Raw genomic sequence first — 143,598 nt, 5'->3', positions numbered from 1 at the left:
CTCAATAAATATGATTGAATTAATGAATGAGTGATCTCGTCTATCTCACTGCCAACCCCTTGGCTACATCCTCCCACTGGCCTCTCCCCCTCCCCACCGCCTTACCTCCTTCCCCTCCCCACAGCACCTGTATATATGTATATATGTTTGTACGTATTTATTACTCTATTTATTTTATTTGTACCTATTTATTCTATTTATTTTATTTTGTTAATATGTTTTGTTTTGTTCTCTGTCTCCTCTTTCTAGACTGTGAGCCCACTGTTGGGTAGGGACCGTCTCTGTATGTTGCCAACTTGTGCTCTGCACACAATAAGCGCTCAATAAATACGATTGATTGAATGAATGAATGAATAAAATAAAACAATCTATTCCTCTGGGACAATAATAATAATTGGGATATTTGTATGTGCCTGTTATGAGCTAAGCACTATACTAAGCACTGGGGTAGATACAAGATAATCAGGTCAGACAATCACTGTCCCTCATGGGACTCATAGCTTCAGTGGAAGAAAGAATGGATATTCAATCTCCATTTTACAACTAAGGAAACTGAGGCCCAGAAAAGTTAAGAGACTTGCCCGAGGACACACAGCAGGCAAGTGGCAGAGGCAGGTTTAGAACCCAGGTCCTCTGACTTTCAAGCCCATGCTCACTCCACTAGGCCACACTGCTTGCTAAGTATTTTACTGTGTGCCAAGATAATCGGATCAGACTCAACTGCCTTCCTACACATAACCTCATTCTAAGAGGGAGGGTGTTTTGTTGTCGGTCTCCCAAGTGCTTAGTACAGTGCTCTGCACACAATAAGCGCTCAATAAATATGATTGAATGAATGAATCTCGGTTTCATTTACAGAGGGAAGAACTGAGCCACAGAGAGGATGCATATGATGTGATGTGATGGTATTCGTTAAGCTCTTCCTATGTGCCAAGCACTGTTCTAAGCACTGGTGTAGATACAAGTTGAACAGGTTGGACACAGTTCCCATCCCACATGGGGCCCACACTCTTAATTTCTGTTTTGCAAAGGAGGTAACGGGGGCCCAGAGAAGTTAAATGACTTGCCCAAGGTCACCCAGCCAGCCAGTGCCAGAATTAGGCTTAGAACCCAGTCCCGTGTGCTGTCCACTAGGTCGTGGCTGCTTCCTGAATGGACCGTCTTTGAAGAAATAATAATAATAATAATGGCATTTATTAAACGCTTACTATGTGCAAAGCACTGTTCTAAGCACTGGGGAGGTTACAAGGTGATCAGGTTGTCCCACGGGGGGCTCACAGTCTTAACCCCCATTTTACAGATGAGGGAACTGAGGCACAGAGAAGTTAAGTGACTCGCCCAAAGTCACACAGCTGGCAATTGGCGGAGTCGGGATTTGAACCCATGACTCCAAAGCCCGGGCTCTTTTCCACTGAGCCATGCTGCTTCTCCGAAACAAAGCAAACAAGGAAATAGCAGCTGGCTGCTTTTCCAAGCAGAACAAGAAGCCTCCCCCCTGCCCTTCTCACTCCTTAAAATCTTATTTTTCCAGTGCTTCTCTGCCAGGGTAAACAAATTCAGCCCAGAAGTTTTCGAGCGCGCAAGGAGCAGCCGCTCATAACCTCCCTGTAAACTCTGCAAATTGGCCTAGTGGATAGAGTACGGACCTGAAAGTCAGAAGGACCTGGGTTCTAATCCTGACTCTGTCACTTGTCTGCTGTGTGACCTTGGGAAAGTCACTTCATTTCTCTGGGCCTCAGCTCCCTCACCTGTAAAATGGGGTTTAAGACTGTGAGCCCCATGTGGGACATATCTGTGTCCAACCTGATTAGTTTGTACCCCAGCACTTAGTAGAGTGCCTGGCACACAGTAAGTGCTTAACAAATATATATATATACACATATATGTATGTATATATAGATATATTGTCAGCTGTGTGACTTTGGGCAAGTCACTTAACTCCTCGGTGCCTTAGTTACCTCATCTGTAAAATGAGGATGAAGACTGTGAGCCCCCCATGGGACAACCTGATCACCTTGTAACCTCCCCAGCACTTAGAACAGTGTTTTGCACATAATAAGTGCTTAATAAATGCCATTATTATTATATATGTATTTATATATACATAGATATAGATATAAAATATAGTATATGTATACTATATGTATACATAGTATACTACATATACATATGTATAGTATAGTATATATAGTATATACACATGTATACTATAGTATACGTATAAAATGTATAGTATATATATAGTATATACATAGTATATACTATATATATAGTATATATAGTATATATGTAGTATATACATATGTATACTGTAGTACATGTATAAAATATATAGTATATGTATAAAATATGTATACTATATAGATATAGTATACATAGATATAGATATAAAATCACCCTTGCTCAGCACCACAATTTATTGCCTCCTCCATCCCCAGTTTGAGAGACCATCCCCCCACATAAGACCCAACAGGTTTCTCTGGAGATCAGGGTTTTTTTCTGTGTATTTAAATGGTATTTATAAAGTGATTATTATGGGCCAGGCACTGTGCTAAGCGCTAGGGTAGGTACAAGTTACTCAGGTTGGATTTAGTCCCTGTCCCACATGGGACTCCCAGTCTTAATCCCTATTTTACCGAAGAGGTAACTGAGGCCCAGAGAAGTGAAGTGACTGGCCCAAGGTCACGCAGCAGACAGGTGACGGAGCCGGGATTAGATCCCAAGTCCTTCTGACTTGCAAGCCTGTGTTCTGTCTAGTGGGCCACACTTATTCAGGTTCACTCTGAATCACTGAGGTCCCTTCGATTCTGGGATTCTGGTCCCTGGGATTCTGGGGCTAGAAGAAGGAGTCACCCTCGTCTATCAGTCTATCAACAGACCCTGTTTACTAAGCGCTTACTGTGTGCCAAGCACTGTACTGAACACCTGGAAGAGTACAATGCAGTAGGTAGGCATAAACCCAGCCCTCAGGGAGCTCACAGTCTACCAGGGCAGACAGACATTAATCCTCATCTACGCAATTGGATCTGTGACCTTTGGACATTTGATATTCATCTCACCCTCAACTCCACAACACTTATGTACTTATCTATATATGATGGCTGATCATCATCATCATCATCATCAATCGTATTTATTGAGCGCTTACTGTGGGCTGATGATGTGAGCCCGCTGTTGGGTAGGGACCGTCTCTATATGTTGCCACCTTGTACTTCCCAAGCGCTTAGTACAGTGCTCTGCACACAGTAAGTGCTCAATAAATACGATTGAATGAATGGATGAATGCATCATGGCATAGTGGCTAGAACATGGGCCTGGGAACCAGAAGGTCATGGGTTCTAATTCCGGCTCTACCACTTGTCAGCCGTGTGACCTTTGGCAAGTCACTTCACTTCTCTGCACCTCAGTGACCTCGTCTGTAAAATGGGGATTGAGACTGTGAGCCCAACGTGGAACAGAGACTGTGTCCACCCTGATATGCTGGCATCCACCTCAGCACTTAGAACAGTGTCTGGCACTTAGTAAGCACTTAACAAATGCCATTATTATTATTATGTGGCATCACATGCATCACTTTCTCCAATATTTGGTAGGTTCACTGGTGGCCTCTTTAGGGTTGACCTAACTTTACCACAAACCAAAAAAGACCTACGGGTCCATATTGGCCTAGATTCGCAAACCCAAAGGGCTCTCCCAGAAAGAAGCTGTTTTCTGGGGCTGGGGACTGAGGAGAGGGGCAAGGCCTGAAGAGATCAGGGATTCACATTGTTTAGTACAGTGGTCTGCACTAGAAAGGGATCAATAAACACCACTGACTGATTGACTGTAATAATAATGATGGCATTTATTAAGCGCTTACTATGTGCAAAGCACTGTTCTAACTGCTGGGGGGGAATACAAGGTGATCAGGTTGTCCCACGTGGGGCTCACAGTCATCATCCCCATTTTACAGATGAGGTAACTGAGGCTCCAAGAAGTTGTGACTTGCCCAAGGTCACACAGCAGACAGGTGGCGGAAACAGGATTCGCCACGCTGAGCCACACTGAGCCACGTTGATTGTACTGTTTTGCACTCTTCCAAGTATTTAATACAGTGCTCTGCACATATAAGGGCTCAATAAAAACCATTGATTGATTGATTGAAGAAGAATCAATATGTGATTCTAAGTCTTTGCATCACCTCTTATCTGTGATCAGGTTGGACTCTCTCTGGATCTCAGTTTTCCCATCTGCAAAATGGGGATTGAATAAATTGCGAGCCCTGAGTGGGACAGAGATTGTTTCTAAGTGCATAACTTTATATATTTTTCTATGGCATTTTTTAAGCACTTCTTATGTGCCAGGCACTGAGCTGAGCACTGGAGTAGATACAAGATATTAGACTGGACACAGTCCATGTCCCACAAGAGGCTCCCAGTCTTAATTTCCATTTTACAGATGAGATAACTGAGGCATAGAGAAGTGAAGTGACTTACCCAAGGTCACACACCAGACAAGTAGCAGAGCTGGGATTAGACCTCAGGTCCTCCGCCTCCTAGGCTCACGTGTTAACCAGGAGGCCACACCGCTTCCCTAGTTTATCCAGAACTTAGCACATAAAAAGTCCTTAATAATGCCATAATGCTTCACTATTAGTGTTAATTATTATTATCATATTGCTACGGTATTTATTAAGTGCTTATTCATTCATTCATTCAATCATATTTATTGAGCGCTTACTGTGTGCAGAGCACTGTACTAAGCGCTTGGGAAGTACAAGTAGGAAACATATAGAGAAGGTCCCTACCCAACAACGGGCTCACAGTCTAGAAGGGGGAGTCGGACAACAAAACATATTAACAAAATAAAATAAATAGAATAGTAAATATGTACAAGTAAAATAAATAGAGTAATAAATCTTTACAAACATATATACAGGGGCTGTGGGGAGGGGAAGGAGGTATGGCGGGGGGATGGGGAGGGGAAGAAGAAGGAGGGGGCTCAGTATGGGAAGGCCTCTTGGAGGAGGTGAACTCTCAGTAGGGCTTTGAAGGGAGGAAGAGAGCTAGCTTGGAGGATGTGCGGAGAGAGAGCATTCCAGGCCAGGGGGAGGACGTGGGCCGGGGGTCGACCGCGGGACAGGCGAGAACAAGGCACAGTGAGCAGGTTAGCAGCAGAGGAGCGGAGCTCCCCTACCACCCAACAAACTTTGTAGCAGAGACATTATGCATCAAGCACCGTTCTAAGGATAGATGCAAGATCTTGAGGTAGGAAACGGGCAAGGGTTAATCTCCCTAGGTTCACACGGGAAATTCAAGGAAGGGAAAAAGTTGCCCAGCCAATCACGCCGGAACCCATCTACTCCTTTCTAAGTCTCTCTTGCCCAGCCTTCCAAAAGGCTTTCCAGGGCCTTAAGGGGGCAAAGTTTGATTCAGCCTACACGATTTGCAACGCTCAGTGCTCTTTACCACCTGGGACTCAATGTTTGTTTGCAGTGTTTTTCTAGCCCCTCTTCCATCACCTGGAGAGATGTTACTTAAGACTGGAAAGTACCTCCAAGTAGTCTTCTGGCCATGTTTCAGCTCCCAGAGCACCAGTGTTTTCTATCTTTTATTGCCTTCATTTTACCTCTCCCCACCCGGACTTTCCGCCCTTGCCCCCGTGAAAGACCCAGTAACTGGCCTTCTCTAGGAAACTTATGCTCTGCTCTTTATCAGGTTCCGATCTGCCCCCTGAAGTCTTCTGCTTAGATCAGCCAGCAACTGGGCAGAGCTTTTAGGCCATGCCCGTTTCTCGGCTTGTCCAATCCGGGGAGGGAACGCTCGCTGTGTCCAGCAGGGATTATTCAATCTGCTCAGCAGCTGCTAGAAAAATGATCTCATCGCCGATCGCATCCTACAGGCGTGTAAACGGCAGGCTGGCAGAGAGGGAGATGCGCCAATGTTTGACACAGTTTGGCACTGACTCAGACTCTGTTCCTTCCTCTGTCCTTTGGAGGGGATTGGTCTGATTCTGGCGACGGGCCCGTGTTGCTATACTCTTCCTCGTGAATCGTTGTTTTAAAGAATGAGCAGCCACTCACTGCAGAAAGCACAGGTGGACAGTTTAGGGGGGCAGGAGGGTTGGTTAGAGTTTATTTTCCCGGGGTCCAGAGGACCTATTTGCATTGTGTCTGAATCCACTTGGAGTAGAGCTTTGAGGTGGAAGCCCTAACTGGGGGGTATGGCTTTTCCTAAAATTGCAAGACGCCTGGGTTTTACGCCCAGCTGAATCAACAACTTGCCAGATGATTTCTCCAGAAGCGAGAAGCAGCGTGGCCCAGCGGATAGAGCACGGACCTGGGTTCTAATCCTGGCTCCGCCACTTGTCCGCTGTGTGACCTTGGGCCAATCATTTTGCTTCTCTGGGCCTCAGTTACCTCATCTGAAAATGGAGATTAAGACTGTGAGCCCCATGTGGGACAAGGACTGGTCCAACCTGATCAAATTGAATACACCCCAGTTCCCAGCACATAGAAAGCACTTAACAGATACCATTAAAAAACATGCTTCAGTCATTTTTATTACATAGGAGAGCCTGTTCAGGAAATGTGACTTCTGATGTTCTATTTTCCCTCACACATGTGGTCCAAACTATCGTTCAGGGAAGCCACCTTTGGTGTCAAGGCAACAAGGGACTACCACGTGATAGCCACATCTGGTCCCCATTGCCAGCTCGAACACGTGGAAGAGCATTAACCAAACCCGGAGCTGGTGGGCATGCTCTGGGTCCTATTTACCTTGGCATCACCGAGCTCTGCTGTCTGAATCCCTGTTTACTTACAGGATGCATCTTGGCTAAGCCTCCTCTTTTCATCAGATCTCACCATCCACCCAGTCAGAGCCCAAACTGCTCATAATCTTTCCTGATACTGTTTGGAAGTTCCTCAGACCACCTGCCCAGCAATTCCCGGTACCCGTCATCCCTCCCCGTTCCCCTCTAGACTGTAAGCTCATTGTGGGCAATCACTCTTCCCCACCTTCAAAGCCCTATTGAAGGCACGTCTCCTCCAAGGGGCCTTTTCATAGTAAACCCCCTTGTCCTCAGCTCTCTCTCCCTTCCAAGTCACCTCAACTCACTCCCTCTGCTCTTCCCCACCTTCTCTGCCCCACAGAACTTATGTAATATATGTTTAGATCTATAATTCTACTTATTTATAGTGATGCCTGTTTACTTGTTTTGATGTCTGTCTCCCTGCCTAAACTGTAAGCCTGTTTTGGGCAGGGAGTGTCTCTCTTTACTGCTATACTGTACTTTCCAAGCACTTAGTACAGTGCTCAGCACACAGTAAGAACTCAATAAATATGACTGAATGAATGAATGACTGTGTCTGTTCATTGTTGTATTATACTCTCCCAAGCTCTTAGTATAGTGCTCCGCACACGGTAAGTGCTCAATAAATACAATTGAATGAATGAATGAATCTTTCCTGGCACCAGAGTCCTGGATGTTACCTGCTTTGGTTCCATAAATATCTTGAGAGTCAGGGTCAAGTAAGAGACAAATGAGTGACAATCCAGACCACAGTCTAGCAGTGAGGGCTCAGGAAGCCACAGGGCCAGAAACCCAGTTTCCCTCCCATTACAAGGAAAAAAGGGAACTAGGAGTAGGTAGCTGTAAACTCACTGTGAGCAGGAACCAACTCTTCTGTGTTGTTCTCTCCCAAGTGCTTAGTACAGTCCTCTGCACACAGGAAGCACTCAATAAACAAAAATTGATTGATAAGCCCTTAACAAACACCACACATTATTATTCCTCCTCCCCTGCATCATTTGTTTGCTTTTCCAACAGCCACGTCCCTATAGCCATGCTCTTCTGCCATTAGCCCAACCTTATAATAATAATAATAATGTTGGTATTTGTTAAGTGCTTACTATGTGCAAAGCACTGTTCTAAGCGCTGGGGTAGATACAAAGTAATCAGGTTGTCCCACGTGGGGCTCTCACAGTCTTCATCCATGTTTTATAGATGAGGGAACTGAGGCCCAGAGAAGTTAAGTGACTTGCCCAAAGTCACACAGCTGACAAGTGGCAGAACCGGGATTTGAACCCATGACCTCAGACTCCAAAGCCCAGGCTCTTTCCACTGAGCCATGCTGCTTTCCCAAGCAGTCGTTACAATTGCCGGTGAGAGTTTCAGCTGCAGGGGATTATTCATTCATTCATTCATTCATTCATTCAATCGTATTTATTGAGCGCTTACTGTGTGCAGAGCACTGTACTAAGCGCTTGGGAAGTACAAGTTGGCAACATATAGAGATGGGAAATGATAAAAGCTGAGGTGGTCAGGGAGAAAAACATGAGCTTGACCAGACCCGTACTACTTTGTTTAAAGGATAAACCATGGAATGACGAAAGCACGAATAACGTCAAACACTTGTCTCCCTTCCCTCTGGCCAGAACCATACTCTTCACTCAACAGGTGTTCAGTAAGTGCTGTTGACCGACTGAGTGAATGAAGCCATGGATGTAGAAGGCTCCAGAGGCCAGAGGGGTAGACACGTGCTTGAAGTCATCTGGCTAATTAATCAATACAGGGTATTTATTGAGAACTTATTATGTGCAGAGCACTGTACTAAGTGCTTGGGAGAGTAGCATACAACAAAGTTGATAATGTCCCACATCAAGTCAAAGCCAGAGATGGGAAGCACTCTGGCCTAGTGAACAGAGCATGGGCTTGGAAGTCTGAAGGATCTGCATTCTAATCCCAGGCCCTCCACTTGTTGACTGTGTGACCTTAGGGAAGTCATTTCTCTTTCTCTGGGTCTCAGTTACCTCATCTGTAAAATGGGGATTAAGACTGTGAACCCCATGTGGGATGAGGACCATGTCTAACCTGATTAACTTGTTTCTACTCCAGTACTTAGTATAGTGCCTGGCACATAGTAAGTACTTAACAAATACCATAAAAAACCCCTTCGGTCATTTTTATTATATAGGAGAGTCAGTTCGGAAAATGTAAACTCCGATGTTTTGTTTCCCTTGGCACATTTGCTTCCAAACTGTCGTTCAGGGAAGCCACAGTTGGTGTCAAGGCAATAAGGGACTACCGCGTGATAACAAATACCATAAAATAAGAAGAAAAGGACGGAGCCCAGATCCCTTGAGTCTCAGCCCAAGATTTCGTCCTCTCTGGCTCCAGAGTACACGTCAGCCGTCAACTCACCTACGTGGCCCGAACGGGAGACTTGTCTTGGCAGTAGGAACTTAAGATCAGAGGGTGGGATTCCATCAGGTGATCGGGTGTGGTGACTGAGTAATGTGCAATAGCTGGTTTGATCTCATGACCGAATTACCTTCAGTAAATAAAGACTGATTCCTGGTTGGCTTCTCCAGGTCACAGAAGTGACAGCATCTTCGAGAAAGCAAACAAGCCACTCGTTGCGACATTTTCTGGGACTAACCTTTTAAACATAGGCCTTGATGGGGGTGAATAACTCAAGCCTTAAAGCAAACATAGTCCTCAGTCTGGTGTTGAAACCTTACTCGGCTGGGTATTGGAAATCGAGCCGGGTTGGGTCAAGAAAGGCTCAGGAGTCTGAGATGCTTAGGAAATTATTCATATCCTGAATAGGAAGCGTCATTATCTGAAAATAGCTGATGACTGGCACCCAATGCCTATTAAAGCCTTCCAAGGAAAGGAGTAATCTGCCATCGGGTGGCCATTTCCCGGCACTTTCACAAGGGTAACCTGATTTTCCCAACTTAATCTCCAGGCCGACAGAAAACTATACCCAGCACCTGCAGGAACAGAATAATCAATTCTATTTTCACCTTTTGTTATGGTATTTGTTAAGCTCTCACTATGTGCCAGACCCAGTACTAAGCTGTGGGGTAGATAAAAGCTAATCGGGTTGGACACAGTCCATATCCCACGTGGGGCTTGGAGTCTTAATCCCCATTTCACATTAACGGAGGCACAGAGAAGTAAAAGGACTTACCCAGGGTCACACAGCAGACAAGTGGCAGAGCTGGAATTAGAATCCAAGTCCTTCAGACCCCCAGGCTTGTGGTCTATCCAGTAGGCAACTCTGCTTCTCTGAATTACATATGAGGTCAGGTCTGAATTACATATGAGGTCAGGAATTACATATGAGGTAAATAGCAACCTCCTCCCCCCTCTCCCCTTCTTTCATGCTGTTCTGGATTCAGAGCTGTGAGAAAAGAGGGTAAGCTTGATGTCTGTTGTGTTTTTGTCCCAGGCTAGAGCTGGAAGCACTGGCTGTAACAATAATGATGTGAAAACGACCTTTTTCCTGGTCTTATCTCTGCATGCAGAAAATAAAGGGCTGCCAAATTGGCTCTTCAAACTCACAGAACAAAAAGACTTGGTGTTGAAGTTCAGTGCCTCAAAACATAGCTTTTAATTGGAATCCCCAAGACCAAGTGATATACCAAGGTCACTAAGCGCTTAGGAGAGGGCAATACAAGAGAATTGGCATACTAGATCGATATTTCCCATGTTATAACTATGATAAGAGTCTGAGGTAAAACCCATCCAGTTTAATAGGAAGAAGAACCACCAAGGCTCTGCAAACAGTTATCTCAGTGTCCTCATTTGACTTTAAGAAGATGAGTCAGCTGAGATTCAGAAGAGACAAGGGAGAGCTCGCTAAAGGGGAAAGAAACGGAAAACAGACAACCTGCTGGACTATTAGAAGCCAGCTGGGACTTGGGGTCATCAATCCTGGAGTGGATGACATTTTTATTCAAAGCCTTTCTCTGCTGGAGACTACAAGTAGCTCTAGTGATACCTGACCTAATTATCTTGTATCTACCCCTGAGTTTAGTATAGTGTTTGGCACAACAGGCGTGCTCAACAACTACCACAATTACTGCTCAGGAGAAGCAATGTGGCCCCATGGATAGAGCACCAGCTGGGAATTCGTCCATTCATTCAATCAATCGTATTTATTGAACACTTGATGTGTGCAGAGCACGGTAATAAGCTCTTGGGAGAGTAAAATATAACAATAAACAGACACATTCCCTGTCCACAATGAGCTTACAGTCTTAAAGGGGAGATAGACATTAATATAAATCCATAAATTACAGATCTGTACATAAGTGGGGCAGGGAGGGGGGATAAAAAAGGAGCGAGTCAGGGTGACAGAAGGGAGTAGGGGAAGGGAGAAGTTTAGTCAGGGAAGGCCTCTTGGAGGAGATGTGCCTTCAATAATGCTTTGAAGCGGGGAAGAGTAATTGTCTGTCGGACATGAGGAGGGAGGGCAATCCAAACTAGAGGCAGGATGTGGTTGAGAGGTCAGCAGCAAGATAGACCTTGAAAGCAAGCAAGATAGCAGCAAAATAGTGAAGCAGCATGGCTCAGTGGCAAGAGCTTGGGCTTGGGAGTCAGAGGTCATGGGTTCTAATCCCGGCTCCATCACTTATCAGCTGTGTGACTTCACTTCTCTGGGGCTCAGTTACCTCATCTAGAAAATGGAGACTAAGACTGTGAGCCCCATGTGGAACAACCTGTTTACCTTGTATCTATCCACCTCTTAAAACAGTGCTTGTCACATAGTAAGTACTTAACAAATACCATTATTATTATTATTATTATTCTCTGTGCCTCCGTTACCTCATCTGGAAAATGGAGACTAAGACCGTGAGCCCCATGTGGAACAACCTGTTTACCTTGTATCTATCCACCTCTTAAAACAGTGCTTGGCACATAGTAAGTGCTTAACAAATACCATTATTATTATTATTATTCTCTGTGCCTCCGTTACCTCATCTGGAAAATGGAAACTAAGACTGTGAGCCCCATGTGGAACAACCTGTTTACCTTGTATCTATCCACCTCTTAAAACAGTGCTTGTCACATAGTAAGTGCTTAACAAATACCATTATTATTATTATTATTCTCTGTGCCTCCGTTACCTCATCTGGAAAATGGAGACTAAGACTGTGAGCCCCACGTGGGACAACCTGTTTACCTTGTATCTACCCATCGCTTAGAATAGTGCTTGGCACATAGTAAGTGCTTAACAAATATCAAAATTATTATTATTACTATAGACGAGATCGAGGTACAGTTAGAAAGTTATCGTTAGAGGAACGAAATGTGCGGGCTGGGATGTAGTAGGAGAGTAGTGAAGTATAATTCTGGCTCCACCACTTGTCTGCTGTGTGTTAGTACAGTGCTAAGCGCTTAGTACAGTGCTCTGCACACTGTAAGCGCTCAATAAATACGACTGATTGATTGATTGTGATCTTGAGCAAGTCACTTAACTTCTTTGTTCTTCATTTACCTCATCTTGTAAAATGGGGATTAAGGCTGTGAGTCCTATGTGGGACAGGGACTCGTAACTATCCCAGTGCTTAGCACAGGGCCTAGCACATAGCAATTATTATTATTATTGTTGTTATTATGAGATCAGATATAGAGGATGTCAGAGTCCAGAAACAACATGGAATTTTGGCACCTGAGCTTCTCAATTTTTTTTTTTATCTTTCTGGGCGAAGGCTCCCTGGGAAAGAAGAAAGTAAATAATAATTGTATTTGTTAAGTGATGATTATGTGCCAGGCTCTGTACTAAGCGTTGGGGTAGATACAAGATAATTAGGTTGGACACAATCCCTGTCCCACATTGGGCTCATAATCTCAATCCCCATTTTACAGAGGAGAGAACTGAGGCCTAGAGAATTGAAGTGACTTTCCCAACGTCACACAGCAGGCATGCTGCAGAGCAGGGATTAGAACCCAGGTCCTTCTGCTCTATCCACTAGGCCACGCTGCTTCTCCCGAGGAAAATCCTAAGGAATTCAGCAGAGGTCTGGCAGAGCAGCCTGGGGAGTGAGTTCAGGGGTCACAAGGACTCACTGGATCAGCCAGAGGATGGGAGGTACAGAAGAGGAAGGAATGGTCATCATGAAGATCTCCTGCAAAAGCCAGTTACTTTAAGGAAAACTTCCTTCTTGCTCCTCACCCTCTTAGTCTTCCCAGGTGTGGTTAATCCACATTTTCCAGTTTCATTAGCTCTCCAGATTTTGTAGACTAGAGTGTCTGGCAGAAAGAGCCTTTTGTCTCAGGAACAGTGGGATACAACCTAAGTGAATCTCGGTCTTTGATTGCTTTTAAAAACAACCTCAAAGTGGCTTTCAAACCAGGCTCTAATTGGGATGCCAGACTTTCCTGGCACTAAGGATTAAATCCATCTGGACAGAGAGTTACCCTGGGAACATGCTCTGAGAACTTCTATCCCCGCCCAAGACTTCTTAGATGAGCAAGGTGTGCAGCAGATGGCAAAGATGGCAAAGTTCATATGCCATCTTTACCCACATGAAAAGAAAGAAGCCAAGAAGCCAAGCTTCCTAATTCAATCAGTGGTGCTTATTATGTGCAGAGCACTGTACCAAACGCTTGGGAGAGCACAATATAACAGAGCTGGTAAACACATTCCCTGCTCTCAATGAGTTTACAGTCTGGAAAAATTCCCAGAATGATGCTTTTTTCCATTGGATCCGCAGCAAGGCTGTGGTTTTCCTGAAATGGAAGTGAAGGCCTAGTCAATCTATGTGCAGAGCCCTAACTAAGCTCAATAAAAAATACGATCCCTGTTCTCAAGGAGCTTCCAATCTAGTGTCTTCATTCTCTTCTTATTTTCTGTCCCCATCTTTCAATATTCTTCCTTCTTTCTCTCCTCCCCTTCTTGTTTTAAACTTGGTGTCTATCAAGAGGTATTTCTTGAGTGCTTCCTGGGTACAGATCACCGTACTAAGTGCTTAGGAGAATACAACACAACAGAATTAGCAGACTTGTTCTCTGCCCATAAGGAGCTTACAGTCTAGAGGAGGAGACAGAATAAATAATTTGTAATATATGATTTAAAGATATATACACAAGTGCTATGGGGTTAGGGGGTGGGGAGAATATCAGGTGTCCAAGGTCATAGGTCCCAACGTCTAGAACATTTGCAGAAGTTGCCGAAAATATCCCTGTGGACAAGGAGCTTGCAGACTAGAGGGGAAGACAGACATTAATATAAATTAAGACAGATAGGTACATGAGAGATGTGGGGCTGGGGAAGGGGTGAATATCAAAGTGATGAAGGGTAAAACAGGAAAGTGAGGGCTCAGATTAGAACCCACGACCTCTGACTCCCAAGCCCGGGCTCTTTCCACTAAGCCACGCTGCTTCTCACTTACTATGTGCTTAGTACGGTGCACACAGTAAGTGCTCAATAAATACGAATGAATGAATGAATGAATGAATGGGCAGAGCACTGTAGTAAGTACTGGGAGAGAATACATGGGTGTCCCTTGAGGGGGTCACAAACTCTGTCCCATATGTGACTCATTGTCTAAGGGGAAGGGGGGACTTGCATTTAATCCCCATTTTCGGGTGAGAAAACTGAGGCGCAGAGAAGTTAAGTGGAGCTGGGATTAAATTCCAGGTCTCCTGAATCCCAGGCGTGTGCTTTTTCCATTTGGCCATACTCTTTCTCTTGTGGGACAGGTTGTTGGTCTCACTGTGCCTCAGTTTTTCCTTTCGGAAATTGGAGCTCACAATTCTTGTCATTTCACCAAGATGCTCTTTCAATAAGGGGAAAATGATTAGTTAGCAAGTCTATACGGAAGCCCCCACAGGACAGAGTTCAAGGTAACAACGGGTAATTCTGGCTGTCTTGTCTGCTGTATGACCTTGGGCAAGTCACTTTACTTCTCTATGCCTCAGTTACCTCATCTGTAGCATGGGAATTAAAACTGTGAGCCTCATGTAGGGTGGGCACACTATCCAACCTGCTTATCTACCCCAGTTCTTAGTAAGGTAAGAACTTCCCCCCACAGCACTTGTATATATTCCCCCTTCCCCTCCCCACAGCACTTGTATATATTAGTAGAGATTTATTACTTTATTTATTTTACTAGAAGCAGCATGGCTCAGTGGAAAGAGCGTGGGCTTTGGAGTCAGAGGTCCTGGGTTCAAATTCCTGCTCTGCCAATTATCAGCTGTGTGACTTTGGGCAGGTCACTTAATGCTGATGATTCTAGACTTCTAGACTGTGAGCCCGCTTTTGGGTAGGGACTGTCTCTATATGTTGCCAACTTGTACTTCCCAAGCGCTTACTACAGTGCTCTGCACACAATAAGCGCTCAATAAATACAATTGAATGAATGAATGAGTGGTGTTTGTTAAGCGCTTACTATGTGCAAAGCACTGCTCTAAGCGCTGGACTTCTCTGTGCCTCACTTCCCTCATCTGTGAAATGGGGATGAAGACTGTGAGCCCCACGTGGGACAACCTGATCACCTTGTATCCCCCCAGCGCTTGGAACAGTGCTTTGCATATAGTAAGCGCTTAACAAATGCCATTATTATTATTATTATTATTAATGAATGAATGAATAATGCAAATGGTTCCTTCACCAGCGTAGGGCTGGAGGTAGTAAATACCAGTATATACATATATATGTATATGTATATAATGAATGAATGAATAATGCAAATGGTTCCTTCACCGGCGTAGGGCTGGAGGTAGTAAATACCATTATATACATATATATATATATATAAAATGAATGAATGAATGAATATTGCAAATAGTTCTTTCACCAGCATAGGGCTGGAGGTAGTAAATACCATTATATACATATATATGTATATAATGAATGAATGAATAATGCAAATAGTTCCTTCACCAGCGTAGGGCTGGAGGTAGTAAATACCATCATATATATATATAATGAATGAATGAATGAATGAATGAATGAATGAATAATGCAAACAGTTCTTTTACCAGCGTAGGGCTGGAGGTAGTAAATACCATTATATACATATATATGTATATGTATATAATGAATGAATGAATAATGCAAATGGTTCCTTCACCAGCGTAGGGCTGGAGGTAGTAAATACTATTATATATATCTATATCTATATCTATATCTATATATATAAAATGAATGAATGAATGAATGAATAATGCAAATAGTTCTTTCACCAGTGTAGGGCTGGAGGTAGCGCCCCCTCGTGGCCGCAGGCAGCACCGCTCCCCTGGCCCCGCCCACTCCATCCCATCGGTCGGTCGCCCAGGCAACGGAAAGCCCGCGCAGCCCGGGGACGCGGTGCATTGTGGGGCTGGTAGTCCCTCCCCCCGGAAGCGCCGCCGGCCCCCGCGGCGGGGCGGACTACATTTCCCAGGGTTCCGCGGGCGCGCAGAGCCACTTCCGGGTTGGGGGCGGCGGCGGCGGCGGCTCGGCCAGGCCGGTTGCAAGGGCGGGATGCAGCGGTCCGGGGCGCTCAGTACGCTCTCTGGGCGGGTTTTAGCCCCGCTGCCCGGCAGGGCTGGGGGAGGGGCTGGCTGGGGGGGGAAGCACGTGCAGCCTGCACATTGCAACAGCTCCAGCTCCTGCAAATTCTGCAGCTCCTGCAACTCCTGCAGCTCCTGCAACTCCTGCAGCAGCTCCACCATCATGTCCAAGACCGAAGAAGCCAAGAGGCTGGCCGGCCGGGCGGCCGTGGAGAACCACGTGCAGGTGAGGAGGCCCGGGGGGTCACCCACCTGTTGCCCCCCACCTTGCCTCTTGCATGGGAGGCCTTGCAGCTTTGCAGCGAGCTTGCATTTTCCCTGCCTCTTGCAGGGGAGGTCTTGCAGCTTTGCAGCGGGCTTGCATTTCCCTTCCTCTTGCATGGGAGGTTTTGCAGCGGACTTGCATTTTCCCTGCCTCTTGCATGGGAAATCGAGAAGCAGCCTGACTCAATGGAAAGAGCACGGGCTTTGGAGTCAGAGATTGTGGGTTCAAATCCCGGCTCTGCCAATTGTCAGCTGTGTGACTCTGGGCAAGTCACTTAACTTCTCTGTGACCCAGTTATCTGTAAAATGGGGATTAACACTGTGAGCCCTCCATGGGACAACCTGATCACCTTGTAACCTCCCCAGCGCTTAGAACAGTGCTTTGCACATAGTAAGCGCTTAATAAATGCCATTAAAAAAAATCTTGCAGCTTTGCAGCGGGCCTGCACTTTCCCTGCCTCTTGCATGGGAGGTCTTGTAGTTTTGCAGCGGGCTGGCGTTTTCCCTGCCTCTTCCATTCATTCAGTCAGTCATTTATTGAGCGCTTACTCTGTGCAGAGCACTGTACTAAGCGCTTGGGAATTACAAGTTGGCAACATATAGAGACGGTCCCTACCCAACAGTGGGCTCACAGTCTAGCAGCTTTGCAGCGGCGTTGCATTTTCCCTGTCTCTTGCATGGGAGGTCTTGCAGGTTTGCATTTTCCATGTAACTTTCAAGTTGAGAACCATTGTGGCTCGGTGGCAGCAGCCTGGGCTTTGCACTCAGAGGTCCTGGTTTCTAATCCCGGCCCCGCCACTTTATAATAAATAAATAATAATGGAATTTATTAAGCGCTTACTATGTGCAAAGTACCTTTCTAAGCGCCGGAGAGGTTACAAGGTGATCAGGTTGTCCCATAGGGGGGCTCACAGTCTTCATCCCCATTTCACAGATGAGGGAACTGAGGCGCAGAGAAGTGAAGTGACTTGCCCAAAGTCACACAGCTGACAATAATGGCATTTGTTAAGCGCTTACTAGGTGCAAAGCACTGTTCTAAGCGCTGGGGAGGTTACAAAGTGATCAGGTTGTCCCATGGGGGGCTCACAGTCTTCACCCCCATTTTACAGATAAGGGAACTGAGGCCCAGAGAAGTGAAGTGACTTGCCCAAAGTCACACAGCTGACAATTGGCGGAGTCGGGATTTGAACCCATGACCTCTGACTCCCAAGCCCGGGAGCTTCCCAAGCTTCCCACTTGTCAGCTATGTGACTTTGGGCGATTCACTTAACTTCTCTGTGCCTCAGTTACCTCATCTGGAAAATGGAGATGAAGACTGGGAAGCCTCACGGGGGACAACCTGATCACCTTGTAACCTCCCCAGCTCCTAGAACAGTGCTTTGCACATAGTAAGCGCTTAATAAATGCCATAAAAAAAGTCCTGGCCCTTGCCAATCCTTCTCTCCTGGCCCAGGCGATTCAGTGAATTCCTCCCGCAGAGGAAGGAAAACTTTTAATTGTGCAGAGTTGCCTGCTGTACAAGTTTTTTGGAGGGGGTATTCAGCCATTCCCAGCGCTTAGAACAGTGCTTGGCACATAGTAAGCACTTAACAAATACCATTATTATTATATTATTATTATTCAATAGTATTTATTGAGCACTAACTGTGCAGACTACTGCATTCATTCAATCGTATTTATTGAGCGCTTACTGTGTGCAGAGCACTGCATTCAATCGTATTTATTGAGCACTTACTGTGTGCAGAGCACTGCATTCATTCAATCGTATTTATTGAGCGCTTACTGTGTGTACAGCACTGCATTCAATTGTATTTATTGAGCACTTACTGTGTGCAGTGCAGTGCACTCATTTAATCGTATTTATTGAGCGCTTACTGTGTGTAGAGCACTGCATTCAATTGTATTTATTGAGCACTTACTGTGTGCAGAGCACCGCATTCATTTAATCGTATTTATTGAGCGCTTGCTGTGTGCAGAGCACTGCATTCATTTAATCATTTATTGAGCGCTTACTGTGTGCAGAGCACTGCATTCAATCGTATTTATTGAACGCTTACTGTGTGCAGAGCACTGCATTCATTTAATCGTGTTTATTGAGCACTTACTGTATGCAGAGCACAGCATTCATTGTATTTATTGAGCGCTTACTGTGTGCAGAGCACTGTATTCATTTAATTGTATTTATTGAGCGCTTACTGTGTGCAGGGCACTGCATTCAGTCGTATTTATTGAACGCTTACTGTGTGCAGAGCACTGTATTCATTTAATTGTATTGAGCGCTTACTGTGTGCAGAGCACTGCATTCAGTCGTATTTATTGAACGCTTACTGTGTGCAGAGCACTGTATTCATTTAATTGTATTTATTGAGCGCTTACTGTGTGCAGAGCACTGTACTAAGCGCTAGGGAAGTAACTGATTTTGACACCTGTCGACATGTTTTGTTTTGTTGTCTGTCTCCCCCTTCCAGACTGTGAGCCCGCTGTTGGGTAGGGACCGTCTCTACATTTTGCCGACTTGGACTTCCCAAGCGCTTAGTACAGTGCTCTGCACACAGTAAGCGCTCAATAAATACGATTGAATGAATGAATGAACCACTTTGCAGTACAATTCGGCAACATATACAGTTCTATAGACTTAAAACGCGGCCTGGGCCAAGCAGTTAACTTTTAAAAATACATATGGTAGTTAAACGCTTAAGCAGTGTGGCTCAGTGGAAAGAGTGGGGGCTTTGGAGTCAGAGGTCATGGGTTCTAATCCCGGCTCCTCCACGTATCAACTGTGTGACTTTGGGCAAGTCACTTCACTTCTCTGTGCCTCAGTGACCTCATCTGGAAAATGGGGATTAAGACTGAGCCTCATGTGGGACAACCTGATCACCTTGCGTCTCCCCCAGCTCTTAGAACAGTGCTTGCCACATAGTAGTGCTTAACAAATACCAAAATTATTATTATTATTACTAAGCGCTGGGGTAAATAAGTTGGACACAGACGCTGTCCCACATGGGGCTCACAGACTTAATCCCCATTTTACAGATGAGGTAACTGAGGGCCAGAGAAGTCAAGTGATTTGCCCCAGGTCACACAGCAGACAAGTGAAGCAGCGTGGCTCAGTGGAAAGAGCCCGGGCTTTGGAGTCAGAGGTCGTGGGTTCAAACCCCGGCTCCGCCAATTGTCAGCTGTGTGACTTCGGGCAAGTCACTTAACTTCTCTGTGCCTATCTCATCTGTAAAATGGGGATTAAGACTGTGAGCCCCCCGAGGGACAACCTGATCACCTTGTAACCTCCCCAGCGCTTAGAACAGTGCTTTGCAAATAGTAAGTGTTTAATAAATGCCATTATTATTATTATTATTATTATTGTTATTATTTGGGGGACCCGGGATTAGAATCCAGATCCTTCCGACTCCCAAGCCCATGCTCCATTTTCTAGGTGACGCTACTTCTTGCAACTTTGCAACATGAAGATTCTTGTCTTGGAGAAGGGTGGGAACTTGGGAGAGTTTCTGCCCGTATTCCACGGGATGGGAATCATTTGATCTATTAGTGGTATTTACTGAATGCCTCCTGGGGGCAGAGCACTGTGTTAAGCGCTTGGAAAAGTACAACAATAAAGTAGACACGATCCCTCCCTCCCAGGAGGAAGAGCCGCGAGAGGCCAGTCTGGGAACAATTTGGGATCTGGAACCCCACTGTTGGGTAGGGACTGTCTCTATATGTTGCCAACTTGTACTTCCCAAGCGCTTAGTACAGTGCTCTGCACACAGTAAGCGCTCAATAAATACAATTGATTGATTGATTGGAACTCTAGGAAGTGAAAACTAGCAAGGGGAAGAGGGTGAACTTCAGGAAGTGGGTGCCCTCATGGTGGTATTTAAGCGTGTAATAGAAGCCTGCACTGTACTATTCATTCAATCATATTTATTGAGCGCTCACTGTGTGCAGAGCACTGTACTAAGCGCTTGGGAAGTACAAGTTGGCAACATATAGACTCGGTCCCTACCCAACAGTGGGCTCACAGTCTAGAAGAGGCATTGGGGCAGATACAAGATAATCAGATAGGACAGTCCCCAACCCACTTCATCATCATCAATCGTATTTATTGAGCGCTTACTATGTGCAGAGCACTGTACTAAGCGCTTGGGAAGTACAAATTGGCAACATATAGAGACAGTCCCTACCCAACAGTGGGCTCACAGTCTAAAAGACCCACTTGGGGTCCACAGCCTGAGGAGGAGGGAGAACAAGTATTTAACCCCCGTTTTACAGAGGAAACTGAGGCACAGGGTTAAGTGACTTGCCCAAGGTCACCAGCAGGCATGTGGCAGATCTGGGATTAATAATAATAATAATAATAATAATGATGATGATGATGGCATTTATTAAGCACTTACTATGTGCAAAGCACTGTTCTAAGCGCTGGGGGGGATACAAGGTGATCAGGTTGTCCCACGGGGGGCTCACCGTCTTAATCCCCATTTTACAGATGAGGGAAATGAGGCACAGAGAATATAAGCGCTTACTATGTACAAAGCACTGTTCTAAGCGCTGGACAACCTGATCACCTTGTAAACTCCCCAGGGCTTAAAACAGTGCTTTGCACATAGTAAGCATTTAATTAATGCCATTATTCTTATTATCTAGCCCTTTATCTTCACTGTAGCCCATATATGCATATCTTTATTCCAGTGTCTGTTGTACTCATCCAAATGCTCACCACAGTACTCTTGCACACAAGGGACGCTTAGTAAATACTCCTGGTGGATTGTTATTAAGCTAAAGGTCGAAGAGCCAAAATGGGAAAGCGTCCTGCTTCTGTAATTTGCCTTTAAGATGGGCTGAGGTCAAAGCGTGTTCATGTTCAGCCCTGTCTTTGCTGATGGAGGAAACTACTACTTTCTAACTTCTGCTACTTTCTACTTCCTACTTTCCCTGGTAAACAGTGCAAGTATCTGATGGTTTCAGTGAGTCTCTGAAAAGACTCACCACCTTTGACCTGGGAGGGGTGCGAATCAAGCGCTTAGTACAGTACTTTGCACACAGTAAACACTCAATAAATACGATTGAATTTCCAAATAAATCAGGTTGAGACTTTGTTTCCACCCATCAAGTTAGTTATTCCTTACTGCTATATTTAGAAGGAAAACCAAGCCGGGTGCCTTAAAGGCTAAATAGAGAACTAAGTAGTTCTGTGACCTTTTCACCATTTTCGAAACTGCAGTACTTTGTTTCCCTTCACTGTTGAAATCAAGGAGAATTAAACGTGCTCCCTCATCTCTTTGGGTTATAATCTGGCTTCCCTGATTTGCTTTAGGACCTATTTTAGGACCTGTCTTTAGGACCCTTGTAAACTCACCATCAAAAATTAATCATCATCAATCGTATTTATTGAGCACTTACTATGTGCAGAGCACTGTACTAAGCGCTTGGGAAGTACAAATTGGCAACATATAGAGACAGTCCCTAAATTAATGATTTAATCAGTCAAATTGAGCACTTAGTGTGGGCAGAGCACTGTTCTAAGCGCTTGGGAGAGTACAGTATAATAGAGGTGGTAGACACATTCCCTGTCAAGTGCTTCCAGATGGTTTCTTTACCAAAATATTCCTCATCCCAGCCCTGGAAAATAGATAGAAATTGCCACTTTCTATCTGGGGTAATAGGCTTTGTGTTGCATGCCCTGAAAGAAGGTCTAGAGGGGGAGAAAGACATTCATATATCTACAGTGGCGTCCTTATTTCCTGAACGTCTGTTGTGTGCAAAAAAACGGTAGGTGCTACTCAGGAGGATAGGTAACTGAGGCCCAGAGAAGTCAAGTGATTTGCCCCAGGTCACACAGCAGACAAGTGAAGCAGCGTGGCTCAGTGAAAAGAGCCTGGGCTTTGGAGCCAGAGGTCATGGTTTCAAACCCTGGCTCCGCCAATTGCCAAGGAGGATGCATATATAATAATAATAATAGTAATGGCATTTATTAAGCGCTTACTATGTGCAAAGCACTGTTCTAAGCGCTGGGGAGGTTACAAGGTGATGAGGTTGTCCCACGGGGGGCTCACAGTCTTAATTCCCATTTTATAGATGAGGGAACTGAGGCCCAGAGAAGTTAAGTGACTTGCCCAAAGTCACACAACTGACAACTGGCAGAGCCGGAATTTGAACCCGTGGCCTCTGACTCCAAAGCCCATGCTCTTTCCACTGAGCCATGCTGCTTCTCTCTCTCTCTCTCTCTCTCTCTCTCTCTCTCTCTCTCTCTCTCTCTCTCTCTCTATTTATTACTCTATTTTACTTGTACATATTTATTCTATTTACTTTATTTTGTTAATATGTTTTGTGGTGTTGTCTGTCTCCCCCTTCTAGACTGTGAGCCCACTGTTGGGGAGGGACCGTCTCTATATGTTGCCAACTTGTACTTCCCAAGCACTTAGTACAGTGCTGTGCACACAGTAAGCGCTCAATAAATACGATTGAATGAAAGGAGGATGAGCCATGCTCTGGGCCCCGAAGAAGCAGGGAATATATGAAAAAAATTAGACACAATTTCTGACCTCAAGGATTTCACAGTCCAAGGCAGATGGCACCCAAAAACAATCATTAAGGTTTTGGCTGGATTCAGGTTAGCTGGGCACCCTTGGCTTTCACGGTTTTGAGCCTCACGGGCCACGGGCTTCTAGCTAAACAACATCCTTCCTTGCCCTGTTTTGAAGTAATCACGCAGGCTTTAATTGGCCAATTATGGATTAATAATTTCAATTATTAATTCAGTTAAGAACATTAATTCGATTAAGTTTTTAACATCATCTGAGCTCTAAGGCCGGAGGAGCCTTTAACTGAACGGCTTCCTTTCAAAGCCCCCACAGTGCTTAGTGGAGTGATAGGCTAGTTGTATTTTAAGCACTAGAATCTCCTGGCAGGATCAGGGAAAATAGGCTGGTCTTTTTCAACACTTTTTCTGAGGTTGCCCAGCCAAATTTCCAGGTGGTTGTATAGCTCAAGGCCCCTATGAAAATGATCCCCACTTCCTCTGGGGTCTCAGAAAGTGACTAAACCACCAAATTTGGTTCAATTTGTATCCCGCTTCACTGCAGGTCCCCAAGTAGGGGGATGAATTCCTCTCAAGAAAAGATTTCACACATGTGACAAAGATCCTGATTGTCGGGTTGTAGCTCCTGTGAGCCTTGTTTTTGATAATTAATCAGTGGTGTTTATTGGGCACTTACTATTTGCAGAGCACTGTACTAAGTGCTTAGCAATGCGCTGCACTGTTTCTTGTTAGGGAGAAGACTTCAGGGGCATCCAAGCCCCAGCTCCTTCAGTGGATGTTGGAAGTAGGAAACCCAGGTTTTGGACCTGGTTTCGGAGTGGCTGGGCTAACGTACCCGGACACTTGTGATTCTCAGTTGCCCATGGGGTACCAACAGAGAAGCAGCGTGGCTCAGTGGAAAGAGCCCGGGCTTGGGAATCAGAGGTCATGGGTTCTAATCCCGGCTCTGTCGCTTGTCAGCTGTGTGACTTTGGGCAAATCACTTGACTTCTTGGTGCCTGTTACCTCATCTGTAAAATGGGGATTAAGATTGTGAGCCCCACGTGGGACAACCCGATCACCTTGTATCCCCCAGTGCTTTGCACATAGTAAGCGCTTAACAAATACCATCATTATTACCAAGGGGCAGACAGGCCTGAGGTGTCCTTATTCTTTTCTCCACCCTGTATCTCCCAACCCCTTAATCCTGTTTGTTTGCTTTCCCCTCACTTGAGCTGATGATCCCAGACCCGGCAGAGAGACCTAGGGTTTATGTGGCTTAGATGTGACTGTCTTCCCTGGCCCTGCCTGACTTCTTTTCTCAGAAAGGAAGCAGGAAAGGGTAAGGCTTGCAATTTTTTTTTAAATGGCATTTATTAAGCGCTTACTATGTGCAAAGCACTGTTCTAAGCACTGGCATAGGAAGTGAGGAGCAGAGTGTGGCATTCCAAGGTAGCTGCATAGAAACAAGATTATAGCTTTTAGCATTTGTCATTGGATCTGGAAACTGTAAGCTGGACTTTGGTGAGTCTTCTTAGAAGACAGGACATGTAAAGAGACAGAGTTGGCTGTAACTGTGTTCAATGATTTGGGTTTTTCTTTTTGGCTTTGGCAGAATAATCAAGTGCTGGGCATTGGAAGTGGCTCCACAATTGTCCATGCTGTGCAACGACTAGGTAAGCCCTTGCCCCCGTTCTGCTCTTTGTTTCTGTTTTGCTGTTTAATGGTATTTAAGTGCTTACTATGTGCTGAGCACTGGGGAAGATACAAACTAATCAGGTTGGACACAGTGCATGTCCCTCACGGGGCCCATCCTTATTTTACGGATGAGATAGGCTCAGAGCTGTGAAGTGACTCGTCCAAGGTCACATAGCAGACAGGTGGCAGAGCTGGGATTAGAACCCAGCTCCTTCTGACTCCCGAGCCTCTGATCTATCCAGCAGGGATGGCGAGGAAACCCTGGGAAAAGGTTGTCCGACCGGAGAGCTTTGCTCAGTTCTCTGCCCCAGTCCCAGGAAGGCAGACTGCAAGCCTGAGGCTAGTCCCACCTGATTATCTTGTATGTTAGTGTTTAGTACAGTGCTTGGCACATAGTAAGCGCTTAACATGTCATAATGATGATTATTATTACAATGTGATAGAGTTGGTAGACACTATCCCGTGAAGGCCATAGTTGCCTCTTGCCTAATCAGACATGGCCTCCTCCGACTTCCCTCTGGCACCTCAACCTTCCTGGGCCTGGTCAGATAAAGCTAAACAATTGGAACCGCGCTTGAAAGGCTGCCCAACTGGTTTTTCAAGATCTTATTTCTAGGGGATAAAATCTAGGTGCACTTTGCAGCATTTTGTAATGCCCCTTTTGTGGTGCTATTAAATAGCAATTATGGAGCTTCAAGCAATCAGCTTGTAGACATGTGGAGCTTTGTCTCTACTTCTAATTTTACAACAGAAAAACTTCCAATTATGTTACTAGTAAGCCCTTCCTCTCAGTGAACAGCCTGTTCTCATTACAGGCCACTTAGTGATGAAATATGCTTCAGTGTGCTAAGGTAGCTGGCCGGTTTCCTTTGATTTGAAGCAGTTTGGTTCGTATTGACAGGAATTCCCTGCAAGGTATAAATCAGAAAAGTGTATTGGTCATGAGGATAAGTGAGTCACGTTTTGTATAGGATGGGGGAGTTAAATCTTTAGCCAGTGGTCAGTGATTGAGTTCACTGATACAATTCTGGACTTTAGCCGTGAGAAGGGAGTCAGTGCTTTCGTCTGTTTTGTTAGTTGGAAACTGAAGTTACAGACAGACCCTTTCTCATTGCCTAGCCCCTTGCTGGCATACTCCCTGTGACTTCGAACTCTTTCCCCATTGATACCTGCTTTGAAAGTCCTGCTCATGTCAGATCTCCAAAAGACTTTCTGTGTTAAAGTCCCTTTTTCCCCTATTAGCCCTGTCTAGTGTAGCCTATGAACTTGGTCGACAATCCTTAGGCACTTATGACTTTCAACCCACCCCCATAGCACTTTGTGTACACATCCATTTGTTATTTATTTTAATATCTCTATCCTTCTAGTGTGTAAGCTCCTTGTGGGCAGGATTGGATCTACTTACTCTGTTGTGCTCTCAACTGCTTAGTACAGTGCTCTGCACACAGTAAAGTGCTCAATTAATACCATTGATTGAAGGCACTTGTATTTTATGTAAAGCAACAGCTCTCCGCTCTCTGCAATGCTTTGAACGGCTCTTAGCATTAGGATTTTAACCAAGGGCCCAGGTTTTATTTGTAGCCTTTCCGGCTTTAGGTGATAAGGAGAGCCGGGGTGGGTGAGGGGAGGGTGGGAAAAAAGTTCCAACATGTTGTTTTTGTCTCCACAGCTGAGAGAGTGAAACAAGAGAATCTTAACATCGTCTGCATCCCTACCTCCTTCCAGGTATGCCTCTTCCTTTTGAGGGAAAACTTCAAAGGTTTAAGCAAACCAGAAATAAGAAAATATGTCCCCCTTGAAGCTTATGGTTTTTTTTTTTTTTCCCTGCTTAAGTAAAAGAAAAGGCCTTTCTTGAGTGGCATTTGGTACTTGTCACGAATCCAGTGTCTTCCAGGAATTGCCACTGTTTACTCTCTGTTCATTGGGCTTCAGTAGCATCTGAAAGGCATACCATGTATGGAGGCAGGATTTATGTCAGTGCCTGAAGGGGAGAACCAGTTGATGTGCTGAGGACCCACACTGGGAAGCAAGTGTTTTAAAAAGCCCGGGAAATTGTCATTAGAGAGCTCAGACATCACAGTTTCTTCATTGGACTTCATTTTCCTTTCACACATATCTTTGCGTCTATCTTTGACTCTTTCTCCAAAGCGCTCTTCCTGAATTGAGCCTCTTTTTATTTAAGTATCAGTTAAGCGCTTACTATGTGCCATGCACTGTTTTAAGCTTGGGAGTAGATATGAGGTCATCAGGTTGGATGCAGTCCCTGTTCCACATGGGGTTCCCAGTTTTCATCCCCATTGTACAGGCGAGGCAGCTGAGGTGCCGAGAAGTGAAATGACTTGCCCAGGGTCACATGTTTGTACAGATTTATTACTCTATTTTACTTGTACATGTTTACTGTTTATTTTGTCAATTATGTGCTTCTAGTTTTACTTCTATTTATTCTGACTTGACACCTGACCACATGCTTTGTTTTGTTGTCTGTCTCCCCCTTCTAGACTGTGAGCCTGTTGTTGGGTAGGGACCGTCTCTATATGTTGCCAACTTGTACTTCCCAAGTGCTTAGTACAGTGCTCCGCACACAGTAAGCGCTCAATAAATACGATTGAATGAATAGCAGATAGGTGATGAAGCCTGGATTAGAACACAGGTCTTCCTGACTCTCAGACCTGGGCTCCTTCCTCTAGGCCATGCTGCTTTATAAACAACCCACTGGTTCTGATGATGATGATGATGATAATGGCATTTATTAAGCGCTTACTATGTGCAAAGCACTGTTCTAAGCACTGGGGAGGTTACAAGGTGATCAGGTTGTCCCACGTGGGGCTCACAGTCTTAATCCCCATTTTACAGATGTAACTGAGGCGCAGAGAAGTGAAGTGACCTGCCTAAAGTCACACAGCTGACAAGTGGGATTTGAACCGATGACCTCTGACTCCAAAGTGCATGCTCTTTCCACGGAGCCACGCTGCTTCTGATGCAAGTTAGATATTGGAGACCTTAAGAGCCAAGTCCCGAGGGAGATTTGGAACTCACTAAGGTGATGAACCCAGTCACCTGGTCTCCCACATTGAGTTGGGAGGTGGTCCATTTTAATCCGAGGCAAAGTTTGAGGCATGACTCAGTCTTGTCGAGTTTGAGGCCTGCGCGTCTTTTGATTTAGATTTTTCAGGCTCCTCTTTCCTCGGACAAGTGGGAACATCCGTGTTGCTGGATTGCTCTGATGAGGGTGTGTGAGGATGTTTTAACGACGTGATTTTGGTCCAGTGAGTCCAGATGGGTGTGTTTTGTCAGCTAGTTAAGTGGCTGACATTGATGTTCCCATTTCACCCATCAATTAGTAATCAAAGCATCAGGACCTAGTGGATGGAACCCAGGCTTGGGAGTCAGAAGGTCAAGTTGGGAGTCAGAAGGTCAAGGGTTCTAATCCCGGCTCCGCCACTTGTCTGCTGTGTGACCTTGGGCAAGTCACTTTGCTTCTCTGTGCTTCAGTTGCCATGTATGTAAAATGGGGATTGAGACTGTGAGGCCCATGTGGGCAGGACTGTGCAATCCAATTTGCATGTATCCACCCCAGCACTTAATACAGTGCCTGGCACGTAGTAAGCGCTTAACAAGTGCCATCATTATTATTTAAGGAGAGTTAGTACAGGCTCTGTACTAAGGACTTGGGAGACTTCATCAAGAGTAGGTATCCATCCCCTGCCCTAAAAGAGGGCACAGTCTAATGGGGGAGAGGGACAAAGAAGCAGTGGATATAGCATTGGCTTGAGAGTCAGAAGGACCAGAGTTCTAATCCTGGCTCCGCCACTTGTCTGCTGTGTGACATTAGACATGGCATTCACATTTTCTGTGCCTGTTACCTCATTTATTAAGCGCTCAATAAATACGATTGAATGAATGAATGAATTCATAAAAGGGGGATTAAGACTTGAGCCCCGTATGGGACATCATGAACTGTATCCAACCTGAATAGCTTATATCTACTGCAGCACTTAGTACAGTGCCTGGCACACGCGGCTCAGTGGAAAGAGTCTGGGCTTGGGAGTCAGAGGTCATGGGTTCTAATCCCGACTCCACCGCTTGTCAGCTGTGTGACTTTGGGCAAGTCACTTAACTTCTCTGTGCCTCAGTTACCTAATCTGTAAAATGGGAATTAAGACTGTGAGCCCCATGTGGAACAACCTCATTTCCTTGTATCTACCCCAGTGCTTAGAACAGCACTTTGCACATGGTAAGAGCTTAACAAATACCATCATCATTATTATTATTATAACCAATACCATTAAAAAAAATTTATAGATTGTGAAATCCAAAGGAGGAACAAGTTTAAAACAGGAAGCAGTACAAACTTACCGGGATGAAAGAGCTGAACAGAGAGCGTACACATAAATAAGTAAATGAATGTATACATCTGTATTATGGTATTCGTTGAGTGCTAACTATGAGTCAAACACTGTTCTTAGCCCTGGGGTAGATAGAAGTTAATCAGGTAGAACACAGTCTCTGTCCCAAATGTTCCAAGGGCTCACAGTCTAAGAAGGAGGGTTGAACGGGTATTGAATCCCCATTTTTACATTTGAGGAAACTGAGGCACAGCAAAATTGTGACTTGCCCAAGGCCACACAATAGGGAATTGGCAGAGCCAGGATAGAACCGAGGACCTCTGTCTCCCAGGCCTGTGCTGTATCCACTAGGCCAAGCTGCTTACACATGCCCTTAGAGTACAGATGTTAAAACCGGGTGTTGTGAAATTAACAGCCTGACTTCAGTTTTCCACAATTTGCTGTGTGCTCGACATGGTTGGCTTTTGAGGGGCTTTGTAGTTTAGCAGTGAGGCAAATCCTTATCAACGGCCCTTTGGTCTCCATTTATTCTGGCCAGTCACATTTAATTAAAACTGGTTTGTTGCTGAAAGGGCAGTTTATCAGTCCAACTTTAGGGCTGAGGTGTTCTGACCCAATGGAGGAGGATGCCTCCCTACCTTTGGAAAACTGGGAAGGGTTTTTGTCAGTGGAGAGTGTTTACAATCAATCAGTGGTATTTACTGAGTGCTTACTGTGTGTAGAGCGCTGTGCTAAGTGCTTGGGAGAGTGTAATCTAACAACCAAAAGAATCCTCTGAGGACTCTTAATTCGAGTTTGTTTTCCCTTGGGGTCTAGGCTCGCCAGTTGATCCTGCAGAATGGTTTAACCCTGAGTGACCTAGATCGGCACCCTGAGGTAAGTGTAATTTCCTTTAAAAGTCAATTAATGGTATTTATTGAGGGCTTACCATGCACAAAGCCCTGGACTAAGCGCCTAGATGAGAAGTACAGTACAAAAACGTAGGTAGACACGTTCCCTGCCCACAAAAAGCTTGCAGTCTAGAGGGTGAGACGGACATTGAAATGAATTTCGGTTTTATACGTAGGTGCTGTGAGGCTGAGGGTAGGGTGAATATCAGGTGCTAAAAGGGTACAGTCCCAGGTGCATAGGTGACACAGAGGACAAAGAGCTTGGCTTTACTGACCTGGCAGTGATAGATCTAGATTTTGTCAGACTGCCCCTCTGGGATTTTCAGTTCCAATCCTTAGAGGAAACACATTCGACCTTGCCATTTCACATGGCAAACGGACAGCCAAGGGTGTATTTTTCTGTTGAGGAAGAATAAGAGATTTTTGTTAGCAAACAGACCCAGCCGATATTTGCTGCACAAGTGTTTCTGAAAGCGTGATTGTCAGGCAAGAAGGCACAATGCCGCTAGTTAGGCAGGCCTGAAAGTACTGGAGATAATAAAGTTAGATCGCGATTTTGTCAACGAAGATTGAGTTCAGAGCATGTGGTGTATAAAGCAGCGTGGCTCAGTGGAAAGAGCACGGGCTTTGGAGTCAGGGGTCATGGGTTCAAATCCTGGTTTCGCCAACTTTCAGCTGTGTGACTTCACTTCTCTGTGCCTGTTACCTCATCTGTAAAATGGGGATTAAAACTGTGAGCCCCCCGTGGGACAACCTGATCACCTTGTAACCTCCCCAGCGCTTAGAACAGTGCTTTGCACATAGTAAGTGCTTAACAAATACCATCATTATTATTATAATAAAAAATTAAATCCTTAAGTCCATCAATCAGCCAGTGGTATTTTGAGTGCTTACTCTCTGCAGAGCACTGTAGTAGGCATTTGGGAGAGTACAGTATAGCAGACACATTCCTTGCCCACAAATAATAATAGTAATGATGGTATTTAAGCACTTACTGTGTGCCAAGCACTGTTCAAAGCACTGGAAAGAGCTTACAGTCTAGAGTGCCGGTAGGGAACAGTAGATGGGTGGAGGGAATTTACATTGTGGAGTAGCTTGGGGCTAGCTGGATTTAGGTGTACTGTTGTTTGAATCTTTTGTAATAGCGAATGAGCATGTCATCCATCCCACCCCCCTTCCTCCGCAGCTCGATCTCGCCATTGACGGTGCTGACGAAGTAGACTCTGACCTCAATCTCATCAAGGGTGGAGGGTGAGTGATGCAGGCACCAGCTTAGTCCAAGTCAGATTGCTTCTGCATGTAAAGAGCTTGATTTCGGCCCCGAATCGGTCAGTATTTGAGTGCCTGTGGTTCACAGACCACTGCCCTGAGCTGTTGGGAACGTTTCGTTAGGGGTAATGATCATGTGCTCTGCCTCAAGCAGTTTAGCATCAATCATCGGTATTTATTGAGCACTTAATATTCCAGAGCACTGTAGTCAGCGCTTGGAAGAATGCAACAGAGTTCGTGGACACGTTCCCTGCTTATAACAAGCTTACATTCTAGAGGGAGAGACAGACATTAATATTAATGCATAAGTAATTTATAATGTATATTTTAAAGATATAACCTACCTGCTTAGAAGCTGCAACAGGTGGGGTTTGTCATATTCCTCCCGATGTCCCACAGTTGCCAACAAACCTAGTTGTAATGATAGTGGAGAGTGGCGGGGGCAGAGCACTCTCGTGGCTCAGTGGAAAGAGCCCGGGCTTTGGAGTCAGGTCGTGGGTTCAAATTCCGGCTCTGCCATTGTCAGCTGTGTGACTTTGGGCAAGTCACTTCACTTCTCTGTGCCTCAGTTGCCTCATCTGCAAAATGGGGATTAGAACTGTGAGCCCCACGTGGGACAACCTGATCACCTTGTAATCTCTCCAGCGCTTAGAACAGTGCATTGCACATAGTAAGTGCTTAATAAATGCTATCATTATTATTATTATTATTATTTTCTGAGTATTTGGGAAGTACACATAGTAAGTGCTCAATAAATTCAATTGAATAAATGAATGAAAATACAAAACAAGCAAGTGACACATTCCATCCCCACAAGGAGCTGGTATTTTAAGGGGAAAGACAGGTATTTTCAGACCAATCAAAATCAATAATTGAGTGCATCCCATTGCTTAGTCCTGTGCCCGTCTCCTAGAAAAATGCATACAATTATCCCGATGCCCTGTGAACTCTTTCTCTGCTTTGGAAGAACCCACTTTCCTGAGAATTTTTAAATCGTACAGAGGGCTCTGTCATCTTGAGGCAAAGAACACTAAGCTCGGTCCTCAGCCAGTCATATATATTGAGCGCTTACTGTATGCAGAAGACACTGTACTAAGCGCAAGGGAGAGTACAACTCAGCCAAATTAGTGGACACATTCTCTGCCCATAATGAGCTTACAGGAACATTCCTAGCATCTTCCTCTTCTGCTTGCCGTCCCCCAAACAGCATGATGGGGAGAAGAAAAGGCCTGCTGAGTGAGCTAGAAATTAGTGGACTTTCGCTGAGGGGATGGGAATGGGCAGAGATGAGCTTTTCCAGACTTAATTTGCAGTTTAATTTGATTGTCTTAACCTCCTCAATCCTTCTTTTGGTTTTCTTCAGAGGCTGTTTGACCCAAGAGAAGATTGTAGCCGGCTATGCCAAGCGCTTTATTGTTATTGCTGATTACAGGTAAACAAACCCTCACTGGGCTCAGAGCACCTTAGAGCCTGCTTTGGTCGGGTGGGGAAAAGGATCGTATTCATCCTGGTTGGGGAAAAGGGGGCACAGAAGTGTTGAGTCGCAGTGAGTCAGTGGGGAGTTGAGGCTACAACGCTCCGAGGAAGATGTAATGGGCGCCCTTGCTTCTTCACCTTTCCTCTAGGAAAGATTCGAAGAACCTCGGAGACCAGTGGAGGAAGGGAATCCCCATCGAGGTCATCCCGATGGCCTACGTGCCTGTGACCAGAGCGCTGGCCCGGAGGTTCGGGGGAGTAGCTGAGCTGCGTATGGCGGTCAGCAAGGCGGTAAGTCACCACAGGGGTCAATCAATCAGTCAATCGTATTTATTGAGCGCTTACTGTGTGCAGAGCACTGTACTAAGTGCTTGGGAAGTACAAGTTGGCAACATATAGAGACAGTCCGTACCCAACAGTGGGCTCACAGTCTAAAAGGGGGAGACAGAGAACAAAACCAAACATACTACCAAAATAAAACAGAATAGATATGTACAAGTAAAATAAATAAATCAATAAATAGAGTAATAAATATGTACAAACATATATACACATCAGAAGGCAACACAGGACAGGCGAGGGCTGCCCTGGGTGGGAGACTCAGAGGACCAGAGAAAGCAGTGTGCCCTAGTTGGATACAGCACAAGCCTGGAAGACAGAAGGACCTGGGTTCTAATCCTGGCTCCGCCACTTGTCTGCTATGTACCTTGGGCCAGGCACACACCCGTTACCTCATCTATATTGTGAGCCCACTGTTGAGCTCACATGGCCCGGCCCACAACATCCCCCGGGCCTGGAATGCCCTCCCTCTGCCCATCCGCCAAGCTAGCTCTCTTCCTCCCTTCAAGGCCCTACTGAGAGCTCACCTCCTCCAGGAGGCCTTCCCACACTGAGCCCCTTCCTTCCTCTCCCCCTCGTCTCCCTCTCCATCCCCCCCATCTTACCTCCTTCCCTTCCCCACAGCACCTGTTTATATGTATATATGTTTGTACATATTTATTACTCTATTTATTTTACTTGTATATATCTATTCTATTTATTTTATTTTGTTAGTATGTTTGGTTTTGTTCTCTGTCTCCCCCTTTTAGACTATGAGCCCACTGTTGGGTAGGGACTGTCTCTAGATGTTGCCAACTTGTACTTCCCAAGCACTTAGTACAGTGCTCTGCGCACAGTAAGTGCTCAATAAATACGATTGATTGATTGATTGTTGGGTAGGGACCGTCTCTATATGTTGCCAACTTGTACTTCCCAAGTGCTTAGTACGGTGCTCTGCACATAGTAAGCACTCAGTAAATACAATTGAATGAATGTTGGGTAGGGACCATCTCTATATGTTGCCAACTTGTACTTTCCAAGCGCTTAGTACAGTGCTCTGCACACAGTAAGCGCTCAATAAATATGATTGAATGAATGAGTATAATAATAATAGTAATGTTGGTATTTGTTAAGTGCTTACTATGTGCCAACCACTGTTCTAAGCGCTGGGGTAGGTACAGGGTAATCAGGTTGTCCCACGTGGGGCTCCCAGTCTTCATCCCCATTTTACAGATGAGGTAACTGAGGCACAGAGAAGTGAAGTGACTTGCCCAAAGTCACACAGCTGACAAGTGGCAGAGCTGGGATTAGAACCCACGACCTGACTCCCAAGCCCGGGCTCTTCCCACTGAGCCACGCTGCTTCTCTGTCTATAAAGTGGGAACAAAGACTGAGCTTCGTGTCGGACAGGGACTTTGTCCAAACTGATTAACTTGTATCTATCGCAGTGCTTAGTACAGTGCTTTGGCACATAGTAAGCGCTTAACAAGCACCATTTAAAAAAAAGGCAGCCCTCCAACTCACCAGTGCCCTCCCCCCTGTCCCTTCCACCTAGTCCAAGCTGAAGGGAAAGGTCTTTGTAGATTCTTTGGGCCTGGGGAAGACCCTGACCAGCGTTTTCTCTTAAGGATTCAAAGGGAGTCGTCGTGAGCGGCCGCCTGTGGCGTGACTCTCCAAGTGGTTTAGGGATGCTAAAAAGATGGCATCATTTCCCACCAGCATTGCCACACTGTTTCCTGTCCCTCGAAGGCAATCTGGAGTGTCCAAGGGTAATGGACACTCTAGACTGTGCGCCCTTTGTGGGCAGGGATTGTCTCTATTGCTGTACTGTGTGCTCTGTACACAGTAAGTGCTCAATAAATACAGTTGAATGAATAAATGAATGATGAGCCACCCTGTTCACCCGTGCACTTTGTCCACAGGGCCCCGTGGTGACCGACAATGGGAACTTTCTCTTGGACTGGAAGTTTGACAGGGTGCACAAGTGGAGTGAAGTGAACACCGCCATCAAAATGATACCAGGTAATCCTCCGGGGCCGCTGCGAACCTCTTCTTTCCTTTGCCAGTGCTCAATAAATACGATTGACTGACTCCAGAGGTGAGCGCCAAATAAATACCACTGGTGATGGTCTGTCAGACTGTGAGCCCCCCTGCAGGTTCAGGACTTACCTGTAGCTTGTATCTACCCTGGTGTTTAGAACAGTGCCTGGTACATAGTAAGCACTTAACATCATAAAAATATCATAATGTAGTGATGACCATAACGATGTAGAGCATCAGGTGCTAACAGTGGAAAGAGCACGGGCTTTGGAGTCAGAGGTCGTGGGTTCAAATCCCGCCTCCGCCAATTGTCAGCTGTGTGACTTTGGGCAAGTCACTTACCTTCTCTGGGCCTCCGTCCCCTCATCTGTAAAATGGGGATGAAGACTGTGAGCCCCCCGTGGGACAACCTGATCACCTTGTAACCTCCCCGGCGCTTAGAACAGTGCTTTGCACATAGGAAGCGCTTAATGAATGCCATCATTATTATTATTATTACAAGTCACTTCTCTGTGCCTCAGTTCCCTCATCTGTAGAATGGGGGTGGAGACTGTGAACCCCCGTGGGACAACCTGATCACCTTGTAGCCTCCCCAGTGCTTAGAACAGTGCTTTGCACATAGAAAGCAACTAGTAAATTATTATTATTATTATTATTATTATTAATTATTATTATTATTATCCAGTGGGTGAAATCTGGTCCTGGATTACTCACTTTGCCCACAAGGTGGCAGCTTATCACCTGTCTTCAGAGCCTTCCCCTTTTGTGGAGACCTTGTGGGAGGCCAATGAGTTGACTGGATACTTGATAAACGCCTGAGAATGCTACCTGTGGGCATGCTTCAGCCTCGTGTATCAGTTGAACCCCGCATTTGGTGTAACCGCGAGGTAGCCTGACTCCATTGGAAATTTCGGGAGGGAAATGCGTATTTGTCAGTGGTGTCAGTCAGTGATACTGAGCGCTTACTCTATGCAGAGCACTGAACTAAGCGTTTGGAGAAGTATAATGCAATTGAGTTGGTGGATGTGATAATAATAATAATAATAATAGCATTTGTTAAGTGCTTACTTTTTTTTTTAATAGCATTTATTATCATCATCAATCGTATTTATTGAGCGCTTACGGTGTGCAGAGCACTGTACTAAGCGCTTGGGAAGTACAGATTGGCAACATATAGAGACAGTCCCGACCCAACAGTGGGCTCACAGTCTAAAAGAGCGCTTACTATGTGCAAAGCACTGTTCTAAGCGCTGGGGAGGTTACAAGGTGATCAGGTTGTCCCACAGGGGGCTCACAGTCTTCATCCCCATTTTACAGTTGAGGTAACTGAGGCACAGAGAAGTTAAGTGACTTGCCCAAAGTCACACGGCTAAGTGGCGGAGCTGGGATTTGAACCCATGACCTCTGACTCCAAAGCCCATGCTCGAGCCCATTACTATGTGCCAAGCACTGTTCCAAGCACTGGGGTAGATACAAGGTCATCAGGTTGTCCCACATAGGGCTCACAGTCTTGATCCCCATTTTACAGATGAGGTAACTGAGGCCCAGAGAAGCTAAGTGACTTGCCCAAAGTCACCCAGCTGCCAAGTGGTGGAGGCGAGATTAGAACCCACAACCTCTTGACTCCCAAGACCAGGGTGTTGCTACTAGGCCACACTGCTTCTTAAAAATTACTATGTGCCAAGCACTATTCTAAGCGCTGGGGGGGAGGTACAAGGTAATCAGGTTGTCCCAGTAGAGAATCACAGCCATATTACAGATGAGGGGACTGAGGCACAGAGAAGTTAAGTGACTTGCCCAAAGTCACACAGCTGACAAATAATAATAATAATAATAATAATAATGTTGGTATTTGTTAAGCACTTACTATGTGCCAGGCACTGTTCTAAGCACTGTGGTAGATACAAGGTAATCAGGTTGTCCCACATGGGGCTCACAGTCTTCATCCCCATTTTCCAGATGAGGGAACTGAGGCCTAGAGAAGTGAAGTGACTTGCCCAAAGTCACCCAGCTGCCAAGTGGCGGAGGCGGGATTAGAACCCACAACCTCTGACTCCCAAGCCCAGGCTGTTGCCACTAGGCCACACTGCTTCTTAAAAATTACTCTGTGCCAAGCACTGTTCTAAGCACTGTGGGGGGTGGGGGGCGGTACAAGGTAATCAGGTTGTCCCACTAGGAAATCACAGTCTTAATCCCCAATTTACAGATGAGGGGACTGAGGCACAGAGAAGTTAAGTGACTTGCCCAGAGTCACACAGCTGACAAACGGTGGAGCTGGGATTAGAACCCTCAACCTCCAACTCCCAAGCTCCTGCTCTTTCCACTAAACCATGCATATTTGCCATTGGTGTCAGTCAATGATATTGAGCACTTACTGTGTGCAGAGCACTGTACTAAGCGCTTGGCAAGGTATGATATAACTGAGTTGGTGGATGTGATCCCAAGGTGTTTTCAGACTGATCACCTTGGTGAAATCCACTTTTTACTCGTACATTCCGCCGTCTGCAGTCACTGGAATCAGAATTCCCATTCCACTGGAGCCTGGAGGTGGTCGTTAGCTCACCTGGACCGACTACGTCAACTGCTAATGCCGACACCTTGTCTTTGTCCTTTCCTTAGTGCTTAGACTCCAGTATACACTTGACCATGGTAGTTCTTTCACAGCTAATTTAACAACCTCACTCCCTCAACACTTTCTCTTGCTTTTGGAGTTCAGCAGCACCTGTCCTTCACATTTCTAGGGAGAAAATTTTGATTCCATACCGACATACATGGAGATGACAGTGGGGAGGGAAAAATCAGTCACTCAATCATTTTTATCGAGCGTTTACTGAGTGCAGAGCACTGTACTAAGTGCTTGGGAAAGTATAGTACCGTCAAATTGGCCGACACGGCCAGTGCCCTCAAGGAGTTTATAGTCTAGTGGGGAAGACAGGACTTAAAATTATAGTAGGGAAACTGCAGAGTATAAGGATATGTACTTAAGTGCTGAGAGCTGGGAGTGGCATGAATATCTAAGTGCTTAAGGGGTACAGACCAAATACAAAGGTGGCACAGAAAGGAGGATGATTAAGGAAAGTGAGGGTTTAGTCAGGGAAGGCCTGTTGGAGTTGTGATTTTAGGAGGGTTTTGAAGATGGAGAGAATATTGGATATGAAGGGGGAGGGAGTTCCAGGACAAAGGGAACAGGACCAGTGGGTTGGAGAGACAGCAGAGATCGAGCTACAGGGAGTTGGTTGGAGCTAGAGAAGAGAAGTGTGTGGGTTGTGTAGTAGGAGGGGGAGAGCAGATTGAATGATAAAAGAGTTTCTGGGCAAACACTGGAGGTTCTTAAGGAATGAGGAGATGTGGACTGAATTATTTATTTTAGAAAAAATGATCCAAGCCATAGAGTCGAGTATGGATTGGAGAGGGGAGAGACAGGTGGGGAGGTCAGCAAGGAGGTTGGGTCAAGAAGAGGGTCAAGGTAGGTTATGGTAATTGCTTGGACCAGGGTAGTAGCAGTTTGTATGGAAAGGAAAGGGTGGATTCTAGGACCTTTAGGAGAATATGCTGGTTGAATGAGAAATGAATCAAAGATAACGCTAAGGTTACAGACTTGAAACAAGGGCGGTCATGGTGTGGTTGATAGTGATGGGTGTGGGGAGGATAGGATTTCACTGGGAAACTGCAGTATTCTGTTTTGGACACCTTAAGCTTGAGATATTGCTAATCATTTAGTAAGGCAGTCTTATTGCCCATAATCACCATTTTACAGAGAAGTGACTTGCCCGAGGTCATACAGTCCTTCTGACTCCCAGGGCTGTGTTCTATCCACTAGGCCATGCTGCTTTTCTAAGCCCTCTTTGGGCAGGGATCATGTCTACCAACTCTGTCGCGGTGTACTTTTCCAAATGCTTACTACAGGTCTCCACACACAGAAAGTGCTCAATAAATACTATTGATTGATAAGCACTCAATAACTACCACTGATTTGGCATCCCCCTTATTTAAAAAAGAAAAACTAAAAATCTATAAGCCTCTTGGTCTGTGAGCCCCATGTGAGACAGAGACTGTCTCACCTGATTTATCTTACGCAGTGCTTGGCATGTAGTGAGCACAGAACTGGTGCTACTGTTATTATTATTATTAGCGCTTAGGACAGTGCTCTGCACACAAGTGCTCAATAAATACCGTTTAATTATTATTATTATCATTATTACTATTCAGACAGGAGGAATTGGGGCCCTGCTGATGTCTCTCTTGGGCTCATCCTGTTTCCAGTAGTGATGTAAGAGCATCTAACGAAGCTGGATATATTCAGCAGTCTCCATTGCTGAATGTATTAACAGTTGTGTTGAGTAATTACTGTATTCATTCATTCAATCGTATTTATTGAGCGCTTACTGTGTGCAGAGCACTGTACTAAGCGCTTGGGAAGTACAAGTTGGCAACATATGTAGACGGTCCCTACCCAACAGTGGGCTCACAGTCTAGAAGGGGGAGACAGACAACAAAACATATTAACAAAATAAAATAAATAGAATAAATATGTATAAGTAAAATAAATAGAGTGTGCCAAGCACTGTACAAAGAACTGGGGTAGAGACAAGATAATCAGGTAGGACACAGGTCAGGGACCCAAATAGGGCTCACAGTCTTAAGTTCTAGAGAACAGAATCCTCATTTTACAGATGAGGAAACTGAGGCCTAAAGCAGCTTAGTGACTTGTCTGAGGTCATCCAGCAGGCACGGGGCAGAGCTAGGATTAAAACATAGATCTCCCAGTTCCCAGGGCTGTGGTCTTTCCATTAGGCCACACTATTGATCCATGGCCATCTTGGTGCAATCCACTTTGTCCTCATGCATTCTGCAATGTGCAGCCCCTGGAGTGGAGACAGAGTTCCCATTCCACAGATCGCTAGCTCACCTGCATCGACTTTTAATTTTGCCGCTAATGCAGATACTTTGTGCTCTTCTAGTGCTTAGAGTTCAGTACACCCTTGACTCTGTTAATAGTCAACTCATTACCAGTTCAGCATCTTTGGAGCAGTCAGTCAGTGTTGTTTATTGAGTGCTGTACTAAGCACTTGGGAGAGTACAGTAAACAATGAATTTATAGTCTGAGGGAAAGAAAACAAGAGATGTTGCGCCACAGTCTGTAACCCAAGGAGGACTGTTTACCAATTTACTCTTTAATTTGGGTTGGCTCAGCCTATGATGGTGATCCCATTATTGCTCAGGAGAATCACTTCTGGCTCCTTGTTTGTGAGGGTTGTAAAATGTTTATCTAAACCAAAGTGTTACACACACCCCCCCCCACCCCATCCTGTTATCTTCAGTTCCCCTTTTTGAGCAAAACCTTTTTAAAAACACTTGTAGGATGTTATATTGTGCTTAGAACAGTGCTCTGCATACAGTAAGTGGTCATTGAATAAGTAATAATTGAGTAAGCTGGCTTGGAGAAGCAGCGTGGCTCAGTGGAAAGAGCCCGGGCTATGGAGTCAGAGGTCGTGGGTTCAAATCTCGGCTCCACCACTTGTCAGCTCTGTGACTTTGGGCAAGGCACTTAACTTCTCTGTGCCTCAGTTGTCTCATCTGTAAAATGGGGATTAAGACTGTGAGCCCCCCGTAGGACAACCTGATCACCTTGCAACCTCCCCAGCGCTTAGAACAGTGCTTTGCACATAGTAAGCGCTTAATAAATGCCATTATTATTATTATCATCATCATTATTATTATTATTATTGAATAGGATTGATGGGCAGCATGAGGGTTGTGAGTGAGGTCAGATGGGTCAGGAGCTGGAAGATGGACCTGCTTTCAGAATAGGAGATGGCCAGTAATTTTGACTTAACGTGGTCTTGGTCGGCCCCCAACTCTAAACCTGTTTCCCCCTTCCTTCTCCCCTCTTCTCTACTTCTAGTTGTAACCTTTTGGGCCCATCATGGTGGCCACTTAATGACCTGAGCTGAATCCAGGTGGAGATAGTTCTGGAGATGCTCCCGGAAACTGGGGCAGAGGGGTTGGGAGACTTGGGTTCAGTTCCGGCTTTACTTCTGACTGACTCTAGTTACAGAAAAGTCACTTGCCTTCTCTGAATTTGTTGAGCTAACTTTGAGCGTGAGCCCCCTGTGAGCCAGAAAGTCTGTCTTGATCAACTCGTGTATACCCCAACGCTTAATAGAGTGCTTGTCACATAGCAAGCCCTTAATTTCTCTAGTCTGTAAACTCCTTGTGGGCAGGGGTCATGTCTATCAAGTCTACTATTAAGTATTAAGCACTTAGTGCAATGCTCTGCGTATCATAAGTGCTCAATAAATAGAATTGATCAATCAACCTTCCTCTCCCCCTCGTCCCCCTCTCCACCCCCCCATCTTACCTCCTTCCCTTCCCCACGGCACTTGTATATATGTTTGTACATATTTATTACTCTATTTTACTTGTACATATCTATTCTATTTATTTTATTTTGTTAGTATGTTTCGTTTTGTTCTCTGTCTCCCCCTTTTAGACTGTGAGCCCACTGTTGGGTAGGGACTGTCTCTATATGTTGCCAACTTGTACTTCCCAAGCGCTTAGTACAGTACTCTGCATACAGTAAGCGCTCAATAAATACGATTGATTAATAATAAAGTTGGTATTTAAGTGCTTACTATGTGCCAAGCACTGTTCTAAGTGCTGGGGTAGATACAAGGTAATCAGGTTGTCCCATGTGGGGCTCACAGTCTTCATCCCCATTTTACAGATGAGGTAACTGAGGCACAGAGAAGTTAAGTAACTTGCTCAAGGTCACACAGCAGAATTAGAGTGGGAATTAGAACCCACGACCTCTGACTCCCAAGCCCGGGCTCTTTCCACTGAGCCACGCTGCTTCTCGATGGGAAGAAACTGAAGGCCCCACAGTTGGCAGAGTGGACTCCTGATCCGTTAGTGAGTGTGACTGTGAGCTCCTTTACTAGTCAGCGGGAACTCAACGGGCTTGTCGATCTCGCTCTCTGCAGGAGTGGTGGACACGGGGCTGTTCATCGACATGGCCGAGCGAGTCTACTTCGGGATGGAAGATGGCTCTGTGAGCATGCGTGAGAGAACGACCCCCTGATGCTGGCAGGACCCCTGGCCCAGCTTGGCCTTCGGACCCTCGCCGTGGAGGAGCCATTTGGAGAAGCCGTTGCCTTAACGTGTTTGTGATTAGGTGACCAGTTGCCCCCTGGGAAGTTACGTTTTTTGGGGGTCTTGGAATGATGTCAAATTCCGTTTTTTTTTTAAAGAAAATTCTATAAGTATATATATATTTTTTCTATCAAGAATGCTGTCTTTTTCTTTTTTTTTAAAGATATCCATGAGGTAGAGCTTGACTTCCTGTTTTATATGAAACATTACCAAAAAAACCACTTTTTAAAAACGTGACTTGAATCTCCTGGTAGCTTTTTAGACTTTATGGAGAGTTTGTCTTTTTGGCAGGGGGCATTACAATCCAACCCCCAGCTCAGAGTCTAAGTACACCAAGGGCACAACCAGGATTATAACCTGATGCCTTATTGGGACCTTTTAGGTTCTTTTTACTCTTTTCACTTTTCCTCCCTTTGTGCTTGTGGTTTTTACATTTTATTACGTTTTAATGGAGCACAATATCTAGAACTTCAAAAGTGCTTGGAGCAAAGCAATGCAAGCCACAGTTGCTACCAAACAGCAACAACTGGGAGACGAGACCACTAGTCTGAGGTGATTGTCAAAGCCGGGTGCCACCTTCTTGCCTAGTATGACTGCAGAGCAGCAAAGCACAGCTATGAGAGACGTTTAAAACCACCTTTTCCTTTTAAGCACTGTCATTGTTTTGCCACACAAGTTTCTCGGGCTTGCACAGTCTCCAGCCCCGGGAGTCAAGTCATCTGTTTGTATTCTCAGTGTTGGAATAAAGCAACTTGGTGCCACTTGGGTCTTTCTCCTTTATTCAGTGTTTCACTGAAACAGAGGTCATTTTTATTCTCGGAGGAGGAGAGCAGCGTGGGGCATATAAAGAGGAATAATTGGTTTTTCCTCCCCTCACTAACTGCGCCAAAGGATCACTCAAAGCTGAATATGCAAAGAAAACTTGAGACAGTTATAATAATAATAATAATTGTGCTATTTGTGCACTTAATATGTGCCAGACTCTATACTAAGTGCTGGGGTAAATAGAAGGTAATCAGTTTGGACTCGGTCCCTATCACAATCTTAATAATAATAATAATTTTGGTATTTAAGTGCTTACTATGTGCAAAGGACTGTTCTAAGCGCTGGGGAGGATACAAGGTGATCAGGTTGTCCCATATGGGGCTCACAATCTTAACCCCCATTTTACAGGTGAGGTAACTGAGGCCCAGAAAAGTGACTTGCCCAAGGTCACACAGCAGATAAGTGGCAGAGCCTTTATTAGATCCCAGGTTCTTCTGACTCCCGGTCCTGTGTTTTATCCAGTAGGCCACACTGCTTTTCCAGTTGCTAGGCATTGTCTGGTAGGACATTATAGGTAAATGAGAACACAGATTGCCCTTTGGGCTTGGATCCACTTAGTCCAAAGTGTTGTTTATAGTACTGTCCCCTCTTGATCATCAATGGGAATTGGAGTCTGAAATAAAGGAAATCAACAAATCTAAATCAATTCAGTTTAAATAAATGGCATTACTCCTCTTCCACCATTCTTCTAACAGCCCGAAACTAATGTCCCTTCTTTTGCCCACTTTGGTGCTAATAAGCAGGGAGTCATAAAGGTACTCTGTGAGGTGAAGGCAAATGGAAAATCCACCGCAAGGTCTGGAATAACGGAGCATTATCTGGACTTTTAGGTAAATCGCAGAGACCTCTTGGGATCATGTTTGCCATCCCCAGATAGTGCTTCCTAAAGAAACTATTCTCCACAGCTGGGATTTCCCAGGAAAGGGAAGCTTCCATGATTCAAGCATAATAATGGGTATCGGTTAAGTGCTTACTATGCACTAAACACTGGGGTAGATATAATCAGGTCCCAAGACTAAGAGGAGAGAGAACAGGTATTGAATCCCCCTTTCGCAGTTGAGGGAATTGAGGTACAGAGTTTAACTTGCCCAAAGTCACACAGGAGGTAAGTGGTGGAGATAAGAACCTCTGATTCCCGGGCCTGAGCTTTTTCCACTAGGTTTTTCCACTTTTCCATTCCCACTGATCAGTCAGTGGGGGAGTTGGGCAATTCATTCCACCGATAAATCAGGAACCTAGCTCTGTACCCAAAGTATTTCATGTTTCAGTTGTATTATTTTAGTGTTTTAGGCTGCACTTATGTGCAGAAGTACAGATTAAAGCTTTACAATCTGCAGAAATTTAAATTTTGTTTTCCTTTTAATCAGAGATAGAAAAACAGCTGCTTGTTGTTATCACTGTACATGTAATTGGTTAGGTTTCACAGCTATTTGCATGAAAGACTGAGCTGCAGTTCCTTTCAATGTTAAATTAAGGTTTTAGTCTAATTACCTGAAAAAAACAAACCTTGACCACATCCTGTCAACTTGAGAACAGGCTGTTGTACACGTGTACTAACAGACCTGTGACAAGTGTGTTTTGATGAAATAGATTTTTTATGATATTAAGCACTTACTATATGTCAAACACTGTTCTAAATGCCAGAGCAAGTACAAGTTAATTAGGTTGGACACAGACCCTGTCCCACATGGGGCTCACAGTCTAGGAGGGAGAACAGGTATTGAATTTCCATTTTACAGTTGAGGAAACAAGCACAGAGGAGTTAAGTGACTTGCCCGAGGTCATACAGCAAGCACCTGGCAAAAATGGGGTTAGAACCTAGGTCTTCTTATTCAATAACTGTGGCACTTAAGTGCTTTCTATGTGCCAAGCACTGTTCTAAGCTCTGGGATACAAGTTAATCAGGTTGGACATAGTCCCTGTCCCTCTTGGGGCTCACACATCATTTTATTTTTATTTTATTCTGATGACTTGACCCCTGTCCATATGCTTTGTTTTGTTGTCTGTCTCCCCCTTCTAGACTCTGAGCCCACTATTGGGTAGGGACCGTCTCTATGTGTTGCCAACTTGTACTTCCCAAGCACTTAGTCCAGTGCTCTGCCCACAGTAAGCGCTCAATAAATACGATTGAATGAGTGAATGAATGAATTTTACAGATGAGGTAACAGGACCAGAGAAGTTAGGTGACTCGCTCAAGGTCACAGCAGGCACATGGCGGAGCCGGGTCGTAACCTTGGGTCCTTCCTACTCCCAAGCCCGTGTTCTTTCCACTAGGCCTTGCTGCTTCTATGGTCTCAGCAGAGATTTATCGATTAGTTCTGGAGGCAGTTTAGTCCTTAAGGCACTCAATCATTTTGCCCCATCCTATCACCTTACTGATCTACTACAGCCAAGCCCCCACACTCTGCTCCTCTGGCACCAGCTAGCCTACTGTGTCCCAATTTCGTCTCTCTCGCTGCCGACCCCTTCCCCACGTCGTCCCGTTAGCCTGGGACGCCTTCCCTCTCCATATACTCCAGACCATCACTCTACCACCTTCAAAGCATTATTAAGGTCACAATAGGCCTTCCCCGATTAATCCCTCTTTTCCCCGGCTCCCTCTCCCTTCTGCGTCATCAATCTGTGACCTTTGGATGTTATAATAATAATAATGACATTTATTAAGCGCTTACTATGTGCAAAGCACTGTTCTAAGCGCTGGTTATTTGATACCTGCCCCATCCACAACCCCACAGCACTTATGTACATATTTTAAAATTATATATAATTTCTTTTCTCATATTAATGTCTGCTTCCCCCTCTAGATGGTATGCTTGTTATGGGCAGGGAACGTGTCTGCTAATTCTGTTGAATTGTACTCTCAAGTGCTTAGTACAGTACTCTGCACATAGTAAGTGTTCTGTAAATACAATTGATTGATTCACCAGAAGACAAATTAAATCTAGTTTAGAAGTTCAAGTAACTGGCTGAATATTATGTGGTGTTTCCAAATTTAACTTGCTGAACAAAACATTCCAACTCTTTGTAAAGAAAATAAAAAATAATTGGATGACTTCAGCTAGAGCATATTTCATGCTTCAGAGAACAATGCTTTGCACATAGTAAGTGCTTAATAAATGCCATTATATTCTGATTTCCCCCATAGCAGTGACTTTAACCACATTTTAGGATGTCAAGTAAAAATCATGTAGTTAGCAACCATGTAAGATACTCTTGTTTCATGGTGAGTCTTCCTATAGGAAATTAAAACCTACTACTACTAGTAATAATGTGGCATTTGTTAAGCGCTTACTATGTGCAAGGCACTGTTACTGCTACTACTACTACTGCATGGCCCTAGTGGAAAAGTCCTGAGCCTCGGAGTCAGAAGGATCTGGGTTCTAATACTGACTCTGCCACTTACCTGTTGTGTGACCTTGGGCAAGTCACTTCACTTCTCTGAGCCTCAGTTTCCTCATCTGTAAACTGGGGATTCAATACTTTTTCTCCCTCCTATTTAGATAGTGAGCCCCATGTGGGACAGGGACTGTGTCTGACCTGATTGACTTGTATCTATCCCAGTGCTTAAAACCATGCTTGACACATAGTAAGCCCTTAACAAATGCTATTATACCATTTTACATATATTTACTAAAAATAATTTATTTAAGCATTTACTTTGTGCCGTGCACCGGGTAGATACAGTATAAGCAGATCGAACCCAGTTCCTGTCCCATATGGGGCTCACGGTCAGAGGGAGCAAAGGTATTTTATCCTATTTACAAATAACAGAAGCACAGGGAAGTTAAGTAACTTTACCAAGGTCACACAGCAGGTAAGTGGCAGAGCCAAGATTAGGCCTTTATCTATTAGCAAAGAGATTTTGGGGACAGCCTTGGGTGTTTTGAGAGATGTATGAAGCATGAAACCAAACTGATAAAATTAAATCCAAGACTAGTATTTATTTACTATAGACTATTGTTTTGATCTTAAACTGCTACTGCATTTTGTTTTCTCTGGAAGAATGGCAAAGGATATAAAGGAGAGGAAGATGCTCCCTGTTTCTAGCTCATCCCCCATGGCCTGGAAGATTCCTTGGCATCCAGAATCCGATAACGTCTGTCACGATATCACCTACCCTGGGTGCTTAGGCTTGCTCACTTCCTGTCTGCAATCGAAGCAGCTGATTTAAGGACCGTCAGCCTTCACCCTCCACTGACTTCATATGTCAGCTTTAGCAGATGATGTTTTTAATGTTTATTTTCTATGTCTCTCTTCTAGCCACTTTGCTGTGCAAGGCAACAAAACATGAAGATATAGTTCAGCATTCAAATGAGTCTCTGTTTAACTCAGTAAGTAAATATCACTTTAGGGCCGCAGAAGCTAGGGGTTTTGGAGTCAGGAGTCCTGAACTCAAGGCCTGGTTCTGCCTTTGACCTGCTGTGGGTCCTTGGGCAAGTCTCTTGATAGTAGTAGTAGTAGTAGTAATAATAAAAATGACGGCATTTGTTAAGTGCTTACTATGTGCAAAGCACTGTTCTAAGCGCTGTGGGGGATACAAGGTGATCAGGTTGTCCCATATGGGGCTCACAGTCTTCATCCCCATTTTACAGATGAGGTCACTGAGGCACAGAGAAGTTAGGTGACTTGCCCAAGGTCACACAGCTGGCAAGTGGCAGAGCCGGGATTAGAACCCACGACCTCTGACTCTCAAGCCTGGGCTCTTTCCACTGAGCCACGCTGCTTCTCATAGCCACGCTGCTTCTCCTAGTAGTAGTAGCAGCAGGATGGCTTAGTAGCAAGAGTAGGGGCTTAGGAATCAGAAAATGTGGGTTCTAATCCCAGCTCTGCCACTTATCTGCAGCCTTACCTTGGGCAATTCACTTCACTTCACTGTGCCTCAGTTACCTCATCTGTAAAATGGGGGTTAAGACTTGGAGCCCCATGTGGGACAACCTGATTACCTTGTATCTACCCCAGTGCTTAGAACTGTGTTTAGCACATAGTAAGCGCTTAACAAATACTGTAATTATTATTATTAGTAGTAGTGGTAGTAGTAATATAGTGTACTTAGTGCAGATTCCTAAATATAATCTCTCTGTGCATCAGTTTCCCCAACTGTAAATTTCAAAAACTGTGGGGATTAACAAATTAATACAATACACATGAAAGAGCTCTAGGAAAACAAGTGTTCTTGTTTCCTACTAGATTGTAAACTTCTTGAGGTCAGGGTTTGTGTGTACTTTATCGTACTCTCCCAAATACTTAGTACAGTGCTCTGCATATAGAAAGCACTCAATAAATACCACTGATTGATTATAAAGACCCTCAAACACAACTTAAAAAGTTAGGAAATGAAACCAATTTTCCTAACATGGGTTATGGGGTTGGAAGAAGAGTCTTAAGGTAAGAAAAATGGCAGGAAACCTCTTAGGAGGCCTGCAAAATTAGCAGGTTAATTAGTGAATTAATTAAAGTATTTGTTAAGCACCTACTATGCGTCAAGCACTGTTCTAAGCGCTGGCATGAACAGCATGGTGGAAAAAGAAATTCCAGTGTAAGATTCTCATATTGAAAGCATTAAGTAGTAATAGTATTTATTGACCCCCACTTGGAGCAGTGCAGTGTAATAGGTTCCTGGGAGGTACAAAACAGTAATAATGATTGTAGTATTTGTTAAGTGCTTACTATTTGCCAGGTACTGCTCTAAGTACTTGGGACCGTCTATGTTGATTTGTACTTCGCAAGTGCTTAGTACAGTGCTCTGCACACAGTGAGAGTTCAATAAATATGATTGAATGAATGAAAACGATCAGATGGGGCTTAAGGGAAAAGGACAGGAATTGAATCCCCATTTTACAGATGAGGAACTGAGGTTCAGAGAAATGAAATGACTTGCCCCAAGTCCTACAGCAGGTGTCAGAGATTAGAATCCAGGCCTCCTGATTCCCCACACTAGGCTCTTTCCACTAGACAGTCCCACCTGTGACATGTTCCCTGCCTATAGGGAGTGTACAGTTTAATGAAGCTTTGGTATTAAGCTTTTATATCATATGGGAAGCAGCATTGCCTAGTGGAAAGAGCCCGGGCCTGGGTAAATCCCAGATTTACCACTTGTCTGCTGTGTGACCTTGGGCAAGTCACAACTTCTCTGTTCCTCAGCTACCTCGTCTGTAAAATGAGGGTGAAATACCTGTTCTCCTTCCAATTTAGACTGTGAGCCCCAAGTAGGACAGAGACTGTGTCCACCCTGATAAACTTCTATCAACCCCAGTGCTTATAACAGTGCTTGACACATAGTAAGAGCTTCACAAATACTATTAAAAACAAGAGTAGACAGTCACTCTGAGAGCAGAGTTGAGCCAGCTGTTTAGCTTCTGTAATCGGAGCTCTGTGGAAATAGGCTCCCTGGATAATTGTCAGGGGGCCATGAGGAAGCAGAAATTGCAGTGTGGGCAGGAGGCCCTGGGGATTTCCCAGCTCTACTCGGCTTCAACTTAACCTTAAACCTTTCCAAAAGGAAGAACAAAGGATCTGGATCCAAGCACTGAACCATAAGGGAACAGGTTTTTTTTTTTTCTTCTAAGTCCTCATTACTAAGCCAGGACTCCCTCAGCAATTCTGGTGTTTCTTAATTTTAGCTGGCCTCTCCCAGGGCATGTCTGAAATGGTCTGAACATGCCCAAAGAGGCCACTGATAGCTAAATATATCTATGGGTGTATGCGTGACTGAAAAGGACATTATGGAATACATAGTCCGAAAAACATTGCACACAGTGACTGTCTCTTGTTTTGCTGATATATTTGTTGTTGGTTGTGCTTGATGCTGATTTTTTTTTAACTCAAGGGATTTCTTAAACATTTACCATGTGCCAGGCACTGTATTAAGCACTGGTGTAGATTCAAGCTAACCAGGTTGAACACAGTCCCACATGGGGCTCACAGTCTAAATCCCAATTTTACAGATGAGGTAAACTGAGGCACAGAGCAGTAAAGTGACTTGCTCAAAGTTGCCAGCAGACAAGTGGCAGAGCTGGGATTAGAACTCAGGTCTTGCTGACTCCCAAACTCATGCTTTTTCCACTAGACAACACTGCTTCTCAGTGTTTTTTGATATCTCCTGGTCCTGTGACCCTTATGAAGCTTCAAGTCTAACAGGGCTACTTCTTTCTGGACTGCAGTGTGCCATGCTCATCTAGTAATGACAATGGCCTCCCAGTTTTCAGCTGGAATGCCGCATTGTCTGGGGCTTTGTTTTACTTGTTCCTTTAAATGTTTCCTCTCTGCATTTTCAGTTTCCCGATTTCAGCTCAATTTACAGCAGTAATTTAGATATCCTTCAATTACTCATTCTCTGCATTCGCTTCAGTTTACTAAGTGCTTGGGAGAGTATGCTATGACAATATGACAGAGTAGGTAGACACATACCCTTCCCATAATGGGCATACGGTCTAGTGGTTATGGCCTGATGCTTGCTTCCTGGGTGAGTTGGGGACCCCCTTAATTGATAGCTGGCATTCACTGGTGTGGGCTAGGCCTTTGGGGTAACTTTGGGGGTTCAGGTTCAAGCTGAAGTAGCCGTGGGCTGCCTCTTGTGTCAGTTTCAAGACTCCTCTGCCAATCAATCGATCAGTGGTATTTATATTGAGTACTTACTGTATGCAGAGCACTGTACTAAGCGCTTGGGAAAGTATAATACAAAAGAGTTAGTTGATGTGTTCCCTGCCCACAAGAAGCTTACAGTCTAGAGTGGGGACAGAAATTAAAATACATTACAAATATGTACTTAAATGCTGTCGAGGTGAGGGTGGGATGAATATCAAGTGCTTAAATGGTAATAATAATAATAATGATGGCATTTGTTAAGCGCTTACTATGTGCCAAGCACTGTTCTAAGCACTGGATAGATACAAGGTAATGAGGTTGTCCCATGAGGGGCACACAGTCTTAATCCCCATTTTGCAGATGAGGTAACTGAGGCACAGAGAAGTCAAGTGACTTGCCCAAAGTCACACGGCTGACAAGTGGCAGAGGTGGGATTAGAACCCACGACCTCTGACTCCCAAGCCCGTGCTCTTTCCACTAAGCCACACTGCTTCTCCTGTACAGATCCTAGAGGGAGTAGGGGAAATGAGGGTTTAGTTAGGGAGTACCTCTTGGGGTAGATGTGATGTCCTTTCTACTCTGGGAGTCTGGTTTGGGCTGGGATACCAGGATCAGCACTTAGAACAGTGCTTTGCACATAGTAAGCGCCTAACAAATACCATTATTATTTCCTGGATCAGACCCTTAGCCAAGAGCACTTCTATCAATCCATCAATCAATCAATCAATTGTATTTATTGAGCACTTACTGTATGCAGAACACTAAACTAAAGGCTTGGAGTAATACAATATAACCGATTTGTTAGATATGTTCCTGCCCACAAGGAGTCTAGAGGGGATCAAACAGATCATTCAGCTCAGGTCATTCTAGAGTCATAAAGAAGCCTTGGAGGCTTAGGGACGCTCCTCTAATACTAACCTACTCACCTTACCTTGATCTCCTCTATTTTGCCTCTAACCTCTCCCAAGTTCTGCCTCTGAGCTGGAATGCCTTCCCTCTTCATATCCTAGAGACAATTACTCCTCCCTGCTTCAAAGCTTTATTGAAGAAGGCCCATCTCTTCCAAGAGGCCTTCCCTGACTAAGCCCTCTTTTCCTTTTCTTCCACTCTCTTCTGTGTCGCCCTGACTCGCTCTCTTTATTCCTCCCCTCTCCCAGCCACCCAGTGCTTATGTGCATATCTGTAATTTATTTATTTATATTGTCAGTGTCTGTCTCCCCTTCTAGACTGTTAGTTTGTGAACAGGAGATGTGTCTGCTCTATTGTTTTATTGTATTCTCCCATGCACTTGGTAGAGTGCTCTGCACACAGCGCTCAATAAATACATTTGATTGATTGCCATATAGTAAGCACTTAACAGATACTATTATTATTATTCATTCATTCAATTTATTGAGCTCTTATTGTGTACAGAGCACTGTACTAAGTGCTTGGGAGAGTATTATTATTTTTATTGTTCTGCAGTTTTTAGTCACCTTGGGAAGACACTCCACCTCCTAGATCTCTGTAGCTTTGGTAAGGCTGGGGTTGCCACAAAGATTCCAGATTCTCAGACGGACCCAGCCTGGGGTGTAAATGGGACTAGCCATTCTAAGCCTTTTCATTCATTCATTTGAGTGCTTACTGTGTGCAGAGCACTGTACTGAGCGCTTGGGAGAGTACAATACAACAATAAACGATTTCCCTGCCCACAACGAGCTTACAGTCTAGAAGACATTAATATAAATAAAGCCTAATATGAGGAGCAAAACTGTTAGGAAAGAGTTGACTTCTGAGTCTGGAGCAGGGGCCATGAACAACGACCCATTCAGAGGGCCTGAGCCCTGTTCATCCTCTCTCGCCTCTCCCCCTTCTGTGGAGGGAATGTTTAGGACTGGATTCTGGAGAAGGATGGACAACTTCCTCTGACCAGAAGTTTACTGCTGGAATGTAGGGCTTGTCTTTTGCCGTCTGAGGTAGTGGGTCCTTTCTACTTTGACCAGAAAAAAGTTCCCTGTCAAACAAAGGCAGGTTCAAACCCCAAAGCAACAGAATCCCCCTTCGAAATGGCAAGCGACCCCCGGGGAACCAGCTGGGGGTGCTCCAGACCAGCACATGGGGGCTTCCTCTGGCCCCAAACTATAGACTTCAAGCTCCTTCAGTGAGTGCAGGGGGAGTCCTGCTGGGGACCCCTCTGAGCCGGGGGGAGGATTTGGCAGAGGTAATTCAGGCCATAGGGTCAGCCAGGTGGCTTTTCCCAGGGGGGTCCTTTCTTGATCGACTGCTGTCCCAGGACTGCCTCTTGGTTTCCGATTCGTTTGTGGAAAAAAATGGAGGGGAAAATCCATTGAGTCTCACACCTGGGCATTGCGTTAGAACTGACACTTGCCTAGGCTGATTCAGAATTTCCACTAGGAAGACAGCTGGCCTTTGCGGTTCCCTGTTGCCAATGGTCTAAGCTGTTGGTACAGTCATCGTTAACCTAAAGAGACTTCTAAGGACTGGTACTGAGGTGCCAGTGGTTAAAGAACAAATATACAGAGATCATGTCCCCTCTGAACTTGGAATCATTCCTAGTCTAGAATTGGTTGGTAATTCTCATGGTAAAAAGGAAAGGCTTTTACTGTTTTGGCTTCCCCCAAGCATGCACTGCTGACAGAATCCTCTGATTCAGACACTCTTTCCAGCCTCGCCTTTCCCAGGTACAGGGTGTGCCAGATTTGAATAACACTGAAAGCTCCCAAGGAACCCTACCCTTCTCTGCAGGCCTGAAGGTGACATACTTGAGTCACTAACCCTATTTTCCTCAAACCCCTCTTCCAGCATATGTTCTGCATATGTTCTCTGGGAAAATATTCCACCAGTGAGTGAGGTTTGCCAGAAGTGGGCCTCATTAATTCTGAAAAACATTTAAAGTTTGCGAGGAAACGCATGCTTCTCTGTGGGCCAAAGGTGACATACTTGGATCACTAACCTCATTCTCCCCACAAATTCTCTTCCAGAATACGTTCTGCATATGTTCTCTGAGAAATCATTCCACCAGTGAGTGAAGTTTTCCTGAAGGAAGTAAGGTTCTCAATCTCAAGTGTCCCAAGGAAACAATAATGGGCTAGAACGATGAGCATTTATTTTAAAATAGCTAATTTCAGCAGTGTGCTGCTGTTGGTAGTTCTCTTTGTGGAAGCCCCACAGTGGGTCTAGTCAACTTGCTGCCTCTACAGAAACCCTGGGGTAAGAATCTTGCCTGTGATGTCTGTCCGGATTGGGTTTTAAATGACTCTTTAATGTTTAGGATAGTTAGACTTCAGGAGGAAGCTATTTTTTTAAATCCAAGGCAAGGATCAAAAGGATCAAATATACTAAAGTGGTTTCTTGCAATCCTGGATTGTTTTGCTGTACTCTGAGTCTCTTTGAAAAGCAGAGAGCTATCTGACTTCAACACATTTTGGGGAACTTGGTTTAAGCTACATAACCGAATAGATCACTAAGATAAAATATAAAGTAAGATATTAAGTAGGTAGAAAAAAAAGGTTCCCTAATGAAATTATTAATTAGAAAGATTACCATGAATGGTTTGTTACAACAAGCATGAAGAATTGATTAAACCCAGATGTATTATTTTTAACATGAACCCCCTGAAAGAGTTTGTACTTCAGAATACTGGTTGAGATATTTGGAAATAATAAGGGAAATAGTGAAATTTACTGAGCTGCAAACTTTGTTTTCTTTGTGGTGCTTCTTTCTCAGCTAAATTCACTTCTCTTTGGTATTTTGATTATTGGAATTTTGTGTCTTTGTGTTCTTTGTCTTTTGTGCTTTGTGTTATGTATGTGAATATTTGTGTGGGCATAAGTGTGCTTATTCAGTCCCAAAAGATTTTGAGGAGGAAAAAAACATACTTGTTTCTCAAGGGGAGCATGATATATATTGTTTTTCTTTTATCAAAAATTATGATGAATAAAAATTCCTCTTGAATTGAGTAAATTGAATTGAGAATCCATGACTTTAGTAAGAAATTATGTTGCTGTGAATTAAAAAGTAATGTAGTTCTGTATCTGCTCTAGAACCCTGTGTTTAACTATTGTGGAGAGCACAATAAATAACATAAATTCTTTGCAAAGTTCTTGTGAATGCATATACTGTTGGTCTTACTGTACTGCTTCTGTCCTGAATATTATTTTTGGAACTTTTTGATATAGAGGTCTAGAATCCTATGACTTATTTAAATGTAGCAGTTTACATTTCAGTAAATACAGTGAATTGGAAATGACACATTATTTCATTACTCATCATTCTTTCCAAACGTCTTTGATAATAATGCCAACTTTGATTCAATTATAGCATTCATTTATTAGTATTCAATTAAATCATTATTTCCATATCAATACAGTCAAGAAACAATCCAATTACATTTCGACAAGCAACAAACTATAGGGTAATTATAAAATGTTGAATCTTGAGATTCTCAGATTTTAATGCACAGAGCTTTTTAAAATCAGCCCTTTTCTTTCTAAAATTTGCTATAGCCTAATTCACCTTTCAGATAAAAAAGTTACAAATGTTTATTCAAAGAAATGACCGAATTCAGAGAGCACAGGAATCAGAAGTTTTTTTTTTTTAAATTAAATCGAACTCTCTTATAATTTAACCTTTACAGAAATAATCATCCTGAAATGATTGAGCATTTCTAATGTTAAATCTTTGTTTTGGAGTTCAAGTAACATTTTAGAGACTGTTCAAAAGCATCTCATTCTCATTTTTAATTTCATTTTCAGAATATTTTTAAATTAACTGTCAAACATTTGTTTACTCTAATTTTTAGATTGAAAAGTTTTTAACTGAATTTTAATCATCCCCATAAATTTGACCAGAGGGACATGTAGAGGAAGATGGCTAGTTGTCCTCTCAATCTCAGTTGAACTTTCTTTGCTCATTGCTTTGGACAGCAATCAATCAGATGTAATTATAATCAACAATGTTATATGTATCAAGTGCATATTGGGAGACTAGGTCAGAATTACAGAATAAGATTTTCAAACTGATTTGAAGGGTAATTAACTTTTATCTGTAGCTGAATAGCATGCTGGAAGAAGCTATGCTCATTTTTTATTATGGCAAAAAAACATTTTTGCCAAATTATGCCCCAGACAGGGCTTTATTATTATCATAACTCTAATACTTCACTCTGTCAATTAATTCTGAATGAATTCTGAGCACATAGCTTTAAACCTTTTCCCAGCACCACCAAAAAGCATTAAGAAATTAACTTGACTACAAGTATTTGCTACTAATGAGTTTGTATTTTCAATCTGTGACCTTTGTACATTTGATATTTGCCCCATCCCAAACCCCACAGGACTCATGTACATATTTTTAAATCCTATAGTATAAATTATTTGTTCATATTAATGTCTGTCTCCTCCTCTAGACGGTAAGGTCAAAATGGGAAGGGAACTTATCTGCTAATTCTGTTGTATTGTACTCTCCCAAGAACTTAGTATAATGCTCTGCACATAGTAAGTGCTCAATAAATACAATTGATCATGATGATGACTGCATTTCTATTTCAATTTTGCATTATGTAAGGTAGAAGCATCCTGACTAGGTAATAGTAATGGGAAAACACATGGGGATTTTCTTTTTATTGTGAAAAATACATTAAATATAGATTTTGATCTATATTGACTTTAGCTCCATTCTCTTAAATCTTCCTTGGTTTTTGTTCCCATTTATCAGACTGGTTCTGCTAATAAAGTAGCTCACATCTGAAGTGCAAAACTTACTTTTTTTCTAACTGGGTCAAACATTCTCCAGAAAGAGGGAATCCAGACCAATTGCAATTTTCAGTCAGTCGAACAATCAATAGTATTTATTGAGCATTTACCATGTGCAGAGTGCTACACTAAGGGCTTGGGAGAATACAATAGAAAGAATGGGGAAGACACAATTCCTGCCTTCAAGGAGCTTTATGATTTAGTTGGGGAGATTGCCGTTAAAATAAATTACAGATAGGAGAAGCAGCATGGCCCAGTGGAGAGGGCCTGGGAATCAGAAGGACCTGGGTTCTAATCCCTCCTCTGCCACTTGTCTGCTATGTGACCTTGGGCAAGCCGCTTCACTTCTCTGTCACTCAGAATGAAGTGTTTTCACTGGTCATAGTAGGAGATAAGTGAGGTTAGGTAGGAAGGAGTGAGTTGATTTAGTGCCTTAAAGCTAATAGTAAATCCATTTAGTAGAGCAGATACTCAATAACGTAAATTAAGGTTGCTGGACCAGAAATAAGCAGAACGTTTGTTTATTATACAGAAGGAAGTCAATCAATCAAAGGTATTTATTGAGCATTTACTATGTTCAGAGCACTGTACTAAGCACTTAGGAGAGCACAGTACAGTCAGAGAAGCAGCGTGGCTCAGTGGAAAGAGCCTGGGCTTTGGAGTCAGAGGTCATGGGTTCAAATCCCGATTCCGCCAATTGTCAGCTGTGTGTCTTTGGGCAAGTCACTTAACTTCTCTGTGCCTCAGTTCCCTCATCTGTAAAATGGGGATTGAGACTGTGAGGCCCACGTGGGACAACCTGATCACCTTGTAACCTCCCCAGCACTTAGAACAATGCTTTGCACATAGTAAGCACTCAACAAATACCATCATTATTATTATTACAGTTCAAAAGAGTTGGTAGACATGATACCTGGCCTCAAGTAGTATACAGTCTAGGGAAAGAGTTTGCAATCTAGCATTATCATTGAAAAATGATTTCTTCTCTTCGGAGGGTAGAGTCTGTTTCATTCCTGAAATAGCATCATTCTTTGAGTGTAAATGTCCTGTTATTTTATAATGTGTCATTAAGAAGCCCCCCAGATCTGTTGAAATGCTGATCAAGGGAAAGGCTCTCTCATGCTTTCATTCCAGTTCTTTTTCTAGCATTTTAGTCAGGCTGCTTTTATTTTAATCCTAGAACCCAAAGTAGGCTTATTTTTAAGTATGGTACCTCAGAATATTTTTTTAATTAGTGAGACTGTAACCTAGGTATAGAATTTTTTTTCTGATTTGAATCACCTAAAGTTCTCCATCCCCTCATCCATCAATTGGTGTTATAATGTGATGTAGTGCTTTTTATATGTACCAGGTAGCAGCATTTGACTGGAGATGTTTTCAGAGAGGCCCAGGGAAGAAACTCTCTGACTATAAAATCAGATTTTGTATTTGATGTTTATTCCTCTTCTACCCAGGAACTGCTGATTAGCTTCTGAGGTCCTGGAATCAAAAGCCAATTGCTGACTACTTTTTGAGTAGTGCCAGGACCTTATCTCTGTAGAGTATAATTTATTTTGCTGGAAAAAATGGAAGCTGTGGATCACACTAGTCATTCACAACAGAGATTGTATCACTAGAACTGGTTGTGTAGGGTGGTCTGAAGCTGTAGCTAAATTGAAAGAGTTTGTACTTTGAATTTAGTGACCCGGTTTCATGGAAGAACAACTGTTTTATAGATGTAATATCTAAATGATAATCCTTATTACTATCAGTATGATTTTGGCTGTCTATCCTAAAGTATCTTCAAGAAAGAAGATCAGATTTTGATATTTTCCTTGGAAAATACATTTTGGCATCATTTCTCTCTGTTATGAAGATCTTCCTAAAATGAACTACAAATTGGGTGAGTGTAGGGGGGAATTGGAGTGGAAGGGAATGTGGGGAGGGTTGATTGATCATAGGTCAGAGTTCGTGGATTGCATTTCTGACACAGTTCCTCATTCCACATCTTGACCTCCTTTCACAAACTGACCGCCGGAATTGACCTCACTAATACTGGCATTCAGAATTGTTAGATCGGGAAGACTTTAGGATTGAAGGTATTAAAGAAAAAACTGTTCCACAGATGGGTTAGACTCGGTGATTCATCGCTACAGAGCTGACCGTGAGCCAATCACCAATGCCAGGCCTCCACGAGAAAACCCTTTCTCGTTTCTCTTTTCTCCAGGCCCAGCTGGAGCAGGTGCAGGCCCAGGTCTTAAAATAGAAAGTCTTGTTCCACGAGCGGTGGCCTGGGTGGAAACCCCCTATGTCTCTGTCCATTCGTGTTGGCGGTTCTTTGTTCATGTTCAGATTTTGGAGTTCACCCCATCTCTCCCAAACACCCCACCTTTCTGGCAAAAGGCTCTTCTGTTCAGCCGCTCTCTTTCACCGCTGGCATTTCCACCTGTCAGTCAGTCAGACCACTAATCGATATATACATATATTTTGTGAGCACGCACAGCACATGATAATGATAATAGCATTTGTTAAGAATTTACTATGTTCCAAGCACTGTACTGTGCTTGGGTAGATTCAAGCAGCATGGCCTAGTGGAAAGAGTATGGGTTAGGGAGTCAAAAGGACCTAGATTTTAATCCCAGCTCTGTCATTTGTCTGCTGCGTGACCTTGGGCAAGTCATTTCAATTCTCTGTGCCTCAGTTACTTCATCTATAAAATGGGGATTGAGAATGTGAGCCCCATGTGAGCCTGTTGTTGGGTAGGGATCGTCCCTATATGTTGCCAACTTGTACTTCCCAAGTGCTTAGTACAGTGCTCTGCACACAGTAAGCACTCAATAAATACGATTGAATGAATAAATGAATGTGGGACATGGACTGTGTCCAACCCGATTTGCTTGTATCTACCCCAGCACTTAGTCAGAATAGCTTAAGAAATACTGCAGTTATCATTATTATTACAAGATAATCAGGTCAGACGTAATCCCTGTCCCACATGGGGCTCACAATCTAAGCAGGAGGGAGAACTGGTATTGAATCCCTATTTTATAGATGAGGAAACTGAGGCACAGAGAAGCAAGTGTGTTGCCCAAGATCACACAGCAGGCAAGTGGCAGAGCTGTATTAGAACCCAGGTCCTCTGACTCCCAGGCCTGTGCTCTTTCAATTAGGCCAGGATACTTTGCTATTCCTTTGATTCATTCAACCGTATTTATTGAGCGCTCGTGGTGTATGAAGCACTGTACTAAGCATTTGGGAGAGTACAGTACAATAATAAACAGACACATTGCCTGTCCAAAATGAGCTTACAGTCTAGAGGGGTACTTGGGCTCTGCCTTGAGAGAGATTATTATCTAATGGAGTAAAAAGTCAGGTGCATATATATAGTTTATATATGTTTTGTTGTCTGTCTCCCCCTTCTAGACTGTGAGCCCACTGTTGGGTAGGGACCGTCTCTGTATGTTGCCAAATTGTACTTAGAACATGCTTAATAAATGCCATTATTATTATTATTATTAATGTTTGTTCCAACAACCAGAACTTGAGTCCTGAAGAACTTGAACTTCTCTTTATCGGGGTATGCAATATAGGGGACTGCAGTCAGACCCAGAGACCACCAGGGCCAGTGGGATTCTTGGAGAGATTGGTTTTGCTCCTGCCACTGATATACTGCCTAACTTTGGCCAAGCCATTTCACCTTTCTGATTCAGTTGGCCATCTATATGCCACTTAGAGATTTTTAAAGCTTTTTGATTACTGTTACATACACCTGAAGACTATATGTGTTTTCATCTTTCAGCCATAATTGGGTTGACTCCACATGTCACATGGGTAGAAAAGGCAGATAGGAACTTAAGACCCTAAGCCATGCCATATTGGGTCAAATCTATGGTCAATCCAGTCAAGAAGTCCGTCTCCGGCGGTAGCACCAAAGGACGATTAGAGGGATTTCATCACAGTTGCCATCCGAGACGTTCATTCTCCAGGTTATATTCATTCATTCAATCATATTTATTGAGCGCTTACTGTGTACAGAGGGCTGTACTAAGCACTTGCGAGAGTACAATTAGAGAAGCAGCGTGGCTCAGTGGACTGTGCACGGGCTTTGGAGTCAGAGGTCATGGGTTCAAGTCCCTCTCTGCCAAGTGTCAGCTGTGTGACTTTGGGCAAGTCACTTAACTTCTCTGTGCCTCAGTTACCTCATCTGGAAAATGGGGATGAAGACTGTGAGCCCCCCGTGGCACAACCTGCTCACTTTGTAACCTCCCCAGTGCTTAGAACAGTGCTTTGCAAATAGTAAGTGCTTAATAAATGCCATTATTATTATTATTAAAAAGAGTAGAAAAACATAAGCTGTTACAGATTTGAAGTAATGACTCTTTAAGTAATCAGAAATGGGTGAGCCTGGGCCTGGGAGACAGGAACTCCTGGGCTTTATTCCCAATTCTGACTGGGATCAGAAACCTCCATCACAGTTAGGACTAGAAAGGACTTGGGTGTCATCAAACCCGCACCATTCCTACAGACAAGATTACACCGACTTCATCACAGAATCCTCTCATGGAGATATCACCATTTATCTTACTATTTTGCCACAATAATTGATAACCTTCACACTCGGGAAATTCTTTTATCTAACACGTATCCCTGCTTCTGTCATTTCAGGCAATTTAGGCGGTTTTGACTTCTCCGAGTCTGAGCAGCCCTATCTGGGCCGGACTGCAGGGGCACTGAGAGGGAAAAATTAATTAATGTTGGCCAAATGCCCTGGAGATGAAAGGAATCCGTAACTATTGGCATCTGAATGCAACCGGCCCCTGTCTTGATGCAACTGGCCCCCTGTGTTGGGGCAGGATCACACCTGGGCAGAGCCAGAAAAGGACCGAGAGCAGAGTGGGAGCAGGTGGCCGAGCCCGATGCTGTATTTCGGTTCTGAAATGGAAGTTGTCGAGAAGGCGTGGAGTGGGCCGCCCAGGCCACGGGTGAGAGGCTGGCAGGTGCGCCGCAGGTTCTGTTCTCGGTTCCCCAAAAAGCGGGCGAGTCGACCGAAATCGTGTGACCGTTGCCCTGGCAACGGCTATCTTGGTCGGCGGGGTTCTCCCTCACAAGGTTGCGTTGCTTTTTTTATCTTTCTAGGCCAGTCACCATGAAACTCAGCAACAGCAAACTTGTGGGGGTGGGGGGCTGCAAATACGTGGCCAAAAGACCTCCGCCCGTCCATAAGCTCTTGGGATGGACGTTTGGTTGGGAATTTTATTCCAAAAACTAAGCTGACCCACCCTCATGATAGACAGTCAAAAATGGGGGTGGTTGGAAAATACGTTGTTAGGATTGTGTTTGTGTTTCTTCTCTACTGTGGATGGCTGGTGAGATGGGGAAGAGGGGAGAAAGAGGAATGATGGTGGTGGTCATTCAACAGAAATAAACTCACCATCCACTGAGTTGAAGGGCAGGGCCGTGACTAGTAGCTTGGTGGTCCACCCAACTACACAACTGTCCAAATATGACTGCCTCCCTTCCCTCTGTGGGACCACCTAGGCTAGACTAGATCATTGTCACACACTCTCAGGGACTTTGTAAAGTAGCAGATTAGAATGGCTTCCATCAAGCGAAGCAGCATGGCTCAGTGGAAGGAGCACGGGCTTGGGAGTCAGAGGTCATGGATTCAAATCCCAGCTCTGCCGCTTGTCAGCTGTAGGACTCTGGGCAAGTCACTTAACTTCTCCGTGACTCAGTTAGGTCATCTGTAAAATGGGGATTAAGATCGTGAGCCCCAGATGGGACAACCTGATCACCTTGTATCCTCCCCAGCGCTTAGAACAGTGTTTTGCACATAGTAAGCACTTAAGAAATACCAAAATTATTATTATTATTAATCAATTTGGGAAGTCACATGACCTAGTGGAAAGAGAGTAGGCCTGGGAGTTAAAGGGCCTGGATTTTAAACTACTGGCTCTGCCATTTGTTTGCTGTGTGAACTTGGGCAAGTCACTTTACTTCACTGTGCTTCAGTTATCCTATTGGTAAAATGGGGATTAAGATTGTGAACCCCAAGTGGGTCATGGACTGTGTCCAACCCGATCAGTTTGTATTTACCCCAGTGCTTAGTACAATGCCTGGCACATAGTAAGTGCTTAACAAACACTATAAATAAAAAACTACCCAGAGAAAACTAGTCCATAACTTAATAAAGGTGGAGGCTGGGAGTTTTCCTGAACTACAAGCTTTCTCCCTAGTGTTTAGTATAGCACTGGCATATAATAGCCTCTTAACAAATACCACAATTATATATTATTATTCCCGAATTAAGTCCTCTTTCCTCCTACTCCCTCTCCCATCTGAATTGTCTAAACAATTGGATCTGTACCCTTTAAGCACTTGATATTTGTTCTCAGCCCTATAGCACTTACGTACATTATCTATTTAAATATATATATATATATATGTCTGTTGTCCCCTCTAGATTGTAGACTCCTTAAGGACAGGGAACATGTCTACCATCTCTGTTGTATTGTACTACTGTGTTGTAATTGTACTCTCTCAAGTGCTCAGTAAAGTGCTCTGCACACAGTTCACACTCAATAAATACCATTGATTGATTGATTGATTTGGGTTAATATTTCAGGTTGTATTTTATTATTTCAAATCTGGACAAAAATTGGCTTTGTATTGCCAAAATTTTATTTTAGCTCTTACTTTTATGATGCACATAAAGAACATCTGCAAGGCAAGTGTCTTTCAGTTGAGTGCATATTATATGTACTTTATTTAGGATATTACTCTTTTTCAAATGACACAAATGGCTGAACAAATATTCAGCATTATAGCTCCCTGCTGGCCCAAATAGCAAGGTTAAGGCTGCACTGTGTAGTTTGGGTCCTGATTCCTTAATCAATCCAAAACCTAATCAATCAATGGTACAAATTGAGCATTTACTTTATGCAGAAAACTGTACTAAGAGACATGAGGGTGGTACTGCTGTATATTGGAGCAAAAAGAATGATGATGCTCACCCAAAAAATAAGCAAAAACCATTAATAATAATCATATTTATTGAGCACTTACCCTATGCCAAGCACTGCAATAAACACTGGGGTAGATAGTAATCAGGTTGCACCCACACATAATAATAATAATAATGTTGGCATTTGCTAGGTGCTTACTATGTGCCAAGCACTGTTCTAAGCTTTGGGGGGATGCAAGGTAATCAAATTGAAATTTGCTAAGCGCTTACCATGTGCCAAGCACTGTGCTAAGCGCTGGGGGGATACAAGGTAATCAAAGTTGTCCCACGTGGGGTTCACAGTCTTAATCCCAATTTTACAGATGAGGGAACTGAGGCACAGAGAAGGTAAGTGACCTGCCCAAAGTCACACAGCTGAAAAGTGGCGGAGCCGGGATTAGAACCCATGACCTCTGACTCCCAAACCCGGGCTCTTTCCACTGAGCCACACTGCACTTGGTTGCTCCTTGTTGTATAGTGACTGTGTCTTACATGATTATCTTGTACCTATTCCAGTACTTATTACAGCAGCATGTCCTAGTGGCAACAGCCCGGGCTTGGGAGTCAGAGGACGTGGGTTCAAATCCTGTCTCCACCACTTGTCTTCTGTTTGAACAGTGCTTGGCACATAATCAGCGCTTAACAAATACCATAGTTATTATTATTATTACAGTGCTTGGCTCTTAGTGAGAGCTTAAATATTATTATGGCTCACAGTGTAAGAAGAAGGGTCAACAGATATTTCATCTCCATGTTACAGATAAGGAAACGGAGAAGTTTAGTGACTTACCAAGGTCACACAGGAGGCAAGTGGCAGAGCTAGGAGTATAACCAAGGTCCCCTGTGCTCTTTATTCTAGACCACACTGTTCCTCTGACCACTGCTGTCAGTTATCCAAGGAGAGTCCAGAATCTTTACAGAGCAAAGAGAAGGGGGAAAAGGAAATGAGATTCATTTTGAAAAGTTGAAACCTTTCTTCTGCCCCAGGAGAAAAAAAAAATGAGATTCATTTTGAAAAGTTGAAAGCTTTCAGACATAACATGCCAAATACTTGTTGGTCCAATTATTAAGAGTAAAGATAGTCACAAATGCACTTAATTGGCTTTTCAACCGGAACAGAATTAGGATGGATTTGTAAACCTACATAGGTCTATTTAGGCAGAAGAAGTAGTAAAAAAAAATGTAATAAAATTAAAAGATTTAAATTTTGGGTTTTTTTTTTCTGGAGGGCTTTAACCCTACATTTAAAAATGAATTGACGGTAAAAAATGGGTTAAATGGGCTGCTGCAGTAACATACCAAACTCTACTTTTAGGTATAGGCAGCTTCTTCTAAAGAGTTCAAGGCCTTTCATAAACATGATCTCATTTATCCCATCTTAAAAATGGGGAAGGGTCACCCACATTTTTCAAATGCAGAAGCTGAGCCTCAGAGCGGTTAAGTGACTTGTCCAAAGCCACACTTCTTTAAGTGCCAGCCAGGGCTGGATTAAGTCCAGCCAGGGTGAATCCCAAGTAATCACTCTTTCCTCGAGGCAAAACAACTCTGGCCCTTCAGTTTCCTAACAGACTATCCTCTCATTCTTACCCCCTAGTAAGGCACCTAAATTGGTTACTTCTGTAAGCATGCTTATATAGGGGAGAAAGAAGGAAGATAAGAAGGACTTTTTGACTTAGAGGAAGAAGTAGGAATGGATTCTGGTATGTACCAGGAGGAGAGGAAAGAGAGGAGGGAAAAAAGGAGGCAGAGAAAGAGAAGAAAGAGGAGAAGAAGCAACATGAGAAGGAGAAATCTGAGGAAAGAGATCATGTCTTCCTCTTCTAGGGTACTCTCCAAGTGCTTAGTACAGTGGTCTGTACACGTGCCCTTGATAAATATTGCGGATTGATTAATTCAGTGATTGAAAAGGAGGAGGAAAACAAGGAAAAGTGGGAGGTGGATGAAGAAGAAAATAGAGAAGGAGGAAAAAAAGGCATAAGATCTGACTGACAAAAACAAGATAAAATTCAAAAGCAACTAATGCATTGGGGGATGTAAACAGAAACATAAATCAGAATAGAGAAAGGGCAGTAAGACTTCTTATTCTGAGCTCCAAGGAAAGCTCTCTACAAAGACCCCCAGGACAAAGTGACCAGAACAAGGGAAAGTGGCCTTGTCACTAAGCCTGTCAGAGCAAAAAATTTCTTTCCCTTGGCTGGAATGTTCACCCACATACCTGCCCAGAGTTACCTTCCAGATCAACCAGACTCTCATTGGTGAATAATTCCTCTGAGGCAGGTCTGGATTTATTTTTGTTCTTCAAGATTTAAAATCGAAACCCCTGCTCCCAGAACCCCAGAGGCAAAGCACAATTAAAATGCAATTAATTGAAATTCTAAAAAGCAGCCCAAGGCGACATTATTCACTAGGATAAAAACAGCATGAAAACGTGTCAGAAGCCCCATCTAACCTCCCCATTAGGGCAGGCACAGAGGGGGTTATGGCTGAAGGAGCAGAAAGTCTCCTGATTGACTGGCTGAACCCAAGGGCAACTGAACTGAAGTTCTCTGGGCTTTAGCTTCCTAGGATGAGTGCCGTCACCTTTCCAGAATTTACTGAGTGGAAATGAATAAATGAGTATAAATCCCTTGGGAAAACCAGAGATTATGGAAGTGTAGAAAAGTGATAGCAAAGTTTGTGCTTGTGCTTCTTGGATGGGTGCCCAGGCCAAAAGTCAGGGAAAATGCATCTGGTTCTGCCACTTGGTAGAAAGCTATAAAGTTCTTAAGCCTCTTTATCTAAGATTTGATGCAAGCTTCAAGGATAGGCTCTGCCACTTGGAAAGCTATAAAGTTCTTAAACCTCTTTATCTAAGATTCAATGAAAGCTTCCAGGATAGCTTCTGCCACTCAGTAGAAAGCTACGAAGTTCTTAGACTTAAGGATAGGTTTTGTTGAGGACAGTGTTTGATGGAAAGAGACGCCACATGGTCTATCAGTCAGTGGTATGTATTGAGTGCTTACTCTGTGCAGATTACTGCATTTAGCGTTTGGGAGAGTACAGTGCAACAGAGTTGATAGATATATTACCTGCCCACAATGAGATTATAATAATAACAATAATAATAATGATGGCATTTATTAAGCGCTTACTATGTGCAAAGCACTGTTCTCAAAAAGGTCTAGTGGAAAGAGCAGCAAACTGGATTTCAGGAGTCCTGGGTTTTAACTGTGTGGCCTGGGGCAAGCAATTTAACAGTTCTGTGCCTCAGTGTCCTCATTTGTACAATGGGGGTTAAATACCTGTGTGAGCCTGATGTGAGACAGGGTCTGCGACCAATTCGCTTGCTTATCCCCCAGGACTTGGTGCAAGTACCAAAATAATAATTAATCAATCAATAGTATTTATTAAATTCTTACTGTGAGCAGTACTAAGTGCTTGGGAGAGTATAATACAACCAAGTTGGGAGATAAGTTCCCTGCCAACAGAATGGCTTAGTGGATAAAGCATGGGCCTGTAAGTTATAAGGACATGGCTTCTATTCTTGATTCTGCCACTTGTGCTGTGTGACCTTGCGCAAATCACTTACCTTCTCTAGGCCTCAGTACCCTCATCTGTAAAATGGGGATTGAGAGTGTGAGCCCCACACGGGAGCCTCATTGGGCAGGAATGTATCTGTTGTTGTACTGTACTCTCCCAAGTGTTTGGTACAGTTCTTTGCACACAGGAAGCACTCAATAAGTATGATTGAATGAATGAATGACAGGGACTGTTTCCAACCTGATTAACTTGTATCTACCCCAATGCTTAGAACAGCACTTGGCACATACTAAATGCTTAACAATTATTATTATTAATAGAGGGGGAGACAAACATTGCAATAAATTAGGGCTATGTATATAAGTGCTGTGGGGATAAGGATGGGTATCAAAGTGCTTAAGGAGTCCAAGTGTGAGTCGACACAGAGCGGAAGGCAAGTAGGCAGAATGAGGGCTTAGTCAGGGAGGGGATGTGATTTTAGGAGAGTTTTGAAGGTGGAAAGAGTGGTGTTCTTTTGAAAATGAATGGGGAGGGACTTCCAGGGCTGAGGGAAGATGCGGGCAAGGGGTCAGTGGCGAGACTGCTGAGATTGGGGTTCAGAGTGTAGGTTGGTGTTAGAGGGGTGGATTGTATGGTGTGGGTTGCAGTAGAAGATCAGCAAGGTAAGTTAGGAGGGAGTGAGCTGATTGAGGGCCTTAAACATGACGGTGAGGAGTTTCTGTTTGATGTGGAGGTGGGTGGGCAATCACTGGAGTTTCCTGAGGAGTGGGGAGATGTGGACTGAACAGTTGTAAGCTAGATAGAGGTAAGCCAGACTCAGAAAAGAAAGCTTGTGTGCGCTTTCTTCTAGTTTTTAGTTTACGTGTGATAAAAGCTGGATTTCCTCAAAATACCCACACCAAAATTATTGCAACCACAGAGAGAACAGGGAGATGTTAATCAGCTTCCCAGGAACCAAGTATGACCTGAAGGTTGAACTCTTTAGTGAGGTGACGGGGGAGTAACTGCAGCGAGTTTATCCTGTAAAGGGGTCCAGGAACCACCAGTTTCTTGGGATAGCCTGGAGGCCCCAAAAGGGAGAGGGAGGTTGTTGCCTAGTGGTTTGAATTGACCTGAGTGGGACTTTGGCAACTGGATACCTTGGAAAAAAAGCCATGATGACCAGAACAATATCGACCAGTTGATGAGCAAAGGAGACAGAGAGACCGAGAACACAGAAGCCTTTTCATTCACTTTATTTTATTTTTCCAATATTGACATGATAAAAGCAGAAAAGGATGAAGGAGAAGAATGGCTAGACCACAGGGTGGCTCTTTCACAGGATACTGAGCAACCTGAAGACCAGAAAAGACCCCTGCTCCCTACTGGAACACACACTCCTGAACAGGAGAACAATAGTTTTCTCAATAGGGAGAGAGAGGAGGCATTGAAATGGGGAGGAAAGGGCAAGAAGTGGGGAGCTAGAACATCCCCTGGAGGCCCCGACTTTAACACTCGTCCCTTTGGAAGGACTTGACGAGGGGTGATGTCAGGGTTTCATGAGTGATCTCACAGGAATACCGATTGTGCTTATTGTATTCATCCTTGCTGAGAGTCAGCGTGCTGCTTAAGCTGTACGTGCTGTCTTGGGAATCCTGGGCCGTGACGCTAGTCAGGACCCCCGTCTCAGTGGGTTTGTTGTCTAACTTCCACTGGACTTTGGCAGCTTGTGGGTAGAATTTGTTCACCAAGCATACGACAGAGGCTGAGCCCTCGTTCAGCTGCTCCTCAGATGGGTGGAAGATGAAAGCGGATGGCTTAGCATTTTCTCTACCTGCAGAGAAAAAGAAGCACAGGAAGACATGTTTTTATAGTAGGAAAATATCTGTCCATGGTATGTAGTAGAGAAATAAACAGCTCAGACAAGGTCCACTTTAGAAATCAGACATAATAGGAAAGTAGGATACAATAGTAATGATGATGATAATAATAATAATATTTGTAAAGCAGTGTGCTGCATGTTGGGATAGATACAACACAATCAAGTCAGACATAGCCCTTGTCCCACATGGGGCCCACAGACTATGGGGGAGAGAGAAGAGATAAGATCGGAGGAGTGAGCTCAAATATTCTAAATCTTCTTTCCATAGAAAACTGATCTAAAAACCAGCTGTTCTTTGGGAACAGACAAGAGTTTTTCAAAATGATCCCTAAAGATGTGATCAAAATTCACATCTTCTGTAGCTCTGCGTCACTCCTCCTATAGTTTCCAACCAGACTTCCCCTCCCAAAAAAACAACCGCCTTTAGGCCTAGCCACGTCAGGTTTCAGTTTTGGGTATGTAGGGCACTGACTGCAACCATTCTCAACTTTTGTGGAGAAGTAGGGCTTGCATCAGGGAAAACAAGGCTAGTGAATGAAATAAATGATGCGTCTGACCTTATGGGCCAACTGGTAACCATTCTGCCCTAATGGGGCACAGGTGGCAGATGAGGAAGTAGAAAAGGCAGGAAGCCATTAGAGAGCAAACTCTAGCCATTTTAACTTCTTGCCCGTCCTCTCCCATGACTAAATGTTCAGTTTTTCCTCCTGGATCTGGCTAGCTTGTTAACTAAGGTTAACCTTACTACCACATCCCTAGGCTCAGAAGGCCACAAATGTCACAGAATCCCCCGAGACCCTTTCCAACTCCTCTTCTGAACTTTCAAGCCCCGTCCTTTAGCTGTGAAATTCTCCATGCATCACTCCCAACTCAATGTGGAATTACATGAAAAGAGACAACACTGGTTTGTTGGTCTGAAACCGAAATGTTGAGCATTTTAGTCTTTAGAGAGACAAAACCAACCGTCACTGGACACCTGTCAGGGAGGAACCATCCTGATTTTGCTAGGTTACATCAGATTGCCTCCTAAGCAGCTGGCAGATGGCATTATGGGAACCACATTGGGTTGATTCGAACCAGTGACTTAGAGCGAAAACCTAGCCTCTTGTTAGTAGTCCCTTGAACCACCTGGTGTGTTAGTGCTTCATAGAAATTACCCTGAAATAATCACCCCTGAATGGAAAAACAGGCTCAGAAGACTTAGTTTTGCTTCCTGGGACGTTCCTATGGGGAAGTTAGAAGGTTTCACTCAGCTCAACAGCCTGACTCAAGATGAGCAGAATATACAAAGATAGAACATAACAGAACACTCCTATCTTGAACTTTAATCTTTAATACTACCACAGTTTTACTATATTTTCATTGACTGTTTTCATTTTGATTTTCTAGAATTATATAAAAGAGGTCTACAAGCAGACTAGTCAGTCTCCAGGAGCTAATCTGAAACAAGATTGGATTAAATCTCCCTAGAAGAAATGAAATAAGTATTGGATGTATCTTAAACCACATAAAAAGAGTCTTAAATTAATGATAAGGGCTATTTATGATCATTTTTATCCCATTTTATGATTTAATTATCTGAGCAAACACCTGTTTGTCAAACGTGTTTGTTCGTCAATTTACGTAACATTCTAGCAGTACAATATGTGTTGATGTGAATGATTATTCATAGGTTTGTTATTTTCCTTAGTGAGTTACATTTAATACAGTTGCTGCCACAAACCAATGGTGATACATAATGAATTATTTACACTACAATACACTTTTTGGCAGAAATTTTTTAAAAAGGACCAAACTAACTTAGAATAATTTAGAATATTTTATCAGTCCCAATATTTTCAACTTCAATTTTGGACTCAAGTAGTTCATTAAGATATTGTGCTATATCTTCCATTAGACTGTAAGCTACTTGAGGGCAGGCACTGTATTTCTTACTTCTATTGTACTCTCTCAAGGGCTTAATTCAGTGCTCTACACACAGCAGGTGCTCAATAAATGCTATTGACTGATTAGATTATTTGACTAAGTAAACTTTTAAATTACAAAATGAAAAAGAATCAAAGCACTTAGTTACTACTGTGATAAAAGTATGTCTGGTTAGGTTAAATTATTTCTGGCTGTAGTCAGTCAGATGATTGTAAAAAACTATATGTTCAAAATATATATCATTTCAAAACAACTAAACCATCTTATTTAGGCAATTATTTAAGATGAACTGGAAAATTAATAATTACTGTTGCAAAAATGGTTTGTATCTTATTTCTCTACAATATGGTTTATGGTTATTATTTGAATTTGGCCACTCAGGAGCTCAGGGTAATGTGATCATTAGCGCTAAATTCTAATTGCGCTCATGGGGGTAACAATGCAATTTTTTATCCTCTGGGGCATCACCATTTTCTTCAAATTTGGTAATGTATAAATTGTTTTTTATAACTATGGAAATTATTTTTAATTCTTGTAGTAAGCATTTTGCCTCCTTTCTTTGAATTTCTACTGAGAAGAATCTGAAGTTATGGAAGATAAAGAATTGTGTGAAGGCTAAATGGTAAATTTTTAAATGCCTCATTGATTTCCCCCTCTTTAGCCTCATTTTTGCCAAATTTCTAACCTCCCTTCCTAAGTTACTTCAGGGAGTCAATTTAAAATAAATATAAAGCATAACATCAGCTATTTTTCAAAGTAGTTGCATTTTAATAAAAATTTGTATATTTTTTTTGCCTTCTCTAAAATTTCTACTAAAAGGAACTTTCAGGACAACTTTATCTACTCTTTGAATTTACTGAAGAGAGATTTCAAGTTCAGTCTAATTTAGAATTCTAACAAGAAAGACAAGAAAAGTCTTCATTTTTCAACATTTTCTAACACTTCTTATTTTCTAAGTAATTTTTGACAATCTTAAATTCTACAAATGGCCTGGTCAAAAGCCTGAAATTAGTGGATTTCATTGTACCCAGGAAAATAATTTACTCTTTCCTCTCTGATATTGCTATTGAGTTTGAAGGCTAAACTACAGATTACTAATTAACAGAAAAGGGGTGAGAGAGATAAGGAGTTGGGGCCAAAAAGCATTTTTCACACTTTAGAGTTGAACTGAGTAAAATAGATGAAATATTCAGTTTTAGACAAAGAAAAGACACTAACGTTTTATCTCCAGCTTGGCCCCTATTCCCTTCTCAAACAATTACCCTTTACTTTGAGCGATCTGGTGTTCATTGATTAATTTAAAGTCTAACATTTTGGCCTCAAGGGCGGACTGTGGAGATTTAGCCACATATTGTCTTTGAAATAGGATTGATTATGTACAGATCACAAATCCTTAATACATCCTCTCAGAACGTCCCGAACAGATAAAATACAGACAAACTGGACCAAAAAGTTTAGAAAACAGCAGAGGAAAATGCACTTACGTTTGATCTCCAGCTTAGTCCCTTTGCCAAAAGTGATCCACGATGATTTTGTGGATTTCGTAGCCTACTGATTTCCCCCTCAACAAAAACCTCCCTTTTACTGTTTTTCTGGCTAGACAAGCTGATTTAGTGAAAACATCTAGCCATATGATTACTAAATCTCACAAGCAACTATTCAATTCTCCCTAGGGCAGTTGGAATTTTTGCCATTTACTAGTCTGAGGCTGGGTTCACACCTAAAGCTCTTAGAAATGGCACAAACTCATACATAAAAGCAAAAAAAAAAAAAGAGCAATTTCACAGAGAAGGATCAGAAAACAGTAACGAAATGATGCACTTACGTTTGATCTCCAGTTTGGTCCCTTTGCCGAAAGTGAGCCACAGTGATGTCCTGCTGATTTCCCCCTCAACAAAAACCTCCCTTTTAGTGTTATCAGGCCAGTTAAACTGATTTGGTGAAAATCTAGCCATATGATTGCTAAAAAATCTCACAAGCAACTATTCAATGCCCCTCAGGACAGTTGGAATTTTTGCTATCTACTAATCCGAGGGTGGACTCACATTGATAAAGCTCTTCTCAGAAATAGCACAAACTCACACATACAAAAAAGGAGAAATAAAGAGCAATTTCACAGAGAAGGATCAGAAAACGGTTACGAAATGGTGCACTTACGTTTGATCTCCAGCTTGGTCCCTTTGCCGAAAGTAGCCCACAGTGTCACGCTACTGAATTCCCCCTCAACAAAAACCTTCCCTTTTCAGCTAATCAGAGAAAATCTCCAAATCTTAAAACAGGCTAGTCACTGCCTTAATTCTTTCCCTCTACAAAAACCTCCATGGGTGGAGGGAAGGAGCCCCCAACTTACAGAAAAATCTAAGATTAAAATTCTATCAAACCAGCAGTAGGGGATAATGGTCATCTTTCAGGCAAGTGGACCTCTTGTACACCTATGCCTCTGCCCTGGGAATGATTTTGTTACCAGTCCCCAACATACAAAGAACCCAAACAAACCAAAAAGGAGAAAACAACACAAATACAACAACAGCAATCAACAGGCATTTGAAAAAGGCACTTACGTTTGATTTCCAGCTTGGTCCCCTTGCCGAAAGTATACCACAGTGGTTCCCCTTAATTATAACCCTATGCTAAAACCTAACTTCCTCTCCCATCACAGTGCTTTGTTGTACCCAGATATCAGCATTAAGTCTCCCGTACAATTCCAAATACATCTTTCCAACAATTCACCCTCTTAATTATCCCAGTTAGGGACAAAACCATAGTCATTTCTCAAGTCATCCCCTCCATTTTACTTTGGCTGTACATTGGCTTGGAAAGGTTGAAAAAAGAAAGCTCAAAGCCCACAGACACAGATAAGAAGAGGAGAAAGGTTGGGATCTACTTACGTTTGATTTCCAGCTTGGTCCCTTTGCCGAACGTCCACCACAGTGATCGATCTCTGTTGTCTTGCTATACAAAAACCTAACTTGCAAAAGGGGAAGGGAGCTTTGAATCAACAATCTGAAGCTTGTCTCCCCAGCCAGCCAGGTGGAGAGACCCCCCTCCTCCTTGGCTCCCTATTTCACTGGAGATAAATGGTTCCTTAGCAGAGAAACCTAAAATGCATGGATCTCGTTGAGGTTTAAGGTTTAGGACATTTCTCTTTGGCACCTTACTATCTCCTCCAAATGTGCCTTCCTATCCTCTCCTGAACCCTCATCTCTTCACTCTCCCATAGTTGCAAGTACTCGTAGGGCAGGGGCTTGGATACACGCTCTCTCTCCCTAGCCCATGTGTGGAGCTCAGTAAATGGTTATGGATGTTGGCAAAAGCTGTGCCCATCTAGACCTCCATACTAAGAACCTGACCCATGTCAAAATTCAAGACTGTAAGCTCTTCTCTAGACTGCAAGCTCGTTATGGGCAGGGAATATGTCCACTAATTCTGTTGTATTGTACTCTCCTAAGCGCTTAGCACCATGTTCTGCACATAATAAGTACTCAATAAATACCACTGATTGATTGATGTCCAACTGCCATGAGAAAACTTCCCATCCATGATCAATGCAGGCCTGTATGATTTTGCCTGGCTTCTGATATGAAGTTTCTTATTGTCATTTGTGGGCTGGTGATACTAGAGGAAGCCTGAGTTTTGAGCTGAAGGAGGATTGGAATAGGTCTAGAGAAAAGTGATCATGATGCTTCTTATCATGAAGCAAAAATACAGCTGTGCCCAGTGCTTAGAACAGTGCTTGGCACATAGTAAGCGCTTAATAAATGCCATTATTATTATTACTGGGGCAACTTTCTGTCTCCAGAATCTCTCTCACAAACCCTAAGCTCCACACTCTGTCTGAAACCACCGTGAAAGACCTGTTGCCTTTTTCATATTTTCCCAGCTGGTTCACTCTCATAAACTGTAGCTCATTTCTTCAGGGATTCTGAACTGCTGGTAATCCATCCTGAAATTCATTTTTTCCCTTCTGTCAGCTCCGTTTCAATGATGAAGTCCAGTCACGAAGGATTCTTTGCCTTTTTGGTCCAAGTTTCTTGTGTATACAACCATGACTCCTAAGCCGCCCATTCTACAGATGGAGAAACTGAAGCGGTGTCTGACATCATTTCTCCTGATGATGACAGACACCCGAAGGCAAAAGCCATCCAGAACTAGCAAAATTAGGGGCCAGGACTCTGAGCACTAATGAGTTGCTTAGTTCCCAGAGCCACAGTGCTTGTAATATCCATCCACAGAAGCCTTGTGATGTACACCAGCAGGAAGAGAGGTAGAAAATAGGCATGTGTTTCTGGGCCCTTTCCTCCTCTTTGGAGGTATAGTTGAGTGGGGAAACATTGGGCAGCCAATTCTTCAAAATGCTGATCAAAGTGGCTGAATACATTCCACAGTATTTGGAGATCCTGAACGTCCTCTCTGAGCAATTCAGCCGCATTTGTTGTTTCCAAAAGGGTAATCCCTAGGCAGAATCCACAGCAAACCTAGGCAGAAGTCACCCCGACCTCTTTGTCATTCAACACTCATCCTCCCAAAGCAGTACAGAAGAAGAGGAAGGGGGTTGTGTCTCTTGGGTGTTTTGAGCTTCATCTAAAGGGTCCCTTAGGGTCCTGAGCAAATATTCAGTGAAGTGGGAGTTCGGTCTGGGAAAGAAGAGGCAGCAATTTACATCCTTATTTCACCTTCCGTCCTGGGGCCACGCCCAGCGGTTTCCCATGTCGCAGTATACCAAGAGCATTTAGCCTCAAGCAGCATTAGTGGGTCCAGGAAATGCGACTTCCTTAATTATCTAAATGACATAAACACAGAGTCATGCTTCACCCGAGTCACCAGGGAACCTGGCTGAAGAAGGTGCACCATCACAGCTAAAGGGATTAGGCCTCCCAGACAAAATCAACCAATCAATCAATTGCCCTGAGAGCATCTTCTGTGTGCAGAGCTTGGGAGAGTCCAGTAGCGTTAGTAGACATGATCCCTGTTCTTAAGGAGCTTGCAGTTTAGTAGAGGAGACAGACCCTCCCCCCCCCCGCAATAAATTACCAGTAGGAGGAAGGACAAGTGTGCTATATGGGGGTAGGGGTGGGTATGCAAGTTCATCTGAGGAATTGCAGAGTAGGGACATGAGAGTTGAATCAGGAAAGACCTCCTGGAGCAGATGTGATTCCGAATGATTGCTGAAGACAGAATAGGCAGTGGTCTGTGGAATGTGAAGCGGGGAGGAATTCCAGGCAGAAGGAGAGCTTTGAGCAAGAAGTTGGCAGTGGGAGAATGAGAACAAGACACAGCGAGGAGGTTGACTTGAAAATGACAAAGCTTGCGAGCTGGATTGTAGTGGGAAAAGAGCAAGGATAAATAGAGAGGAGAGAATTGATTTGAGCTCTTAAAGACAGTGGTCAGGAGTTTCTGCTTGGTGCAGAGAGGAATAGGCAAGAAATAGAGGAATGGAGAGACGTGAGCAGAAAGATATTTTAGAAAAATGACCTGGGTGGTGGAGTTAAATCCGGACAGGAAATTGGAGAGATTGGAGGCAAGCCCCTTGGCTCAGCACTGAGTGAATGTCATCACATAAAGCTGCATGTCGTGGGTAATGTATGTAACACACTTCCACTCTTATAGACAGGCACACACACTCTCGGTGTACTTCTGCAAAACGGTGTCTGAGATCTTAATAATAATGATGGTATTTGTTAAGCGCTTAACTGTTTGCCAGCACTGTACTAAGCGCAGGAGTTGATACAAGCAAATCGGGTTGGACACAGTCCCTGTCCCATGTGGGGCTCACAGTCTCAATCCTCATTTTACAGATGAGGTAACTGAGGCCCATAGAAGTGAAGTGACTTGCCCAAGGTCACACAGCAGACAAGAGGCCAGGCCGGGATTAGAACCCATGACCTAACTCCCAGGCCCGGGCTCTATCCACTAACACCGTGCTGTATGTCATCATATTAAGCTGCGTGTCATGGGTAATGCATATAACACACTTCCACTCTTGCAGGCGCACACACACACTCACTCTTCCTCGGGAAGCAAAGGTATTGTCAACCATGAATGGAAAATTAGGAGGAGTAGAGGATCAGAGAGGGAGGTTGAGTTCAGTTTTGGAAAAGTTAATTTTTGAGGTGCCCATGGGACATCCACATAAAGATATCCTGGAGGCAAGAGGAGATGAGAGACTGCAAAACAGGAGAGAGGTCAGTGCTGGTGAGGTAGATTTGGGAGTCATCCATAATAGAAGTGGTAGTTGAAGCTGGGGGAGTGAACGAACTCCCCAAAGGAGTGTAGACTGAGCATAGAAGGAGGCCCAAAATTGAACCTTGAGGGACACTCGCACTTAGGGAGTGAGTGGAAGGGGGCTCATGCATAATTCTCTAGTTACTAACATCCTGTGATCACTTCACTGTCCATACCATTTATTTGACATCCACCCCAGAACTCTCTCTATTTATTTCTGTCTGTATCTCTCACTTCCCCTATACAAAAAAAGTCTTCCTCAGCTTCTGAGCATTTGTAACAGTTGATTAAACCCCAGGCCCACTCAGCCTGAACCCAACATAGCACATTATGTTAACGCTGCACTACTATTGAGAAACAGCATGGCTTAGTGGATAGCACACAGGCCTGGGAATCAGAAGGACCTGGGTTCTAATCCTGGTTCCACCATATATCAATCAATCAATCGTATTTGAGCGCTTACTATGTGCAGAGCACTGTACTAAGCGCTTGGGAAGTACAAATTGGCATCACATAGAGACAGTCCCTACCCGATAGTGGGCTCACCATATATCTGTTGTGTGACCTTGGGCAAATCACTTAACTTCTCTGGGCCTCAGTTACCTCATTTAATAATAATAATAATGATGGCATTTGTTAAGAGCTTACTATGTGCAAAGCACTGTTTTAAGCATTGGAATAATAATGATGGCATTTATTAAGTGCTTACTATGTGCCAAGCACTGTTCTAAGCACTGGGGAGGTTACAAGGAGATCAGGTTGTCCCACGGGGGGCTCACTGTCTTAATCCCCATTTTACAGATGAGGGAACTGAGGCACAGAGAAGTTAAGTGACTTGCCCAAAGTCACACAGCTGACAAGTGGTGGAGTGGGATTTGAACCCATGACCCCGACTCCAAAGCCTGTGCTCTTTCCATTGAGCCACAATTTGTATAATAGAGATTAAGAGTGTGAGCCCCATGTGGGACAGGGACTTTGTCCAACCTGATTAACTTTATCTACCCCAGCAACTAGAACGGTGCTTTGAAAATAGTAAGTCCACTTGTTCCAGAGCCCTGGTGTTCCCTTCTCAGGTCTGCATGGACTCTGGCACCCTGTGGGAGCTACAGCAGACTCAGCACCGAGAAATTTTAAACATATAAAACTATCCAGTTCTAAATCTATCTGGATGGAGAGGAAGGGATGCATTTGGAGATGTTGTGGAGAAAGAACCACTTGTGGAAGCTTTGTTAGGAAAGGAGGCTGGTACTTCTGGGAGATCTAGACTACCCTTATTAATGCAGCCAGCATAGTTAATAATAATAATAATTAATATTATTATTATGGTATTTGTTAATTAGATTCAAGAGGTCCTTCCCCCTAGAAAAATGCTCTAGGGTTTTGTGGAATTGGGGTACTTCCACAAAATGGTATCTGTGATGGCACCCCATTAAGGTGCAGGTCTTGGGTAATGCATATAACATCACATGTGTTCCCCTTGTCCAGTATTCAAGATGAGCTTACAGTGAGCTTACTGTCTGGAGGGAACTCAATAAGTATTATTGATGATTCTGATAATGGAGAAGACTTTCTGTTTCAAATATACATAGGTGGCCCTGGTTCTCCCAGCACAATTCATTCATTCAGTAGTATTTATTGAGCGCTTACTGTGTGCAGAGCACTGTACTAAGCACCAGCTCATCATCTAATCCCGGCACTGCCACATTTCTATTGTCTGACCTTGGGCAAGTCACTTCTGTGTCTCAGTTGTCTCATCTGTAAAATGGGGATTGAGATTGTGAGCCCCATGTGGAACAGGGACTGTGTCCAACCCGATTTGCTTGTATCATTCCCCATGGTTAGAATGGAGCCTGGAACATAATAATAATGATAGTTTTTGTTAAGCACTTACTATGTGCCAAGCACTGTTCTAAGCGCTGGAGTAGATACAAGGTAATCAGGTTGTCCCACGTGGGGCTCAGCGGAAGGAGCACGGGCTTTGGAGTCAGAGGTCATGGGTTCAAACCCCAGCTCTGCCCCTTGTCAGCTGTGTGACTTTTGGCAAGTCACTTAACTTCCCTGTGCCTCAGTTCCCTCATCTGTAAAATGGGGATTAAGACTGTGAGCCCCCCGTGGGACAACCTGATCACCTTGTAACCTCCCCAGCACTTAGAACAGTACTTTGCACATAGTAAGCGCTTAATAAATGCCATTATTATTATTAATCCCCATTTTACAGATGAGGAAACTGAGGCACAGAGAAGTTAAGTGACTTGCCCAAAGTCACACAGCTGACAGGTGGCAGAGGTGGGATTAGAACCCATGAGTTCTGACTCCTAAGTCCATGCTTTTTCCACTAAGCCACACTGCTTCTCTAACATAGATCACGGTAAGGGTTTAAATACCACAGTTACTATTAGTAGTATTAGTATTAATTTTTATAGTAATACTACTACTACTAATAAAAACCTAATGAGCTCCCAGCTGCATTGGAAGCAATACCTAGTGAAAGCAAATTAATAAACCATCCCTGCCCTCTAGTGATGCTACATTAACATGAACAAAGAACAAGCAATCCAAAGAGACAGATATACCTCTCTTGCGAGTCACCCCTCATCACTCCCAGAAGAATGAGACATTTTATTCTCAATATGAACACTGGATTTTCAACAAGACAGAGGCAAGAATGAAAGCTGGATTTCTTTTTCTTAGGGCCACCCCTCACTAACCCACCCTCTAGTCCATCTCCTGTGGTGACTGTGGAGCTCCCCCAGTCCCCCAGCTTGCAAGGCATGAATGTGAAAGAGGAACATAAATATTATTTTATGCACACATCTTTGAAGCCTGTGTAATTAACCCTCAGGTTTGTTTATGGCTCTGGGGGAGTCCTTTCAGCTGTATGGATAAATTCCTTTCCTTTTTCCCCTTCTAGACTATAAGCTCCGCACGGGCAGGAAACATATCTACCAAGGGCTTGGTTCAGTGCTCTGAACACAATAAGCACCCAATAAATGATGGACTCTTTGTGACTGTAAACTCCTCCTCTAGACAGTAAGCTTGTTATGGGCAAGTGACATGTCTGCTAAATCTGTTATATTCACCCAAGTGCTTAGGATGATGCTCTGCACACAGTAAGCAGTCAATAAATGTTATCAATTGATTGTGAACAACCACTCAAGAGCTGGTGAGCCTAGTTTATTATACTGTACTCTTCCACATGCTTAATACAGTGCTCTGCACACAGTAAGCACAATTAACTGAGTTGTCTATCTCCACCAGAAAGCAATGCTGTTTGAGTGAACGGGCAGGTGTCAGATAGGGTTCCCGTTCAATGGGCACGACTTTGATGGGTCTGGAAATAGGGCTGGTTAGTTTGTGCTCACCACAAACGCAGAGGCAGGAATCATCTTCATGTCAATGTCTATGGCCACATCTGCAGGCCCTCCCAGGGCACTGCATAGGGAGAGGATGAAGGATTCATACTGTCCACAGTTGGAGCAGAGTAGGGAGGGCCCTGAGAGACAGGGCTGTCCAGCAGTTAGGGATGAGGAAAGCTTGAAGTTTTCAGTCAGTTATATTGCTGAGCACTGTACTAAGCATTGGGAAGAATACAAGAATGAACAGACACATTCGCTGCTCACAATGAGCATACAATACATTCCCTGCCCACAAAGGAGCTTAGTCTAGAGGGGGAGTCACATATTAATTGGCTTAATCCCTTAAACCAAGAATTCACTTTGGGAAGGGTGTTTAACTGAGTATGGCTTAGTGGCTAAGGCACGGGCATTAGAAGGACCTGAATTCTCATCCTCACTCCACCACACGTCTGCTGTCTGACCTTGGGCAAGTCACTTCACTGTGCCTCACTTACCTCATCTGAAAAGTGAGGGATTAAGAATGTGAGTTGCATGGGCTTGGCACCTAGTAAGCACTTAATACCATTAAAAAAAAAAAAAAGAACCAGAGAGTATATAGTTTTGACAGTTTTTATTCACAGCAGGTATAGCTCTGGACATAAGAACCCCATATCCACTTATTCTAGACGGGGACCAGATACTCCAGGAGCCAACTTGGCTGCCCTCCCCTCCCCCAAACTGAGCTTGTCAAACAGGTACTCTCCCAGGCCACTCTGGGGCCCTCCCAGCCGCTGCAGGTTGGTGATGTAGTCCCCCAGCTGCTTGATGGTTGTCACCTGCTGCTTCAGGGGGTAGGATCTGAGGAAGTCACACAGCTGGGAGGGTGGGAGAACACATTTACTAGGAGCACAGCTAGCTGTAGATCTCCTGGTCCAAATGCAAACAAGCTTAGACCTGAATTCAGGTGCCAAATATTTCAAGGGTGCTTCCTTAATGATTTGTACCTCACAGAATAAGCAGACTCAGATGAGGCAACTTCTTTAGTTGCTTGGTTTTCTACACCAGGCTTGGCATCAGTTCATAGGAATAATCCCCATAGAACTCTCAAAAAGGTCACATGGAGGAGGTAGCAAAGGGCTTCCTCATTGTCATCATCAATTGTATTTATTGAGCACTTACTATGTGCAGAGCACTGTACTAAGCGCTTGGGAAGTACAGATTGGCAACATATAGAGACAGTCCGTACCCAACAGTGGGCTCACAGTCTAAAAGACTTCTCACTTCTATTCTCACTTCTATTCTCCTCCTGAGTACCTTTATATATTTCCACCTGACCTTTAAACATCTCCCCCCAATCAAGAAGAGCAGCTGTATTGGGTTAGAGCTGCTTCTGTCACTCACATGTGGGTCGTCTTTGTCCTTGGCCAGGGTATGCAGGTCCAGTAGGCCTTGGTTCAGCATTTTCTCCAGCTTCAGGGCTGACTGCAGGGCCTCCAGTCCAGTTCCCCACTCATCCTGCTCCGGCTTCTGGATACACAGAGACCCTCACTTTTCCCGTGATGCCCCGCGCTTCCATCCCACACTGCACCTCTAGGTAGAAGCTGTTTGATTTTGGTAGTGGCCAGAGCTTTTCCCAACCCTCAAAGGGAATGAATCCCAAAGTAAAGTGAATTCAGGGCGTATAGATGGCAGCCTTCCTGGGTTCATGCCTTACTCCCAACGACTCAACTACAGACTTATTTCAGGGAATTTCTTCCCAGGAAAGTGGGGATGTGGTCCATATCTCTCTAGTTCAGCTCCTTATCTAGAGAAGCTTTTCCTCATCCAGCAGTCTTAGCCCCTCAGTGAGACCTCCCTCCCCACCCCAATTTCTCCCTCTCAGGAGACCACTACTTCAGAACTCTCAAAGTCTAGCATCAGGTCTGTCCCATAGGACATTACCCACACAGCAACTGTGACTTGGTCCAATCCTACCTGGATATCTTTCAGGAGGATTCGGCCTCCTCGCTGGGTCTGGTAACTCAAGAACTCCTCCGCTTGCACCTGGGCCTCCTCCGACTGCTCCCGCAGGAATTCACTGAAGCATCCCAGGGCCACATCATCCCGGGCGAAGTAGTGGGACTGGAAGGAAAGGAGACTGGCAGCTCAATGAAAAGTCTGGGACAGAGGTGGGGAAACAAGGATCCAGCATAGGCAAGAATCTTTCCCTAGGCTTTAATGATGACAAAGAATCCCGCAGGGACCCATGGTGGCCAGGAATCACCTCAGTCAGAAGTTGCTTTAGGGAATTAACAAGTCAGAGAACACTGTAGTTACCAAATGGAAGTAGATGGGAATCCCGCCCTCACTCCTTAAGTTGATGGTCCACAACAGGCCTCCATGAGGGGATGGGGGCTAGTTCTCAACCTCCCCTACTGCCTGAAGGGACCAGTTAGATGTCTGTCTAGTACAACCCAGTGAAAACTCATTTTAGAGTACTGATTCCATTTGTATGCTGCCTAATCAGGCTCTTCCCATTTCTTGAGTGATTTTTTCTTTGGCTCCCATCAGGAGCCAGGCCTAAAAGTTAAAGTACAGAGCTGGCAGGACAGAGAACCTGGATTCTAATTCCAGTTCTGCCATTTGTCAGCTGTGTGTGACATTGGGTAAGTCACTTCACTATGCCTCAGTTATTTTATCTGTAAGATGTGGATCAATACTGTGATCTCCATGTGGGACATAGACTGTGTCCAGCCTAGTTTATGTCTACCTCAGTACTTAGTATAGTGCTTGGCACATAGTAAGCACTTAAATACCCTAAAAAAATACATGCAGGCAGGAAAAGGGGTAGGAGGGATAGTAGCATCTTCTCCCTAGATTTTCTTCTTGCAAGGGAGCAGGAGAAAGAAACACAATCCAGCTGATTATTGAAGACAGCTATGGGCAAATTTACTCCTTAAACCATTGTAGCTTTTTACACCATACAAGATCAGAGGGATGTGGGTGAGGAGAGAAGAGAGTGGAGAGGAGGTCATTCAGGCTGGTAGGACAAACACTCACCATGGACAAATAGACATAGCTCACAGACAGCTTCAGAGTCACCATATTATTGATGGCTGCTTCACAGTCAGTGTGGAAGTTCTGGCTCACCTGAGAAGCCATACTGAAATAAAGGCAGGAAACTAAACTACAAAGCGAGCTAACCCCACCTCAACTGGCATAAATACCATCCTGGGGGGGAGGGAGCAGGTGAGATTGATGGCAGCAGCCACCAATCGGCAAGTACTTCTAGTCCTTATCTCTCCAATCAGTATTGTGATTGGCACCTGGTGGTGATGCCTACAAGGGAGATGACACCTATAGCCACGCACCTGCAACTCTTGGACCAAGGACGTTAAGGAGCCCAGAAGGAGCTGGAAGAAAAGGAAGGGTCCAAATAGGAGGTCCAGTACATTTCAGTAAGTCAAATGTATTTATTGAGCTCTTACTGTGTGAAGGGCACTGTACTAAATGTTTGGGAGAGTACAATATAACAATAAACAGACACATTACCTGTCCATAATGAGCTTGCAATCTGGAGGGGGAGATAGACATTAATATAAATGTTACAGATATAAGCATAAGTGCTGTGGGGCTGAGAGCAGGTTATGAATAAAGGTTCCTATTTCAACATCCTACGGTCAGGGGCTCGAAGTGACATCGTGGTCCCTGGAGAAGCAGTAATGGTGGTGAGTGGGTGGTTGGGTAACTGAGGTTGGAGTTCACAGCCTGCTTACCTCTGGGGAGGTGGGGGCTGATGATCCCTATTCCATGTTCTCAATGGGTCAGTCCCTCCCCTGCTGGGGCAGGACAGTGGCCTTGAGGGAAAATCCTGGACTCTAGGGGTTTGATGAGCCCCATGGACCGTGCTGTGACCCCTTTTCCTCGACACTCAGTGTAGCACTGTAATAACTATGACATCACAAGTAATCATGGCCTTGGGCCCTCTAACTGCTTGTCTGGGAGAGCTGCTACCAGGATGAGCAGATCCTGGTCAGCTGCTGGACTATCCCTCTGACTCCAGAGAGCCCCTGACAATTCCTCCAGGCTTCATGCAATCTGGTTTAGCTTCCACCCTGATCCTACTGCCCTTGAGTTTCCTGGAGCCATTCTGGAGCTCGGTGCCCTGGGGCTAAGAGCGCCAGAGGCGACTCTGGATACTACTTTGAACTCAGGGTTGGAGGCTGAGATGTTGGAGAAGGTGGTGGGGGGACTGGAGGCTGTGATGGTGGGGGACGTGAAGGTTGAGGCTGGAGGCTGGGGTGGTGGAAGAGGCGGAGTCTGGGTTGGAAGCTGAGTTTGGAGGCTGTAGGGGTGAAGGACATGGCTTCTGCCTTGGGCCACTGGAAATCCAAGTACTGTCCTCCTAACTGTCTTGGGCAAGAAGGGAAGGCAGGATCGTGTTTTCCCCTCTGTTCTCTCTCTCTCTCTCTCTCTCTCTCTCTCTCTCTCTCTCTCTCTCTCTCAGTTAAAACAACCCATAAATCTTTGTTTTTAGAGATTCACATCTCTTTCCTTGTTAGAACAAGAAGCAAATTTATCCTGGACTACCCAGCTATTGTTCAGGTACGACAGAACCATTTGAGTTCTTAGTATTCTGCTGTTAGCTTAAACGAATGATTTCATTGTGCTTTTTAACAGGAATTTTGGAGTGGTTGGGGATAGTAAAAAATGCATCCATGAAATGATCAAGGGTAACCATTTGTCTCCATTTAGGTAGGGTAGCCTCTGCAACCCTGAGACATTTGAACATCTTATCAGGAATAATAATCATTCCCAACAATTCCATTTCTCCATCTTCTGTGCAGCTCCATAGCCTCCTCAATCCTTGGCAGGAGGGGCTTATCTTTTAGGAGGTCATTTCTGGCATTGATCAACCCTTCCTTCATTCCATGAATGCCTCAGAGCAAGAGAAAGGGAGGGAAACATATTATGGTGATTCCATGAGAAGGATTTTGGGAACTGTAATCCTAGGAGACTCCGAATGGGACAAGAAGTGTCCTCTTGCCATTACCCAGAATCCTCCAGGACTACAGCTCCCATTTGCTGTTGCAGGGGAAAAAAAGCAATAATAATAATAATAATAATGGCATTTATTAAGCGCTTACTATGTGCAAAGCACTGTTCTAAGCGCTGGGGAGGTTACAAGGTGAACAGATTGTCCCAAGGGGGCTCACAGTCTTAATCCCCATTTTACAGATGAGGTAACTGAGGCCCAGAGAAGTTAAGTGACTTGTCCAAAGTCACACAGCTGACAAGTGGCGGAGCCAGGATTTGAACCCATGACCTCTGACTCCAAAGCCCGTGCTCTTTACATTGAGCCATGCTGCTTCTCTAATGCCATGAGGTCATAATGTGCCAGTGTCATGATGAAACTATTCTGAGAGAGTGAGTCCCAGTTTTCAAAAAAAGTGATGGTCATTTCATTTCCTTTCTCCCTGATGTGAGCTGGTGGTTAAGATTTCCCCAAATTTCCTGCAGCTTCGGCTGGTCATACTGAGTGTTGGGCTGGGGCTCTGACTGGATTTTACAGCAAGAATGATTGAGGGGAATTTTCTCAGCACTTTGTGCGGTTTGTGGCTGTACTGTGACTGGGCAAGTGACCAGGAATGGGAACAGGTCAAAGAAACATTCTGGATTTAAATTCTGGTCTTGATGCAGTGCACCAGGTCTGCCTTTTCATGTCTGTAGAGACAAGACATTGAGTTATTTGGCTCTGACAAAGCTCTGGTTACCAGGGAATCAAAATCTATAGTTTGTAAACTCCTTCCTTGCAGGGGATGTCTCCACTGGTTTTTTTGCACTGTACTGTCCCAAGCACTTAACACAGTGCATTGCACACTGTAAGCACTCAACATACACCACATCAATAATCGGTGTGGCCTAGTGGATAGGGCACGGGCCTGGGAGTAAGAAGGCCTTGGATTCTAATCCCAGCTCTGCTATTTGTCTGCTGCGTGACCTTGGGCAAGTCACTTAACTTCTCTGGGCCTCAGTTACCTCATCTGTAAAATGGGGATGAAGGCTGTGAGCCCCATGTGGGACAATCTGATGACCTTGTATCTCCCCCAGTGCTTAGAACAGTGCTTGGCACATAGTAAAGACTTAACAAATACCATAATTCTTCTTATTATTATTATGTAGGACCAGGACTGTGTCCAACCTGAAAAGTTTGTATTCACTCCAATGCCTGGCACATAGTAAGCACTTAACAAATACCACAGTTATAATTATTATTATTACTATCCTTTTCACTGAATGAGCCCCCAGACATGAGAAGCTGCAAGATGTAATGGATAGAACACAGGCCTGGGGGTCAGAAGGCCATGAGTTCTAATCCCACCTCCACTACTTGCCTGCTGTATGACTTTGGGCAAATCGTTTCACTTCTCTGGGCCTCAGTTACCTTACCTGTAAAACAGGGATAGACTGTGAGCCGCACATAGGATAGGCACTGTGCCCAACCTCATCTGCTTTTATCCACCCCAGGGCTTAGTACAGTGCCTGGAATTTAGTAAGCCCTTAGCAAATACCACTAGCATTATTACCATTATTCATGGCCACCCATTGCGCTGTGATCACCTAGGCATGAATATTTTTGGGACAGGCCATTGCAAGCTAGATACATTGTTTCTAATCAATCAGTCAGTCGTGTTTTTGAGGAACTGTGTGCAGAGCAGTGTACTAAGCATCTGGGAGAGTATAATACAACAGAGATGGTAGACGTGTTCTCTGCCCATTAGGAGTTCACAGTCTATAGGGGGGTTAAAAAACCCTAACCCTTAAGGATTTGCATATTTATCCTCTAGGGATGCAACTCTGTCACCCAGAGCTTCTATAAATGTGACGGTAGCTGGGGATGGGACCGATCAGCTTCAGACAGGTCAGAAGGATCGAGATGGTGTCCCCGGCCCAGCTCTTCGGGCTCCTGCTGCTCTGGGTCTCAGGTGAGAGAAGACTGGGCAACAGGAGCAAGGGAACGTGCCTTGAATCTGGAATCACTCAGGGGCCCTGGGACTGGAGGGGTCAGAGGGAAACTGTAGGGGACGTATGTGGTTGGGATTACCGGTGACCCCCGAGAATAATGCTTTTGAATTTAGTTTAGCCCCATCTCTGTGCGTTCACTGTCTTACATGGAGATTTTTCTTTCACATGTGATTTCAGACTCCAGTGGGCAGATTACGGTCACTCAGACTCCGGACTCCCGATCAGTGTCTCCAGGAGAGATGGTCACCATCAACTGCAAAACCAGTTCTACTGTTACCAATTCTGCTGGCAGTTACTTAAGCTGGTACCAGCAGAAGCCTGGACAATCTCCTAAAATACTCATCTACAAAGCCTCCACCCTCGCCTCCGGGGTCCCAGCCCGGTTCAGCGGCAGCGGGTCTGGGACTGATTTCACACTAACCATCAGGGGTGTAGAAGCTGATGATGCTGCAGACTATTACTGTCGGCAAACTTATAGTTACCCGCTTCCACAGTGCTCCGGCCCCGTACCAAAACCTCCCCCCCATGACAGATCAGCGATGCTTGGCTGTCCCAGCTGCTCTCCCTCCCCCTGCAGCTGCTGTGGGGCTCCTCAGACCCCATATTCCTTTGGCTTGTTTAATGAAGGGGTTTCCGGGTCCAAGGGAAAGAGAGGGTGAGGGTGGCTCCCAGTTATTTTTACAGTATTTGTTAAATGCTGATTAATTGCCAGGCACATAGTGCCGGGGCAGATACAGGATAATTGAGTTGGATAAAGTCACTGTCTCACACAGAGTTTATGAACTTAATCCCCATTTTACAAATGAGGTAACTGAGGCACAGAAAAACCTAGTGACCTGTCCAAAGTCTCACAGCAGACAAGGGGAAGAGCTGGGATTAGAACCCAGGGCCTCTGACTCTCAGGCCAATGCTCTTTTCACTAGGCCACACTATTCCTCTAATACTTGGTAACCCCCAGGACCCGTTAGTTCCACAGTGGCTGCTCCACAACACAGGGGACTGATATATTGCTGCTCACTGATTGGCAGAGACTCTGCCAGCTCTCCCATGCACTGTAGGAAAGTCCCTTTTCATGTTATTAAGCGCTTACTATGTGTCAGACACTGTACTAAGCACTGGGATAGATACAGGGCTGGGCACAGTCCAAGTCCCACATGGGGTTCACAGTCTAAATCTCCATTTTATAGATGAGATAACTGAGGCACAGAGAAGTGAAGTAAGTTGCCCAAGGTCACACAGCAGAACTCAGGTCCTTCTCACTCCCAGGCCCGTGCTGTATCCACGAGGCCATGCTGATCTCCCCTCTGTCTCTCTTCCTTCCCAGGGGAGCTCACGTTGACCTGACCCTGAAATGGCATTTCCAGTGTTCTTGACACAAAGTTGTGATATTGTTGGTCTGTCTCCTCTCCCCCTAGACTCTCCCCACTGTCTTTGGATCCTCCAGGGCACTGGAAATCTGGGGAGAAATAAGTAATGTGGCTCAGTGGAAAGGAGCACGGGTTTTGGAGTCAGGGGTCATGGGTTCAAATCCCACCTCCGCCACTTGTCAGCTGTGTGATTTTGGACGAGTCACTTAACTTCTCTGTGCCTCAGTTATCTGTAAAATGGAGGTTAAGACTGTGAGCCCCCCGTGGGACAACCTGATCACCTTGTAACCTCCACAGCGCTTAGAACAGTGCTTTGCACATTGTAAGTGCTTAATAAATGCCATTATTATTATTATTGTTATTTCTTTGTGTGTTGCCATGGATGGACCAACCGTGAAAGGGAGGAGGCCCGGCACCAAGCTGTGGGGACCCAGGGGTGGCCCCTGAAGTCCACCAAGGGACCGGGAGTGTCTGAAGCCATATTGGGTTAAACCACTGTGAGAAGCAGCATGGCCTAGTGGATAGAGCACAGGCCTGAGAGTCAGAAGGACCTGGGTTCTAAGCCAGTCTCTTCCAGTTGTCTGCCATGAGACCTCAGGCAAGTCACTTCTCTGTGCCTTGCTTTTCTCACCTGTAAAATGGGGATTGAAGCTGTGAGGCCCACATGGGATAAGGACTGTGTCCAACCTTGATTTGCTTGGATCCATCCTGCCGCTTAGTACAGTGTCTGACACTGTATGGCCCTTAACAATTTTATTATTATTATTATTATTATTATCATTATTATTATTATTATTATTATTATTATTATTATTCAAAGCCACCAGAGGGCAATGTGACCACTTAGTCATGAGTATTACTGGGACAGATCATTGCAAGCTAGATATGTTATTTCTGATCAGTCAATCAATCAATCATATTTATTGAGTGCTTACTGTTTGCAAAGCACTGTACTAAGGGTTTGGGACAGTATGATACAACAGAGTTGGTAGATGTGTTCTCTGCCCACGAGGAGCTCACTGTCCATAGAGGGATTAAAAAACCTTACCATACCTTAGGATTTGCATATTTATCCTCCAGGGACACAACCCTGCCACCCAGAGCTTCTATAAATGTGAAGGTGGCTGGGGACGGGACCGGTCAGCTTCAGACAGGTCAGAAGGATCGAGATGGTGTTCCTGGCCCAACTCCTTGGGCTCCTGCTGCTGTGGGTCTCAGGTAAGAGAACAGTGGGGAAAAAGCAGCAAGGGAACATGCCTCTGGGGCTTGAGTCTGGAATCATTCAGGAACCCAGGGACTGTGGTTGGGATTGCCTTTGGCCCTGGAGATAATGCTGTTGAGTTTAGCTTAGCCCCATCTCTGCATGTTCACTGTCTTACATGGATAATTTTCTTTCATATGTGATTTCAGACTCCACTGGGCAGATTACGGTCACTCAGACTCCAGACTCCCGATATGTGTCTCCAGGAGAGACGGTCACCATCAACTGCAAAACCAGTTCATCTGTTACCAGTTCTGGTAGTAGCTACTTACACTGGTACCAACAGAAGTCTGGAGAAGCCCCTAAGCTGATCATTAAGTATGCCTCAACCCTGATGCCTGGAGTCCCGGCCCGGTTCAGCGGCAGTGGGTCTGGGACAGATTTCACTCTCACCATCAGAAGTGTGGAAGCGAATGATATTGCAGACTATTACTGCCAGCAGGGTTATAGCTACTCTCCCACAGTGATCCAGCCCCATACAAAAACCTCTCCCGACTGGCTGATCGGTGATGGTCGGCTGCCCCAGCTGCTCCCCCACGCCCTGCAGCTGTGGGGCTGCTCAGAGCCTTTGGCTTGTTTAGATGAAGGGGTTACTGGGACCAAGAGAAAAGGGGGTGGCTGAAGGTTTCTTCCAGATTCTTGGTAACTCCCAGGGCTAGTCCCTGCTTCACCCACAGTGGCTGCTCAGTAATTCCAGGAACTGATAGTCAATCATATTCAGCTATATTTATTGAGCACTTCCTGGGTGCAGAGAACTGTATTAAGCACTTGGGAGAGTACAATATAACAATAAACGGACACATTCCCTGCCCACAACGAGCTTACAATTTACTGACTGGCAGGGATTCTACCGGCCCTCCCAAGTATTCCCTTCTTCCCTAGATAGATATAGACCTACTAGTTCAATCTAATAATAATATTTTTTATATTCTTGTGATGGTATGCAGCCACAAAGACATGAATTGTGGATATCCATGCTTTTGGGTTATGTCCTATATAGGTAAAGAATATGTCACCACTGGTGAAATTGACTTACAGGTTGGGAATGTCACTGAAAAAGCTATGCAGGACCTGACATAATAATAATAATAATGGCATTTATTAAGCACTTACTATGTGCAAAGCAGTGTTCTAAGTGCTGGGGAGGTTACAAGGTGATCAGGTTGTCCAATGGGGGGCTCACAGTCTTCATCCACATTTTACAGATGACGTAACTGAGGCACAGAGAAGTTAAGTGACTTGCCCAAAGTCACACATCTGACAAGTGGCATTTGAACCCACGACCTCTGACTCCAAAGCCCGTGCTCTTTCCGCCAAGCCACGCTGACATACCAGATCACACTGTGCATACAGGTAGACTGTCCACTGTTGTGTTATTTTTGTTGTATGCTGTTTTTGTGGTTGTCCCCTCAATACTGTACGCTCATCTTGGGGAGGGAACGTGTCTATCAACTCTGTTATATTGTACTCTCCCAAGCACTTAGAACAGTGTTCTGCACACAGTTAAGTGCTCAATAAATACCATTGATTGGCTGTTAGCAACACCTGATACTTCTCTTCCCTGCTACTTAGAATCTGAGCTCCATGTGGGACCTGATGATTTCATACCTACCTCAGTGCTTAGTAGAGTGCTTGGCTGTCACAATTATTATAGCACATCCTCAGCTCTACCATAACCACCCATGATGGCAGGAAACAGTCTCTATTTTGGGCCAATTTTATTTTTAAGCAACTTTGAGAGTCCAGGCCTAGTGCCCTGAAATGTATTTTATAAGGTCTACAACAACTGTAGAAGCCTTGGGACTATACCCTACACTTTTCCAGTATGAAACATGCTGCAAAGATTATGTCTCCTGTGTACCAGGCATGGTGATTCCACAAAGAGTGTGGGTAAAGTAAAAATAGAAATGTTTGCAGTATCTGTTTGCATCTTTCCCTTTTCTTCCTCCAAGACCCAGGATCCTTCCTGCAGCTATTGCCCTTCAACTGAGTTAGTAATGCCCATCCTCAGCTGGGAATCATTTCCAGTCCCCAACCATCATGTTGATTGGAGACTTGGTGGCTGGATGTGCTTGGTGACTGGTGATCATAGCTGCCAATCTGACCATTTTCTCCAGTGGAGTGGGGGGTATTAATGCTGGCTTGGAGAGGTGCCTAATTTTAAGTTGCTTCTTTTTCCTCTAGACCCTTTCTCAGCTGGTAATCATTTCCAGTCCCCAGCCATCATGTCGATTGGAGACTTGGGGGCTGGAAGTGATTGGTGATCATAGCTGCCAATCTGACCATTTTCTCCAGTGGAGGGGGGAGTATTAGTGCTGGCTTGGAGAGGTTGCCTAATTTTAAGTTGCTTCTTTTTCCTCTAGACTCTTTCACTCTCAGCAGAGCTGCTTAGGTGAGCCAGAACTTCCACAGTGACTGTGAAGAAGCAGTGGAGTTGTCTGTGAGCTCTGCCTACCTGTCCGTGGTGAGTGTCTGTTCTGTTAAGCCTGATTTATGGGATTGTGAGCTAGCCTACTGTGCCCTTTGTTTCAATTTGGCTCTAAAGGTGTCTGATGTGTGCCAGCTAAACAGAAGTGGAAGCCTTGGCTATAACTCAAGATTGTCATTGTACATGTGAATAGCTACCTTTCTCTGTAGTGCTCTAAAATATTTTGTTAATGCCTGTGGCTCTGTTCATGTGGGAGAGGTACAGGCTGCCAGCTGGGAAAGAGGGTAGGGCCAGAAACTGTTGACTATGAATGTATACACACAAAAACATACACACCCTCCTTCTCGTAGGCTGCCCAATCCCACCCTGGACAGGCCCTAAAACAGAATCTGAGTTGTTGGTTCACAGGGATCCTGCTGTGTATACTCTTTCAGGAGGCCCCCTAAAATGAAAGACTATTTTTTTCTTGGTATGTGGTTTAGAGGTGCCAATGGGAGGGAAACTAGTTGCCCTCCAGTGTGTATCTTCTGATTCTGGAGTGAAGCCTAACAACTGCCCAAATTCCCTGAGCCTTTAAGGAAGGGGGTGAGTCCCTAACCAGAACAAATGTCCTGAAACTTGAAACTCGGGCATCATGAATTTCTACTATGGCCTTGGAAGGCTCAGAGGAAATGATGTAACAATAATAACATAACACTATGAGCATTAATGACAATAGCACCAAAGGAGTCAGGACACTGAGTTAGCTGTCAAATTGTGTGCCAGCCAATGGGACAATCAGGCTCCTTCAAAGTGACACTCTTTCCTCAAAGGAGAAAACCTCTCACTCCATTTTATTGTACCATCCAGCTCTTCCTGTCAAAGGTTTTCTAATGAGTTACTTACGCCCACTGTCTCCACTTCCTCACCACCAGTTCCTTTCATTGGGCCTCTTAAATCTGGCTTCTGTGGCCTCCACTCAATTGAAAGTTTTCTCCAAGGTGACCAGAGATTTCCTTCTTTCCAAATCTAGTGGGCTCTACTCTGTCTTCTCTTCCTCAACCTCTCAGCAGCCTTAGGCACTGTAGACTGCCCCTTTCTCTAGGAAACACAACCAAACCATGCTTTTTATGACACATTTCTCTCTTGATTCTCCTTCTGCCTTTGTGGCTGCTGCTTCTTGATCCTCTGTCCCTTTCTCCCAAACTGTGATTGTCTCTCAAGGCTCAGTTCTATGTCCCTTCTTTACCCTTGTGGAACTCTTCTGTCTCAGTTTGACGCAAAATACGATCAGTTCTCCTTCACAACACCATCCCAATCCACTCATTTCCCTCTCTCCAAATTGCCACTGTGTTGGTACTGGCTTTTGGCATATCCTGCCTGAACTGCCGCATCGGCCTCTTCCCAGGTCTCCAGTATCTCCTCTCTCACATCCATACTTCACACAACTGCCTGGATCAAAACCTCCCATGGTCCTTCTCCCTGTCAAGCAGAAATTTGTGACCAGTGGCTTCTAAGCACTCAACCTGCTATTTAACCCAGTTCTTATCCTCTCGAATCAAACATAATTCAAACTTGCCCGCTTCACTCCCCTCTAGGTAAACTATATACTGTACTTAGTTCTCATCTCTCTTACTATTAACCTGTTACTTATGCTTTTTCTGCCAAGAAATCATCCCCTTTCATATCCGGGAGATGCACTTTTCCACATCAACACACTTCCTCCACTCTTCAAGACGATTCTGAAATCACATCTCCTCCAAGAGGTCTTCCATGATTCATTTCCCATCTCCCTCCTTTATACCCTCCCAATTGCCACTTCAGCACCGCTGAATCCCCTCAGCCTTTCTATTCTCCTTGTACTTCTGTACACATTTATATACCCTATTGTTTCCTCTTATTTTTAATCTATTTTAGTGTCTGACTCCCTACTAGATTGTAAAATGCTTGAGGGCAGGGATCATGTCAAATAGTTCCATTGTAATCTCCCAAGTGCTTACCACAGTGCACTGCAATGAAAATAATAATTATCACATTATTGAGGGAATCTAAGTGTGGGAACACAGGCTGGAAGGAGGAGCCTTGGTGTCTGGCAGATTCCTGAACTCAGGACAGCCAACAAGTGGAGGGTGATGGGGGCAACAGGGAAGATTGGGAGGGATTAAAAGCAGAACACCAGCAGTATCCTAACATCAGCACGGAGATAATGGATGTTGCTCTTGGCATACTATTTCTGTTCACTGGTCCAGCAGATAATCTGACAAACCCCTGGACGGCCGTGTACGTCTTTTTGACTCTGCAGTTTGGCTTCAACACTGGATATGGCATAATGCAAGATTGAAAGGGGTTATATGTATGCTCGTGTGTATGGGGTTGGACACGGGAGTACTAGAGTGTGACAACTCCTAATGTGGAGTACACACCTCTGTAATAGAGGAGCCAGGTGTATATATATTTTTGACATGTGAGAGGACAGGACACTAGCGTGTCTCATGTCAGAGGGATAAACTGGCTACCTGAGAAATATCTCAGTCTATCAGCTGTTATCCAGTAAGGGAACTTTCCTTTCTCTTTGCCATACTCTTTCACTAGTTCCCTGTTCTCCCCCACACCCTGATCCCACTCCTCGGGACCTCCATTAGATATGGATCCCTTTTTCCAGGCCTGAAGGGAGACCACCCACCAACCTTGAGACACCTACAGTGCTTCTTGCATGTTCTCCTCCACCAGTTTTGCACTCCTGAGGCCAAATATGGGGGTCAGCCATCACCCCCACAAGATTATGCCTTTGGCACGAAGCCCCATGGGTCCATGGGCTGCTCTCCCAGAACCATCCAGGATGATGTCATCTGGCTGGAGGCGGGAGCCAAGACAGTGATCCTAGCTCTGTGGTTCTCAGCCTCAGCAGACCCATCTGGCCCCACCAGCCTCACATGAGCCAGGAGCAGGGATTGTGGATGTGCCTGTTCCCACCTGTTTGCATTGAGCCCAGAACAGGGATTCTGAATCCCGCTTGAACCCACGGTTAGTCAGGAACTGACAGTGTGGACCATAGCTGTCCCTGCCTCATGGGGAATGGTTTCCACCAGCCTCCCCTCCCAGTCCCCCTTCACTAGGGGAGGGACTGCCTACTACCTAATGACTCCTTTTTTATGATATTCATTACGCATTAGTATGTGTCAAACACTGTTTAAAGTGCTGGGATAGATACAATTGAATTAGATTCTGCCCAGTCCCTGTTTCACGTAGCGCTCATAATCTAAATAGAAGGGAAAACAGGAGAACCGAGGCTCGGAAAGGGTGAGTTTCACAGGTTCAGGCAACAGCAATTGGTAGAGCCAGGATTAGATTCCATGTCCTCTGATTGCCAGGACTGGGCTCTTTCCATTACCATGCTGTTTCTACACCACTCCTCTGAGTTTCTTGTGTGAGGATGTGTGTTTGCTTGTTTCAGCGGAGGCCCACCTGTAGGGACCCTTGTGGTTTTTGAGTACATTTCCCTGGCCTTGGGTGGGACTAAGGTTCTCCATTCCCTTGTCCCTCCTGCCAGGAAGACCCAGCCTCCTCTACTCTGTCTTCTCCTCCTCAACCTCTCAGCAGCCTTAGACACTGTAGACTGCTCCTTTCTCTAGGAAACACAACCTAACCATGCTTTTTATGACATTTCTCTCCCGATTCTCCTTCTGCCTTTGTGGTTGCTGCTTCCTGATCCTCTGTCCCTTTCTCCCAAATTGTGAGTGTCTCAAGGTCAGTTCTATGTCCCTTCTTTACCCTTGTGGAACTCTTCTGTCTCAGTCCATCCCCAAACTAGAAATGAAAACTGTATTCACTTATCCAAGTGCCACTGTCCCATCCCAGACAAATCTACCTGGTCCACTAAACCTCAGTGGTAGGGACTGGAAAAGGGGAGGAGAGGATGAGGACCTCTCTTGGTTAAACCAAAAGATGAGTTGTTCCAGGCACAGGGGGAGGGAGAGCAGCTGGGTAAGCTGAGTCACCGATCAGCCAGCTGAGCGAGGTTTTTGTGTGGTGCTAGAGCATTGTGAGACCAACTACTGCCTTGTTGACAGTAATAGTCTGCAGCATCGTCAGCTTCCGCAGCTCTGATGGTGAAAGTGAAATCTGTCCCAGACCCGCTGCCACTGAACCGGGCTGGGACCCCGGGCATCAAAGTGGTGGCATACTTAATGAGCAGCATAGGGGCTTGTCCAGGTTTCTGCTGGTACCAGTGCATGGAGCTGCTAACACTCTGACTGGTCTTGCACTTGATCGTGACAGTCTCTCCTGGAGTCACCAACTGGGAGTCTGGAGTCTGAGTGATGGCAATCTGCCCAGTGGAGTCTGGAATCACATGTGAAAAACAAATATCCATTAACCCCTTTACAGAGATGGCACTAAACCAATCTAAACATCATTGCCCTTGCTGAGAGATGAGGAAAATCATAGCTGTGTTCCCTGTGGCGATTTTGTGTATTTCCCATGAACCCAAAATCCAACCCCTTTCCAGATAGCCCCCATGGTCCCTGAGCAAGTTCAGACTTAGTCCCTGAAGTCATATTCCCTCACAGCTCTTGTCATATATGTTCTCTCACCTGGGATCCACAGCAGCAGGAGCCCGAGGAGCTGGGCCAGAGACACCATCTCGTTTGATCTGACTTGCCCGAGATTGACGGGTCCCATCCCCAGCGACAGCCACATTTATAACAGCTTTGGAGAGCAGAGTTAGGTCCCTGGGGGAATCAATATGCAAATCTGTTGGGGAGAACACTGTACCTAAATTTGAAACCACAGAACGGTCTTTCTTCATAGCAGTTTATTCTTGTCACAGTGCTGCTCTCTGAGGTCTGAAGTTGGTCCCACCTACTTGCATTGGGACCACATCACCTTCTTGTGGCCATGGTTTAGAAATCTGAGAGACTCACCACTAGAATCCCTTCTCTACTTCTCCAGCCCAGCCCACACCCTCCACTCCTCTGCCACTAACCTCCTCACTGTGCCTCATTCTCCCCTGTCCCACCATCGACCCCTAGCCCACTTCCTTCCCCTTTCCTGGAATGCCCTGACTCCACATATCCACCAAACTAGCTCTCTTCCTCCCTTCAAAGCCCTACTGAGAGTTCACCTCCTCTAGGAGGCCTTCCCAGGCTGAGCCCCCTTTTTCCCCTCTCTGCTTCCTCTCCCTCCCTCTGCCTTACCCCCATCCCCTCCTCACAGCACTGGTATATATCTGTACATATTTATTACTTTATTTTACTTGTACATATTATATTCATTTTAATGATGCATATATAGCTATAATTCTATTCTGATGGTTTTAACACTTGTCTACTTGTTGTCTGTCTCCCCCTTCTAGATTGTGAGCCCTTTGTTGGGTAGGGACCGTCTCTATTATATGATGCTAACTTGTACTTCCCAAGCTCTTAGTACAATACTCTGCACACAGTAAGTGCTCAATAAATACGATTGAATGAATGCTTGAAACTATCTGATTTTCTGTCAAACCAGTCAATTGTATGCTTTGGGCACTATCTGTGGAAACAAGGCCCAGCGGCCCCTTGCCTCCCAGAGACCATGCATTTACCCCTATTTTTTCTGGAGATGGAAATTTTAGTTCTGAGAGAATGCAACTCATCTCAAGCTCACCTTCCTGGTGGTGCTTGCCTAAAAAACATCTCCAGTCCTTGGATCATGGCTGGAGAATATTTTCTGCTTTCCCTCCAATTTATTTGTAGTTTATGGTGAACTTTATTCTTATCCACTTCTATAAAGGTATGAAAATCTGGAAGACTTGGAAGGAGAGAGAAATGCCTTTCTCCCCCTCCATGCTCCCAGTAGCCTCTCTCAAAACTGACTCTTCTCCTCTACCAGAAACCTGCACCTCTGCCCAAACTCCAGTAATCACATCTAGACGGCTTGTCTCCCCTCACAAGTTCTGATATTCCGTTTCCCTGAGTTTTTGCTTTGGGAATTTTTTTTGGAAAGGTAGTTGAGACCTGGTAAACTGAGTGCTCTCTGCTGAGGGAAGTGGGATACACTTGGTGCTCAGTATGATAGAGGGCAGCCTGGGAATAAGGTTCTGCCTGATCTTTATGGGAGGGAGCTTGGCTGGCATTTTGTGGGGGACACTTTGTGAGAGTAGACCTGGGAGAAGGAGCTGCCAGAAGCTGATAGGGGTCCATTAGAAGTGCCCCCATCCAACCACCTCCAATGCTCAGAGGGGATTGGGTGAATGGGCCTCAATGGTAAGATACAGCCTCAAATCAGATTCAAATTAAGTATGGCCAGCACTCGAGGTAGATTTTCCCACTAATCAGATCTGACCTGTCTGCTGTGTGACCTTGGGCAAATCACTTAACTTCTCTGGGCCTGGATACCTCATCTGTAAAATGGGGATTAAGAGTGTGGTGAGCCCTATGTGGGACACGGACTGTGTCTGACCTGATTAACTTGACTCTAACCTAGCACTGGAGGTGTTTGACACATAATAAGTGCTTAATAAGTACTATTATTATTATTATTACTACTACTCTACAGGCAGGTTTGCCCACCAATCAGATCCTCCTCTGAATGGTCTCCCCAGGCAGAAGGTAGGAGAGATGGATCTTAAAGCAATATTTTTAATTGGAGGAATTTGAACAATAAAAGCTGCCCAGAAGCCATTCATTATCAATGGAGTTGTAAATTTGCAAACCACAACACCCTGTTAATGTTTTCTCTGCCTTTGACAGTATGAAACAGCCTCTTCTTTTGGAAACACTATCTTTTCTCAGTTTCTCTGATGGAATCCTCTTCTGATTCTCCTCCTTCCACTCCATCTTATCCTCTCAGTCTCTTTCACAGATTATTCCTCCACCACCGACTCCCTGACTTTGGGTGTTCTCAGCAGTCAGTTCTGGGTCCCATTTTACTCTCATTCTACATTTTATCCTATGAAAGTGGAAGGGAGGAAGGCGGGATCATCTGTTCTCACAGCTTCAATTATCACCTCTATGTGGGTGACTTTGAAATATACTTCACTAGCCCTGATCTTTCTCCTCTGCAATGTTGCTTCTCCTACGAACTCCAGAATAGCTCTCCTTGGCTGTCCCACTGACAGCTCAAATTCTTAATATATTCAAAACTGAACTCCTCATCTTCCCTCAAATCCTCTTCTCTCCTGACTTTCTCCTCACTGTGGACAACCCACCATCCTCCCCATATCTCCTTGCTTCCCCTCTCTCCTCCCATCCCCGTACTCAGACACCCAATCCTGGCAGTTCTTTCTTCACAATTCCAGGATCCACCTCTTCCTCTCTAACCAATTTGCTATTATGTTGGTTCTGACACTTGCCATATGTTGATTTGACAAGTGCATCAGCCTCCTCTCTGTCTACAGCCTATAATAATAATAATATTTTTAAACATTTGTGTGCCAAGCACTGTAATAATAATGATGATGATGAAGGCAAGTGCTGGGGTAGATACAAGATAACAGTCCATACTTCAGTAGGCTGCCTGCGTAATTTTTCTAAAATAAAATTTTTCCCACTTTTCCCCACTCTTCAAAATCCGCCAGTAGTTTTCCATTCCTTCTCACAGGACTCCAATTTCTTTCCTATCATGTCCAAACATCTTCACTGAAACATTTTTCTTACACATTTCACTCCTGATTCTCCTTCTGCCTTTCTGGCTGCTCCTCAGTGTCTTTCACCAGCTTTTTCTCTGCCCCTTTCTCTCAGTGTCCCTCAAAGCTCAGTTCTATGTCCCTTCTTCATTTCTGTGTCCCTTCGTTTATGGAGCTCTTATGGACAGGGTTCGTGTCAGATAACTCTATTGTATCTCACAAGTGCTTACCATAGCACTCGGAGTGAAAGACAATGGCTACAATTATTGATCGAGGGAATTCATGTGTGGAAACAGGCTTGGAGGGATCATGGTGTCCAGCAGATTTCTGGCCTCATACAACAAGCATTTGGCAGAGCCAGAATTAGAACACAGGTCCTCTGACTTCCAGGCATAGGCTTCTATGCTACTGTACTGTGTGTGTGAGAGCTCATTTGAATGCAGGTCTCCTTCTATGGACTTTTGTTAGCGTGTTGGTGTGCACATTTCCCCGGGCTCCAGTGGGGCTAAGCCTCTCATTTCCCCTGGCCCTTCTGCCAGGGAGACTCAGAAAGTCAACCCTGAAACTAGAAATGAAAACTGTATACTGTGACATGGTCCCATAACAGACAAATGTGTTTTGGTCCACCAAACCTTGGTGGGAGGGACTGGGAGAGGGGAGGAAAGGATGGGAACAATCCAAGCCTCTTCTCTTGGTCAAACTAAAAGATGAGTTGCCCCGGGGAACAGGTGCAGGGGGAGGGGGAGCAGCTGGGTAAACTGTCACTAATCAGCCAGAGGGGAGAGGTTTTTGAACAGTGCTGGAGCATTGTGAGACCCACTACTACTTTGTTGACAGTAATAGTCTGCAGCATCATCAGCCTCCACACTCCTGATGGTGAAAGTGAAATCTGTCCCAGACCCGCTGCCACTGAACCGGGCCGGGACCCCGGGCATCAAGGTGGTGGCATACTTAATGAGCAGCTTAGGGGCTTGTCCAGGTTTCTGCTGGTACCAGTGCATGGAGCTGCTAACGCTTTGACTGGTCTTGCACTTGATGGTGACCGTCTCTCCTGGAGTCACCGACTGGGAGTCTGGAGTCTGAGTGACGGCAATCTGCCCAGTGGAGTCTGGAATCACACGTGAAAAACAAATATCCATTAACCCCTTTACAGAGATGACACTAAACCAATCAAAGCATCATGGCCCCTGATGAGCGATGAGGAGGATCATGGCTATAATTGTGCATTTCCCACAAACCCAAAATCTTGCCCCCTTCCAGATAGACCCCAGAACCCCTGAGTAATTCCAGACTTAGTCCCTGCCTGCCATATGTTTGCTCACCTGGGATCCAGAGCAGCAGGAGCCCGAGGAGCTGGGCCGGGGACACCATCTTGATCTGTCTGACCTGACTGAAGCTGACGGGTCCTGTCCCCGGCAACAGCCCCATTTATAACAGCTATGGGCAGCAGAGATAGGTCCCTGGGGGAATCAACATGCAAATCTGTTAGAGAGAACACTGTGCCTAAATTTGAAACCACAGGGAAGTCTTTCTTCATAAGTGAATTCTTGCCTCAGTGCTGCTCTCTGAAGCCTGGTTAGTTTCACCTGTTCATATTGAGATCATTTTACCCTCTTGTGGCCATGATTTAGAAGCCTGAGACTCATCATTGGAATACTTTAATTCAGTTGGCTTCATGTCAAATCAATCAGTCAACTGTGGAAACAAAGTCCAGTGACACCTGCTCAGAGGGGATTGGGTGAGTGGGCCTCAGGAAGATATGGCCTCCAATCAGATCCAAATTAGGCATAGCCAGCACTCGAGGCAGATTTCCCCACTAATCAGATCGGACCTAGGTAAACTCTCTCCCACTTCACCTCCAGGAGACCACTGTTCTCCCTATTTTCAAAGCCTTTTGGAAATTCTAATTCTTCCATGAGGCCTTCATTATTAATCACTACAGCCACATCAACACTTTCATGTCACCAAATCGAGTGGGTACTCAATCCACTCTCCCTGTCTTTGTCAGTCAACTGATTAATGGTTTTCACTGAGAGCTATGCATACAATAAGCACTAAACACTTGGTGACTACATTAGGTAGACAAGGACATTACAATCTATTGGAGGAAGCATTTAAAAAAATTACAAGTAGAAAAAGCAAAAGAGTATAAGGATACATAAGTGGGAGGGAATGGGTGAATGTGAAGGAGGTAAGGACCTAGGTGCATAGGATGCAGAACTGGGGAAATAATAATAATGGTAGTATTTCTTAAGCGCTTTCTATGTGCAAAGCACTGTTCTAAGCGCTGGGTGGGCTACAAGGTGATCAGGTTGTCCCACTTGGGGCACATAGGACTCAGTCCAAATACCCATTTTATAGAAGAGGGGACTAAGGCAAAGACTATAATAATAATAATGGTTTTAGCTCTTATGTACCAGGCACTTTACTAAACGCTGCAGTGGTTTCAAGCAAATTGGGTTGGACACAGTCCCTGTCCCCTGTGGGGTTCACCATCTCAATCCCTGTTTTACAGATGAGGTAACTGAGGCCCAGAGAAGTGAAGAGACTTGCTCAAGGTCATGCAAGAGACAAGCGGCAGAGCCGGGACTAGAACCCATGATCTTCTGACTCCCGGTCCCAGGCTCTATCCACTATGCCATGCTGTTTCTGTCAATTTTTAGTTAGAAAGACAAGTTAAGTGATTTGCCCGAGGTGACTCAACAGAGCTGGGATTAGAACCCAGGTCATCCTGACTCTCAGGCCTATACTCCATCCACTAGGCCACGTTGCTCTGATGGTTTCTCATGGGGTGAGAGAGAGTGTGTGTGTGTGTGTGTGTGTGTGTGTGTGTGTGTGTGTGTGTGTGTCCATCCATGTCCAATGGCAGCCAGGGAGTGGCCTTGGCAGGGATCCCTTTGGTCCAATGTGGGCAAAGATCAGCTGGACTTCCACTAGTTGACCTGAGATTCAGATAAGTCCTCCTGGAGGGCACTCCTAGGGGGTCCCTTCACACCTCTGGCCAGAAAAGCCTGCACCCCACTGCATATTCAGCTGACTTATCAACTGTCTGATTGCAGAAGATCAGTTCAGTAATTAATGTCAACAGTAAGTAATGGGGACCTCCTGCTGCAGCTGTCTCTGTGACTATGCAGCAGTGTTTTTGCAGAGATGGTGGGGATTGAGGAGATTTAGAAGAGGGCACAACGGGGTGGAGCTGAATGGACCCCAGGGATGGCGAGAAGGCAGTGAGCCTCTACAGAAAGAAGCTGCTCATCTGAGCTTAAGTGACTTAATCAATCAATCGTATTTATTGAGCACTTATTGTGTGCAGAGCACTGTACTAAGCGCTTGGGAAGTACAAGCTGGCAACATATAGAGACAGTCCCTACCCAACAGTGGACTCACAGTCTAGACTTAAGGGCCGGGAGAGGTTTTTGTATGAGGCTGTAGCATTGTGTGGGAGGGTTGCTACTCCACTGTTGACAGTAAAAGTCAGCAACATTTTTGGCTTCCAAACTGCTGATAGTAAGAGTGTAGTCAGTTCCAGAGCCACTGTCGCTGAACCAGGTTGGGACCCCAGAGGCCAGTCTGGATGTGCTGTAGATCAGGAGCTTAGGAGTCTGTCCTCGCTTCTGTTGGTACCAGTGTAAGTAGCTTGTGTTAACACTCTGACTGGCTTTGCACTGGATGGTGACTCTCTCCTGGGGACGCGGTTAGGGGGGCTGGAGTCTGGGTCATCACAATATCACCACTGGAATCTGTTAAGAAAAAATAAAGTCAAAAATATTACATTAAATGTTAACCCTTAATAAGATAGAGCTTTCTAGATTGGGTCAGAGATATATTGGATAATTTATTGGCTTTCAAATCAAACCAATATAGAATGAAACATGATTAAGTTTTGAGGAATTGTGATCATCACGTGCCATGTCCATATTCTCTAATTTCTTACCCGGGATCCAGAGCAGAATGAGCCAGAGGAGTTGAGCTGGAAATGGCATCTTGGTGCACTGTGTTGATGGAGACAGTTTGGTTCTAATCTCCCTCAGTGCCAGAGCACATTTATAGCCATTCTGAGCAGCAGGGTCCTGGGGCTGGGAACAAACATGCAAAGCAGCTGAGGGCTTGGTTAGAATGGAACTCAAATTTGGGGCCCTGGTTTGCCTTTCTCCATTGATTCAGAACTTGGGCAGCTCCAAACAGCCCAATCTGCACCCTTAACTTGTCTGAATTAGGGGCGTTTAGGACTGAGTATTCCTCTGGTAATTATGAAAATAGTTTTTGTTTTTCCCCTTGTTCAATTTTATAATTTGAGTTGAATGCAGTGATCATGTATCTACTGCAGCACTTAGAACAGTACTTGACACGTAGTAAGCACTTAATAAATGTAATAATTATAAGAAACAAATGCTGTATTGTCAATCATTGTAATGGTGTGTCTGGCTCAGTATTCTCCATAGAATGGGGGAAACTGAATCAATCAATCAATCGTATTTATTGAGCTCTTACTGTGTGCAGAGCACTGTACTAAGCGCGTGGGAAGTACAAGTTGGCAACATATAGAGACAGTCCCTACCCAACAGTGGGCTCACAGTCTAAAAGGGGGAGACAGAGAACAAAACCGAACATACTAACAAAATAAAATAAATAGAATAGATATGTACAAGTAAAATAAATAGATAAACTGAAGACGCTTAGAGGAACTGGGAGATGGCTGCATTCCTTGATCTGAATCACAAGCCCCAAGGTTTCCTTCCATCCGATGGGTGATCCTGGAAAAGTCACTTAACTTTTCTGGACCTCAGATTCTTCATATTTAAAATGAGGCTTAAATTCCTGGGACAGGGACTGTTCCACCTGATTATCTTATATTTACCCCACTGCTTACTATGCTGCTTGGCACTTTGTAATGCTTAACAAATATGAAAACAATGATAATCCTTAATTAATAATCTTACTTTTTAAGAGATTATAAGGTGCTTACTATTACTGTTGTTCAATTTGTTGCTTCCCATGTAATAACCCAGAAACTCCAAGCAGTGGTCCAGCATGGTTCAGTTCTGCTGCAATGTCCGATCATAGAGGATGGTGGAGAAAGAGAGGTTAGGTGATGAGGAAGTGTTGGAGAAGGTTGGATAACTACCCGCTCTTTCTCCTCTCAGTTTCTGCCTTCATTGTGGAATATCCAGATAACTCTCTAGTGGCATTTGGGGCACTAATTGGTCTCTCCAGAGTCCTTTCTAGTGACTTGAGAGAATACAAATTTTACTGGCTGTCCCGCCCAACTGAGGTCATCTGGCTCCATTAGCCTGTACTGTAGAGAGAGTGGGTTGTCATGGGTAAGGGTCCCCCCATTCCCCTGGACCCACCTTGACATTAGAGTCATAGTTGGCAATGGATACTGGATAAGGAGTGGCTGCCTTCACAACAGACACAAGCTCCTTAGAGGCAGAGCTGAGCAGCATGCCTGCTGCCACTGGGGAGAGAGTCTCAAGGAAACCCAGTGATTAACCAGTCCCATGAGAATTGACAACGTCCATGAGAGAAGATAGCTGCTCCTCAGGTGGGGGTACCCATGCATCTCTGAGGGCACCCATGATGAGTTACCCCAGGGCACTGTTCTCTACCCCTCCTCTCCCAACCACCTGCACCCAGCCCTGAATCTGGCTAGGACCCAATAAGGATAGTCACAGAAGAGAACCTATAATTAGTAAACTTTCTTAATTATTTTTCTTCCTCCTCCTCTCCCCACCCCCTCCTCCCCATTCCCTCCTTCTCTCCCCTAAGGCTCTGATACCTCTTCAGTATCCTACTTCCACAGTCCCACATTCACAAAGTTTTGTTCTACAAACCCCACCTCCTCCATGGTCCTGCCTACACACCTTAAAGCCTCATCTATTCTCTATCCCTCCCCCAAGTACATCCCTACATCAGGAATTAGGAGAGAGCATACTTCTCCTGGCACCTTTCTGTTCGGATGCTTAGGGTTACCAGGATCCTCTGCTACAGGTGTCCATGTGTCTGGGCAGCTGTGTTTTTGCAGAGACAATGGGACTCTGGAGATTAGAGTTAGATCAGGAAGATGGAGCTAAATAGAGCCCAGGGGTGGTGAGAAGGGATTGAGACTCTATCAGAAGCAGCTGCTCATTTGAGCTGAAATGACTGAATAGCCAAGAGAGGTTTTTGTACAGAGCTGCAGCACTGTGTGGAAGGGAGGCTATAATACTGCTGACAGTAATAGTCAGCAATATCAGCGGGTTCCACACCACTAATGGTCAGAGTATAATCAGTCCCAGACCCGCTGCCGCTGAATCTCGCCGGGACACCCGAGACGAGTTTGGATGTGCCGTAGATCAGGAGTTTAGGACCCTGTCCTGGTTTCTGTTGGTACCAGTGTAATCTTTCAGTGGTAACACTCTGACTGACTCTGCACTGGATTGTGACTTTCTCTCCTGGGGACACAGTCAGGGAGTCTGGAGTCTGGGTCAACACGATGTCTCCACTGGAGTCTGAATTTAGAAAAAATAAAAATGGTCAAAAACATAAATTACATCAAATATTAGCCTTCAAAATGATAGAGCTTTCACCAATGGATCAGAAATATGCGGTAATTGCTTTCAAACAAAAGCAATATAGAATGACAAACAATTAGGGTTGAAAGGATTTTAACCATCACATGCTATGTTTATATTCTCTAATCTCTCACCCGAGATCCAAAGCATCACGAGCCAGAGGAGTTGAGCTGGAGATGCCATCTCGATGGCTTGTGTTATCAGAGACAGCTCAGTTCTAGTCCTCTGTGACAGGACACATTTATAGCAGCTCTGAGCGGCAGGGTTCTGCTACAGGAACCGGCATGCAAAGTAGCTGAGGGCTTTGGTCAGGGTAAAGCTCAAAGCTGGGAGCCTGGTTTGCCTGTCTCCACTGATTCAGAACTGGGGCAGCTCCAAACTGCCGGTCTCCACCCAGAGCATGTCTGAATTAGGGTCAGTTAGGAGTGTACTTCCATCTTGCGGTAATTATGAAAACTAGTAGATTTTTTTCCCACCTTGTTCAGATTTTAAAATTGGAGTTGAATGCAGTTTTATGCACCTACCCTAGTGCTTAGAACAGTACCTGACATATAGTAAGTGCTGATAAATATAGTAATTATAAGTATAGAAACAAATGCTTTATTGTCAATCAGTATAATGCTCTGTTCAGCCCAGTATTCTTCCTAGAGTGGAGGAAACAGAAGATGCTTAGATGAAATGGGAGATGGCTGCCTTCCTTGATCTGAGTCCTTCTAGATGTGTAACTCACCCTCTAATAATCCAGACACTCCAAGGAATGGCAGGAAAGGGCCAGCTCAATAAGTTCATCCCACTAAGATGGAGGAGGAGGAGTTGTTCTTGTTCTTGTAGGATAGTATGTGCCTCCCCACTCCTACCTTCACTTTTGAGTTTGCTCCCACCCCATAGTGGAGTTTGGGCCCTAATGGCTCCTTCCAGTAGTTTCTGGGTGGCAGATGAGAATCCTACAACTGGTCACTTGCACACCAACAATACTCAATAAATAACATTGGTTGATTGATCTGGGTTCTAATCCCATTTTTTTATGGTACTTGTTTAGCACTTACTATATGGCAAACACTTTTCTAAACACTGGGGTAGATACAAGTTAATCATGTTGGACACAGTCCCTATTCCACATGGGGCTCACATTTTTATCCCCATTTTTTACAGATGAGGTAACTGAGGCACAGAGAAGTTAAGTGACTTGCTTATGCCAACACAGTAGTCAAGTGTCTGCCCGTCTACTTGTTTTGTTGAATGTCTGTCCCCTTCTAGACTGTGAGCCTGTTGTTGGGTAGAGATTGTCTCTGTCTATTGCCAAATTGTACTTTCCAAGTGCTTAGTATAGTGCTCTGCACACAGTAAGTGCTCAATAAATACAATTGAATGAATGAATGTGGAGGACTGGGGTTAGAACCCAGGTCCTTATTACCCTTAGGCCGATACTATACCCACTAATCCATGCTGCTTCTTGGTTTCTTCTTAACTTTTCTTGAGAATTTAACTTCTGGACCTCAGTTTCTTCATTTAAAATGGGGCTTAAATTCCTGAGATGAGTACTCTTTCACCTAATTATTTTGTATTTACTCCTCTGCTTAGAACAGTGCTTGGAACTTTATAAGTGTTTAAGTGTAATGCCAATTTCTGATTATGACAGAGGAGGAGAGGCTAGGTGATGAGAAAGAAGCAGAAGAGGAGGAGAAGATTGGATAACCTGCCCACTCCTCATCATTTTAGTCCCTGCCTTCAATGTGGAATTTCCTTCCAACTCCCTAGAGGCAGATGGGACACTAATTGGTCTCTCCAGAGAGCTTTTTGGTGACTGAAGAGTATGCTGACACAACATTCTCTGTCATTGACCTGACTTTCCCATCACTATAGGCGGCACCATTATCTTTACTGTCTCAAAAGCCCCTAACCTTGGCATTATCCTTGACTCCTCTCTCTCATTTAGCCCACATATTTAATCCTTCACTATATCCTGTCAGTCCCACCCTCACAGCATAGCTAAAATCTTCCCTTTCCTCTCCATCCAAACTGCTACCATGTTAATACAATCACTTATCCTATCCTGCCTGGATTACTGCATCAATCTCCTTGTTGACCTCCCAGCCTCCTGTCTCTCCCCACTCTAGTACTTACTTCACTCTGCTGCCCAGATCATTTTTCTACAAAAATGTTCAGGACATGTTTCTCCACTCCTCAAAAAAACCTCCAGTGGTTGCCCATCTACCTCTGCATCAAAGAAAACCTCCTCACCATTGGCTTCAATGCACCCAATCACCTTGTCCCCTCCTACCTCACCTCACTACTCTTCTGCTACAACCCAGTCCAAACACTTTGCTCTTCTAATGCTAACTTTCTCACAGTCCCTCAATCTTGTTTATCTTGCCGCCAAGCCCTTGCCCCCATCCTGCATCTGGCCTGGAACACCATGCCCTCCTCCAATCTGACTGATGTTTTCCCCCCTTTTTAAATCTTCACTGAAAGCACAATTCCAAGAGGCCTTCCCTGACTAAGCCCCTCTTTCCTCTTCTCCCACTCCCTTCTGCATTGCCCTGAATTGCTCCCCTTGTTCTTCCCATAGCACTTATGTACATATCTGCTATGTATTTATTTATATTAATGTCTGTCCTCCCTCCATCTAGACTGTAAGCCTTTTCTGGGCAATGAGTGTGTCTGTTCATTCATTCAATCGTATTTATTGAGTGCTTACTGTGTGCAGAGCACTGTACTAAACGTTTGGGAAACTGCAATACAATAAACAGACATTAAGTGCTCAATAAAAGACGGAATAAATGAATAACAGAGAAACTCTTATTAGTACCTTTTCCTAATTAATTTTTTCCTCCTCCACCTCTCCCTGTTCCCTCCTCCACCATTCCCTTTCTCCCCACTCCCTCCTTCTCTACTCATTCCCTCTGCCCCCCAATCTCTAACTTCCCATATAATATGTCCTCAATGCCTTTTCCCTGAGGCTCCATCTCCTCAATGCCCTGTTCACAAAGTCCCACATTCACAATGTCTTGCCCTTACAAATCATACCTCTTCTGTGGTGGTTGCCTCAATACCTAGAGCCTCATCTGCTCTTCCCCATCCCAAAGTTCACCCTCACACCACCCATAAGGAGAGAGTACCCTTCTCCTGGCACATCTCGCATCAGGTGCCTCTTTTCTCTTTCTGCTTATTGCCTAAGGGTTCTGCTACTTCCACATCCCTCCCTTTAGCTGAGGGCTGGAAAATGTCTCAGACCAACCCTGTCTGCAAAATGAGATCCCATGGGAGAGGGAGTGGAGGGAGATGAGGTCAGCCGGGCAGACTCCAGGGGGAAGCCTGTGGGCGGCCACCTCAGGGCGCACTGTCATAGGGGAGGGTCAAGGGGCAGTGTCTAGATGGAAGCAGTGAAAATGGTGAAGGTGTCCAGTCTTTCTCTTCCTGAACCAGAAACAGCTCCAGGGCTGCATATCTGACCCATGGAGAAGAAAGGACAAATCTCCTGCCAGGTGAAATCCTCAACCAGGCTGGGGACTGGGAGAGTTCAGACTTAAGGCCTGCACACCTGCACGGGGCAGACAGGATATTTGGGGGCCAGCTCGTCAGGGGGGTGCATGTGTGTGTGTGTGTGTGTGTGTGTGTGTGTGTGTGTGTGTGTGTGTGTGTGTGAAAGAGAGAGAGAGAGAAAATTCCATCTTTATATATCTGGACAGCACAACACAGGGAAACATAGTGGGTGTGTGGAACAGGAGGCTCAAAGAGATGGAGCTGAGAGGACCCAGCATGTGATCTGAGGTCCTATCAGGAGAAACTGCAGGAGGCAGTTGCTCATTCTGAGATGAAATGACTGAACAGCCCGGGGAGGTTTTTATTCAGGGCTGGAGCACTGTGGAAGGCCAGCTGGTAGTATGTTGACAGCAGAAGTCAGCAACATCATCTTCCACCCCACTGATGGTAAAAGTGTACTCAGTCCCGGACCAACTGCCGCTGAACCGGGCTGGGATCCCAGAGGCCAGTTTGGAAGTTTCATAGATCAGGAGTTTAGGAGCCTGTCCTGGCTTCTGTTGGTACCAGTGTAACCTGCTGGTGCTAACACTCTAACTGGCTTTGCACTGGATGGTGACTCTCCCTCTTGGGGATGCAGTCAGGGAGGCTGGAGTCTGGGTCATCACAATGTCCCCACTGCAGTCTGAGTTTAGAAACAAAAAAAAGATCATGAATAGTAATTACACCAAACACTATTGGCCAGCAATGTAAATAATATAGAACCATCGTGAGTGGGTCATTGATATCTTACACTTCAGAAAATTCAATTTTTTTCAAATCAAACCAGTAAGAATGATATAAAATCAGGGCTGAATGTTTGAACCTTAACACGTTAGGTCCATATTCTTTAATTTCTCACCTGAGATCCAGAGCAGCCTAAGCCAGAAGAGTTGAGCTGGAGATGCCATGTCCATGGTCTGTCCTGCCTGAGGCTGTTCAGCTCCAGTAACAGGATACATTTATAGCAAGTCTGGGCAGCAGGATGTTTAAACCGGGGGCCAACATGCAAAGCAGCCTAGGGAGAGGATTTGGCTGGAGCTTAAGATTGCAGAACTGGTTTGTCAGGCTCCATCGGTTCAGATCATGGGCAGCCTCAAACAGCCCATCTCCAGCCAGATGGGGAGGACAGAGTCTCCTGTCAGCAACAAACTATCCTCTGATAGTGATGGTTCAAGTGAATGAAACAGAATGAAAGTACAAAAAAGACAGAAGACTAAGAGGCACCTGGGGAAATAGGAAGAAAGCTTATCTGCAGAACAACAAGAAAGAGGGAAGAGATGTGGGCAGTGAGCAGCATGTGCTTATCCTATCTGGGGGAATATTCCCAAGAACCTTTAAAACCTTGTAACTTCAGGCCCTGCTCAGTGTAGTTGCTGTCCAGGATGTGAGACAGCTGATAAACCAGAATGAAGTAGGGTGGCCTAGTGGATTTTACACAGGCCTGGGATTCAACAGGACCTTGCTTCTAATCCTGGTTCTGTAACTTTTCTGTCTTGTAACCTTGGACAACTCACTTAAGTTCTCTGTGCCTCAGTTGCCTCATCTGTAAAACAGGCATTAAGAATGTGAGCATCATGTGGGTCACAGAACGTGTCCAACCTGATTAGCTTGTACCTACTCCAGTGCGTAGTAGTGTCTGGCACATAGCAAGTGCTTAACAAATGCAATAAACCCCTCCCTGATAAACAGTTACTCTATATTTCCCCCCTGCTGGATTGCAAGCTCTTTGAGAACAGGGACTGGGGCTTCCCTTGGTAGTGCCCCATGTGCTAAGTACTCCACCCTCTGCACCCAGTAGGTGATCAATATTGATGGAGTCTTTGATAGATTCATTCATTGTCCCTTAAACATTACCACCTAATGGGGCGATGTTTAGCTTCAGTCTGACACCCTCAATCTTGGGGCCATCTGAACTGGAGAGCATGGATCTTGTCAGTGTCCAGATTATAAATTACCCAAAAGGGAACTGCCAAGAGTGGGACAGGAATAGCTTGTCACAGCTGAGTAAAGTTTAACATTTTCAAATTAGACAGTTAGAGAGTGTCAAGAAACAAGGTTGAAAGGTTGGAATCTCCATCTTCTCTAAATTCAGACCCTGAGCACCAAGAGCCAGAGGAATGGAGTTGGAGAGGGCATCCGGATGGTCTGCCCTTCTTGAGGCCATGACAAGGCATGTTTAACGCAGGTCTGAGCGCATTTCCCAGGGTGTGGAGTCCGACATGCAAAGTCAGTGTGGGATGAGGTTAGAACCATGCTTAAAACTGAAGAACTGATTTGTCCCTCAATCACTGTTATTTATTGAACACTTACTGTGAGCAAAGCATCATGTTCACTGGTGGGCACCAATGATCAGAAAGTCCTACACCTCAGGGGACCCTCGACTAACTAGTCAATTTGTTTGAATGCTGAATCTCTGTCTAGTCCTTAATATTTGAAGTGAGAGACCTGGGTCCTCTGCTGCATGTGTCTGTGTGTCTGGGCAGCTGTGTTTTTGCAGAGACGGTGGGGACCGAGGAGATTGGAGGAGAGATCAAGGCAGTGGAGCTGAATGGAGGGCACTGAGATTCCCCCGGAAAGCAGCTCTTAGCATGCGAAGCAGCTGAGGGCTATGGTCAGGATAAAGTTCAAAGCCGGGGTCCAGGCTTGCCTGTCTCCATTGATTCAGAACTGGGCAGCTCCAAATAATGGATCCCCACGTTTAACAAATCTGAATTAGTGGCAGTTAGGAGTGTGTCTCCCTGCTGGTAATTATGAAGATTGTTTCCCTCCCCTCCAAAACCTCCCCCACAAGTCAAATTTTAAAATTTGAGTTGAATGCAGTTATTATGGGTCTACCCCAGTGCTTGGAACAGTACTTGACATATAGTAAGCCATCAATAAATATCCTAATTATAAGTATGAAAAACAAATGCTTTATTGTCGACCAGTATAATGTTCTATTCAGCCCAGAATTCTCCCTAGAATGAGGGAAACAGAAGTGGCTTCAAGGAACCATACGATGACTACCTTCCTTGATCTGAGTCACATAATAATCCATACACTCGAAAGAATGGTGGGGAAGGGTCAGTTCAGCTGCAGCGGCTGATCCCACTGAGGAGGAGGAGAAAGAAGAGGAGGAGGGGGAGGAGGAGAATAAAAAAATATGAGGAGGAGATATTGCTGGATAGTACAAGCCTCCCCACTTCTACCTTTACTGTTGAGTCTCCTCCCAACCTTCAGTGCAGTTTAGACCCTAATGGCTCCTTCCAGTGGTTTCTGGGTGGCAGGTGAAAATCCTCAAACTTGTCACCTGCACAAAGAAAATGTTCAATAAATACGGTTGATTGATCTGGGTTCTAGTCCTGGTTCTGCCACTTGCCTGTTGGATGATCCTGAGAAAGTCACTTAACTTCTCTGGACTTCAGTTTCCTCATATTTATAATTGGGCTTAAATTCCTGGGACAGGGCCTGTTTAGCCTGACTATTTTGTATTTACCCCACTCTTTTGTACAGTTTTTGGCACTTTGTAAATGCTTAACAAATACTAATGTCTGATCATACCAGAGGAGTAGGAGAAAGAGGGGAAGAGGTTAGGTAATGAGGAAGAATTGAAAGAGGTGAAGGTTGGATAATCTTCCCAATCCTGGAAAATGTCAGAGCAGCCCTATCAGCAGGTTGAAATTACAGGGGAGAGCGAGCAGAGAGAGGGGGGATCCTGTGAGGCAGCCACCTCTGGGTGCATTGTTATAGCGGAGGGCCAAGGGGCATGTTCTAGATGGAGGCAGTGAAAATAGTGAAGGTGTCCGTTCTTCTTCCTCCTGAATGAGAACCAGTTCCAGGGCAGCACATCTGACCCATGGAGAAGAAAGGACAAAGCTTCTGACAGGAGGAATCCTCATCCAGACTGGAGACTGGGTGATTGGGGCTTAAGGCCTCATACCTGCACTGGAGAGAGAGAGAGAGGGAGAGCAGTGGGAGGAGAGAGAGAGAGAGAGAATATATTCCCTATTTATATGTCTGGGCACAGTACAGGGATGCAAAAAGTGGTGAGAAGAACAGAGAAGGCTTTAGGAGATGGGGCTGATGGGAATGAAGTTCAAATCCCGGCTCCGCCGCTTGTCAGCTGTGTGACTTTGGGCAAGTCACTTAACTTCTCTGGGCCTCACTTACCTCATCTGTAAAATGGGGATGAAGACTGTGAGCCCCACGTGGGACAACCTGATTCCCTTGTATCCCTCCAGCCCTTAGAACAGTGATTTGCATATAGTAAGTGCTTAATAAATGCCATTATTAGAGAAGCGGCGTGGTTCAGTGGAAAGAGCCCGGGCTTTGGAGTCAGAGGTCGTGGGTTCGAATCCCAGCTCCGCCACATGTCTGCTGTGTGACCTTGGGCAAGTCACTTAACTTCTTGGAGCCTCAGTTACCTTATCTGTAAATTGGGGATGATGACTGAGAGCCCCACGTGGGACAACCTGATCAACTTGTATCTCCCCAGTGCTTAGAACAGTGCTTTGCACATAGTAAGCACTTAACAAATGCTATTTTATTATTATTATTATTATTATTATTATTATTATTATTAACAAGGGTGTAATCTGAGATCAGAGGCTGCTCTGTCCAGGAAACACCACAGGAAGCAGCAGCTGCAGCTCATCTGAACTAAAGTGACTGAACATCCGCAGGGAGGTTTTTGTATGGTGCTAGAGCACTGTGAGAGGCAAGCTGCTACTCTGCTGACAGTAATAATCTGCAGCATCATCGGCTTTGACACCACTGATGGTGAGAGTGAAATCCGTCCCAGACCCACTGCCACTGAACCGGTCCGGGACTCCGGAGGCGAGGGTAGATCCACTGTAGATCAGGAGTTTAGGACCCTGTCCTGACTTCTGTTGGTACCAGTGTAGATAGCTTGTGCTGATACTCTGACTGGATTTGCACTGGATGGTGACACTCTCTCCTGGGGACACAGTCAGGGAGCCTGGAGTCTGGGTCATCACAATGTCCCCACTGGAGCCTGAGTTGAGAGACAAAACAGAAATGTTGAAAAATAGTAATTACACCAAAATACTATTGGCCAGCAATGTAAATAATATAGAACCAGCACGACTGGGTCACTGACATCTTAGACTTGAAAGAATTTAATGTTTCTTAAACCAAACCAGTAAGAAATATACAGAATCAGGGCTAAAAGCTTGAACCAGCTCATGTTAGGTCCATATTCTCCAAGTTCTTACCCGGGATCCAGAGCAGCACGAGCCAGAGGAGTTGAGCCGGAGATGCCATCTCCATTTTCTGTCCTGCCTGAGCCGTCCCAGTCTCCTGTTTGGGGGCATAATTATAGCATCTCTGAGGAGCAAGTCCCTAAGTCTGTGGGAGGCAACATGCAAAGCAGCGAAGGGTCGTGGTTAGGACGAAGCTTAAAACTGTAGAACGATTTTGTCTCTCTCCACTGACTCAAGGAGTTTTTTTCCCAGCTACGGCGGACTGAGAATTCTCTCAGTGAACTCTCTCTCCCTCTCGTAGTTAATATGAAAACTGTATTTTCCTAACTAATATTTTAAAATCTGAGTTGGAGCTAATTAATCAGTCAATCGCATTTATCGAGAGCTTATTCATTCATTGTCGTATTTATTAATAATAATAATAATAATAATGGCATTTATTAAGCACTATGTGCAAAGCACTGTTCTAAGCACTGGGGAGGTTACAAGGTGATCAGGTTGTCTCACGGGGGGCTCAGTCTTAATCCCCATTTTACAAATGAGGTAACTGAGGCCCAGAGAAGTTAAGTGACTTGCCCAAAGTCACACAGTTGACAATTGGCAGAGCTGGGATTTGAACCCATCACCTCAGATTCCAAAGCCCGTCATCTTTCCACTGAGCCATGCTGCTTCTCTATTGAGTGCTTACTGTGTGCAGAACACTGTACTAAGCCTTTGGGAAGTACAAGTCGACAACACATAGAAACGGTCCCTACCCAACAACGGGCTCAAAGTCTAGAAGGGGGAGACAGACAACAAAGCAAAATGTGTGCAGAGTGTTGTACTAAGCGCTTGGGAGAGTACAAGTAAACAGAGCTGGTATACACATTCTCTACCCACAAGGAGCTAAACAATGTAGTGTGGGCTCAAGGCATCTTTATTGGATCGGATCAAAGGCCTGAGCACTCCCTCTAATTGGGGCAGCAGAGGATTTCCTAGAGGAACCAAGAGATAGATGTCTGTTTTCCCTTCCATTTGTTTTATCAAGTCAGAAATGTCTCCACTCACAACCCGAACGTTTCCGTAGTGGGAAGTATGTGGGAATGGAAGTCACTGTTAATGTCTGTCTCCCCCGCTAGGCTGTAAGCTCTTTGTGGACAGGGATTGTGTCTACTGACTTTGTTGTACAGTACTCTCCCAAGTGCACAACAATAGAGGGAGAAAACTACTGGCTCATCATCACCTTGCGAAGTCAAGCCGCTTTCCAGCCAAGTCCAGTATTTCCGCACAGTCCAGATGCTTGGGTTTGTCCTTGCTCTATGGTGTCTAACCCACCTCTTTGTGAAATAAAAGCTACATTCCTGAAGTTGAGCCGTTCTGCATCTGGTGTGTGCTAGTTCTGTTTGGTCTTGCACAGTACCATTGTACGGAACTAAGGATTATAGCTAGGGCAACTAAAAAAGGCCTCTGTCTGGGCCTTTTTTCCATCCTACACCTTCAGACCCTAACAGCATTCTTCCATGAACCCCTCTACACGAAGCACTTTGGGTAGTGCTGTGGTCTTTCTAGGCACTGAAGAAATAGTATTGATCAACTGATCAGGTAATGATAGACTAACAGGTCCTACTCCCTGGAGCAATATGGGAAGAGCCACATTCCACAACCCTGGATGAGGTTTCCACAGTGGGGTGCAATTCCCCCTCCTCCCCCTCCCCATCCGTCCCACCTTACCTCCTTCCTCTCCCCACAGCACCTGTATATATGTATATATGTTTGTACGTACTTATTACTCTATTTTATTTGTACATATTTATTCTATTTATTTTGTTAATATGTTTCATTTTGTTCTCTGTCTCCCCCTTCTAGACTGTGAGCCCACTGTTGGGTAGGCACCGTCTGTATATGTTGCCAACTTGTACTTCCCAAGCACTTAGTACAGTGCTCTGCACACAATAAGCGCTCAAATATGATTGATTGAATTACTGGGCCGAGTATGCTGAGGGGCAGAGATTCCAAATAGAGATAAATCACAAGGACTAACAGAGTGGATGTCACGATTTTTGGATGTCATCACAGCAATTCTGAATGAGGAAGGAAAGCCCCTTGGTTTCTTCTCATCTTCCCCAGTCTTTCAGGTCAGGGAAGGGAAATGTTCCAAGTTTAGGTCTTATAGCCCAGCTTCCATCCCCAGGTATAAAGGCATTTCTGCTCTTCATTCTCCCTCCCCTGTTCAGAGCCCTGTGGAAGAAGGCATTGCTTCATTCATTCAATAACGCTTATTGATCATCTAATAAGAGCAGAACTCTGTACCGAATGCTGGAGAAGAATACAATGGAGGATAAATTAGGTATGATCTCTGGCTACAGAAGGGCTTACAATCAATAATAATTGGATAGGGAGGAACAGCAATAGCATGGAAAAGTGCTCTTCCAGGCTCAGTACACCAGGGCTTTTCTTTTTCTGTTTGTACCGGTCCTCATCTTTTATGTTGTTTTTGTCTTTTTATTGTATTATTCCTACTTTATGTGTGTCACCAGCCCTGTGACAGATGTGTGTCATGATCTTGGGATCAGTCATTACGAACAATTTGGAGTGTCTGATATTTAGTAAGCACTTAAGAAATACCACAAACCCCTCCCCTGATAAACAATTACTTTATCTATCTCCCCTGATGGATTTCAAGTTCTTTGAGGACAGGGACTGGGTCTTCTTTTTTATGGTGACCCACGTGCTTAGTACAATACTCTCTACACCCAGAAGGTTCTCAATGTTGATAAATTAATTGATGGATTCATTCACTTTCCTTTAAACGTTGCCAACTAATGGGGTATTTTTTGGCTTCTGCCTGACATCCTTTATCTAGGGGCCATCTGAGTTGGAGAGCAGTGTGATGTGTGGCGTCTTGTCAGTGCCCAGATTAGAATTTACCTAAAAGGGAATTGCCAAGAGTGGGACAGAAATAGCTTGTCTCAGCTGAGTAAAGGTTAACATTTTCAAATTAGACAATTAGAGAATGTCAAGAAATAATAATAATAATGTTGGTATTTAAGTACTATGTGCAAAGCACTGTTCTAAGCTCTGGGGAGGTTACAAGGTGATCAGGTTGTCCCAAGGGAGGCTTAAGGTCTTCATCCCCATTTTACAGATGAGGTAACTGAGGCACAGAGAAGTGAAATGACTTGCCCAAAATTACACAGCTGACAATTCGTGGAGCCGGGATTTGAACTCATGACCTCTGACTCCAAAGCCCGGGCTCTTTCCACTGAGCCACACTGCTTCTCAACAAGGTTGAAACAAGGTTGAAAGGTTGGAAACATCATTTGGAATCTCCATCATCTCTAAATTTGGAACCAGAGCAACAAGAGCCAGTGGAGTTGGAGATGGCATCTCAATTGTCATAGAGAAGCAACATGGCTCAGTGGAAAGAGCACGGGCTTTGGAGTCAGGGCTCATGGGTTTGAATCCCGGCTCTGCCAATTGTCAACTGTGTGACTTTGGGCAAGTCACAACTTCTCTGTGCCTCAGTTCCCTCATCTGTAAAATGGGGATTAAGACTGCGAGCCCCCATGGGACAACTTGATGTCCTTGTAACCTCTGCAACACTTAGAACAGTGCTTTGACATACTAAGAGCTTAATAAATGCTGCCATTATTATTATTATTATTATTATCATTATTATTATTATTAATTGTTGGCCTTGCCTGAAGCCATGACCAGACATGTTTATCACAGCTCTGAGCTTTAGGGTCCTGGGTCTGGGGGCCGAATATGCAAAGTCCATGAGGGTCATGGTTAGAATCAAACTTAAAACTGCAGAACTGGTTTCTCCATCAGTGATATTGTGTGCATAGCACTGCACTACGTACTCTGTTCCATTAACTCAAAATAAATTTGTCCTGAGGCGGCATAGGCTCAGATTAGGTATATGGGAAAGAGGCATCTCAGCAGAGAGTGGCATGTGTTGTGATACTCTGGACACTAAACTTCTCTGTCCTACAAGTGCTGGTCCTGCTAGGGCAGAGCTGGGTTTGTTGCCTCTTGCCAAGTGGATTGTCTGTAGGCCGGGGAAAAGCAGAGGGTTTCAGGCTCCATTGTTCCCAGTCTGGTCTCTTCACCTTGAGCTTGCAAACACTCCACCTCCACAGAGTGAGAGACATTACATCTGAGCAACCCCAGAGCAGTTGCAGGAGGAGAAGGAACAGCTGGGACAACCAAGTGTCTCCGATATAGCCAGCCAGGGGGTGGTTTTTGTAAGGGCCTGTAGCACTGTGTTAGGGATGTTATAACTCTGATGACAGTAATAGCAGAATCTTCAGCTTCCACACTGCAGATGGTCAGAGTGAAATCCGTCCCAGACCCACTGCCATTGAACCGAGCTGGGACCCCGGAGGCAAGGGTGGAGGCTTTGTAGATGAGAAGCGTAGGGGGTTGTCCGGCTTTCTGCTGGTACCAGTTTAACCAGTTCCCATTTCTATTGGTAACAGAGGCACTGGTTTTGCAATTGATGGTGACCCTCCTGGAGACACAGTCAGGGAGTTTGGAGTCTGAGTGACTGCAATGTCTCCCTTAGAACCTGAAATCAAGAAGCAAGATGAAAACAACAAGCACGTCAGTTAAGCGAATGGATCCTGTGATCAGTATAAAAGAGATCATCATCATCATCATCATCAATCGTATTTATTGAGCGCTTACTATGTTCAGAGCACTGTACTAAGCGCTTGGGAAGTACAAATTGGCAACATCTAGAGACAGTCCCTACCCAACAGTGGGCTCACAGTCTAAAAGGGGGAGACAGAGAACAAAACCAAACATACTCACAAAATAAAAGAAATAGAATAGATATGTACAAGTAAAATAGAGTAATAAATATGGACAAACATATATACATATATACAGGTATCATCATCATCAATTGTATTTATTGAGCGCTTACTATGTGCAGAGCACTGTACTAAGCGCTTGGGAAGTACAAACTGGCAACATCTAGAGACAGTCCCTACCCAACAGTGGGCTCACAGGCTAAAAGGGGGAGACCGAGAACAAAACCAAACCCTCTAAGATCTAAGATAAAGATTTCTTTATCAATCAGAAGGTTATTAATGTTCAACACAAAAAGACCCTTTAGTTATTTAACTGCTAGATGAAGAGACTGGGAATTGGTTCCAACAGAATCTGAAGATTTTTGAATATATTCCATGAGTTCTCTCACCCGGGATCCAGAGCATCAGGAGCCAGAGGAACTGAGTCAGTGTCCCCATCTCGATTTGTTTGACCTCCCGTCACTGACCGACAGCTGAAGTCAGTGAAATGGTGTGTTTATAACGGCTCTGAGCAGCAGGGCCCATCTGGGCCGATGGATATGCAAAGAAGGAGGTGGGGTGTGATGCAGCTGGGGATTAAAAGACCTTGAATGATCCCTCTGAGAGAACCTGGCTGCTCCTTAATACCTAACCACCAGCCTTGTTTTCTCAGGCTGGATCACCATTGCTGTAGAAGGGGTTACTCCTTTTCTTTCAGGAGCATCCTAGAATCCTAGAAACTCCTTTTTCATGTCTTCCCCCCTAGCCTGGAACTCCCTCTCCTTCCCAATACCCAACACCACCACTCTCTCCACCTTCAAGCATTATTAACGTTACATCTTCTCCAAGAGGCCTTCCCCAATTAAGCACTCTTTTCCCCAGCTCTCTCTCCCTCCTACGTGGTCTGGGCAATTCGATTTGTGACTTTTGGACATTTGATATTCTTCTCACCACAACTCCAGTCAGTCCATTGTATTTATCCAGTGCTTAGAACAGTGCTTTGCACATAGTAAGAGCTTAACAAATGTCATTATTATTATTTAGCGCTTAATGTGTGCAGAGCACAGAACTAAGCTCTTGGGAGAGTACAGTATAACAATATAACCAACACATTCCCTAACCACAAGTTTACAGTCTAGAGATAAGCTTAAAACATTTATGTATGTATCATTAAATTATATATTATAAATGACTTATTTATTCATATTAATGTCTGTCTCCCCCCCTAGACTATAAGCTCATTATGGGCAGGGAATGTGTCTACTAATTCTGTTGTGTTGTACTCTCCCAAGCGCTTAGTACAGTGTTCTGCACATAGTAAGTGCTCAGTGAATATGATTGATTGATTGAGAGAGTACAGGAACACAAGGAAAACTTTGCTGTGTTTTTAGGTGGAGTCCACCACATTTGGGTGTTACACCTTGGAAAAACTGGGATACAAAGGAAAATAGTCTCCTCTTGTCTGCCCGAGGCTGTGTTTTTCAGTCTTCTATGTATCATTTCCTGTCTCTGCTCTGAATCTCTCTGCCCATCTGTATCTCTCTGTGGTGGTACAGGATATCTCTGGTGAATCTGTGTCAGTGGGCCCCTCAGGGCAAGGTAAATATCTATGGCTCACACCCAGGTGCCAGGGGAATTGGGAAAGTGGGAATGGAGTCCCTGCAGTGCACCAGAGACAGTTCTCATGTTCCTCACTCTGTCTCCCCACTCCTGCTCCATGGGAGAATAGGTCAACTGAGGGTGCCTGTTTCCAAGGTTTTTCCACTTGCCTGAAAGCTTGGGATCTGTTCTACCTGCCAGGGTTTTCTTTGCATCCAGATGTAACTTGTGCATTTATGGAAAAATGAAGGACCCCCACCTCCAATTTTCCAATTCCTCTAGACCGTAAGCTCGTTTTGGACAGGGAAAGTGACTACCAACTGTGTTGTATGTACTCTCCCAAGTGCTTAGTCCAGTGCTCTGCCCACTCAATTAATACCATTGAAGTGATTTCAGTGCCTTTCTCATGTTCCCCAGATTGACCCTAGAAGACTCCAACTCCACAAGCTGTTTCATGATGACCCCTCAGCTGCCCAGTTCCTCTCACTCAACTCTGCCAACTTCCTGTACCACCCCACCTACTCCACTCACCATCTTGGAACCATAGTAGACCTCATCATCTCTAGTCATTGCAGCGCTTAGTACAGTGCTCTACACACAGTAAGCACTCAATAAATACAATTGAATGAATGAATGAATGAATCCTTCTAACATCAAGAACTCTGATATTCCACTCACTGACCACAACTTCCCAGCCTGCTTTCTCTCCCACACCTTTCCCAATCCCTGCATAGACCTCTGATTTCTAGAACCCCTTCCTTATTCCAAGCTGTCTTGTTCCATTTAGACTCCTTACCCAACCTCACTTCTCTCATTGCACAAATACACACGCTCAACTCCACCCCATTTATCCCTCCACCAATCTCACATTACCAATCCCCAGCCCTGGATCACCTCCACAGTACACTTCCTCCACTCTTGAATTCCTGTCAGAGGAGTACTGGTGGTGGAAATTCAGGCCCCAGGCCAATTTTCTTCACTTTAGGTTCATCCTCTTCTGCTATAACACTGCCCTCTCTTCTGCTCAGCAACACTACTTCTACCCCATGGACTCCCATCTCCATTGTCCCCACAAACTATTTCAGACCTTTAACTCCCTTATGAACCCTTCACAACTCCCCTCTATGCCCACTCTCATTCCCAATGATCTAGCCAATGATTCTGTTGAAGCAGCGTGGCTTAGTGGAAAGAGCACTGGCTTAGGAGTCAGAGGTCATGGGTTCTAATCCCGGCTCTGCCACTTGTCAGCTGTGTGACTTTGCGGAAGTCACTTAACTTCTCTGGGCCTCAGTTACCTCATCTGTAAAATGGGGATTAAGACTGTGAGCCCCACGTGGGACAACCTGATCACCTTGTATCTACCCCAGCACTTAGAACAGGGCTTGGCACATAGTAAGTGCTTAACAAATACCAACATTATTAAAATCAAGACCATCAAATCTCTCCCAATCATCTCCACAGCTCTCTCCACCCTCGACATCTACTCCCCCATCCTTCCCTGCCATCTCTCAAGAGATTACCTCTTTCAGCACGTTTGACCCCCATCCCATTTCACCTCTTAAAACCTCTTATGCCCACGCTTTTTCCTCTGTCTGACTTCCAAATTCAACCACTCCTACTCCGATGGATCTTACCTCTCTGCCTTCAAACCTTCTTTGGACCTCACTGCGCCATCCAGTTACTGGCCCTTCTCCTTTCTCCCACTGCCCCCACTTCCTCTCCTCCAATTACTTCCTGGTCCCTCTACCAGCTGGTTTCTTCTCCCTTCATTCCCTAAGATCACTATTTCCAAGGTCACCAATGACCTCTTTCCTGACAAATCTAACACACTCTACTCTTATCTAATCCACTGAACCTCTTCACTGCTTAGTCTGAGGCTCAACCCCTATTGTATGATTGTCTAGATGTGTAGATTGTGAGCCCCATGTGGGTCAGGGACTGTGTCCAACCTGATTATCTTGTATCTTCCCCACCGCTTAGTATAGTGCCTGGCACATAGTAAACCCTTAATGAATACCATTAAAAAGTAGTCTGGGTTAAGATTGTCCATTCCTTGAATTCCAAGGGAAAAGAAAACAGGGACAAAGACTTCGAAATGAGTCTCTAACCCCAAAATACTTTGTTTATATAGATTGCATAGGATCAGAAAGAGCCAAGGAAACCAAGCAATAAACATTGTCTTTCAAATATTCAAATCAGAGACTGTGTCCAACCTGATTATCTTTTATCTTCCCCACAGCTTAGTATAGTGCCTGGCACATAGTAAACCCTTAATGAATACGATTAAAAAGTAGGCTGGGTTAAGACTGTCCATTCCTTGGATTCTGAGGAAAAACAAAACAGGGACAAAGACTTAGAAATGAGTCTCTAACCCCAAAATACTCTGTTTATATAGATTGCATAGGATCGGAAAGAGCCAAGGAAATCAAGCAATAAACACTCTTTCAAATATTCAAAGCAGGTTTTGCTAATTTAGTATTCAGTAGGAGATCCCCAGTGAAAAACAGGATCCCCAATGGTATTGTGTGAGTCTTTTAACCATTGATTCTGGTGCAAGTTAGTCTTGGATTCTTTATTTCATCTGAGACCAGGAGTCACAGGTCCCTCTAGGAGCTGGTGTGGGCTGCCAACTTGAGACATCACACTGGCTTCATCAGTCAATCAATCAAACCTATTTATTGAACATTTACTGTGCGTAATCATCTTTGCTCTTGGGAGGATACAGTTCAATGGTAGCCACACTCCCTGCTCACAATGAGCTTACGGGCTGAAGGGGAAGATAGGTATTATTATAAATAAATGCTATACATACGTACAGAAATGCTGAAGGGCTGATGATGGGGTAAATAAGGGGTAAAAATCCAAAGCATGGGCAAAACAGAAGGGTTTGGGAGAAGAGGAATTGAGGGCTTAGCTTCATCTCTGCCTCCAGTCTCTCCCTGCTTCAATCACTATTCTATCTGGCAGCATGGAATACCTTCCTATAACATCACTCAAGACATGACAGTCAATCGACTGGTTATATTCGTTGAGCACTTTTGTGGGCTAAGCACTGCACTGTATTGAGTGATGCTGTGCTGTAGATGGTTCACAGCAGCTGCAGGGGGAAGGGGAGCAGCTGGGTCAGACAAGCATCACCGATCAACCAGCTGGTGAGATTTTTGTACCGGGCTGAAGCACTGTGAGAGGTACATAGCTTTGGCCACAATAATAGTCCGCAGCATCTTCTGTTTCCACACCACTGATGGTGAGGGTGAAATCCATCCCAGATCCGCTCCCGCTGAATCGGGGCGGGACCCCAGGCATCAGGGTGGTGGCCTGCTTAATGATCAGCTTAGGGGCTTGTCCAGGTTTCTGCTGGTACCAGTATAAGTAGTTACTAACACTCTCACTGGCTTTGCAGTTGATGGTGACTTTCTCTCCTGGAGCCTTGGACAGGAATTCTGGAGTCTGAGTCAGCACTTTCTCCCCACTGGCATCTGCAATAGGAAATGAATAAATAGGCAAGAATGGAAACACTTGAAAGTGTCCAAAATAATCAAGGATTGCATAAAAAAGTGTCAGGGATTTACAAAGCATTTAAATAGTGACAGACCTTCAGAAATTAAATGGGAAACGCAAATATATTTCACAGGACAATTACTAGAAAAATTCCAAAGATTTGTGAAGGAGGACTCTGTTTCCAGATTTCACCTAATAATGCTTCCTACCTGGGATCCAGAGCAGCAGGAGCCCGAGGAGCTGGGATGGTGACACCATCTTGATCCGTCTGACCTGCCTGAGGCTGACCGGTCCATTCCCCAGTGACAGCCACATTTATACCAGGTCTGAACGTCAGTGTCTGTTGTCAGGGGGCTGAAAATGCAAAGCAGCTGGGGGTGTGTCGTGTGTGTGTGTGTGTGTGTGAGAGAGAGAGAGAGAGAGAGAGAGAGAGAGAGAGAGAGAGAGATATTTAAAGCTGCAGCACTGGTTGGCTGATCTCCACTGGGCCTGAACACGGGCAGCTTCTTATAACCTGCCCCAGCCGGGCCATTCCGCATCAGTGGGAATGTGTCCCCCTCTAGTAGCTAGCAGCAAAATCATCATTTAATCATCTGCTCTCTGGAGTCACAGAAACAATATCCAATCTTCATCAAATTTATTAGACGCCAAACTTTGTCGTCCTCCCTCTTTTTGTCCCTTTCCCCTTCAGACAAGTAATATTATTTGTTAAGAGCCTAGCATGCATAAAGCACTATTTTAAGCATTAGGTCATGTGCCACAATGATTGTAATTATGGCATTTATTAAGCCCTCAGAAGTGATAATGATATTTACATGGCAACCATCTCTAGCACATCACACTGTATTAAACTATCAAGGAAGTATAACGGAAGCTGAACTGATGCTCCAGTTTGACAAAGAGTTTATAATCTGAAAGGAGAGATGGGGAAATGCTGAGCTCATTACAAGGAGAAGGGAGAAGCCTTAGGTTATAACAAGGGGACAGAAAGGTGGGTGGCAGGATGGGCTTCTGATAAAAGCATGGGCCTGAGAGCTGGAACACCCAGATTCCAATCCTAACTCTGCCCCCGACCCATTGGGTGACCTTGGGCAAGTCAGCTTCTCTCGCCTTCAGTTTCCTTATCTTCAAAATGGGGATAAAATATCTGCTCTCTTTTCACTTAGACTGCCACATACATCCAGGGACATTGGAAATAGAGTTAGCATAATTGCTTTTAGGTCAGGTTAATTTAGAAATGAAGATAAACATTTAACTCGAGGTAATTTCTCTGACTCCGTTAGTGTACAAGAGCAGTTGGACAGAATGAGCCATGTGGTTTCCTAGCCAGAAAGACCATTTCTGTCTTGAGTTTGATTTGGCTTCACTTCCACCCAAGATAAAGGATGATTAATATGAGATTAAGCCTTGCCTGTAAAATATTTTATTTCTCCTGTTCTCTCACTTGCGACCAGGAAAACATGAGCTAGAGTAACCCAGATCTGGACACCATCTTGATAACAATAAGAATGACAATGATGATAGTACTTTGTTAAGCCCTGTACCAAACAATATGGCAAGCATGAGTGTATCTGCCATGTTGAATATGAAATCATTTCCATGTTCTGTCCATTTGATTCTCTCACATGATTCCGAGTGGCTTAGTGGAAAGAGTCAAAGACTGTGAGTCAGAAGATATGGGTCTTAATTCCAGCTCCACCACTTGCCTATTGAATGGGCTTGAGAATGTCACTTAAATTCTCTGTGTCCCATATATAAAATGGGGATGAAATAGCTGTTCTCCTTCCTCTGGGATTGTTTAGCTTCATGGGGTACAGGGACTTAGAATGACCTGATTGTATTGTATTGTATTATATATGTTAAATGTGCACAATGTCTGGCCCATACGGAGAAGTTAAGAAATGCCACAATTATTATTCTAGTATTATTATCAAACCATATTTTGATAATATTCAAATTTCTCCCCCTTCTAGACTGAGAGCCCACTGTTGGGTAGGGATCGTCTCTATATGTTGCCAACTTGTACTTCCCAAGTGCTTAGCACAGTGCTCTGCACACAGTAAGTGCTCAATAAATACGATTGAATGAATGAATGAATTTCCTTCTGCTGGAATAAGCATGGCGAAGGCCACCCTGGTTATGATACAGCCAGGAAGAAGACTGGGGGTCTGAGCCTCCACGGTTCCTACAACTCACAGAAAACTCAGCCTCACCCTTTCTGTTCCTTCCTTCATAATTTCTTCATAATCTCCCAAATACCTATATCTTCTGCCCCTCTGTCCCTGGGCCACCTCTCTCTGTAGCTCATTGATCTGAACTGCTCTTCTCACTGGGGAACAATTTCCCCAAATTGATAATGGTGCAAGGGGGCAACCACTCTGGGCCACGATACCCAGGAGCCCCCCTATGGCTGGGGGTTCAATTTGCTCAGCATCACATCATGGGGAGCAACTCACGGGAGTGACTTTTCCATCATTCCTGCACTCCTGACTGACTTGGATTCAAAGGACACGGCTCTAAGCTCAACCTCTGCCTCACAGTCTCGAGGGAGAGCCAGCTAGGGAGGTTAAATAATTTCCTTCCCTTCAACTGCCATGGAAAAAAGGCCTATATTTTTGGTTTAAATTTTTACTCTGTTCCCCCTGGAACTTAGAGGGGTTTATGATTGTACCATCCCAAGCAGGTGAAATGTGGTGAGAAAAGTGTGATGAGAGGGGGTGGCTGACTTTCATTCCTGGTGATCCCTGTGGGGACAGGATTTGTATCAGGTCTGATGACTTTGTATTTATCCCATGCTTACCACAGTACTTGGGGATCAGGAGGGCAATTATCATATTTCTGAGGAGAGAAGACTGCCATGGTGTCAGAAGTGGGCCCCTGGGTTCCTCCCTCTGTCCAGAAGGGCTGGATGGGCACAGAGTACACTTGGGCTGAAAATGACCCACAGCTGACATTTGTAGGTGCCAAGGGTTCAGATTCCATTAGGCAGAAAGGACATTTAAAATACAGTGTGTGTGCTGAACAAGAGGTAGCAGAACCATGGACTTTAACCTGCTTAGCAGAACTATGGACTTTAGCCTGTTTCTTTTCTCCTGGGGTTGATTCCTCCAGAGCAGGGCTGGGGAAGTTGTCGCTATCGGTGTTTTCACTTTCCAGAAGAGGGGGAGGAGTAGAAGGTTTCAGTTACCAGGGCCAAACTGGCAGCTCATGAACCTGAAAGCCCTTCATCTACACAGACAAAGAGATGCTGTCTGAACAGCCCCAGAACAGCTGCAGGGGGACGGGTAGTTCCTGGGACAGCAGAGCGTCACTGATTGACCAACCGGGGGAGTTTTTGCACAGGGCTAGAGCACTGTGGGGGGGAAGGTTATAGCCTTGCTGACAGTAGTAGTCTGCAACATCGTCAGCTTCCATACCACTGATGGTCAGAGTGAAATCCGTCCCGGACCCGCTCCCGCTGAATCGGGCCGGCACCCCAGACATCAGGGTGGTGGCCTGCTTAATGATCAGTTTCGGGGCTTGTCCAGATTTCTGCTGGTACCAGTGTAAATGGTTACTAACACTCTCACTGGCTTTGCAGTTGATGGTGACTTTCTCTCCTGGAGCCTTGGACAGGAATTCTGGAGTCTGAGTCAGCACTTTCTCTCCACTGATGTCTGCAATGGGAAATAAACGAATGGTGAGGAGGTGTAACCTTTTCACAGTGCCAGAAATAATCAGGAAATGAATGAAAAAGAGTGTGAGTATGACAAAGCATTTGAATAGGGGCAGACTACTGAAATTACACAGATACAAATATACATTTACAGAACAGTTACTAAGAAATTCTCAAAACCTGTAAAGGAGGGCTCCCTTTCCCTATTTCATGTAATGGCATTTCTTACCTGGCATCCAGAGCAGCAGGAGCCCAAGAAGCTGGGACAGGGACACCATCTCGATCTGCTTGAAGAGCTTGAGGCTGACGGTTCTTGTCCCAAACAACAGCCCTATTTATATCAGCTTCGAGCAGCCGGGCCCAGAAATAGAAGTGTGTAAATGCAAAGCAGCCCAGTCATGTGTGTGCTGAAGTTGGGAACTTAAAACTGCAGCTCTAGTTGGCTGGTCTCCACTGGGCCAGAACATGGGCAGCTCCTGACAGCCTGGCCCAACCTGGGCAGTTCGCACCAGGGGGAGTGTGCCCCCCTCTCTTGGTTAGCAGCAAAAACATCATTTAATCATCGACAAACAGTATCCAGTCTTCATCCAGGTTAGCTAGACAAGGTATTCTCTCCTCCTCCTCCTTCTTCTTGTCCTTTTTCCTTTCAGGCAATTAATAATTATTTATTAAATGGCTACAATGCACAAAACACCATATTAGGCACTCTGTCATGTGCTATGATAATTATAATTAGGGTATTAATTAAGCCCTAATAAGTAGTGATGGTATTTATAGGGCAATCACTGAGGATATCACACTTTGTTAAGAAAGTAGGACAGAAGCTGCACTCCTGTTCTAATTCAATGATGAGTTTGCCATCTGATAAGGGAGAAAGGCAGGCACTGATTTCTTTACAAGAAGTTAAGAATCAATCAATCATATTTTTCGAGTGCTTACTGCATGCAGAGCACTGTTCTTAGTGCTTGGGAGAGTACAATATAACAGAGTTGATAGACACATTCCCTGCCCACATGGAGCTTGAAGTCTAGAGAGGGAGCCAGACATCAACATAAATAAATAAATTACAGATATGTATGGAAGTGCTGCGGAGCTGAGAGTGAGGTAATGAAGTGTGTAAATCCAAGTGCAAGGGAGTGGTTGAAGAGAAAATGAGAGCTTAGTTGGGGAAGACTTTCTGGAGAAGATGTGACTTTATTAAGCCTTTGAACACAGGGGAATTGACGGTCTGTCAGATATGAGGGTGGAGGGGGTTCCAGGCCAGAGGCAGGACATGGGTGAAACATTGGTGATGAGATAGGCATGATCAAACTACATTTAGCAGTTTGGCAAGGTAGGAGGAGGTGAACTGATAGAGTGCTTATATGCCAATGGAAAGGAGTCTCTGATGCCTAAGTGTATGGAAAAATACTGGAGGTCCTTGAAGAATAGGGAAACATGAAATGAATGGGTTTGAAGAAAAAGAGGAGCCCGGTAAAAACCACTAAAATTTTCCTGTCCTCTCTGCTGGAGGGAGAGATTGGCTTCATGCCAAATATCTTGTTTCCTTCTCTTAGATCTTCAAGGTCTGTGTGCCCTTTAGAGCAGAGAGAATGTTCAACACACATACAAAGAGATTAGTTTCATGACAAATGTTTGGTATAATGCTCTGCTTTAGGTCATTATGACTTTTGTTCCCATAAGAGTGAAATAATATTTAAGAAGAAAAGGAGAAATTGGTTTCATGCCAAATATCCCAGTTCATGTCCCCTTAGGACAGAAATGATATTTACAGAAGAAAAACATATTGACTTCATGCCAAATGTCCAGTATGCATCTCCTTTAGGTTTTCATGGTTTGTGTTTCTGTTAGATTGGAGGGAATACTTAAAGAAGAAAAGGAGAGATTGACATCCCAAAATACATCCACTTTAATTTTTAAGGTCTTCACAGCCTGTGTTCCTCTTAGAGTGAAGGAAATATTTTGAGGAAAGAAGTACACATTGACTTGGTGCCAGTATGTTGCTTTATTTTTTCAGGTCTTCAAAGCCTGTGTGTTCCCTAGAGCAGAGAGCATATTTAATTGAGAAAACAAGATTGGCTTTATGCTAAATATCCAGTTTAATTCTCTCCTTCAGCTCTTCTTGGATATGCTTTCCTTAGAGGAGTGTATTTAAAGAAAAGGAGACAATGGTTTAATGCCAAATATCCAGTTTAATTCTCTCTTTCAGGTCTTGAGGTCCTGTGTTCTCCTTAAAGGGAAGAGAGTATTTGAAGAAAGGGGTATATTGGTTTGATATCAAATATCCAGTTCAATTTTTTCCTTCAGGTCCTCATGTCCTGTATTCCCTTAAGAGAGGAAGAGAATACTTAAGGAAGAAAAAAGATTGACTTCATGCCAAATATCTGGATAAATACTCTCCTTCAGCTCTTCATGGATATGTTTTCCTTAAAGAAGTACATTGAAAGTAAAGGAGACATTGGCTTTATGCCAAATATCCAATTTAATTCTCTCCTTGTCTTCATGGCCTTTGTTCTCCTTAGAGGGAGGAGAGTAATTAAAGAAAAGGGTATATTGGCTTCATGCTAGATATCCAGTTTAATTCTCTCCAGTTCTTCATGGTCCGTGTTCTCCTTAGAGAGAAGAGAATGTTTAAAGAATATGGTATATTGGCTTCATACCAAATATCCAGTTTAATTCTGTCATTCAGGTCTTCATGTCCTGTGTTCCATTTAGAAAGCAGAGAATATTTAAGGGAGAAAAAAAGATTGGCTTGATGCTAAATATCTGGAAAAAGTCTCACATTCAAGTCTTCACGGTCATGTTTTCCTTAGAGGAGTATATTTAAAGAAAAGGAGGTATTGGCTTTATGCTAAATATCAGTTAAATTCTCTACTTCAGGTCTCCTGTGTTCTCCTTCAAGGGAAGTGAATATTTGAAGAAGAAAGGCATTTTGGCTTCGTATCAAATATCCATTTTAATTCTCTCTTTCAGGTCTTCATGGCCTGTGTTCTCCTTAGATGGAAGATACTACTGAAGATTAGGGTATATTGGCTTCATGCCAAATGTCCAATTTAATTCTCTCTTTCAGGTCTGTGTGATCTGTGTTGCTTAGAGTGCAGGGAATATTGAAGGAAGAAGGCTTCATGCCATGTATCTCTTTTAATTCCCTCTTTCTGGTACTTATGACCATGCTTCCCTTTTAGAGGAGTGTATTGTTTTTAAAAAAGGATATATTGGCTTTATGACAAATACCCTCTTCAATTCTCTCTTCAGTGTTTCATGGTCTGTGTTCCCCTAGAGTGCAGAGAATATTTACAGTGGAGGAGACTCTCCTTCAGGTCTTCATGGTCTATGTTCTCCTTAGAGGGAACAGAGTATGTAAAGAAAAAAGTGTATTGGCTTCGTGACAAAAATACAGTTTAATTCTCTCCTTCAGGTCTTCTTGGCCTGTGTTCTCCTTAGAGGAAAGATAGTACTTAAAGGAAAGGGTATATCACCATCATGCCAAATATCAGGTTTAAATCTCATTTTCATGTCTTCATGACCTGTGTTCCCTATAGTGGGAAGAGAGATTTTAAGGAATGGGTATATTGGCTTTATGCCAAATGTCCAGTTTAATTCTCTCAGGTCTTCATGGCCTGTGTTCTTTAGAGTGCAGGTAATATTTAAGGAAGACAACGTCATGAGAAACATCTCATTTAATTCTCTTTTTCAGTTCCTCCTGTCCATGTTTCTCTTTGAGAGTAGTATATTTTTTAAAAATGTATTGGTTTTATGGAAAATTCCCTGTTTAGTTTTCTCCTTCAGATCTTCATAGCCTGTGTTCCCCTTAGAGTGCAGAGAATATTTACAGAAAAGGAGATTGGTTTCATACTACACATATTATTTATTTCTCTCCTTCAGATCTTAATGGCCTATGTTCTTCTTAGAGGGTCGAGAGTACTTAAAGAAAAGGGTATATAAGCTTCATGTCAAATATCCACTTCAATTCTCTCCTTCAGGTCTTCATGGCCTGTGTTCTCATTAGAGAGAAGAGAGTGTTTAAAGAAAAAGGTATATTGGCTTCATGCCAAATATCCCATTTAATTCTCCATTTCAGGTCTTTATGACCTGTGTTCCCTAGTGTGCAGGGAATATTTAGGGAAGAAAACTTCATGCCAAATATCTTGTTTAATTCTCTCTTTATGGTCCTCATAGCCATGTTTCCCTTTGAGCAGAGTGTATTTTTTTAAAAAAGGATATACTGGCTTTATGCTAAATACCCTGTTAAATTCTCTCCTTCAGATCTTCACAGCCTGGGTTCTCCAGCGCTTACCATATGGTGTGACCCATCCAAATGCTTTACAAATATCACAATTACTATTATTGTTATCATCATCATCATCAATCATATTTATTGAGCTCTTACTATGTGCAGAGCACTGTACTAAGCGCTTGGGAAGTACAAATTGGCAACATATACAGACAGTCCCTACCCAACAGTGGGCTCACGAGACTACTCTTCTCTCTGCTTGAATTAGCATGCCAAAGGCCATCTCAGCTCTGGCTCAGACAGGAACAAGGCTGGGGGGTCTGAGTCTCCAAGATCTGTACAATTTACAGGAAGCTTCCAGTATAGATCAAAGACCTTTTCCACAAATCATCTTCCAGCTTGGTTCCTTCCTTAGTCATTCCTCATGGAAAAAAAAAAGCAATCCACAAAATCCCCTCATTCCCTTCCCCACTCTCCAGGACCCACCTCTCTCTGTAGCTCATTGGCCATTGTATGTCCAAGGAAGGATACATATTCCCACAGTTTATGGGATGAGTCAGGAAAAACAGTGGCAATGGCGTGGGATAGACAAGGAACAAAATGGCATGGTAAGAAGGTTCATTTTGTTTTCTTTGTGTCAGTGGGCGCATGTGCTGTACTTAAACTCTATCAAAGTATTTCTGTGATCAAATTGATACTATCAAATTTCAGAGACCCAGTATTTAGCCTTTCTTTCTATCTTTCCACTTTCAGAAGCCTTGTAAATGTATGTTGCTCTTTTAAAATAAGTCTCAAAAAGTCTCATCACATTTTTTAAATGCCATTATGATGCAGAAGAGACACAAATTCAATAAATGTTTTGAGTTTTGAGATTTCCAAATGGTTAAATTTTTTAAATGCCTCCATCAAAGCTTTATACATTGTACAGAATTAGATTAACTTGGCAAATGTTTTCATTTTAGTAAGTGCATAGATATTTTAGAACTAGAAAAAGGTACGAGAATGTCTTCACCAATATTAAAAGCAACACACTACACTGGTCCCTTTATCAAGATTTCCCTTACTACTTATACATCGTTATCATAGGCTACACATAGTCAAAATTTTAATAATTCATGACTGTAATCCTTCTAGATAAGCAGCATGGCTCAGTGGAAAGAGCTCGGGCTTTGGAGTCAGAGGTCATGGAGTTGATTCCCGGCTCCGCCGATTGTCAGCTCTGTGCCTTGGTTACCTCATCTGCAAAATGGGGATTAAGACTGAGCCCCCTGTGGGACAACCTGATCACCTTGTAACCTCCCCAGCACTTAGAACAGTGCTTTGCACATAGTAAGTACTTAATAAATGCCATCATTATATTATTAAATAATTGGGGAAAATAGAATTCTCAACTGGAAAAGTGCTTTTAGGGATTTTGCTTGCCCAGTGCTGGTATGGATGGCACCAGGAGCTGGTCTCTCCAAGGCAAGGCTGTCTCTGCCTGAGCTACTCGGGGACTGGGGAGGAGCAGAAGGGTCAGTCTCCAGACCTGTCAGTCCGGCCCTTTCCCCTCAAGCCTTCAAACCCTTCAACACCACAGGGCGAAAGATGCTGCCTCTGAGAAGCCCCACAGCAGCTGCAGGAAGAGGGAGAGCAGCTGGGGCAGCCAAGCACCACCGATCAGCCAGCTGGGGGAGGATTTTGTACGGGAATGGAGCACCGTGTGCCAGGCCAAAATTGACAGTAATAATCTGCAACGTCGCCAGCTTCAACATCACTGATGGTGAGAGTGAAATCCTTCCCAGACCCGCTGCCGCTGAACCGAGCCGGGACCCCGGTATGCAGGGTGGAGGCTTTGTAGATGAGCAGCTTGGGAGACTGTCCGGGTTTCTGCTGGTACCAGTGTAAGTAGTTGATCCCATCACTGTGGGTAATATTCTTACTGGCTTGGCATTTCATGGTGACCTTCTGACCTGGAGACGCGGCTAGAAGGACTGGAGACTGAGTCAGCACTGTCTGTCCACTGGAACCTAGAAAAACAAGGGAGAGGTGAATGAATAATCATTATTAAACATACTTATTATGATAAGTGCTTACTATGTGCCAAGCACTATTCTAAGCTCTGGGGTAGATACATAGTTATTAGTTTGGAGACAGTCCCAGTCCCACATGAGGCTCACAATCTCTTTACGAGGGAAGAACACAGAACTGTGCCTTTAACTTTGAATGATTTCTACTTAGTTTCCTGACACAGTATCATTCAGAATATGGGGTGAACATCTATGATCCTGTCCATTCCTCAGTAAATTTTGCCTGAATTTCATGAAATTCGCAGAGAGTCAACTGCATCTAAAAAGTGGTTTCCTCTGTGGACTCTATGTCCAATTCTGAATCTTCTCTCACCTGAGACCCAGAGCATCAGGAGCCCAAGGAGCTGGGACGGGGACACCATCTCGATCCGTCTGACCTGACCTAGGCTGACCGGTCTCAACCTCTGAGATGTGGCTTGTTTATAACCGTCTTTTGGCAGGGTAGGTCTCCGGGGAAAAAGGATGCAAAGCAGCCAGTCACGTGGTGGCATCAACATTTAAATGACGAGTTGATTTCAGTCAACAGAAGGGGTCCGTGCACAGAGAGTTACGATGATTCCTCTTTAAGGCCCCTGCACACTCTCAACTCCTTCTCAAACCAAATTTCTTTCAGCCTCCCTCACTCTCAGTCTGTCACCATGACTCCCACCAACCTCATCTTTATCTTTATTAGTAGTAGTATTATTAAAATGGGGATTCAATACCTGTACCCTCTGCTACTTAAACTGTGAGCCCTATCTGGGACAGGATCTGTGTCCAACCTCATCTTCATCTCCACTATCATCTCTACCTCTCTGAATTAGGTATTTAGATAGCATTTGGACATTCCTCATCCCCCAGGTATGAGAAGACTCCTCTCTGGCTCAGAAGAGGAGACAAGATTTAGGTTGTTCCTTTCCAAAGACTTGGAGCTTCCTGCCTGGGCCAAGAACACTAGAGAGGGAGTGGGGAGTTTGCTGGAAGTGTCGCTGAGGCCTCTGGCCATGACTGCCAGGGAACTGTAATGCCATGGTGGGGAATGGCCAACAGAAATCCTGGATTGTGGCCCATTCAGATGCAGCCATGGATTGAGCAGGGAGGGCATTGAGTAATATGCTCTGACATTCCACTCACCATTTTCTGCATTCTGTCCCACCACAGGGAAGGCATCAGGAAGGTTCAGACCAGCTGCGGTGGTAGTGCAGGTTATGTCTCAACAATAGGGAGGAGGAGGGGAAGAAAGGCTTACCTACTTCCCCCTTGGATAGCCAGGACTCAAGTTGGTTCCTCCAGGTTTATTTGGAATATTCTGGGAGCGGACTGACTTCTGACCAATAGGATGGAAAGCTCTTCCCTTCGAGGGACAGAGCAGAGCTGTAATGGAAGGTTGAGCAGGGGAAGCTAGCTGGAGCCCAGGAAGATATGCTGGAGGGTCTACAGGAAAACCAGAGGAGCAGCAGCAGCAGCAGGTTTCAGGGTAGTGGCCTGCTTAATGATTACTCTAGGGACTCGTCCTGGCTCCTGCTGGAAACAGTTTATGCTAATTCCAACACTGGAACTGGTTTTATAGTTCATTCATTCAACCGTATTTATTGAGCGCTTATTATGTGCAGAGCACTGTACTTGAGGATGGCTGTGTCTCCTGGAGTCTTGACCAAAGAATCTGGAGTTTGGGTTAGGACAATGTGCCCACATGACTCTGAAAGGAAAACAGAAACAAGTGGATTTGAATTTGTCTATGAAATTAAGCTAGTAAAAAGGACAAGTGCTGTATATCAAACCTCACATGAGCTGAGTTAATGAGCAATGTGGACTGTGAACAGGAACCGAGTTTGTGAATTTCTCAGGAACAACATCCATTTCCAGTAGGTTGTGATGGAGAATTCACTTTCCAGTTTTCACCTAAAGATGTATCCTACCAGGGATTCAGAGAAGCAGGAGCCCAAGAAGCTGGGCCCGGGACACCATCTCAATCCATCTGAACTGCCTGAGTCTGACCGGTCCCATCTCCAGCAAAATTCATATTTATTCCAGATCTAAACAGCAGTGACTGACATTAGGAGTGTAAACATGCCAAACATGTGGTTAGCTCAGAACTCAAATACCTCATCTGTAAAATGGGGATTAAGAGTGCGAGCCGCTTGTGGATCAAGGACTGTGTCTAACCCGGATTACCCTGTATCTCCCCCCAGTACTTAGAACAGTGTCTGGCACATAGTAAGTTCTTAACAGATACTACAAAATAAATAAAAGTGCTTACTGTGTGCCAAGCAGTGTTCTAAGTGCTAGGAAAGATATATTGTTATCAAGTTAGACACAGTCCCTGCCCCACATGGGGCTCACAGTCCAAGTGGAAGGGAGAACAGGTATTGAATCCCCATTTTCAGTTGAGGAAACTGAGGCATAGAGAAGTTAAGTGATGTGCCCAAGGTCACATAGCAAGCGATTGGCAAAACTGGGATTAGAACCCAGGTCTTGTGAATCCCAGGCCTATACTCTTTCCACTAGTCCATGCTGCTTCTAGTTGTGAGCACGGAACATGTATACCAATTCTGTTATATTTTACTCTCCCTACCGCTTGGTACAGTGCTCTGCACACAGAAAACACTCAATAAATATGATTGATTGAGCTTTTGGACAGTTGCTCTCAGCTTGTCTCCAATCAGAAAAGGCTGCAGTATCAGTTTCTTGTATACTATGTTTCCCTCTGGTAGTGGAGGGGTAAATCATAGTTGAATAATTAAGGCAAGGGACTAACAGTGGCTTGTAGTTCTGCCAATAAGTACAGGAGCAATTGATGGAGCAATAAGGGAGAATGAACTTAGTTTGGAGTTTTGGAGACAAGCAGGAGACTATGACCAGGATCCCAACTGGAGTATGCCATGCATCTTTCTTCCTCACTTGGTCTTCTGAAACTGAACACCAGAAGCATCAAACAACACTGACTGCAGCAAAGTGGCTTGACCTCTCATTGTGGAAATGCTGGCATTGCTGTTCCAGAGATTGGAACTTTTTTTTTTTAATGGTACTTGTTTAGCTCTTACTATGTGCTCTTAGTCAATCATATTTATTTAGCACTTACTATGCACAGAGCACTGTGCTAAGTGCTTAGGAGAATACAAATAACAATAAGCAGCCACATTCCCTGCCCACAGTGAGCTTATAGTCTAGAGGGGGTGGAAGGGGTTGGGAGAAGAAGGGAAGCACTGGAGCTTCTGGAGGGCTGGAGCCAAGAGCAGCCACTGCAGCATAAGTGGAGCCCTAATTGGGGCAGTTGAAAAGATGTTGGAAACCAGGAGTGTGGCCACCAGGAGAAAGTTGGAGTCATCAGAGAGCTGTCCAAGAGGAAGGTGGAGGGGGCACCACCCTGTCTGAAGTGAGGTGGTAGGGCCAAGACCCAGGGTTCCAGCCAAGGCCCAAGTAACATTTGCTTTCCCTCCCACGTACCCTGAACTAGGGCCCACCTCTCCTCCCTCCTTAATCCTAGCATCAGCTGTGGAGGCAAGCTCTGCTTGAGCTGGGGCACTGTGTGGCCATGTGACTGCTGCAAAGTAGAAAGCAAATCTGGAGGATGTGGGAGGTATGGGGGAAAAGAAGGACTGAATTTGGGGTATAAAAATGGGGAGAAAACTGCTTGGATTAGGGGAAAGCTAACAGGGAACTGGATGAGGAGACTAGTGGCAGGGAGAGAGATGACTTCTGGAGGTTATTGGATGTGATGTCCATAGAAGGTTTACAGATCCTGGAGTACATCAACAGTTAGTAAAGAACATTACCTCTGTATTGCCAGTATTAATAGTTGGGTGTAATCAGGGATTCTCCTAACATGCATACCCAGGTTATATCCTGCCCATGATACAAGCACTCCAGGCTTACCACCTGTATCACTGGATAGTTTTACCCATATAGCTGCCTAACTGCTCAAGTCTTCCTTCTGAACTCTACAGGTAAGAAATTACCTCATTAATCTGTCCTCCCCTGACTTAAGATTAAGTGATCAGCACTGAAAGGCTCTTGCAAGATGCTCTGCATAAACTTGGACTTTAAAGGTAGAAAAGAGTCAACTAAAGAAGTTTACTTAACTATGCAAAAAACTTAGAAATGAATGATACAGCTGTCAGTGAGTTAATTGGCCCTCATTTATGGTTCAGTAGGGACCTCATCAAACAGCTTCCCCAAAGGCAGGAGGAGATATAAGATGCTATACCAGGTCAGGTGAGGGGCCTGGAGATTTGGGAGTCATCTTTATCAGCTGAAAGAATGCGGCCAGGTGAAGTCTCTGGGAGAGTGAGTGGAGTGCAAGGTGAATGGAGGAGCCCAAACAGAGCACCATGGGATAGCCCAGCAAAATGGTGAATTAAGATGAAGAGCTCGCAAAGGATGGACAAAGACATAGGAAGAGGAGTTTCTTATTTTAAACTGCCTCCACTAAGACAGTAAGTACACTTAAAATAACAAAACAGTATTTCTAAATATTGAGGAAAGGATCATATAAGTGAAATCAAGGCCAGAAAGCATTCATAGGGAGATCTTGGCCAATGGCACCAAAACAGCCAAAAAGTCAGTGAGGATCATGGCAGAGAAGAGAGCATTTCATTTACCAGGAACAGGTGATTGGAGATAAATGGAGGAGTGTGTCTTCTAATTCTGTTGTACTCTCTCAAGAGCTTGGTACAGTGTTTTGCACATAGGAAGCACTCAAAATACCATTGATTGTGGAAGAGAGTCAGAATAAAGGCTGTGGACATTGCTGGTTGGGGAAGACCCTTTTCCATTTGAATGATTGACAGAGTCACCGAAGTGACAAGGAAGGAAATGGGTGACTATTATAAGAAACACCTTTGTCAACTCTCTTCCAGGGGACAAGGGTCTGAGGAGCAGCCAGGCAGTAAACTAAGCTCTGTTCATATGAGAGGTATCACTTGCTTTCAGATAACTCAGAGCTGCTCTAGGCCAGTATCTGAACACTGCTGGTGTCACATACAGATTGGGAATAGGGAGAGGAGTTGCTGGAGGCCCTGGCTAACAAAAAACTGTTTAGAAGCCTAGCTGAGATCCAGGTTTATTTAACTACCTACACTTTGACCTATGGCCTCACCATGGATGACCAAACATGAGCAGAAACTAAGATAGTTCTTATGTTACAAAAATCCTATTTGCATCATCATGCTTAATGTATGTAACATGTAAATTCAGGTTTCGGACAGGAAGGAAATGGAGAAGCAGTGTGGCCAAGTGGAAAGAGCATGGGCTTAGAAGTCAGAGGACCTGCATTCTAAACCTGGCTCTGTCACGTGTCTGTAGTGTGACTTTGGGCAAGTCACCTAACTTCTCTGGGCCTCTGCTTTCTCAACTGCAAAATGGAGATTAAGTACTAGTTTTCCCTCCTTGACTGTGAGTCCCATGCAGGACAGGAACTTTGTCTGACCTAATTGACTTGTACGTTCCCCAGTGTCTAGAACAGTGCTTAACACAAACACCATAAAAATGGGAGCCCGTTACACTATGCACTTCTATGTGCATGCAGTATAGCCACTGTGGGGGAAGATTGGGTAATCAAGGGAGACAGGAACAGAGTTCATAGAAGAAACCCTGGCCTATGAGCAACTGTCCCTCTGAGACTTAGCTGCTGCTCCTCTGAGCTTAAATGACTGAAAAGCCTGGGGAGGTTTTTGTTTGGGGGTGGAGCACTGTGAGAAAGGGTAGCTCTTCCACTGCATACAGTAGTAATCTGCAGCATCATCAGTTTCCACACTGCTGATGGTCAGAATGAAATCCGTCCCAGACCTGCTACCGCTGAACCGGGCAGGGACTCCAGGCATCAGGGTGGTGGCCCCCACAATGATTGGCTTAGGGGTTTGTCCAGGCTTCTGCTGGTACCAGTATATGCTAGTATCAATACTGGAACTGGTTTTACAGCTGATGGTGGCTGCATCTCCTGGAGCCTTGGCCAAAGAGTCTGGAGTTTGGATCAGGACCATCACCCCACTGGACTCTGAAATAAAAGCCAACACAGTAGACTTGAATTTTTCAATGAGGTTAAACCAGTAAAAGAGTAACAGCATTGTATATCAGTCCATGCATAAGCAGCGACAATGAGTGAAGGGGGGATTTGAAATTGAAAGCTTCAATTTCCGGTGGCCTGTGAGGGAGAATTCGCTTTCCAGTTTTCACCTACAGATGTTTCCTACCTGAAACCCAAGCAGCAGGAATCCGAGGAGTTGGGATGGGGACATCATCTTGGTTCGTCTGACCTGTCCAAAGTTGACCTGTCCTGTCCCTGGTGACCATCTCATTTATAAAGGCTCTGAGCAGCAGGGCCCAGGGTTTTGGAGGGGGGAAATGCAAAGCAGCCCGTGTGTGTGTGTGTAAAACCTCAGAGCTTAAAGCTGCAGAACTGGGTGGTTGTTTTCCACTGGCCAAGAACATGAGCAGTTCCTGACATCTTGACCCCAATCAGAAATGGTTGCAAATTCAGCATCAAGTGGAGTCTGGCTACCTTTGTTGGTGAATGTGTAAACAATGTGTAAATTGTTGTACATTCCCCAGTGCTTAGAACAGTGTTTAACACATAGTAAGTGCTTGACAAATACCACAAAAATGGGAGCCTATTACACCATGCACTAGTATGTCCATGCGGTATAGCCACTGGAGGGGAAAATAGGGTCTGAGGGGTAGTAACAGCTCCGCCACTTGCCTGCTGTGTGGCCTTGAGCAAGTTACTTAACTTCTCTGTGCCTCAGTTACCTCATCTGTAAAATGGGGATTAAGAGTGTAAGCCTCATGTGGAACAGGGACTGTGTCTGACCTAGTACAGTGCCTGGCATATAGTAAGGGCTTAACAAATACCATAATTACTATGATTATCCCAGACAGAGATCAGAGTTTCTGAATATAATTATCATCATCACCATTATAACAGTAGCTGATATACATGGATGCATGATTCTATTTTGTCCTAATTATCTTCCCTTATCAGGATGATGCCCAGTGTCCCCGAGAGCTTGTACTATGGTATATGTATCAGTGTGAGGCTGAGTAAGGGCACATAGCCCAGAGGGGACAACACTGGCCTGAAAGCCAGAAGATGTGGGTTCCAGTCCCAGTTATCTCTCACTCTCCTCCAGCAGGTGCTCCAGGCCTTTGGAGACTGCCTTACTTCCAGGAGATGGATAGAAGTGCCCAACCTCCACTAAACTCCGAGCCCCAGTGTGACCCCTTCCCTCAGACCCAAGGCCATGAGGCCATGAGAGTGCTGTTTTGGTTATCTCCTGGATTCTTGGGGATGGAGCAAAGAGGAGAAAGTTTAGAGGATAAAAATAAGAATGGCGAGTGGACCAGGTTGACGGATGAAGGGAGAAAGAATAACCTGGAGAGGGGCAAAGGTCAAGATCACTGAGGTGAGGTAGGATGGGGTGAGATGATTGAGTGCTTTAAAGCTGATGATAATGAGTTTCTGTTTGATGCGGACATAGATGGGCAATTCATTCATTCAGTCATATTTTACTGAGCACTTACTGTGTGCAGAGTACTGTACTAAGTGCTAGGGAGAGTACAATATAACAATAAAAGACACATGTTCCCAGCCCAAAACGAGCTTACAGTCGAGAGGGAGATAGACATTAATATAAATAGATTAATTATGGATATATGCATTAGCGCTGTGGGGTTGCGAGGAGGGATAAATAAAGGGAGCAAGTCAGGATAATGCAGAAGGAAGTGGAACAAAAGGAAAAGAATGCTAAGGCCTTCTCAGGGTAGGCCTTCTTGAAAGAGATGTGCCCTCAATAAGGATTTGAAGGAGAGGAAAGTAATTGTTTGTCAGATAGGAGGGAGGCCAGAGGCGGGATGGGGGGAAGAGTGATGAGATAGACAAAATCGAGGTACAGTGAGTAGGCTGGCATTAGAGGAGCAAAGTCTGCAGGCTGGGTTGTAATAGGAAAGTAATGAGTTGAGTTAGAAGGGGGCAAGGTTTTTGAGTGCTTTAAAGCCAATGGTAAGGAGTTTCTGTTTGATGTGAAGGTGGATGGGCAACCAATGGAGGTTCTTGAGGAGTGGGGAAACATGGACTGAATGTTTTTGTTTGAAAATGATCCAAGCAGCAGAGTGAAGTATGGGCTGGGCTGGGGAGAGACAGGAGACAGAGGGATCAGCAAGAAGGTTGTTAACAGTAATCAAGGCAGGATAGGATAAGATACAAGAGGGACACTTTTGCAGAGCACAGTACTAAGCACTTAGGAGAGTACAATATAATAGATACATTTTCTGTGCACACAACGAGTTTACAGTCTAGAGGGAGAATTAACTAGATGCAATTAACTACCTAGAAGTTGACCTGTGGCCTCAACACAGATGACAAAACATGTGCAGAAGCTAAGGTGGCTGGTTTTATTTTGCAAACCTCTCATTTACACTGTCATGCCAAGTGTATGTAGCATGCAAGCTCAAGTGATGACCGGGAAGGAAATGAGAATCAATTAAACTAGGCACCTGTGTGTCAATGTAGTAGAGCCACTGTGGGGGAAGGAAGCATGATTGATTTATGACTGCCTCCTCCATGATAGTGTAAGATCCTTGAGTGAGGGATTATGTCTTTTACCTCTATTATACTCTCACA

General features: G+C 44.5%; 3 protein-coding genes, 2 pseudogenes and 7 gene segments (V, D, J or C); 1 reads left to right on the top strand and 11 right to left on the bottom strand.

Moving 5' to 3' along the window:
- The first annotated feature begins 16,243 nt into the window (after window positions 1-16,243).
- On the top strand, window positions 16,244-43,000 carry RPIA (ribose 5-phosphate isomerase A). Its single transcript, XM_038752838.1, has 9 exons — window positions 16,244-16,498; window positions 24,666-24,726; window positions 26,418-26,473; window positions 29,911-29,970; window positions 31,171-31,235; window positions 32,617-32,685; window positions 32,879-33,020; window positions 34,970-35,069; window positions 42,071-43,000. Exons 1-9 carry the CDS (start codon window positions 16,244-16,246, stop codon window positions 42,166-42,168), a joined length of 906 nt encoding a protein of 301 aa, XP_038608766.1. The 3' UTR covers window positions 42,169-43,000.
- Window positions 43,001-68,121: 25,121 nt separating this feature from the next.
- Window positions 68,122-96,929, bottom strand: LOC119933567 (immunoglobulin kappa light chain-like). Its single transcript, XM_038753111.1, has 4 exons — window positions 96,879-96,929; window positions 96,336-96,627; window positions 72,515-72,564; window positions 68,122-68,715 (listed from the first exon to the last, which is right to left on the bottom strand). The coding sequence occupies exons 1-4, from the start codon at window positions 96,925-96,927 to the stop codon at window positions 68,390-68,392; spliced, it is 717 nt and encodes a 238-aa protein (XP_038609039.1). The 5' UTR covers window positions 96,928-96,929; the 3' UTR covers window positions 68,122-68,389.
- Window positions 80,863-84,077, bottom strand: LOC119933561 (ferritin heavy chain A-like). The gene is made up of 5 exons (XM_038753110.1): window positions 84,002-84,077; window positions 83,286-83,388; window positions 82,221-82,367; window positions 81,648-81,773; window positions 80,863-81,121 (listed from the first exon to the last, which is right to left on the bottom strand). Exons 2-5 carry the CDS (start codon window positions 83,385-83,387, stop codon window positions 80,924-80,926), a joined length of 573 nt encoding a protein of 190 aa, XP_038609038.1. The 5' UTR covers window position 83,388; window positions 84,002-84,077; the 3' UTR covers window positions 80,863-80,923.
- A 3,724-nt stretch (window positions 96,930-100,653) lies between the features above and the next one.
- Window positions 100,654-101,271, bottom strand: LOC119932833. The segment is given in 2 exon segments: window positions 100,654-100,997; window positions 101,212-101,271. Coding segments are annotated over 2 exon segments (393 nt in total).
- Window positions 101,272-101,980: 709 nt separating this feature from the next.
- Window positions 101,981-103,872, bottom strand: LOC119932832. The segment is given in 3 exon segments: window positions 101,981-101,987; window positions 103,286-103,629; window positions 103,824-103,872. Coding segments are annotated over 3 exon segments (400 nt in total).
- Window positions 103,873-106,015: 2,143 nt separating this feature from the next.
- On the bottom strand, window positions 106,016-106,642 carry LOC119932831. The segment is given in 2 exon segments: window positions 106,016-106,380; window positions 106,578-106,642. Coding segments are annotated over 2 exon segments (414 nt in total).
- A 3,649-nt stretch (window positions 106,643-110,291) lies between these two features.
- Window positions 110,292-110,879, bottom strand: LOC119932830 (annotated as a pseudogene).
- A 3,765-nt stretch (window positions 110,880-114,644) lies between these two features.
- Window positions 114,645-115,250, bottom strand: LOC119933566. The segment is given in 2 exon segments: window positions 114,645-114,958; window positions 115,179-115,250. Coding segments are annotated over 2 exon segments (369 nt in total).
- A 4,051-nt stretch (window positions 115,251-119,301) lies between these two features.
- LOC119932829 lies at window positions 119,302-122,607 on the bottom strand (annotated as a pseudogene).
- Window positions 122,608-124,284: 1,677 nt separating this feature from the next.
- On the bottom strand, window positions 124,285-128,684 carry LOC119933565. The segment is given in 3 exon segments: window positions 124,285-125,022; window positions 125,254-125,415; window positions 128,606-128,684. Coding segments are annotated over 2 exon segments (444 nt in total).
- On the bottom strand, window positions 128,273-128,991 carry LOC119932828. The segment is given in 2 exon segments: window positions 128,273-128,700; window positions 128,929-128,991. Coding segments are annotated over 2 exon segments (477 nt in total).
- A 5,509-nt stretch (window positions 128,992-134,500) lies between these two features.
- LOC119932827 lies at window positions 134,501-135,393 on the bottom strand. The segment is given in 2 exon segments: window positions 134,501-134,942; window positions 135,316-135,393. Coding segments are annotated over 2 exon segments (491 nt in total).
- Between the last annotated feature and the right edge of the window lie 8,205 nt (window positions 135,394-143,598).

The sequence above is a fragment of the Tachyglossus aculeatus genome, chromosome 10, assembly GCF_015852505.1.
Source record: "Tachyglossus aculeatus isolate mTacAcu1 chromosome 10, mTacAcu1.pri, whole genome shotgun sequence".
Classification (NCBI taxonomy): Eukaryota; Metazoa; Chordata; class Mammalia; order Monotremata; family Tachyglossidae; genus Tachyglossus; species Tachyglossus aculeatus.
Note: the sequence above shows the minus strand (reverse complement) of the source record. Positions and strands in the feature narration are given on the sequence as shown.

Bases quoted from the DNA above. Each gene is read 5' to 3' on its own strand.
- LOC119933567 (XM_038753111.1), bottom strand. From the start codon at position 96,927: ATGGTGTCTCTGGCCCAGCTCCTCGGGCTCCTGCTGCTGTGGATCCCA. The intron at 96,628-96,878 runs GTGAGAGAACAT...ATGTGATTCCAG, and splicing joins CCTGCTGCTGTGGATCCCAG to ACTCCACTGGGCAGATTGCC. The intron at 72,565-96,335 runs GTCTCACAATGC...GGAAATCAGCAG, and splicing joins TGTCAACAAGGCAGTAGTTG to GACATCACTGTGGCTCACTT.
- LOC119933561 (XM_038753110.1), bottom strand. From the start codon at position 83,387: ATGGCTTCTCAGGTGAGCCAGAACTTCCACACTGACTGTGAAGCAGCC. The intron at 81,774-82,220 runs GTAGGATTGGAC...CTGTGTATCCAG, and splicing joins TCCTCCTGAAAGATATCCAG to AAGCCGGAGCAGGATGAGTG. The intron at 81,122-81,647 runs GTGAGTGACAGA...CCACCCTCCCAG, and splicing joins AGGACAAAGACGACCCACAT to CTGTGTGACTTCCTCAGATC.
- RPIA (XM_038752838.1), top strand. From the start codon at position 16,244: ATGCAGCGGTCCGGGGCGCTCAGTACGCTCTCTGGGCGGGTTTTAGCC. The intron at 31,236-32,616 runs GTGAGTGATGCA...GGTTTTCTTCAG, and splicing joins AATCTCATCAAGGGTGGAGG to AGGCTGTTTGACCCAAGAGA. The intron at 32,686-32,878 runs GTAAACAAACCC...CCTTTCCTCTAG, and splicing joins ATTGTTATTGCTGATTACAG to GAAAGATTCGAAGAACCTCG.